The sequence below is a fragment of the Brienomyrus brachyistius genome, chromosome 9 (assembly GCF_023856365.1).
Source record: "Brienomyrus brachyistius isolate T26 chromosome 9, BBRACH_0.4, whole genome shotgun sequence".
NCBI lineage: Eukaryota > Metazoa > Chordata > Actinopteri > Osteoglossiformes > Mormyridae > Brienomyrus > Brienomyrus brachyistius.
The window spans coordinates 9,027,857-9,140,372 of NC_064541.1; the positions used below are offsets into that span (position 1 = coordinate 9,027,857).

Below are 112,516 nucleotides of genomic sequence, written 5' to 3' on the forward strand. Positions count from 1 at the left end.
GTCAGTTTACCAAATGCTTTTCCCTATGGGAGAATTCTAGTCTACAACTGACCATGAGGAAAAGTGCAAATATCTTAACTCTACCCTTGTCTTCTGGAATATTCCTTTGTTGCCAGAATGGACGTCTCGCTCTAGTTTACCCCACTGGGAATGGAATCTGATAAGGACACTCTCAGTTACTGGTAACTGACCAACGCTATTATCCCCCCCCCCAAATGTTTATGGCCTTATAAACATTGCTCTGCTTCAAAACAGTTTTAAATGTCTGGCGATGCCTGGTTTGCAGTAGCAAATGTCTGTTTTTATGTTTCTGCGGGGTCATTCAATGCACTTTGCACCACATGTTTAATGGGTCAGTAAACCTGGATATCAAGCTTTAATCATCCAGAATCTGTGTGACTGTATAAGCCCCAGCAAGGCAAAGAACACTGGTTATTGGCAACTACTCAGCTAGCTTACGGTTAAGGTGAAATGCAGAATTGTATTAACCATCCACGTTGCATTATTACGGAGAAAAGACTGAAGTGATAGAACAACGTGGAGCCCAGGAGGGAACCTTGCAGAACTCCTGGGAGGACTGAAAGTCCGAGAAGTCACAAAGGATTTAAAATCAGTAGTGAAATTCTTATTAGGTGGAAAGCATGTACTTCTAAACAAATATGAAGTGCTTCTGTGTAACTCTGTATATGTTTTTGTTTGGGGCCTCCTGTGTTTCTGATCCCAAGGATAAAATTCGGGGGATGTACGGAAATAACATACTAACATAAATTAGGAGGGGTTCTTCAAAGATGTAATCCTGGGTTTGTGATTAACTTCACCAGTGATCCGTTCACCCCTTAACTTATACAACCGAGAAAACATCCATTCTTTTATAATTACCATTATAAATCAAGACCCTCAGCTGCATAAGCGGAATAAGTGGATCTTGGTTATTTTGATGGATAAGCTATGACTGTACATCTCATTCGTTACAGATTTAGCGGCGAGTGATACCTCAGCTCACAGAATGTCGGTTGCTAATCTAAATCTCTTGTCACTTGTGATTAAAGAGCTGAAGCCTGATTAAGATCTGTGGCTTTTTCTTTGTCTTGCATCTGGAAACAGCTGTGGCCATCAGTCTTAGTGGTGGAGCGATTAGCCGTCACTGAGCTGCAGCCTAGCCTGTCATGATGCATTACTGACGAGTTATAAACACATCCCTTTATGGGACTTTCGCAATACGAAGAAACCAAATACAGGCAGCTCACAGGTTATGAATGAGATGTGCCCTAAGTCGAATTTGTAGATAAGTCAGAACAATACAGGCAGTTCCCCAGGTTAAGAACACCTGACTTAGGGAAAACTCGTACTTACGAACTGACCGCCATAAAGCCTATTACACTAAAAATTTGGCTTAAATACAAAGGTTCGTGATAACAAACGCGCATACTATTTTGTGAAAACACCACACGACTAGCAGTTTGTCGGTACAGTATAGTACCATATTTACTATTACTGAATAAATGTACTGTATTATTTTTCTGACTTACCTACAAATTCAACTTAAAAAACAGACTTGGGGAACAGATCTTGTTCGTAACTTGGGGACTACATGTAATAATGTGGCACATATTAATAAAAATAATATATTATTAATAATAAGTTACATATAGTATCACATACCGCAAGTCGATGAATCGCTGAAGCCGCTCAATATTTTCACAAGTGTCACAAATTAGTGCCTGAGTTCGTTATTACTAATCAGTATATTTAACTCAATTTTTTAATATAACAGGCTTTATGGCAGTCCGTAATCTGGGAACCGACTGTAAAAAGAAAATTAAAAACAGCATATTTAAGTATATTCAAGCTTTATATCACATGTTATAACATGACTATGTTATAAAAGAAAATTAATTATATTTATTTTTTAGCACAAGGCTTTAATAAATACATTAAGTAAAAGCAGCTCACAATTAAAATTTCATACATTTTTGGCACCACATGGTCATAACCACATTTTCAAAGCCAGAAGAGCAGAATACAAGTATATAGTGTAATTCAAGAACAATGGAGGGGATGTCTTTCATGAATCCAGCTGGAGAGGCATTAGCCTCTCCGAAATGGAGCAGGATATTCTCTTCCTCACTTTCTGGAAGCCTTTTCAAGGACCCACTGGATAACCTGCAGTTGGCAAAAGGCATCAAGCTCGTGTCAGTCACAGGAAAGAACCATCAGACGTGCATGCAATTGTATCATTATGGAAAATGTGTTAGTTCAGCCCTTACGGGAGCCACGCACTGTTGGTTGGTACAATTTAGAAAACCGCACGGCACCGACGCGACCTGCCATCATCGTCGACTGGTCACAAACCAGATCGGTTCTCGGACCGAGCTGCATCACAGGCAAAACGGCCAAAACGCACACAGCAGACGTGCTTTGATGCCTGGGGTTGCAGGATACGGGCGCTTGAGAGTTACCTGCTTACAGTTATTCTGGGCGGCTTTTTTCATTTCTTCATGGAGACCTCTGGAGGTTTTCAGATCCTGATTCAAAATGAGGGAAGTTTGGTTACAGAGGAAAGCGCGACAAAAGCCCCCATTGTCCACACATGCAGGAGGTGAGTTTCAGCAGGAACCTGCAGGCTTATTTATTCAGCGGAGTTAGAGTGCGACTCAATTACACCCAGTAAGCAGTCCAGGCTTTTCTGAACTGCGCATTGTCATTTTTGGACACCCGGTAGAGGAGCAGACCTTCAGATAAAACTTGGATATTTCGAATAATCTCTGACTGCAGGCTTCGAAGCACTTGTGCTCGCCGGTGATACCGTGCAGCTTCAGTGTCTTCATGACAACCTCGTTCAGCATCTGAAACACACATCAACGGCCCAAAGTTACACCGTGGCTCTTTAAAGGCGTCATTTTTTACCGTCAGTACATTCTGTAGTTTGTTTAAAGCACCTGACACTTAAAGACGCTTCTTATCTTGACCGTGAGACAGAATATGCAAAACGTCACTAAAGAACCAGCAGGCAAAGGGCTGTAACTGTAGCAACAGCTTCCCACCCTGTTGTGTTTCTGTGAACGGGACTCCTTGGTCGCAGCGTCTCCGGCGGGAGGCTGATTGGTGGTCTCACTCCGCTGAGGGCAAGGGGCGGGTCTGGCGGAGGTGGGAATGACCTGTGACCCGGCAGGCTTCCGCCGCAGGGTCCGAGCCCCCAGCTGGGTGCCACTGCTGCCGCTAGACTTGGAGCCCAGAGACTCGTTGCTATCTGATTTGACCAGTCTGTAGGGCGGAGAGGAGTCAAGTGTTTAGGGTTGGACTGAGGGGCAGACAAACAGCAAAGCGACCTCCTACAATGAGCCTTACTCATTAACGGTGCCCCCAGAGGATCCCCCGGTCTCATGCACCTTAACCCAAGGCTGCTCAGCTGGAACTAACACAAGCTTAACAGCACCATGAAGAATCAATCAGTACTCCGGTCTGTCCCACAGACACACAGTTCATATACTCCCATCATTGTGGGGACTCTCCATTCATTTCTATGGGAAAAACCCCAACAATGAGAACCGTAACCCCTATTCAGCTCTAACCTTAACCATAAGTAACCAAACTAAATACACACACAGACACACAAACTCATATTGAGCAGTGACACAGGAGTCAGCCTGTAATGGTACAATGGCCACTTCTGTTTCAATGGATAGAAAATACGGAACTTTCCCAGAATGCTACGCTTCTCACTGATAACCCGGACACCAACCAATCATGAAGCGTTACATTAAGGCGTTCCAGTCTTCCTCCACCTGCAAACAATGCACATGTTCCCCATTAAAAAATGTCTTTACGCAGGACATGAGCAACTCATGGGAAGGGGGCAGGCATCCTTCCAAACTCCCCCTCCCAGTTTTCAGAGGCCAGTTTTATTTTTAACATCAATATGACTGCCAACATTTTTGCAGCCTAAAGTCCGACTCACCCCCATGTGGTTTGAGTATCATTTTGCTGTTATGGGGGGGCGGCGGACATCATGATTACACCTTCAGAGAGCACTGAGCAATGAAAAGCATAGAGGGCCCACTGGGCAAAGGAGACGTCCCCCCCTCCCCCCAAATCTCACCCGGAGAAAACACACTGGCACCGTCTCCAGTGATCGACTCTGGGGACACTGCCCCCCCACCCCCACCGCAGCCCTGAATGTACCACTCATGTTAAAAATATCAGTCAGACAGACAGCAGAATAAGCAAAGTCGTTTTTTTTTGTCAGCGATGCTTACAGGAAACCCCTAACATGCAAAGCTCAAGGCCGAGACTGAGAAATCTAGCTAAAGGCCCTTTCCGGTGGGAATTCTCACACAGTGAAAACATTCACCAGACATTAGATCTACCGTCATCTTAAAGACTAACAGTAGATTAAATATTCGAGGGAAGCAAGTCAGTTCCCCTAAAATAGAGAGAACGTCACAATCCATAAAATTCACAGCATAGCTATCAAAGTTTTAAAAGTAAGAGAATGCTAACATTCCCACACCGTACACCGAGTGACGTCATTGTTAATCCTTATCGGGCTGCAAATGTAACATGCACAGATCAGCCTTCCTGGGAGGACCGATGCACGGTGCAGCATGTAAAACCAGTTTTTCTGTAGTATCCTGAAACATTTTGAGAGAGTTAAACCCGTTACTGACACAAGATAGGGTGAATTTGACTGACCTCATGGGGGAAATTCTTGTGCCTACAGCAGGAAAGAACATAAACTGCAGACAATCATCCATCAATTTTCTGTACAGTTACTGTGTATGCAGGGTAATGGGGGTCTGTGGGCGCTAGGTAGGGAATAATGGAATGATGGGGCACCTACCCAGTGCAGGAAAAACTCACACACACAATCTGGCAACCACTGTGGCGTGTTTTTGGACTATGGGGAGGAAACGCCATGGCGATAAAGGGAGAACATGCAACCTCTACACAGCCGGAGGTGGGATGAGACTCAAACCCTGGTCCTAGGAGTGTGAACAGTGCGAAACACTGCGCCCCCATGCCGCCAGCAATAAATGTGCAAAGAATTTAAACCAGTACCCAAACAGAACATTCTCAAGAAAAAATAAGGAAAATTAATAATTATGATGCCTGCGGCAGCCGGATGTCTCCCCCTTGGGACCCTGATGACGTCTCCCCCTTGGGACCCTGATGACGTCTCCCCCTTGGGACCCTGATGACGTCTCCCCCTTGGGACCCTGATGACGTCTCCCCCTTGGGACCCTGATGACGTCCCAACTGATGACGTCTCCCCCTTGGGACCCTGATGACGTCTCCCCCTTGGGACCCTGATGACGTCTCCCCCTTGGGACCCTGATGACGTCTCCCCCTTGGGACCCTGATGACGTCCCAACTGATGACGTCTCCCCCTTGGGACCCTGATGACGTCTCCCCCTTGGGACCCTGATGACGTCTCCCCCTTGGGACCCTGATGACGTCTCCCCCTTGGGACCCTGATGACGTCTCCCCCTTGGGACCCTGATGACGTCTCCCCCTTGGGACCCTGATGACGTCCCAACTGATGACGTCTCCCCCTTGGGACCCTGATGACGTCTCCCCCTTGGGACCCTGATGACGTCTCCCCCTTGGGACCCTGATGACGTCTCCCCCTTGGGACCCTGATGACGTCTCCCCCTTGGGACCCTGATGACGTCTCCCCCTTGGGACCCTGATGACGTCTCCCCCTTGGGACCCTGATGACGCCTCCCCACGACTCGCCCTCCTCACCGTTTGTACGTGTGCATGCCATCCGCCTCCCAGCAGCGCCTCTTTAGCCTCGGCGGCTCTCCCCGGGTCTCGGACATCAGCGCCTCCCCGTCCGGTATGCTGCTGGGCTCGGAGAGCACGCTGGGAGATGGGGCGGGGCTCTGGATGAAGGGGGCGGGGCTTAGGGCGAAGGGCACGGGGCGTGGCTCCTTGGAGCAGGTGGTCTGGGTCTCGTAACGGATCAGACGCGAATGTAGCCTGACGAGGCTCTTGTCCCGGTCCAGGGCCTTCTGTTCATCCAAGCAGAACCTACAGGGACAGTGCCAGCCCTGCATTTCACCATTACTGCTTTGGGGGGGGGGGTGCATTGTAAGACACCTAGACTCATACATGCAGAAACAGCAAACAAAGTTTCTTTTCATTTTCATTTCTTTACCCTGCATAGGACAAATAGGTAAAGAGGATGGAAGAATGGATGGATGCAAAAATGGATACATATCAGCTCCAGATAAAAAAAAAATGACATTACAAAATTACAATCAAGTAAATAGACAGTAACAACATTTACAGGTGAGAGTGGAAACAGAGAGGTTTCAGCCCACAAATGACCCCCCACCCCGAGCCAGGTGCTTACTCTATGCCATGGTAGTGGGACCTGGTTGCTTTACTGAAGGGCAGCTGGGTCACCTTCCTAGGTGTCAGGTCCGAGGACAGCTGGAAGGGATGCTCCCTGTCAGCAGGAAACAGAAATCGATTCATTCAGAAAATACAAAACATTTAAACTAATAAATCGATTCATTAGATTAGCATGCGTGTGCGCCGCTATCACCAGCTCAATGCACCATTCACAATATCAGCCTGATCTGATACGTCCGCTCTGCGCTTCTGGCAACGTTTCATGTTGGGTGGGATCAGTTCAAATCACTGCAAACGAGATACTAGATGGCAAGCGGCACTCTCAGGTAACTACTGACATCTGGGCATAAATGTGCTTTTGCGATTATAGAACGGAAAGAGACCATCCGCCTTTAACGACGTTATATATGGTGGAAACTTCCACTAATTCAACGTCCAGAGGGGAACATTTATCATCTGAACACTGGCAGGAACAAACTGTGTCAGTAGAGCGGTCCTCTGTGCTTTCACAGAAAGGCCAGGTCACCGTCTTCAAGGTCAACACAAGTTAACAGGAACATTAAGTTCTCACAAGCATGATACAGTTCTGGGTGTGAAGCTAAACCGGTGACATCGGAAATGTTAGCTAGGTAAAGCTCAGTGCAGTGAGGAAGTCGGGGTTAATGCCAGTGATTAGGTTCTAGAGATGGTGAGAAACACACAGATGTTCCACCAACACGAAATGCAGGGGATGTTGCCACTGCTAGGCAAACAGTACATTCTTGGCACTTTTCCGGTGCCACCAAGAACCGAGCCGCACCGCGACCTGACTGTTTTCCACTGTGAAGTATATGAGCCATATCCATTCTAACATGGCCCTACTTACCGGTAGGGCAGACACAGTGACCAAACCCTACTGGTTGTGTCACCACCACCTGATTGGTGGAAAAGCATGAAGATACCAGTGTTCTGCGTCGATATGCATGGATTATCAGAAGGAAAAAAAGTGCATAGTCTACATATTATTCATTATTAATAGTCATGCAAATCACAATGCATCAATGTATTCCCAATAACTTGGAATTTCGGGATGCAAATTTACGCAAGCTAATGCCAATTCTACTAGCGTTTGATGCTGGCATAAGACGGCAATTCTCACAGACGTTAGTGGACATTAGCACGTAGTAAATCATGATGTACGCTGTGTGAATAGTAGATAAGCGTATCTTCAGTTACATGTCACTGTCGCTCCCCAAACCCGACAACGCCGTTACCAAACCGACCCTTCTGCAGTGGAAAACCAAAGGGAGCTGGAACCGTGCTGTAAATAGCCTCTCACGGTACGCCAGTGGAAAACCAAAGGGAGCTGGAACCGTACTGTAAATAGCCTCTCACGGTACGCCAGTGGAAAACCAAAGGAAGCTGGAACCGTGCTGTAAATAGCCTCTCACGGTACGCCAGTGGAAAACCAAAGGGAACTGGAACCGTGCTGTAAATAGCCTCTCACGGTACGCCAGTGGAAAACCAAAGGGAGCTGGAACCGTGCTGTAAATAGCCTCTCACGGTACGCCAGTGGAAAACCAAAGGGAGCTGGAACCGTGCTGTAAATAGCCTCTCACGGTACGCCAGTGGAAAAGCGCCATCTGATTTCAATCCACATTATGTTACTTCTCCTCAAGGTTTCCAGACAGCATCACTGGCTGAGATCATCCATCAGGATTTTATACCTCAGAACAGTCTGGTGGGACCTTAATGTCAGACCATGGTACTTCAAGAGGAACCAGGGGCTCCACAATTACTCAAAGTCACGCACCCGCGCTGGACCGGCAGCGGCTGAAGCTCTCCGGTGGGATGCCCGTCTGAGCTGAAGTGACGCAGCATCTCCTTGGCATCCAGCAGGGCGGGAGTCTCCTTCTGACCATCCTTAGGCCCCAACAGGCACTCCGAGGAACCACTCGCAAGGCGGAGGCTCGAGCTGAAATGAAGGACCCTTCCTTGGTGACCTTCCTCGACCATGGTAGCTTATTATCAGTCAGCCGTCGGGCTGTTTTAGCTGATGAGGTTTCGGCCCTTTTGAAACGTACATGACAGTTACTGCTCTCATCTAAAGCTGAACAGCTGAAATATCACCTTTCAAAAAATGGTCTAAAACCTGACGTATGTAATACAGTACAAAAGTGTCCTCTTCAACTAAAAGGGCTTTGATTTTGAGGAATGCAGGATATGGCCATATCTGTGAGAGCGAACATTCCCGACTTACCTCCTCTGCTGACGGATCTTCGCCTGGTTCTCGAAATTCAGGAGCACGCTTCTCTCGGGCAAGTCCTGCAATCCAGCCGTCCTCACGCTTACTGCTATAAAACACCAGTGAAGGATGACCGGACACACCAAGCAAGGGCCCTCACTATATCAGAAATCTATTGCACGGACGTCAAGATCAGCGATTCTCAAACCAGTCTGTGGTGACCCCCAAACCGTCTAAGTTTTTGCTCTCTCCTAGAAGGGAGCAAAAATGTGGACCGTCTGTGCATCCCCAAGGAATGGTCTGAGAATCACTGATCTAGATCATCTTTGGTTGCCTGTAATTTTTCAAGCAGATGAAAACTTGGCTTTTTCTTTGGATAAATATGTGAATGTAATGGGAGGAAATCGGCACATTTCTTAGGGACCCCAGTTAAAGGGACTCCGACGTATGATTTCAGGGTGACAGTATCAAAGTAGCCTGTTGCAAAGCAAACACAGAGGGGTGGGGCTTTACCAGGAACCTCCCTGGTGTGGTTCTCCTTCTCTGCGATGAGGGTTGCAGCTCTGGGCAGACGAGCGTCGTGCATCATGAGGTACTGCTCACGTGCCAGACGCAGTAGGACCTTCAGGTCAGTGACTGGAATGGACACTGGATTCAGAGATTCCTCCCTCCTCCCTGTGTAGATAGACAGCAGCTGAGGAACAAGGTTCAAAGGTCTCCAAGCCAAAGAACCTTCTAATTAAACTGAAGCTTTTGATGATCTTCTCAGGTCTTCATGTTAACATCTGCTAACACGTTAAAAAGTACAAAAATAGAGCTATGCTTAATTTTGTTGCTGCATTCACCCCAGACATCCCAAACTCACTAAGACATTCCTTCACAGCAAGCGCTTGCACCTTCTCCAGGTTCCGCTCCCGCCGTATCAGCTGGTCTCCATGGAGACAGGGCAGTGACGACAACCAGGCGTCCACGCAGGTGCCTGCAGGAATGAGAGTTCTTAATAACGCTGCCGTTTTCCAACATTATCTGGCAGCTGTATTTCTTGATGCATATCCACAAGGTCCCGAGTCTTTCTGAACCACAACCAAGGCTTCGGGGAGTAGGTGACAAAAGGTAGCTGCCATCAATCTGAAGTGCAGATAATCGTGAGCGTCTAAATTTCAAAGCAGAGTTAAGACCATGTCACACGGAGACATGACAACACGAATCTCCACGCTGGCTGAGCAAACAAACGGAAAGCAATCGGTTTTAAATTGCTTTGTCTAGTGGAAAACACACGAACACAAAGTTCTTTGCCTGGGAACCAAAATCGCATAAAATGCTATTACCCTTAATGCGCTATGGGGGTCAACAAAGAACTATTTTACCTTATAAGAGTATCCAAGTCCAAAACACAGGAGAACAAAGTTTACGTTAGTTAACCTTGGCTGGCGATCAGTAAAGAATGCTTCCTCAGTATAGTCAGGGGTGTAGTGGGTGATAAACACAAGTAAATGGCATTTACACACCTAAAACTTGTTTAACTACAAAACAGCCTTCTACAGCGGTTTACTCACTTAGCATTATGCAATAAAAAAAAATTGAGTCAATAATAAACCGCACCGTTCACTGTGTCAACCTACAATTGCACACCACCCTGACCTTTTGTAATAAACTGGCACACACCCCCCCACCCCCCCCACTTGACAATGCTGCCAGTGTTTACGAGCACATCAGCGACGGGTCCTGCAGCATGAATGCATCAGATGGTATTTCGCAAGGATCGCAAACCTTCCCAAAAAAACCACAGATGGTTCAAAATAGGAAACGGGACAAGCGGTTATTTATTTTTCAGTTAATAAGCTAACATTAGTTATCAATGAATGTAGCATCTTGCAGGTTGATGTTGTTTGCAATGACATTAGCTGGCTAAGAGACGCAACATTAAGTAGGCAACCTGTCTGAATCGGAGTAAATCTATTTCCATTTGTGTTAACCGGATATGAAGTTACTCATTTCCACACTAATAATAATAATAACAGCAACAATAGTAGCAATAGTAATAATGATGATGATGAGGTGGATTAGTCTTGCATAGATGTTAGGTAGTTCATCCGCCTTTTTTAACGATGCATAAGGGCGTGTCCATGGTCATTTACAGGTTACCCGCCATTTTTTTAAGCACTACACCACAGAGGACACCGATGCCCAACTTTGTTGGCTCACTAGAATTCGCACTCTGGCTCATTTAAATCTTCTCGCACCAACAACCTGTCCCAGCGCAACAGTGCCCAGGAGCACAAAGTCAAACAGACTCATAGTTTTATATATATAGTTTCAATATAGTTCAATAAAGTCACTGGAGATGTGGACTAAATGCTTCACAGCCTAAATAACTCTGTTGACTTTCCTCTTTCATCTCTTAAGGCTGCACTACGTCTTCTCAAAAATATCCATCAAATAAACACTGATCTGATTCCACAACACCTGCCGCTTCCTGCTACTGGGTAATTACTAAACTAATACACAGATCAGTTCTTGACAGAGACAATTAAACATTGTAGGGAGAAAAACATCTGAATTCCAAAAACACTTCTGCGAACTGCTTCCACTATGGATAGGATATCCAATTGCTTAATGATGGAGGGTACGGGAGGCATCTGGCAAGGTATATTACCATCGTCAAAATGAACAAACCACTGGCCAGCTGCTTTTACCTGAGAGCGCAAGGTCTTTCTCTCCCAGAAGCCCATTGGCTGTCGCCAGGGCGGCAGCACCGTTAATCTGATTGGCTGAGTGAATCATCCTTGCAGTGCAGCCTCCAGTGTCCGTGCCCTGGACCAGCCAGAAGTACTGACCGAGTTCCCCTTTCACTTCAACATCTGGAACTAGGAGAAAAGCAGTCAATGCAGAATGATGCATAACTTTACTCTTGCCCCTGTGATCCACACTTAAGTAGGGCAGAAGGAGGACATTGTGTCCTTAGGGCAAACTCTTATCTTGAACACAGACATACCTTTAAACATATCATTAAATCTGCTCTCCCTTTCCCTAATCTGCTACTTGAGGGATGGATTTTTTGAGCTGAATCAACAGTCAAGCTGATATCCTTGTATGGGGTGGGTTCCCTACCAGGCAAGGCTTTGGGTCTCCTGGCTATGAACTCCTTCCACTTCTGAGAGCCGAGCTGTGGAGCTGGGGTCACAGCCAGGGAGCTGACAGTGCAGGAGAGACTGAACAGAGCTCCAACCTGCAAGAAAAGAAAGCAGCTTCTCAAAAGGAAGGTCCAGGAAGCCTTGGTCAGACGCCAAGCCCTGATCTCTCAAAAAGGGTGGACGCATACAACACTAGAAGCAGTATGAGAAGGTGTAATCTTACGTCTGAAGAACAGCCAGTGGAAACTTAAACAACATGTCTATGGTCGATCTACTGGCAAATCTGGTTCAGAAGTAGTCAAACATCAAGCCAGCAGTGGTCTTATCCATAAACAGCTAGTGTGTATGCAGGTGTTTGGGATAATGTTTAGGTCAGCTGTTCAATCCCAGGTGTGAGGACTCTTCAGCCAATCAGTCCTCTAAGGATCTAACTACGGAACGGCAGTGAAAACCGACATGTACAGCAGCCCTTTCAGAATAAGACTGGCCACCCCTACATTAAGTCAATTACTTATTTATACAATATTGTTTCAAAATTGCTGCACTAGAAGAAATGTACTACAGTATAAAGACAATGAAGCACTCATCTCATCTTCTAGTTCTTGTGGGTATCTCAAAGATCAATACTAGTCACACTGTTCAAGATGTCCATGACTGCTCTGGGCAAACCGATGTTGGAGAAGATGGACGATTACGAGAAACGAGCATCGTCAGTTGCGGGAGGGAGGAAGGGAGGCGGTGATCTGTTCACCTTTCCACGAAGAGTACTAAGTTGATCTAGAAGCAGCCTAGACCTGGCCGTCTTGGTGGTCAGTGCACTGTACCGATAGGTCAAGGTGTACGAGAAATTAAAGCCTGTTTCAGAAGAACAGACCGACACATACAAATGATAACGCAGCAGAGAAACTATGACCTTGTGCATGGCTGAACCAGAACAGCACAAAGAGCATTTCGTCATCTCCAAAGGTAAATTATTAACAACGTCTCCACTTATAAATGACAGCCATTGTGAGTTATCCAACCCGTACCAGCTAAATGGCTGTTAACATTACCCTAGATGACGCATAAAAAAAAATTCCTGGAAAGTGTCCCCAATTTGAACTACCGACAGCTGTGAAAGCTGAGATACAGCATCGCCATAATTCTCCTAACTTTGGAAACGGTACTTGTTCAGAATAACATTTATTCGACGTCCTGGATTTTACAAGCATTTCCTCCCAGGCTTCACATAAGGCATGGAGCCAAGGTTGCAGAGGTCATCCAGCAGGGAAGCTTGTGAAAGATACAGATCGAATTCCACCCTGGAATGGAGGTAGACTGGGAGGTCAGGGACACTGACCAGCTGCACCAAGTCCAAGACTGGCTGGTAATACTGGAACACCTGCAGAGGGCGCCAGAGAGCAGAGAACAAAGCTAAATATCACAGTGGCGCCAGACAAATGAAATGTCACACCTGAATCGAGTGAACTGTATCGGGTTTCACTTTGACTGGGGTAGCTTTTGGACTCACTACAAATGCAAACACACTACAGTGTCAGCTTTGTTCAGACATTATTGCTCCGTGGGTTAAAAGGAATCAAAAAAACTGTACAGAAGAGGGTGTGTGAAGGTCTTTTTAAAGCCTGATCACATTTTATGGCTTGAAACGTCAAAGAGAATAGTGCGTTTCTGCCACCTAATTATCAGATGAAAATAGGAAACGAGTAGCATGATGAGCAAAAACGACAATAAAGGCACCTGAAGCTCGTTGGGTTGATTTCCGGGGCTGTATTGTCTTACTTTCAAATAAATATCAATACCACTAATAACAACCGTCACCTTTATCCTCTACCATAGATCCATATGATCAAAAAAAGGTTTGAAGTTTTTAAAAGTTTGTTTTTCTTTAAAGTGTATGGTTCAGACAAAACTAAAAAGCCTGTTATTGGGTAAACAATCACCTCAGTCCTCGTTCGTTAGCGGGTTGGCTCAGAAGTGACCTTCCCAGTGGAGGCCTATGCATAAGGATTAACACTGTGACAGAATGTTCCGGGAGCCTTGGCCCGGCCACAGTAATTCCACAGTGATCGCGATGCTGTAGTGTGGGTGGGAGGGTCAGCCACAGGAGCACAGAGACGGAGGCACGGAAATGATCATGTCTTACCACAACTGGCAGTGAACAGAAAACAAACACGAATATGATGGAGGTCATGAAGTGGAAGGGAGGTTTTGTATTCTATGACTGTTTCCCAAACTGGTCATGTTCCCACAGACGGTCCACTTTCTTGCTCCTTCCCGGTTCCCTGCCAGACAGTCCACATTTTTGCTCCCTTACAGCTCCTGGACGGGAGCAAAAACATGGGACCGCCTGCGGGTCCCTGAGGACCGGATTGGGAAACACTGTTTTAGGAAATAGGGGGTAAAAACCTTCCCTGCTGATTAGGAAAAACTGGAATATTCTCTATATTGTCTGATGTCAAACTAATGAGGGGAATGGGCCAATACTTGTGAAAAGAGAACAATTTGCAAAATGTGGCATTTAAAATCAATAAACAGCACAAAACACCTGACGTGGGGGTGAATGAGGTCCGGCACGATCTGGCCTGTGCGGGGGATTACAGAGCCGACCTTGAACCAAGGTGACGGTATCTCTCACCTCTGTGTTCAGCGTGCGGTCCGTGCAGGCCTGGCTCAACACGCGAGCGGACAGTACGTTGCTGTCACTTGGTCTTGCTTTAAGGCAGAACCCTCCAAACCGCAACTCTGAGAGGAACTGCGGCATGGATAGAAAGGAGACCACACACACACAGGACGCAGACGCAGACACACACAGAAAGTAGAAAAGGGAATTCCATGTTTATGCACTGTTTTTGGGAAGAACCAATAAAACTCCAGATGGCAATCATGTGACCTAGAAGACTAATAAGGTGTTAATTATAGTTTCTTTAAGTTATTGGTCGAATGAAATACCTTCAGACAACATGAAATGCATTCAGGTAAAACAACAGTGTCTGGAAACAGTCACAAAGATGAAAGTTTTATAAAAACTGAACACAGATTTTGGCTTGTGAGGAGCTGGGCTCTTGTCCTCACATTACAGAAGCCAAACACAGGGGCAGATAGGAAAGTAACCAGCCCAGCATGGGTCATGTGCTGGTTCACAGGCCTCTTTCAGGTCAAATGGGGTTTCTGCCCCCAGGGGAGGGTAAACACATTTTCACTGTCATACCCCCTCATTCACAACTGTACTCATTCCATCAGAGCTCTGCACACAGAGACGCAGACCTCCTCATTCACTGCAGGGCAAAACTCCTCATTCACAACTGTACTCATTCCATCATAGCTCTGCACAGAGACGCAGACCTCCTCATTCACAGCAGAGCCAAACTCCTCATTCACAACTGTACTCATTCCATCACAGCTCTGCACAGAGACGCAGACCTCCTCATTCACAGCAGAGCCAAACTCCTCATTCACAACTGTACTCATTCCATCACAGCTCTGCACAGAGACGCAGACCTCCTCATTCACACACGGACCAGATTCATCATACGGATACTGGTTAACAAAGACAAAAGGCAAATAATCCCCATTAAGCACAAGATCCCACAACATTGTACCTTTTTCTCTCTAACAAGGATGCTTCCTCTCCATGATTCATCCTGATCAATGCAGGACAGCAGCTTTTCTTGGTCATGTATGTCAGTCAGCAAGTACGAGGCTATTGTCTGCCAACTAGATTAAAAACCGCACACAGATTAGCAACAAATTAAGAAGCTATCTGATACATCTAAAACACAAAAGGGACACTGAGCACCATGATACCAAGTGCTAATACCAGCATTCAAAATACACCCAGCATTTTATTAGCATTCAACAGTCTTTGTCTCTATTGCATTACAGGTAATTTAATGAAAAGACAAAACTCATTCGTACTTCTGACTGCATTTTGAATGAAACAGCAATGCACGTGGCACACATCCCCCCCTACTGGCTAAAAGTGGAATATTCCAAGCACGTTCCGGTTTATGTGTAATCGGGGAGCTTTCGATATAAATCTACACCAGTACCCTGCATTGTTCGCCGTCGCCACGGTAATCTTGGCTGAATGCCATGCTTGCATGTGCTTCAGTGAACCAAGAACTGGAAGGAATTCCTTTGTGCTTGGAGCTTCCGTATCGGTTGACAACAAAACAACATCCAGGAGAGCCTGACCTGTGGAAAAACAGGAACATGGTCTGAACTTCAGATCTCAGTGCGCTACATCTGCTAGCTAAAGGTTCACATAGGTAGGATTCTGGGATTTTTAAGCCACAAATTACTACACTGGCATCCCATCCAGGCTGCACCCCAGCCGTGTGCCCTGCGCCCCCTAGGATAAGATCCAGGCCACCTTGTGACCCGGACCAGCATAAGAGGTCAGAAGGATGGTGTGCTACACCAGGAGTTTTTATGTAAACCTAAAATATATTTAACACAATGCGGTTACTGGAGAAAGTGAATACAATGTGCTGTGTATATAGTATTTATGAATTAATTTTCCGTCACTCAACGCGTTAAAAACGTCCTAAAATTTCTTCCAGCGTTGGGGGCAGCAAATGGCTCAGCATATCAGCACACTGTGCCCGAGACCGGAAGGTTGCCAGTTTAACTCCCAGGGTCGGCAGAGACTTTTCACCACCAGGCTCTGGAGTGAGACCTGTAAGCTACAGCTGATCCAGGCACTGTCATGCGTTGCTTTCACAAAATTTTTTAAAAAATGTTTCTTTGGGTAAAAGCATCTGCTTAAAAAAAAAGCATAAATTGCCAAACCTGTCAGCACAACTGGCTCCATACAGCGGCACTACAACCCTCCTCTCATTTTGGGGAATATTTTGAAAGACCACCTAAAAGATACTTCACCATACTCCCTCCCCCCACTCCCCTCAATGCAAACAGCATCCAGTTTAATCAGGTACACTGAACACCTGTGTAAGCAATTCACCTCCCACGTGGGGGTGCTCCCCTGCACAGTGCTGCATGGAATAGGCTCCATGCCCCTAACCAGAATAAGCAGGTTGGAGATGGACGGACGGACAGACGGTTATCGTTTGTTTACCCGGAGGAGGCAGCTTGTCAGCCAGCTGGTGAAGGACCTCAGCGGCCTCCTCAAACAACCTGCATTGGGACAAAGATCACAGGAAGCTTGTTTATGATCACCATTACAGTGACATCACTTCTCACAGTGCCAGGAATAACTGGCCTATAGCAGTGAAAGGGGGAAAAGAAGATCAGACACTACAGATATGTATTATATTGCATTCTGTGCTTCATACATTTTAGGGGTGAAAGTAAAGAGAACACATACAATGGAATATAAATTACACCCACTACATGACTTGTCTTGTAAACAAATGTGCAAATAAACTCGTTAGGCCTGTTTCTGGAAGCAGGATTTCTTGCTTAGCTGGACAACTTGTCAGATTTAAGGTAGTCCGGGCTAGATGTAAGTGAACGGAGATAAAGTCAATTTAGCCCAGACTACCTTAAAGTTATACAGCTAAGCAAGAAGAAATTAACAATGGTGAGGAGAGGCAGAACACTGTTTTGACTTGAAGCAGGAGCCACATGAATGAACTCTCACTCTGACTGTGCCTGGGGGCCCAGCAGTTCCTCGTTGTCGTCCTCCGCCCCCTTCTCGAGCAGGGCACCTCTGCAGGTATCCAAGGCCGACGGCCCAGTGTCCTCACAGTCACTCCTGTGACATCCCACCCCGAGCTCATCCCATTCAGAGCTGCAGAACTAAACATTCCAGCATAGAAAAGCAACCATACGATTAATGACGGATCACAATACTTTGAATCTCTTTGGCTGAGGAGTCATTGCCAGGGAAGGCAGTAATTCACAACACAGGTTAAAACATGTTAAAGAAAAGTTGATTACACAATGTTCACAGAATGTCTAGGGACGCTTGCTTAATTCTGTAAAAATGTACTGGTTTCATAACAAAAGTGTAGGGACAAGCAATGCTCATCATATCTGCATATGTCTTGCACACAGAGATTTTGGAGGATAATACATTTTCTATTCTCCCCACCTCTCCTGGGGTGTGCTGGCCAAAAAAAAAAATCACGATATTCTGTCTATCCTGCTGCCTCTACTACCTGATGTCCTTCTGGCCTGCCCTCCTGCCTGAGACATCATTCTGGCCTGCCATCCTGCCTGTGACATCCTTCTGGCCTACCCTCCGGCCTGAGACATCTTTTTGGCCTGCCATCCTGCCTGTGACATCATTCTGGCCTGCCATCCTGCCTGTGACGTCCTTCTGGCCTGCCATCCTGCCTGTGACATCCTTTTGGCCTGCCATCCTGCCTGTGACATCCTTCTGGCCTGCCATCCTGCCTGTGACATCCTTCTGGCCTACCCTCCGGCCTGAGACATCTTTTTGGCCTGCCATCCTGCCTGTGACGTCCTTCTGGCCTGCCATCCTGCCTGTGACGTCCTTCTGGCCTGCCATCCTGCCTGTGACGTCCTTCTGGCCTGCCATCCTGCCTGTGACGTCCTTCTGGCCTGCCATCCTGCCTGTGACGTCCTTCTGGCCTGCCATCCTGCCTGTGACGTCCTTCTGGCCTGCCATCCTGCCTGTGACGTCCTTCTGGCCTGCCATCCTGCCTGTGACGTCCTTCTGGCCTGCCATCCTGCCTGTGACGTCCTTCTGGCCTGCCATCCTGCCTGTGACGTCCTTCTGGCCTGCCATCCTGCCTGTGACGTCCTTCTGGCCTGCCATCCTGCCTGTGACGTCCTTCTGGCCTGCCATCCTGCCTGTGACGTCCTTCTGGCCTGCCATCCTGCCTGTGACATCCTTCTGGCCTGCCATCCTGCCTGTGACGTCCTTCTGGCCTGCCATCCTGCCTGTGACGTCCTTCTGGCCTGCCATCCTGCCTGTGACGTCCTTCTGGCCTGCCATCCGGCCTGAGACGTCATTCTGGCCTGCCATCCTGCCTGTGACATCCTTCTGGCCTGCCATCCTGCCTGTGACATCCTTCTGGCCTGCCCTCTTGCCTGCCCTGCTGCTGTTCCACCGTTCAGCTGGCCTTCAGAAGCAGCACCATCACTGGCCTGCCCTTCGCAATTAGATTTGAGTTTTTAAATTGGGACAGTGTGAATTAAGACTTTGCCATCTTGCTCATTTAACTTCCTGGCAGCCCCTTGGATTCTGGTTCCTCCCAAGGTTTCTTCCTACTAGGGACTTTTCCTTGCCACTGTCATCTCTGGTTTGCTCACAGGGGGCTTTGAGCAGTGATAATGTAAAGCACTTTGAGACAATGTAATGTTGTGAAAATGCACTATACAAAAAAAACTGAATTGAACTACAATTGAATTTTTTGTGTTTTTTTTATTTTGACTGATTCATTCAGTTCTGTTCTTGCCATTTTGCTATCAGTTGCAATTGTAATCACTGACTCACAAAGGGGCACCGACAACAAATGTTTCCAAGGTGTTTTATGTCATTGCAAAGGTTTTAATAAATAAAATGCACCCAATGAGACTGATTGTCAGTGAACTTTTAAACTCAGAACAGCTGTTTTAGAACCATACTTTGGGTTTCAATTTAATACTTTTTGAAATGAATGTTTTACTTAAAACTACTGGTTGTTTCCAAAGTAATATATATTTTTGTTATAAAGCCAAAAAAATTTATGATATTTTTACTGAATTAAGCAAGTGTCCCAGGATTTTCTGTGAGCACTGAATACCTTAAAGTGACCAGATTGCAATACATGCAATAAAATTTGAGATGGCACAAAGCCATATGTATCACTACAACACATTTACAAACTCACGATAAAACAGCATCGTCTAAATACATTAAAACCAATTAAAACAGAAATGAGAGATCTGCATGACATTTGAATAATTACATAAAACAGGATAAAAAAAAAGAAAAAAACTGATGAGAGGCACGTACTAAACTACAAAACACTAGTAATACATTCAGTTTCTGACACAACCTGAAGTATTGGGGGGGGGTACCTTTACTTGGAGTCCCCCTAACCAGGAAAACTGATCACTGTTTCACTTCCTCCGCAAAACAGGTAATTCGGGTGCCCTAGGCATCTGCCTATTCTGATTACAGCTGGAGTCGGCCCTGTTTTGGAGTATTCATGTGGGGAGGGGTGTCAACTGAATAAAAAGGAACGGACCTGTGATGATCCACAGCTTGCCTGGACGGCAAAGTACCAGCGGCGTCCTGCAGGGACTCTACCGGGCAGGCAGGCTAAACGTGTGACAGAGACACAAAACCATCCACGCAGAATTATTACAAACGTGCCGAGCAATGGGACTAACGACCACATGCTTAACGGAGAAATTCATAGCATTTTATTTAGACATCAAATTTCAATTATGTATTTTCCCACCTATACAAGATTTTGTTTCATTATTTTAAATAACGGCAACTGATCGGCTATGAATGTCTAGGTCATAAGTAAGTGGAAGATTTACCAGGAAACAAGGAGTGTTGGGGTGCTGAAGTACTGGCGAGACTTTTGAGGAAATCATGAATCTGCTTAACAAGGTCCAGGTCTGCATTTATAAAAAAAAACCGAGAATCAGCTGGACAACGTACATGCCATTCATTCATTAATAAATACAAAAGATAACAGCCCTTCTGAAAAAGGTGGAGAGTTTTTTTACACTAAAATTATTACTTTTGGCGGTAATCACAAATTTTCATAAATATATATCTAGTTAGTTACTTAACACAACGACGGACGGACGAAAATGAACTTGGCAGATCAAAGTTTACATGTTTTAGAGAATATTTACATTATGAGAAATCATGCCGTTGGGTAGAAACAAGACAAATATCATAAAGACTGTGTGTCTACTTCCTACGAGATTATATATGTACAACTGTACCATTTGCATAAATATCAGATACAGCATTAGGTCACCCGTTAGCCGGAGAAACTGATATCTTACCCTTATCGACGGTCTTACAATCTCCTTTTTTCGTAAAATTAACCACAAGCACAAATCTATCCATTTTTCATTAGTAATATTTATTTAGTCAATATGAATCGAGGCGGCGAAACCTCAGGCAGACTGACGAAAACAAAATTGCCCGCTTTGTAGCAGCAGGAAATTGTAACCCGTGACGTCGTCGGAAAATGGCAACGCCAAAGTACGCCCGGTCGGAAAAAATACTCTAAACATCAGATATTATTTACATATATTTTACATATACATACACAATTACATACCAACATGCACAATTTTGAGTTTCTAGAGTAAATAAAATATATTTTACATATAAAGATTATTTTTACGGCTTTGCGTTACAACTGGAACTATTTTTTTCTATATAGGATACTGGCCGACTGATTTACGGTGTTGCACCAGGTTTGAGCTTAGGGGTGAAGCAATGTGATGTGATTTTTTTGTGTTTACTGTTTTCTAGCATTTTGATCATGTCTAGTTTTAGCAGATCTGCTCAGGTAAGACGGTAGTATAATGTGTTTTGTGCGACTTCGAAACTGGTTGTTTAGTGTTTAATTTGTAATGACAGGTAAAGGTCTGCTAAAAGCGTGTCTTAATTGGATGTATAAAATTGTATACCTGAACAAAATATCAGCGTGTTTTTGTTGAAGACATAAGTATCCCTTTTTTACCATAGCGTAAAATGTTTGTTCATATAATTAACCAACTCTGTTCCTAAGCGGTTAATTTGCGCTGCTGTGCAGCTCAAGGTTAAGGAATCAGTTAGGTATATAGACTTGCCGACGAAAGTACAGTGTCCCATGAAATGGGCCTATTTGTACATTTAACTTTCTTTCTAATGTTTTTGTCCGGATGGCGTAAAATGCAAAATAATTAGAAATCTAGTTCACGCGCTAGATAATGAATGCTGATCATCGACAAACCGGCGGAAGTCACGTACCCCTCATTCGTTTAAAGTTACATTTTCTGTCTGATCAATACAGCAATACAAAAGGGATTCAAAAATTTCATACCAGAAAAACTGGTAGAGTGGTATATTGAATTGCAAATAATTGGCACGCAATTTAATATTAAATTCGGCGAAAACGCCGTAGCATCTAAGCACGTAACGTTTCTTTCAGTCTATACAGTGACTCTTTTTTGAAGTTGATGTTCTGTAATGGGCTACTACAGTAAATCAGCAATAATTCCGGCAACACTTGTCACTGGTTACCTTATTAACTAAAAAAGAATCTGTAGCTCTTCCGTATTGATTGCTGTGCACAACGTAATATTAGGAAATTCCTGAGAAAATGCATATAGTGTATTTGTAAATCATATTGTACAAAGTGTACAGAAGATGTTAACCGGAAATGCAGCAATAGCACTTGATGTTTGCTTTGCGTGTTCCTCTAGTACCTGTAATAGTAATATATTTATTGTTTAGATGTAGCCCTGTCCAAAACAACCTAATTCGTAAGAAGTACCGTTTAGGCAATGGCGTAGAAGAGTGTTTCATATTGGTGGGACACAACTTGCTAATTTAAATACAAATGTCTGTTTATTGGGGGATGGATGAGGGAAAATTTAATATTGCAAGGGACACATCTTCAACCCCCCTCCCCATTCCTAAGAACCTGGGTTGTGATCTTGTCTTTTAACCCCAATACGCCCATCCTGTGCTCACTAATATGCATTCTTTTTGGTGATTGTCCATTGTTGGTTTCCCTTAGCAATGGGCTACCTTTGCAAGATCGTGGTATTTAATAGATGCAAGAATGCAGCCTCCAGGAAAGATTGCAACCATGTGCTCTGTCAGACTGCAGGGGAAACACAAGCCTATCTATCACGCATTGAGTAAGTATCCATTCATCCGTTCATCTTCCTAATCTGTTTATTGTAGTGGGGACTAAGAGTGACTGAGAAGCTTACTTTATTAAAATGTTGATTATGACCACCAGGTGGCAGTGCAGCCTCAACATATCAGAAATCGAATTATTCAACCTAATTTTCATACGGGTGCATCTGCAATTAAAGTGTGATATTAAAACCATGAAAGCCTATATTTCTAGCTTGCTTTGAATGTTATAATCAGTCTTATATACTGCCTGCCATTCCATCTCCTTAAAGAAACATTAATCCTTTGGAATGGGCATAATTAAACAATTAAAGTCAGGATGAACGGACAGAATTTAAAGAAAACAAATAAACAAGAGGAACTTCCCTCAGGATTCCTGCTTTGTGCGGGCAGACATTGGGACTTTGTCACTTCTCGTTAAGGTGTCTGGTAGTGGACACCTGTTTGGCCATGGATGATACTTGATCCTTTAAAGTTGTATTTGCAGTGCTCCTCTGAGCCCGTGATTGCTGAGCTGCCTTTTGAAACACAATCATGCGGCCTGTCAGGGTCAATCTCTACTGTAGAATGGCCCATTATCGAGGCTGTGCATGGCTATTGGCTACGGAGCCGATCTGGCCAATCAGAGTGGACGGTCCCCGGCCCCAGGCAAGTGGGAACCTGCTGGAGCAGACCCATTCATCTTCTGGCTCACCTCTGTTTTTTTTTTTAGCTGTCAGTCTCCCCTAACGCCCCCCCCCCCCCCCCCCCCCGGCCCGTGAAAGCACCGCGTCCAGCAGCTTATTGTGTTCCCCGTAACCCGCCGTTCTGCTCTCCGGCTTATTTATTTATTTTGTAAGAAAGCTTCATGGTGATGGAGGGAGGGTTGCACCTACCGGGAGGAAGTAAATCCCCATTTTTCATATTTTCACCCTGCGGGGGGGGGGGGGGGGGGGGGATGGGGGGGGATAGGATAGCCAACGTGGTGTCCCTTCCCTGTAGCCTTCAATAAAAAGGTTAGCTGGTCTCATGTCCTGTCCCTGTAGCCTTTAGAAAATGGTTAGTTGGCCTCGTGTCTCTTCCCTGTAGCCTTTAGTAGAAAGATTAGGTGGCCTTGTGTCCCTTCCCTGTAGCCTTTAGTGAAAAGGTTAGTTGGCCTCGTGTCTCTTCCCTGTAGCCTTTAGTAGAAAGATTAGCTGGCCTTGTGTCCCTTTCTTGTAGTCTGTAGTAAAAAGCAGAGTTGGTCTCATGCCCCTATCCTGAAACCTTTAGTGAAAAGGCCCGCTGTGAGCAGGATGAAATATCGACTCCTTTCATCATTTTTTTCCGTGAGGCTTGTTTGCTGGAGCCTTTCAGCTTATTATTTCAAAAACAGTTTCCAGGAGTAATGACTGGTCTGTTTTATGTTACTCGAAGCTGCCTTTGAGTCCTTACGTTTTTCAAAGGGAGGTTCATCCCTCTCTCTATTATGAGCGTAACTGTTTAATTATAGCTCTGATAAATGACGATTTGTCAGGGACAAGATCTTCCGTTCAACTGACGGGAGATCTCGATCCCGCTGGAATCATACAGTGAAAGTCTGTCCTGTGGACAGCAACGATGACAGGTGGAACAATTTTGTGGCCATAATCTAAAGCAGTGACCCCCCCCTCTATCAAGGTGACTGTGGCGACCATGTGGTCGTCATGAACACAAGACACATTGCCTTTTCCGGGAACAAGTGGGAGCAGAAGGTCTACTCGTCTCACACGGGGTGAGTGCTGCACCTCTGCCCTCGTTCTGGACTATCCAAATCATTGGTTAGCCATTTCAGGTCCCTCCAGTCAGCATTAGCCATTTCAGGTCCCTCCAGTCAGCATTCATGTTGGATAAATGTGTCTGCTAAATAAATGTTTATAAATCTTGATTAAACCCTTAAGGGTTCACTGATTGGACTTGGACCTGGAAGCAGTGTTGGCTTAGCAAGTTAGGCCTGCGATCGAAAGGTCACCAGTTACAATCTCAGGATCGGATATGAGACTTTACTGTTAGGCCCTTGAGCAAGGCCCTTAACCCCCAACTGCTCCAGCGACTGTCTGACCTCATTGGATAAAAGTAGCTGTTAAGTAAATGTAATGAGAAAATAAAACGATTTAAATGTAAAGCAGGGAAAAGGTCAGACCCTGGTCTTGAATGACGAGGAATGCCTGTGCTCTGCGTGTAATCTTAATCTTCCGGGACTCGTAATGGCTGTTAAGTTGTTACAGTGGGTGTGCGTTAACCTGAGCCGTGCTCTGCTCCATTTGAAGATACCCAGGTGGATTCAAGCAAGTCACGGCAGTCCAGCTTCATCAGAAAGACCCCAGGGCGGTGAGTCGGGCCCTGCCATCGATCACAGGGAAAATGGCCGCTCTGTGGGCGTCCCGTCCTCACGCAGGAATCCAGCTGGCAGCTGTTTTTTTTTTTGCTTCCGAATTCAGATTGTGCTCCTTTTTAAGTGCATGCAGTTCCATAGCGTGCCCTTAGGGAGCGCTCTGAACTAATTTCTCTGCATTTGTGTCAGATTTCCTAGGGGATTAGCAGAACTGCAGTTGTGGGGGGGGGGGGGGGGGGGCATTAAATCTCTGGCTATTTATATGGGTGTGTTTCACAGAAATCTATATTCAAGCACAGGACAATTATAGAGCATTCAGGATCATCCAGTGAAATCTTGAAAGATGAATTTTAGCCACTGCCCCGTTCTATCTTCCCCTCTCCTCAAGTGAAGTGTTGTTACGGTGTTTTTATTTATTCAATCATGTGGCACACATACCTCTATCATGAAACATGTGCTGCAGCTCTACTTAAATGGTCCTGCATACCCACAATGCACCTCTCTCAAGGTGTCACTTGGCTAGTTCAGTAAAAACTTGCGACGTGCAATTTTTTTTTAACCAGCGGGCTAGTGTTCAGTTTTTTTGTTCTCTTTTTTTTGTTACTCAGCTCAGCCAAGTGGGTGAGCTTCATTTCCTGTCCTGGTCACATGATGGTTATCCTAGCCCTTCTAGATCACCCACAGCAGAGCTCCTTTCTCAGGACACAACAAAAAAAAATAAGTTAACTTTTGTAAGAGTGCTGCCTTAGCGCTGAGTGTTAAATGATGACCAGTGAGAATCGAAATGCTAATTCTGTATATGGGTTAATAAAAATTATTACATTTTTTTTGGTCACCTCTCTCTTCCCACCCTAAGTGGAGACCATTAATAAACCAACCTTTTTACCAGCTTGTGGCCAAACCAGGAAAAATACATAAGGGCTCTCAGGTGGAACAGTTGGTTAAAATTCTCATACCAAGAGCAGAATGGTCCAAATGAAATGAAGATTCTGATTCTTTGCTGTGCTAATTTGCAAACTGTAATATTTAACCATTATCATTCCAAAGGTAATGCATTAGAAGTCAGGCATGGAGGGTATTAATCCGCCAGCTGTCTGCCCAGAGCAGGTTAACATCTTCTGGGACAAGACCGTTCATCCTGTCAGTATGAAAAAGAAGCACATTGGTGACCTGCTCTGACACGGGTAGAGGGACACGGCCTTGTGTTGGAAAATAAAATAAAAAAATTAACAGCTCAGCCGAGGACATGCGGTTATAAATCTAGCGGAGATTTTCCAGTTTTGACAGCACAGAATCTCTGCGAGTATATTACACTCCAAAGGCTGAGTCATGCTTTGAGTATTCCATAGATTTTTCCGAACAAATTAGTGTGCGAGTAAATCCCCTGATTCCGCCTCCATACGTTGTCAGTGACAAGATGAGCAATCCAAATTAAATAATCGGAGTGTGGAACTCAAAGTCCTGGAGTCGGGCAGACCCAAATACGGTGATGTCATGCCCGTTGGGGGCGTTAGCGGTAACTGTGGGCCAGAGAAGGTGTTTTTTTAAAATCTGGCTCTGGTTCGAGCAGGTGTTTGTCAGTGATATATAAGTACGATTTGTGTGTGCGTGTAATTTTTATAGGTCACTTCAGTGTATTAACCCACATAAACGAGATGGATGCCCATCTTGGGCTGAGTTATTTCAGGAAATGAAGAATCCATCAGGGATAATTGTGCATAATCGTCACACAGGGGTGCTGTCCCTCCCCTGTCCCAAACTGAATGATGGCTCTTCCAGATAGCTGGTATTTGTCATCCCTTCTCTTTATCAAGAATGAGCAATTGGAGTGAAGCAGATGAATGCTTGCATGCTCGGGGATGATTCTGGAAGGTTCTGCGCAGTAGCTGCTCTCCTCACAAGGACTTAATGTCTCACGCCAAGGACTTATTTATTTTTTATTTTGAAGCATAAGTGTTCAGCTACAGCGGTTACAAAACGCAGCAGCGTTTCACATTTATCGCGCTTGCAGTGTGTCTGCGAGACGCCGCTATAAACCACAAATCCGAAATGTTCCTTGGAATTACGGGACTGTTAGTCCTGACAGTTAGTATAAAGGCGAAGGATTTAAAGGAAATTTGCCTCACTGTCAGCACAGCCCACATGCACCCCGAACCCTTTGGACTGTGATTACAGCAGGGTCTGTCCTGGCTGGTTTGGGATTGGCACCAACATTTCACACGGAAGGAAAGCCGGATGACTGACGGACAGTATCCCCCGCCCCCCATGCTCTCCCTCTAGATCATCAAGCTGGCCGTCTACGGGATGCTTCCCCGAAACCTACTGAGGAGAACCATGATGCAGAGGCTGCACCTCTTCCCAGACGACGTAAGAGTGTGTCGCCGCTGTCCCGGCGTGTGCTACGCAGCCCCTGCCCCCCTGCCCTCTCTGCTGGCTCCCTGCTCTTGAAACATCTGCTACTTTTCCTTCAGCTCTCCCCAAGTTATTTGAAACATTGACTGACGTTGACTGATTATAATTTAATCTATTGTGGTGTTTCTACATTTTACTTGACAGATATGTGTCTTAAAGTTGGATGAAAATAATACGAAATAACAGTACTGCAATTCCAGACGAATTTATGGTTATTATTTTGGCTAGATCAAGTGACATGATTAATTATTAGTAGTGTTTGGATCCTGCACAATTAATCTGTCTGTCTGTCTGTCTGTCTGTCTGTCTGTTTATCCTGGTCTGGGTCGTAGCCTCACACCATTAAACTAACAATTGGGTAATCAAAATAAAATGTAATGCTTGTTATTAACGAGAATTCGAGCGTTTAAATTTTTAACAAGCTGCTACCAAGCTATGGTGCGATGAAGTTTTATTCCTACATATGTACCTTCAGTGCTTCTTGTAAGGCACCATAGTTCTGTAACTGGATTATAATTTTAAGGGGTTGCCTGCATCGCGTGGACACTGGAGGCAGGCTAATCTGCTGAGCTAATCAGGCTTCGGTGCCTCCTGAGAATGGATTTATGGGCCTAGCACAGCTCGTGCCTGCTGAGGCCCTCTGCGAGCGAGATGTGCCAGGCTCTGAGAAGCTGGCTTGGGAGATGTGGCTTTCAGAGATGCTTCTGGGTTTCTTTTTTTAAGGATCTCCCAGAGGACATCCTGAAGAACCTGACGGAAGAGCTACCGCAGCCCAGGCAGATCCCGCGGAAGCTGAGCGAGTACACGCAGGACGAGCGCGACGCCTTCCCCAGGATTTGGGTCCCGTAAGTCTCTTCTCAAAGGGCCCCTGCCACAAATCCCCGGCCATGAACACTACTGTCTTTTATCAGGCTCTCCCTGCTCACCCCCCTATTCTGTGACTCCAAGTGGTTTGGCCCAGATGGGGTCTCCCTCTTTGTTACAGCACTGGAGTGTTTTGCCCCAGACTGTGGCAGCTTGCTGTTGCCCCAGTGTCTGGAAAAGCTCCTCCACCCCTACCGCCCCCCCCCCCCCCACAATCGACTCCGCCCGCCTTCCCAAATAAGCATCTTTAAAGAGCAGGGATGACGTGGGCCGGACCACATCATTTTGGCTGTTGTCGTCAGCAGGGTTTCCTGAACACGGTCGCAAACAGGCCCGGGCGAGACGGGAGTGAATCACGCGGGCGGCCCTTTCAGATGCATTAGCTGCCATTGCTACCGTTATCGTTAAAATTCAACGCAGGCCTGTGACTTAAAAGGCCTGTATTTTTTCCTGCTGTGGGGTGGGGGGGGGGGGGCTCTTTGACCCCTCTGCACCATCTGACTTATTAATGCTCTGCACGGGTAAATGAGTCGATTATCACTACATGTGCAGAATACCGTTGCTGAGGGTTTGGTCCTAGTTGGCTGTGTGTCTTTAATATTTAGTGCTACGCCACCCAGAATGCGAGGAAATTGCAGGGCTCGCCGAAGTGCTCGCCTTCCTCTAACGAGGCTTTAGACCCTAACCCTGTCTCGCTAATGAAGCGCAGGATGTCCTCAGACGTGCCATTGTCCTCTGCTTTTGCAGACGCTCCTTACGGCTGTGCGGCAGCCTGTTTGTTCCCGAGCAAAACGTTGCAGGTTGGGTTACGTGTGTGACCGTCTCTCCTGAACGCATCACCCCAGAGAACGTTCCATCAGATTCTCCCCCCCCCCCCAACCCCCCAAATTGTTTTTGGGACCATCCGCTTGGCAGGGATTTATTTGAGATGGCAACGTGTCCCGGACAGAAAAATGCGGTTTAACCCTTTGATGACCTCCCGATAATTAAAACGATTTATGTACTTCTTTATCACTGGGAGCATGGAGCCCCATGACAGAAAGCTAATAAGGCTTTGATTCCAGGCCAGTGTGGTTTAAATTCGAGCCACTCTGTAAATAATTGGTTTGGCGTGAACATCGCGGTTCCCGATGTATGGTGCGTGGCATTCCACATTATAAAACGCGCACAGTATCTGCGATGCATCGCTAAGGTTTCTGCTGGGAAATGGTAGCGTCTATTGTTAAAGAAAACATTTATTTCCAACAGCTTCCTAGAAGTTTTATTTTTAACTGGTTATTTTCTACAATTAACTAAAAAAAACATTTTCAGACAAGTTATTTGTTATTTTAAAGTGCTTTGGTTTTACACAAGGGTATATACTTAATTTAAAAGTTCTCTGAAAATTGTTTTAAAAATCATCCGTTCTTGTCCTCGTCATTCTTGTGTGCTTTACGGTCACAAGGGCAGCAGAGTGGACGCCTGTATCTTAAACGTAAAAATCATAGCCGTGGTAAAATCTGTGTCTGTGAGTTTCTCATTTTGCTTTGTCCTCCCGTGACGTTCGTTCGGCATCCAGACGCACGTTTACTATGTCGGCCTGACATTTCTGGCCTGGTCTGTAAATTAAAGATGACGGCAGGCAACCGAAACCAGCCGGGACCAGTTTAAGACCCAGTAGTAAACGGGACCCGTGTTATTAAACCTGTTAGCCCTGGGTGGGACCCTGCCCACTAATGAGTAACCCGAAAGACCTGTTAGCGTTAAAATGTGAAACGGGCCTGTTGGGGGTGGGGGGGCACGGTTTTGCCGTTATTCGGCGTAATGTTTACCTGGGTGACGATAGCAGTACACTTATGGAAAAGCCCCACACTGTTTGCAGGGGCCATGGCTCCCCAGAGTAGACCTCGAGCTACACGACCGCGGAACCATATTGTTTATTGAGTGCGTAGTGGCACAGGGACCCTCCGGGGGGCGCTGGTGGTGAGGTGGGAGCCTGATCTGTCACCTCGTTTCACCACAAGGCAGGAAAACTAGCTTCGTGTCAGTGTATTTATTTGATAGCCTGCCCCCCCCCCTCCCCCAAGTCATCTATAGCCTGCAGGAACACAGGAACCCCCCCCCCCCCGGACCACTACCACCTTTAACTGCATGACAGGGTCTCAGTGTAACGTTCGCCTACAGCAGACTGAAGGGAGAATGATCCAGCCCCAGGGATCACAGTCCCTTTGAGCATAATGGAAATGGAAACGGCTTCTTCATAAATATGTATTTACAGCTTGTATTTATATATATATATATTTATTTTTTTCTCCCCTGCGGCGTTGATGTGTGCGGCTCAACACAGCCATTCGGAACGAGTGCGTTTTTTTCCGCTCCTTTTAATGTGATGGGCTCCCTGCCCAGCCCTGGCCATCCTGCCAGACTCTATCACCCTGAGAGATGGAGGGCCCCCCTCAGCCCCGCATTCCCGGCCCCCTGATTGATAGTCCCTCTGGGTCGGCACTCTGGCACTGTTGCCGGGTTGTTTTTCCCCCAGCGGGTGAGGGGAAGGTGACCCGCGAGACTTTACACTGCCTTCAGTTGATACCTTGATGCAGGATGAAGCGGCGCTATGTTGAAATCATGGTAATGTTTGTGTTTGCTGGGAGGGGCATCTATGTTTCCAGATTCCTGATTAAGGTACACGACACGCCCCTCATTTAGGATGATGCGTGCGGGGGTGGCGAGTCGGGTGCCGGGCGGAGTCCTTGCCGGCCTGACTCCGCTGTCCTGGTCGTTCTTCGTCTGCTACCAGTATGGCACCCGGGGCAGCAGAAATGGTCAAGCAACCCTGTCGCCCGGATGGCTTTTAGAATTGGCTTCTCATAACGATGGGTGGAGCAGAGGCGTGCCGCTCTCCTGTGCTTCTGTGGGACCAGTGTTAAACCGGGATGTCTGACTGTGCCTGTCTGTCTGTCTGTCTGTCTCTGTCTATCTGACTGTCTCTCTCTGTCCTGTGTCTATCTCTCTGTATTTGTCTCTGTCTCTGTCCATCTGACTGTCTGTCTGTCTCTGTGACTGTCTGTCTGTCTCTGTGTTTCGCTATCTCTGTGACTGTCTCTCTATCTGTCTCTCTGTGTTTCTGCCTGTGTCTGTCTGTCTGTCGAAATGTCAGACCGCACCTACAGGGTTTCGGGCTGAGAATCCAAGGATTCCGCTCTTACTGTGGGCGCCCAGGGTCCCGTTTGTTTGCCCGCTTTTTACCGCCCAGTTTTACTTCTCGCTTTACCCCTCTCTCTGCTCTCTTTACACTCCATTCTTTTTATGCCGACACTCTGCTCTGTTTCCCCATAATCTTTGCGGTGAACTTGGTGCCACGCTTGCAGTTGGAATATGAATTTTTTCATTTTTTTTTCATTTCCCTGGAACGTCAGAATTCGATAGGTTCTACAGACAAAAAGTACCACAAAAAGTTAGAACCTGACTTTACAACGGAACAGATAATTAAATTTTTTTACATGTATGCATATTATTATAGGTCTGAAGCGCGTCTTTGGTTTTCGTGACGCTGTCCAGACACTCTGAGACCACACGTGCAAACAGTGCTTCTCCCAAAGTTGGGAAAACAGGGATGTTTGCTGGAAGTGACACGCGATGCTCACTGTCACGTGGGTGGATCACGTTCTGATAGGGGAGGAAGTGCTGAACTCACATAAAAAAAAAATGTAGGGTGGCTTAAAGCTGACAGCACTTACAAACTGATCCAAGCGATCCCACAGATTTAGTAAGGTAGCAAATTCTACCTCAAACCTAGGATTTCCGAATAGTAGTCAAAGACGACGAAGCTAATTTCGTCTAATTTGTAATTTTCTCAAACTACCCCCAGCGACATGTGTAATCTTTCACTCAAGGCTTTATTTTTTGAGCTGTTGCAGATGTTAGCCGGCCAGCACTCCAGGTCTTGGCAGACGTTTGCATCGGGCCCCATCCTATCCACGTGTTTGCTAATCGCTCGCACCGCGTCGGTGGTGTCCCGTCCTTTTCTGTGGTCGTGAATCTTTTGCCCCCCCCCCCCCCCCCCCCCCCCCCCACCAGCTGTGTGTATTACAGCTAGCTGTTAGTAACATTCGTGGTCTCTCCGGGCTCATGCCACGTCGGCTTAATGTAAAATCTGTGAAGACTTCTGAGTTTATCTACTTTTCCCCACTGCCTGTATCCCCAACGTTGAGGTTGGCTATCGTTGAGGTTGGCTATCGTTGAGGTTGGCTATCGTTGAGGTTGGCTATCGTTGAGGTTGGCTATCGTTGATTGGCTATCGTCGAGGTTGGCTATCGTCGCGGTTGGCTATCGTCGCGGTTGGCTATCGTTGAGACCTGGTCGTTTGGCCGACTTAGTGCCACCAAGGACAAACCTGGTTGTTATGCTGGCAGGGCTGGTTTGTGGTTTCCTGGTCCCCATTTAAAAAGGCACATCGGCTGCCCGCCCCCTGATTTTTCAAAAAAATTAAATAGCTAGCGATTAGAGTAAAAAAAAAATCATAGCTAGCTAGCCAGTTAGTAGAACATGCTACTTGAGAACCTCCTAAACAATTAGACTTTTGTCTTTTAAACCAAGTAGTTGAAATTGAGTTGAAATGTGAGAAGATTGACAAGGCTGGCAGGTTTTGGGTTTCTGTATTCTCAGGCTCTTCACACACAGGGACAAAGTCTCATTTAAGCCCTTTAATTTCAAGCTGAAAGATCTCACCTCTGGTACGCTGTCATCTCTAACAGATGCCAAATCTGCTTTTATCCTGAATCGCTTAGCGAATTCGGGAGCGACATCAAACCGCCCCAAGCTGCAAATCTGTTCCCCATTAAAAAATGAAAAGAAAATCTTCCTTTTCCCACAATCTTCATCAGACAATGAGGGCTAGGTGGGCGATGGAAACTGTTTTTGTGCGCGGAAGTCATTTCTGCTCATACACAGGGCACCGTTGTGTCCGGCTGCTGAGTTATCGTTTGCGTTGACGTTCTGTTTCCGTTGCCAAACGCTCTGGGAGCCCACAGGCCGCTGGAAGGGAACCTTTTGTCCCGAACGGGAACCGTGGGGGTGTGTGTGTGTGTCTGGGTGTGCCCCCTTATAGTAAAAGGTCACTGCCCATGGTGTGCTACACACAGTTGCCAGCAATGTTTTTCTCTGCGTCTGTGGGGACCTGCTTGATGAACTAGACACTTCACAGAGGTAGGAAAGCCTAGAGAAGTTATAGAATGGAAATTAAAGCACCTTGGTTACTGTGAGGGAGGTTCAGGGAAAAGTCAAAGACAGCCGCTGGGGAATCTCAGCCACGAGCCGTGTGTGTCTCTCTTAGGTTTGATACAGTGACGTCTGACAACGTTTCTGGGGAAACTGCTTCTGCGATTGCTGACGTCCTGCGACTCCCTCCCCATCTGGGTGATTAAGCTTTGTCATATTCTTATGAATCCTCAAACGTTTCCCTGGTAGTAGTACTGGGACAGCGGTTTGATGCTTGAAGCTGTTCCTGAGGTGCGAAAGAAGGCGGGATCTGCCAGTCCCTGGAGTGGTTAGGATTAAGGACCTTGGGATTTGAACCAGCAACCTTCCGATCACATGCACGTGTCCTGATCTGCTGAACCACACACCTCCCCTCATTTTCACCTGAATTGGAGCTACTGGTTCTAACAAATCATACTTTTTAAGTACTAGGATATTAAAGCTTGAATCATGTGACTGCAAAGATGGGTATCGAGTTGTTAAAAATGGATTTTCTACTTGCATGAGGTTTGCAGACAGTAACTCGTGTAATGTCTCTCAGTGTCTGATCATTTGGACCATTTTCAAAGGTCAGTAGCACATCACGTCCAACAGGCACAGACTTTCTGCCCGGTATGTTAAAAGTGTGGTGTTTCTGCCTAATTTAAAGCATTGAATCTTCCCAGTTTGGTCAGGCTTGCCAATGCTGCCGTGCATTGTGGGTAAGGTGATCCCTTTTCCATTTCTTCAGGCCTGAAGATTTCAGGATGAAATGATTTGTCCAGCTGACAGCGGGGACCACCACCGGGCCGCTGCATGTGGATGCTGCGCCCGGGGGGGTGGGCTCTGCCCATACTCACGATTCCCCCAGGACTGCTTCCAGCCGCGAGAACGTTACACGGCTCCCGATAATGTCTCGCCGTCGCAGCTGCAGCTGAGCTCCGCCGTTCATTTTTTCGCCTGTAGCCATCCGGCTAAAACAGCAAGAGATGGACTGACCTGCGGTCGCATATTTCATCTGCCTGATTTTCAAAGTGTATTAAAGTTCCCATTTTTGGCCCTTGCCTGTCGCCACAGACCATTTTTGCCGTCTCCCCAGAAGTTTGGTCTTGCCTGCGCTTCAGACTGTGCCACAGACTTAATTGAGATCAGATGCGTCAGTGAGACTTTTAAAATGCCAGATTCTCCTTTTGAAGTTTGTTTGCGTTCTTAAAAAATTGTTTGCGGAGCGTCCCCTGCTTTAGTCGTTAGCCCTTGGTGAGTGAGCTGGGACAGCCCCCGTGGACCGCAGCCCAATCCACGCCTGAGACCGATGCAATGAATACCCCCCTATTTATGGTATGATCCAAGGTCGTATGCACACACACACCAGATGCTTTTATACAAAGCAGGGTAAACCAGTCCTAGCAATGGGGTTTTAAGGGTCGTGCTCAAGGTCCCAGCTGTAAAATTACTCTGCTCACCCTGGGATTTGAACCTACGATCTTCTAATCACCTTCTGGCACACAGTCCTAAGAAACCGAGCCATACACGGCTCCCCATATTATGTAATATTTTGTTATTAAATAGAAGGTTTTGCAGTGGCCCTTTCTCTCTTGTGTACTGTGAGTTTAAGTGTTATGGGAAGACATTATCGAATAACAGAAGCAGTTGTGGTCATACCTTAGTTTTATTGGTTACAAAACATATGATAAAGTAAAAATAAATTACTTCCTCGGTCCGAAGGTGGAGAAATTCCGGCATCCCTTTCACACTTTGGGAAAACCAACCGTTCCACAGTGAAAAGCTCCCACAAGAAGGCAGGAAAACAGTTCTTCAGGGGTCACGTGTCACCCCCCCCCCCCCCCCCCCCCGGCACCTTGCCTGCATCCACTCGACCACAGATGGTGCATGTTGTTCTCAGGACTTTTTAAGACTCAACATGTCACATTTTTACACTGTTTCTCTCAAATGCGTGGAGGACAAACACCAGGTTGTCAGGCTCTTCTTTTGTATTTAGCTGTTTTTATGAAATGAGTACATTTGGTTCTCAAGGTTTTACCATATTTTAAAGTACATTTGAAACGTGGCACCGCAAATAACTTAAACTCTATTGGCACCTTAAAAAAAAAAAAAGTACAAATTTACAGTGGGGGTGTGAAACTTTCCAAATAAATAAGCAGTTAGGAAATGCTGGAAGGTGAGTGGAAGGAATAAAAAATGCTGAAAGACAGGATGAAGGAAAAGAGGTGAAGGATAAACTAGCAAACCGTGCGTGTGCAAATGCTCGTGACGATGCTGAAGATGGTCATTCAGGAGGCTAACAGCACATGAACAAACAGATCACAAGCCGGTTATGCTTCACGGTAAACCTCCCGGCTCACTCCCAGGTTACATGCAACACGCTCCGATATATTGAAGTGTGACATCTCCCCATCGATTTACCCACTTGTCCCCCCCCCCAAGGAAAGAAAAAACATATACATAAAGATATCAGGCACTTTTGGGATTCGGTCTTGATAACAGAGCCCAAGACCCCTCAGAATGTGGTAGGGGGTGGAGGAGAGTGACGTTTTGTAATCGCGCGGTGATTCCGGTGCCATCGGCAGATTCCAGCACATCAGCTCAGGGTATCCGACTCCGGAGCAGCTCCCTCTGGTGGCCGTGGCTCCTTGTGGTTTGCGGCCGTCTTCCTCCCGGTCGTGCTCCTGGAGAAGCGTTGGATCCCGGGGGAATGCAGCTCGGCGACGGTGTCATCAGCCGGGATGGAGGAGTGGTGGGCGGGGGCACCTCCGGGCTGGAAGTAGTGAGCTGGCTCGCCGCCATAGCCTTGGTACTCGTCTTCCTCTTCCTCGTCATAATTGCCCTCGGGCTCATAGGTTTGGTAGGAGTTGGATGCCAATTGTACTATGGGAACATCGGGGTCAGACGGGCCACCATCATATCCACCGTTTAGCCGCCACCGCCGAGTATAGCCATTGGGTTAGCGTGACAAACAGAGCAGAGAGACAAAGGCACATTACTGACAGCACTGGGCCAGCTAGGGGGCACAGGAGCAAAGAATCACACCTGGGATATTCACAGACATCGGCAAGGCAAAGCACCAGCCAAGCGGCAGGGGTTAGAGCGCCGAGCCGTAGCAGTGGCGGGAACAGCGATTAAGCTGCGATCAGAGCCGACGTCGCAGGTAAACAACGCGCTAAAACACACATGCAACAGATGCGGGCAGCTTGCTCGTGGCGGGTAAAGGAACACAAGTCAGCTGGGATGATGATGGGCAGCTAGAGGTGGCCGGAGCGGGAAATAAACGCTCCTCACTTAACAGCCACTCCGGATAAAGTCTCTCTTTCTCTCTCTCTCTCTCTCTCGTGTTTTTGTCAGGGGCGAGACAGCGTGGGTGGCATACAGAATACGCTGCTCAGTAGTCATTCTCATAGTGCTGCGGGCCTTCAGACAGGACCAGCAACAGGGAGAGGAGCCCAAGACAGACAGAAAAGAAAGAAAGACAGCGATGTCAGTAGGCAGAGTCAGGTCGGTACACTGCTCTACAATTACCACATCCAGACAAGCCACCGGTCGCAGCTCTCCTGATGCTAACTGTGACTCCTACCTAAGACACAAAGCCTAGACTTTTCTAGAACTCTAGCATTTCTAGAATAGCTCATTATTAGCTATTCGATGAAGGCTAGTAGGTTTTGGCTGTTCATTTGCACTACAGGTAAAAGTTTACAGGATTCATATGAAGACACTGTGTCATTTCATGGGCTTTAGGGTACAGAATGCAGTTTTGTTGCGTATTTAAATACATTGTTTATATTTTTCAAAATGCTAACTGGAATACCCTAAGGGTTTTAATATCAATTATCAATAACAATTACTGTTAATAACATCAGCTATCCCTTGAAGTCATCCTTAATCCTGAAACAGCTACCTTTTTAATACAGAATACACAAACATTTTGGTTAATCAATACCATGGATATGAAGCTAATAGATTAAGTAAGAATATTTAGATCTTCTTCTCCCGAACATGGATAGCATCTCTGAAGTCCTGGTGTAGCTTGCAGCAATACAAGTCTAGTACCTACCTCAGCCACAGCACTCCACAATGTACAGATATTCGTAATGTATATAGACTTTAATGGCGCTGGAAAAGCTCATCTACTCGTCTGAGGTGAGTTAAATGAAGACTGAGTACAGAAGACTGAACACTAGCCTGCTAGCTAGTAAAAAAATGCATTTCGGACTTTTTTTTTAATGAAGTAGCACAGTGGCAAAAATTCTTCATTTCCCCTGGACAGAAATATGAACACTCCCAAGTGATACTTTACTGTGTCACTCAGTGCTCTGTGAAGACAGAGCATGAAAGACTTTTGAATGTTAAGCCATGCCGTTGAAAAAAGACTGAAAGCTAGTGGAAGAAAGTTGCCACCTAAATGTCTTTTAACATACCTGCAATTACAGTCAGTGAAGGAATATATTGTAAAGCGTTTTCAGAAATCCTCTATAAGATAATACATCTAGCCAGGGGGTGTGGTGTTTAGTTTCGCTGGCTTTTTTTAGACACCTAACAGGACTTTCCATCGGACAGCTAAGGTTCTAAGACCTTGCACTCTCCCCCCCGAGCTTCGAGTGAAACAGGGAAAAAAAAGTCATGGAACTGCAAGTTTCAACATTAAAGAAGTCTGATAGCAATAAAAAATATTTTATATGGACAATTACAGTTGTTTTCACAGCTTGCGATTGCTAGGAAACGGCAGTTTTACAAGACAGTTGAGAGCTAAGTCAAGCAGTGTTGCTAATATTCTTGAAAATCATTTTAAGGCGGACTGCTCACAGCCCCCTTGGTCCCTTCAAAGCATAACCTTATTTCACACCCATTTGACTTATCAGCTGGCCACCTTAAAGGGCATTCATGGTGTGAAAGGAGAATCCACTAACTACCAGCTCAGCAAGGAGGAGGGACCAGGTGAGATGCAGAGTTTTATGCCTACTGCCCGTTTCGGTTTATTTATGAGATGCTTTTGTCCAAAGCGACATGCAGTTGAGGATAGTCTGGGATGAGATAGTGGGGTCAGCCAGAACCCAGCGCCCCTGCAGCAGTTCGGGTTAAGGGCCTTGTTCAAGGGACCACTGGCGATGTGATTACTCTGCTGGTCATGGGACTGAATCCCACATCCGTCCGGACACAGGCATAGATTGCCAGTGAGCTACACTCTGGCCATGTTTGCATGTTTAAATGTAATCAGCCTGTGTTCGCGCCTGTGTCAGACATGTGAGTCATGTTTAAATGTAATCAGCCTGTGTTTGCGCCTGTGTCAGACATGTGAGTCATGTTTAAATATAATCAGCCTGTGTTCGCGCCTGCGTCAGAGCCCAGACATGCATTTGCATCAGGGAATAATTACCGCCGATGTTGTAACCAAGGCAGGAGTTCTGGTCGCAGTATCCAGGCGGACCAGCAGGACCAGTAGGACCCGGCATGCCTGGCCGGCCCTGGGTTCCCGGGTTACCAGGTCTTCCAACAGGGCCCTGGCTTCCCAGTCTCCCTTCTCCTGGGGATCCTGGGGAGTTTGGAGGGGGGTAACATTACCAAAACAAGGGTCAGATCCTTACCATGACCAACCTGCACAGACGCTCACATTACGGACCCATTATTCACTGACTCGGTTGTCATGTATGAGCTACGCAATACAACACATTAGCCATTTGTACAGCCGGGCGTTTCACTGAAGGTTAGCTTGCACATGAAATGCTACTCCACCGGGGTGCCTGTCCGGAGGGGTCAGCCTGCCTAATGGCAGCATCAAAATCATACGGGCAATCAAGGTCATTTCACTGCTCTGCCTCTGAACAGGCATCCGTGGCGTGTTTTTATTTATATTTTAAATTATTAATGCACAATGACAGATCAGAGGTCTGAGCTAGACGCGTCTAAAAAAGGAAATTAAGGGGCTTTGGTAAACACCAGCTTATCTAATGAAGACATGTAAATCAGCATGGCAGCATTCTTTGTGCTAAGCAAATACTTATATAGCATGTCTAGTGAAACATGCTTCTGCTTCATTATTATTATTATCATTATTATTATTATTATTATTATATGTGGGAATGACTGGGTTCTTGGAGACTTGGAGGCTCAAAATGACCATAGCAGATGGTTAGTGGTTCCCCAACCCCTCACTGAACATTCCAAGCTATTCGACATTTAAGTCCTATTGAACCAGAAGATCATTTACTAATCAAGTAATGGACACGGGCGTAGTTGCTTGAGCCACTGGTCTAGAGCATTGAATATGTGACACAGAATGCTTCAGTCCATCCATTGATTGTCATTCAGTTTCTCCTGGTGCCATCAAGCTACGTAGGACAGCTCAGAACTTCATCTGCCAAACTCTGATTCCCGTTCCTCCAAAGGACTACTCATGTATAGCTGGGAGGTGTACATTTTTCAAGCTTGTCTTGAATGTGCTCAGAAGGAACAGCTCCAGCGGATGCAGACCAGGGGCATGTCCTTAAAGAGGTACCCAACCCGCCTTGGCTCACTCATTATATCATGGAAAATCAATCTGTTGCTGGCCTCAATTCTTTAGAAAATGACGCTTGGCCTCCACCCACAAGGGGGCCTCACTCTCCCAAGACCCTTGCTTTCAGAAAACAAACACAGGCATGACACATCTGCTTTACAGTACAACCCCAGAGTGAACTAATCGCAAGGCTGCAGCTTTGCACCACGCATTACAACAGTTGCATTTCAGGGGACGACAAGAAAATGAAATTTCCACACACACGACTGCAAAGTGCTTGTATTTTTCCTCTTTATGATATCCATGTTATCTTTAGCTTCCATTGAGTCATCTATCACTTTGCACAATCCTTACATGTTGCCTTGTTTAGTACTTTAGTAGTAATGCCTTTTCTTCTCGCCGTCAAGGAAATTTTCGTCAGCGAGAAGTATTGATTTAACTGCAATCAACTGCAGTGCCCTGCACTGACATTTTGGAAGATCAATTCTACTGCGTTAGGGCGAAAAAAAATCGATGCGAAATGATGAGTTTTACTGAAAACATTATTTTCATTTCTGCTTCATATTCTATACGTGAATCCAGCAGCTGCTAAATCAAAAGCATCAAAAAAAATGTTCTGTTCGTTCCCAAGATCCAGCATTAAATGCTTTCCAGATTTTCCATTTTCAGAAAACACTCAATAAACAAAAGTCCCAGTGTGTATTAAAACAAGCCCAGTACAGATGTCTCTGATTTTGCCTAGTAGCTGTGATACTATGCTAAACATAATAAAATGCACAGACGGCGGCCCATTATGGAGCCCCTCCCCTGTGCCGGAGCTGCCGGGCATGGCTGCGTGGTGCGGAGAGGCGTGGTTCTCACCTGGGGGGCCCTGCAGCCCTCTGGGGCCTTGGCTGCCTATTCCTGGACTGCCCTTTTCGCCCTTCTCCCCTGGTAAACCTGTTCAGAGACACAGGGATATTGGCTATGAGACCTGCTTTGATCCCAAAAACCATGGATTTCATTCCACTTTCATACTGTACATCCGAACCATTTAGAGTGCAAAAAAAAAACAACATCCATGGGTCATAGTTTAGTGCGTGAAACACATTATATTGAATGAATGGGAAGACAATTTATGGTCTTTGAAATGATCAACTAATACACTTTGGAGTTAGGAGAAGCCAGGACAGATCGAGCAGTTAGTCTGTCTGTTTGTCTGTCTATCTATCTGCCTGCCTGTCAGTCTATCTGTCTGTCTACATTTCTGCCATTACTACATGCAACACACCATTTCAGCGTTTATCCCACTGGCCATTATCCAATTTTCCTGCTCTCACATCTCCACGAGTGCTCATACGCACCACTCCAGCTCTCTTTGGCTGCTCTTCATCTCCCCTCCATGAAAATAACAGATAATAAACCCTCCCGGCCAGTGCAAATCCTCAACGGCACCATCTCGAAATGACCGTGATCTTGAAGGCACCAAGGCGTGAAACGCTCAGCCCCCCATAAACGAGGCACCGAAATCATCTCTTTCTTCGCTCCATCAGTCGAAACTGCATCTGCGATGTTTGGTGCTAATGCCGCTTCCTTGGATTAAGCTGACAGGGAGGCTAAACAGGCCAACTGTGCATCTATCTAGCGGCTTTCGCCAGCACCTGAAAGACCTCTGATGCAGAAGCACAGTGCGGCATCAGAGACCTTATTAAGCGTGTTACTCCTGGCTTGATGCATTGTAACAAATACTCCTATCTGCAATGGTGCAAAACGTCACAAGATCTGAACTGATGTAACTGGCAGAGTGAACCACAAACACAGGGTGTCAGTAGTGTGAATAGCAGCTGTGCTTGTTTTCCACATGACTTCACATATCTATGTGCTTCAGGAACCCTGGTGCTAATCGTATATATATGTACCTATTACTGCAGACAGCAGAGAATACAGAAAGCCACACATATCAAGACCATGCTGTTTATCTGGATGGCCTGAGCTGCCATCAATCCACCTTCATGTGTAAAAGGCCATCGGGGGCTTTTGCTATAACTGATGCTTTTTTATATACTTAACTGAATCAGGGTCGGTGCCTTCTGACCCCTCCCTTTGTGACCTTTCCCCATTTGGTCAGCAAACATTGCTGGTCATTCTGCTTTTCCCCTTTCTGTTCTTCAGCCCTCATGTGTTTGCCCTGCTCCCCGGGCTGCCATGTAGCTCAGTGGGCTCAGCGTGCATGAAGTCCTGCAACGCTCTTAGTCATCAGTTTGAGGCTACCTTCATCTATTTATTTGTAATTAATGAGTATCTCTTGCCCTGTGTTTTTATATCTGTCTCCCTTGAAAGATTTCACCGCTTGTATGTTGTTCTGCTTTTGTTTTGTATTTCTGTTCCATGTGTATAATCTGAGTGGTGTATTTTAATTAATTAATTTAATTAATGTTTATTTTGCATAGTTTCAGTGTCTGATTGGTTCCTTCGTTTCTGTACTTGTTCATTTGTTTCACCTGTCGCTTGCTTGTTGCCCCGTGCCACTGATTGGTTAACTGTGTGATGTTCCACACCTGCCCCTCTCATTAGCCGAGTTGCCTATTGTATTTAAGTGCCTGCACTCACTCACTTCTTCAGTCTGTCATTGTTCATGTGTGTTAGGAGTCCTGTTTGTTTCTTAGTCCTACTCCCTGTGTTGCTCTGTTCCCTGCTGTTATTATTTTATGGTTTCTTTAGTTGTTTCCATTATCCACACTCACGGGCCCCCTAGTATTTGGACCCCTGAAAATCTTCCCCTTACTCCCCCTTTTGGGAGGCCCTGACTATAAACGAGGATCCTCCAGTCCACTTCCAAATGCTCCCTCCACCTCCTCTGTCTGAGAGATCCTACCTCTCTCTCCTGGTTGACCATTTTGCCCGTTGCTCCCAGGGAACCCGGGTCTGCCAGAAGACCCCTGTTCACCCTGGGGACCTGGGGGGCCTCTCTGGCCTGGGTCACCAGGGGGTCCCGGAATGGCACGGACCGAGATGGCCTGGCTGGGAATGTGGTTGAGAACAGAGGTGTAGCGTGCCATGTGACCTGTAGGGGGCATGACGCTGAGCTGGTCAGTAAGCCATTTTAAACATTCCAGGGCTCCTAAAAGATGGGATGGTTCATATTTGTTTTTGTGATGAAAAAAATTGAAAAAAGGATGTTTACTGAAAATAATGCTGTTTATTGAGGATAGATCCCTGAGGTATTATGTAATGAGATAGCATTTAAACATTCTTAGTGGGAGAAATACATGGCGGAAGCAGGCCGCGACTCACTCTGAATCAGCTGCTCACAGACCTGCCGTGCGATTGACCGAACAACAGCCTGAGACTGCATGTCACCCTGTAAAACACACATGACCAGCCCCAAGCAGACAGAACAGGGCCGATCTGGAGTCAACAAACTGCCAGCCTTCAAAAATATGGCCAAACAACTGTTTTGTGCATTTTACAGCCACTTCAGTATAGAATCCTATAAATAAAGTACTTCTATCTAGAAACCTCAGGAAGGTGTCCCTTTAACAACAGGGATGAACTTTACCTGCAAGGCTTCCCCTACTGGGTTACAAGCTGTCGCACCTGCAATAGCATGAGCGCTACAGCAGCTAAGGGAAGCACCGTGGGACAATAAGCTCAGGAACGCTGCCGTGAGCCCAGCGGCAATTTTACCCAGGGAGCATATCAGTCTGTCGCTTAATCCCTTTGATGCCGAACAGCTATTACCATTAAAAAATGAGATTCCAAATGACAGTAAATTGCTGATTCTCGGCTCTGACTAACTAGCGGCGCCATTCGGCAAAATGCCAGACTTACCCGGTCCCCCTTTTCACCTTTAGTGCCAGCAGGACCCTGGAAGCAAGAAGAAAATTGCATCAGTATCATAAGGAATGAAGTGTGCGAAGCTGTTTATAAATCGTTCATATGAATCACACCTGTTAGGAATGGAGAGGGGAAAAGCAGCATGGATCTTCAGTATGGGTCACCAGGAAGCAATGGGCTCAGGGAGATCTGTGTTCCTTTAAGGAAGTGAGTTTGTCGCCCTGCTGTCTGGGATCCTGTGCTGGATGGCCCAGGATGAGTCTCTAAACTAAACGGGTGTCTTTGACTAGGCCCCGTCGCGAGCCTGACAGCATCTGGAATGGTGGGAGCTAGGAGGCGTCACCCCAAGGAGAAGCAGGTCCACGGCAAGATGGACATGCCTTGAGTCAGGAGCTTTTTCTGTTCCCACCCAACCTCCGCCCCTAGACTCCCTTCTGGGGGAGCAGAATGGGGAGGATGTAGTGTATGGGCTGAGACGGCCCCTCCCTTTTCGACTCCTCCATATCCCATGGCGTTGCCATGGCAACGGACTCCAACTAAACAAAGACGAGGACGTTGGAAAACAGGTCCCAGGCCAGTGTGGAGTGCTCGCCTGCTGCTCCCGCTGGCATCAAGCTGCTGCCTGCAGACGTCTGAATTTTATGCACGAGCTCTGTGGAGGATGGCTTTACGGTGCCCGGGAATCACACAGCGGCAGAGAGAGAGGCCGCAACCTGAACAGGTATCAAATACTGTCACGTCAACTGTTAATGATACTCAACAATAATAGTCAGTTTTCCCTGGTGCAGTAGAAAAAAAGCCAAATATTTCACAGTCTGGTCCAGAATCCACACTGAAGGATTTGACTGAAGAACAAGGTTAGCTGCAATAAAAACATATTTTGAGGGTCTCTCGGTGCTGGGGGGGACCACACTGTAGCGCTGTGTGATGAACGCTCAAGTGTTTTGGGGCCTCTTGTGCCAGGACCTTAAAGATGATGGTTTGGAGTCATATAACCGAGCTGTCAAGAGGCTCTCCAGCTTATCTCGGTGTGGTGTGGGAGGTGGAAGAGGGCCAGTAAATCACGTCTAAGGTGGTGGTGGGGGGGTTACGGGCAGAGGCAGGATGACACATTGACCATCCTCATGCGTACTCATGGTGTGATGCAGGCCCCTCTGGTACCCAACAGCCCCTTGGTTGGGAGGCTCTGAAAGAGAGATGAGTCCCCACTGATAGAAAGCGGTTTGTCTCTGACCCCGGTTGACCTTGAACTCATCACTGGGGTGGTCTGAAAGTGTGAGGTTAACTGAGCAGAAAAGCTAAGCTTACCACCGGGGCAAGATAAACCCCAAGAAGGGATAAAATGCAGTCAGATGATGTCTGTGCCAAAGGATTGGAAGGGTCCATTTCAGTCTTAATAGTATACCAGTGGGGCGGCATGGTGGTGCAGTGGTTAGCACTGTTGCCTCACACCTCTGAGACCCGGGTTCGAGTCCCTGCCTGGGTCACATGTGTGTGGAGTTTGCATGTTCTCCCCATGTCGTCGTGGGGTTTCCTCCGGGTACTCCGGTTCCCCCCCCACAGTCCAAAAACATGCTGAGGCTAATTTGGGTTGCTAAATTGCCCATTGGTGTGCTAGTGTGAGTGAATGGTGTGTGAGTGTGCCCTGCGATGGGCTGGCCCCCCGTCCTGGGTTGTTCCCTGCCTGGTGCGCATTGCTTCCGGGATAGGCTCCGGACCCCCCGCGACCCAGTAGGATAAGTGATTTGAAAAATGGATGGATAGTATACCAGTTTCACTGATGACCCCTTTGACAGGTAGACGTGGAAGTAGATCAGAAGGAACAGACCGAGCTCTACTGGTACCGCAAATGGAAATGACAGTCCTGAAATTAGGTATTTAATGTAACAGCCGGCTATGTTGAACTTCTACATGAAGGAAATGGGTCCATCATGAAAAAGGTGAGCTTTATGTGCTGAAACTGCAGTAACAGTAAAAAGATGATATAGTAAAGATGAGACATATTCATAAAAAAGAGAAGGATTTAATATGAGTGTGTGAGGACTGTGTGGGCCTCCTCCAGGTACTCGTCTTGAAGTTGGATCGGTGTCTATAAATCTCTGGTTGGTTTTTGACGTGTCTACATGTGCCGCGTGATGGACTGGCCCCTGAATCGCGCGCTCCACTTCTGGGAGATGCTCCAGACTCACCGGGATCCTGCACTAGATGAGCACTTATGAAAAATGAGCAGAGGGACGGATGGATTTCTGTGGATGATCTCCCGGTGAGTCACTCTGGAGCAAACTGCAGAGGTCAGTAACCCAGGTAACAGGACAAGATGGAGAGATGAGGCAGTAGAAGAATGTATGTCAACTTCTTGACTTACCGGTGGTCCCTGATCACCCAGCGATCCTGGGGGTCCAGGTGACCCAGGTGATCCAGGAGCTCCAGGGGAACCCTTTTGGTGTGAAGAAGTGTGAAAAGAAGCATAATGGCTACATCTTGGAGATACATTGGTCTGTCTGCACCTTCTCCTTAAAGGTGCAACATAGCCATTACTGCAGATTTATGGGATATTCAGCATTCATACTTAGGGCAAATCAGAACATCATGGATTTGAGAAAAAATACGGTTGAGAGATAATTCCAACATGATGAATCAGCTGGTCAGGGAGCAGAATTTAAGTCGTCGAGGAACAAAATCTACGCTATTGGAGAACGACACATGTCGTAACATCGATGCTCACCATCAGACCTGGGGGGCCCTGCTGTCCCGTAGGGCCGTCTTTCCCTGACAGCCCCTGGAAGTCAGAATTCAGATGTTAGTCATGTGACCTAAACAGAACAGCTGGTGGGTTCTAAACAGTGAGAATGGGTTTCAACACAGGGAGAACAAATGAAAACGGACAGAAATCGCAAATGAGGAAAAATGGATGGTTCAGTAAAAACCCAACGAATGGTGTCATGTTCTCAGGCTTGAGGCCGTTAGTACAGCACGGGAAATATTACTGCGGCTGCCATGAAGCCAGCTAGGTCACATGACACGGACACTGCTACACAGAGACGGCGAAGGCGGCCCGATGTTGGCAGATGGGACGATCCCTTTGGCTGACTTCTGGGAGCCTGGCGTCCGCGGCTCCCAGATGAGCCCTGACTTCCTGTCGTTAATCTATCTAACTAGACAACAATAATCAATCTGCGAGACGACGTGCGTCGTCCAGACGCTGAGAGAAGATGGGGCGGGACAAACTATGGGATGACTGCAGAACTCATAATGGCCAGATGAGTAAATTAAGAAAACAGGTATGAAAGGATGGGCATGTTGAGGATGGGCTTGCTTAGCGAATACTGAACCTGTCTGGCATCCCACGCAAACTAGATTAAACAAGAAAAAAAACACACACATGAATTCCAAGCAGTGCTCCGTCAAAAAACCCAATAATAACAATAAATGGTTCTATTTATCCAGAAGCCTTTGTCCTCGTGAGACCATAAGCTTTTTAAGTACTACTAGGGCCTCATGAACCCGCAAACACGCCTCATAAGTCTCGGCCAAACCATAGTGTGTGTACGCAGCCGAGAGCTGACGCGGCAGACTGCGCGGGCCGGGCCGCTCCAGGGCCGATTCTCACTGAAGGGGCCCCCCACCCTCCTGTACCACCGCCCTCCAGAGCAGTTTGATTCATTTTAGTTCAGAATTGAAATATAACACACTGGGCTTATTCCATATCATTCCTGAGGGCAGGGGAGCGCCTTCTGTCAGATCTCCTTGTCGGTCCAGGATGACCAAAGCCGTGGTCTTCTCCCAGGTCTTCTGGTGGTCCCCGGTAAGGGTTACGCCACGGCGACAGAGGAGCAGCTAAGCCAGAAACACTCTGGCAAATCCCACTGGCGTTCCCTTTATTTTCCACTCAAACAAATAATAAAAAAAAGAGTTTTGTCTCGTGGCTCCAAATCTCTTTTGTGTCTGTTTCCCTCCTTTTTGGTTCATCTGTGGACGCTGAGACTATGGCTTCCAGGGACACAGCGCTGGTCCACAAAGCCAGCGACATTACGTTCATTCGATTTTATTACATTCATGGTCCGAATGCACTACACTACAAATGATTTAACAAAAATAAAACGTATGCTAAAGGTTTCCAAGAAAATTAATTTGTCTTAATTCTAAATGTTAATCCTCATTTTAATTAATATGCCAATTAACTGATTCAATGAACTATTTCTTCATGCTGTATGGCATATTTAAGCATTTCACCAGTAAAGCGTACATGCAAACCACTTACAAATACTCAGAAAAATTACTTTTAAGAAGTTTTCATTCGCCTTGGAGGTGACAGACGCAGCATGTTTTTATGAGAATCAGAACTCGTAATTACCAATTGACAAACTTAAAAATGCATTTTAAAAAATAGTGGCTTTCCTGCTTTCCTTCATTTTATCCTTTTCAGAAGTCACAAAGCATTTCTGAAGGCATAAAAAGCTCTTGTGACATTTTTATATTTATTCTAGCCCGAGCGCAGGCTTGGGAGACCAAACCTGAACTATTTCAAATCTGTAATTTGTTAGATCAGACAGGAGAATGATGGAGTCTTTGTTTGTATTACTATTAATGCTCTGCTGATCAGATTTAAGGCCGTATAGCAGAGCCGGGCTGCACGAGGGAGTGGCTTAGCCGTCTGGACCACTGCCTGTCTGCTGTCTAATCAGGCTGCTCTCAAGCCTGCCAGCAACTCAGACTGTCACTTACAGGAGCATCCGCATAAATCCAGAAACAGAGGGCATTATTCAGTCTGTAGCTGCAGTAAAGCTGTGAACTAAAAAACTAAACTTAGCCCAACTAAAAAAAAAAAATGTTATTTTTATATTTAAAATATCGTAAATAGAAGCATCAATTATGGCTCAATAAACAGGCAGCAGGGTAACTGATTCCCAGGGACAGAGCGGCATTTTGACACTCAATAATTCATTTATAAACAGGACAGTCACCCCCAGCGACATCACACTCACCTGCTGGGGGAAACTGCAGCCTCTCCTGGCCCTGACTGTCATCCTGTCAATTTGTGTCAATTCCCCGTTTGGCCAGCATGTGGCGCTGGCCATCCCGTCTAGTCACTCCCAGTCAAACCCTTGTGTTTCTCTTGTTTCCCCAACCACCATGTAGCTCAGTGGGTTAAACGTGCAGCAGCTCAGAGACTGTTTACTCTCTAGTTGTGGGTTCAAGGTTTGGCAGCAGGTTAGTCTCATCTGCCTATTTTTATTTATTAATTTTGTTCCTCACTGTTTCCTGTTCTCTTTTCTGTCTTCCCCTTATAGGCTGCCCTGCTGTTTTCCTGTTCATTCTGTTCTTGTTTTTATTATTTTGGTTCTGTAAATTATCCTGGTGTAGCAATTCCCAGTGTGGTTACTGTTTCCTAGTTTCAGTGTTTGTTATAAATCCCTAGTTTTTGTGCCTGTTATTCTCTCCACCTGTTGCTTGTTGCTATGGCTCGGGTTGATTGATTGATGTTCTACACCTGCCCCCCCCCCAGGTCCATTAGCCCACTCACCCTTTGTCCGCTTGGACCGTCTCGTCCCGACACCCCAGAGGGTCCTGGGACACCCTGAAATATTAATAGTTTAGAATATGACTCATTCATGGATTAACAACACCCCCCCCCACACACCCCCAATGTGACAATTATGTCAAAACCGTTTTTTCCTGTAACAAGAAATGTGACCTTTAGCGTCGGCTGAACGTGGCTGGAAACACCATGTTAACTGTCTCTTCTCTAGACTCTCGAAACCTTCCTCTCATGAGTCAACCAGGCGGCCTTGTTAGCTGAACAGCGACGACGCTAAGTGGCTCTGTGTAAATGGGTTCACTCTCAGAGATCTAAAGCACCAAATTCATAGTGGATGTACACTCATCATCAAGGCCTTTGAGCCTGACTGAGAGTTTTTATATTTTGGGCCACAATTGAATTGTCATATCAAGGTCCCCCGCATCCCCTCAGGTGTTTCAAAAACTAAACAAATAGCTGACAAGAAGAGGCGGAAGATCATAGCTAACTAGCTGGTTAGCAGAACAAGCTGCTTCAGAATCTTCTAAATAAGAAATGTTTTTATTTAATATTTAGTGTAATAGTGTAGTGACTGCTTACGGTCAACAGGGGGCCGCCAAATCTCAGGGGCCCCAGCCAAACGTGATGTTCGAATAAACCACGCGTCCGTGTTTTCATAGCGGTCGCATGTTCCCCAGGTCCATTCTGAAAGTGCTGATGCAGTGACGGTACTTTGGACCTCTGTGGACCTGCACAGGAGCTGTGAGTGACGCAGCAGCCAAACAACGAGGGCGATCTGTGTCGTAATGGCCAGTGCCAGGACAATACCAGCCCCCATAACGGGTATAAATCCCACAGGGGAAGCCCAGCGGGCATCCTGGCACAGACCATGCACTAACACCAGCACAGGTGCTATCCGATTTGCAAATACAAGGTAGTTTGGGTCATGTGTGTGTTTTAAGACCATGAGCTTTAGGTATGGAGAGCCGAGGACCCAAAGCATCAGCTGGCCACTGACCCACTGCTGATAGACTATTTGGTGTTTGAATGATCGGTACCCAGACCCGTGAACTGTCAAACTGGCTCAAAATAAAAACTGCATACAAATCCATACCCACTGTATTCTGATTAATACGTAATATTTATTTTTTCCTTTGTCATTTTGAAAACCAAGTGCAATGCTTTCCTCCAGCTGACAGAGGGTGCAGTTACAAATATCACTGCATAACCCAATTCCATGAGTAATTTACATCTCTTATGAATTATTAAGCTGAACACACCCACAATGTGCATGGTGCCACGGGGGGGGTATGGGCGGGTATGTCACTGTTTGGTAGGTCGGCAAAAAAAAAACATCAACGATGAGGTCCGATTATTTCTAAAGAAGCGAGAGGTGAGTGAAAGGATGAAAGGCTTGCGAGCTGAATGGTGTGGAGGCTGAAAGGCTGGCTAGGGGCTCAGTCCACCCCCCACACCACCCTATTTGCCCCCCCCAAAGCCACAAAAGGGAGCGAGTCTCAGGCTCACTGAAAGCCAGCAGAGCGTTGAAATATCAGGCCGATGCATTCCGTGTTCCTTTACTGGATGGTCTTCATCTCTCGCTCTCTCTCTCTCTCTCTCTCTCTCTCTCTCTCTCTCACACACACACACACTGCGCTGGCTTTGATGATTAATACTGGCTTCAGCTCATTGTGAGCTCTTCTGTTTTTTAAATGTGACTGCTTGTCAGCCCCCCCCCACTGGCGAAGGCACGGTGTGGCAGGCCCCCCGTCGCCGTGACGCCTCTTATCTCTGAACGGGGGCCCAGCTGTCTCATTACCCAGCCGTCTACCCAGGGCAGGGACCCCGGACAGGCCACATGTGACGGCTAATGATGCTCCTTTCTGCGAATCAACAAGCCCGATTTCTGCCCCATTACATTAAAAAAAGAAAAGGTGTGACTGTGTTAAACGAGAATGTGATGGAGAATTCATACCTGTGGCCCCTGCAGACCCACTTCTCCCTTTTCTCCTTTGGCCCCAGGATCACCCTGAAAGAGAGAGAGAGAGAGAGAGAAAGGGGGGGAGGGAGAGAGAGAGAAAAATCGCTTATTCAGCCCCCTCCCGTGACACCCAGGTCTGCACTCGACTTTCTGGGGTGAGTGTAGGAAGCCCCCCCCCCCCCACCGCTCGGGCACATTTGCCTGCTCTGGTAAAACCTGCAACCCCCAGACCTCCATTCTGCGGGGCCCGTGATTCAGCAGTGGTAACCCTGGAAACGACCATCTGAGAAAGCAGCCTCAGAACTCTCATAACGGCCTATTGTGTGTTTCTCACAAAGAACAAGCAAGTTATTATTTCCACTTAAATACATGCCACTATTTCTATTTCAAAACAATTGCAAAAAAATGCCACCATTAATATTCCATGAAGGCAATTTTTAGGTCATATGCGCAGGACTGAATGTTAGGGGCAAAATATCACTAATGTAAGTTTTCTGTATTCTTCCACTAGACCCCCTGCCATTCTCTGTACAATGTAAAACTCCAAGGCAGAAACCAATCGGAGCGATTGGAGGATCACTGGGCCACCATTGAAGAGGCTCCATGTAAAAGGACACATGACTGGACTGTACCACTATGAACTCACCGGGGGCCCCTGGATGGACATTCCGCTGATCCCTTGGGGACCGGGGGGTCCCTGAGGGCCGGGGACTCCCATCTCTCCTAAGGGTCCTGGAGGCCCCTGTGACAGAAGACAACACCAGCAGCCAATCATTCTGCATCCGAGGGGAATGTCCACACCGCTCTGGGAATGATGTGCCACCCCACGATAACCCCATCTGGAGGCTTTTCATGCACATGACATTAAAATTGTGCAGAGTCTTTGTTAAAAACGTGTTTACATGACGAAATACAGATAAGGCTGGTTTTTGGGTCTTCGGCCTACCAAAAAACACCAAGCCGCAGCAAACCTGCCTGAATCTTCTTTTTGTGGATCGTCACAGGAGTTTACATAAGAGTGTTTGTCACATACTGATTTTGCCCATATGGCACACAACTGAAATTAGATAACGACAATGATTTGTTCATTCGGACTGTGGGGGAATATATTCTCCATGGAACGTTAGACAGCTGTGACTATTTTGTAAAGTGTTGGGGGGGTGGGGTTTATGAAGAGCAACAGTGTGCAGCCTCAGCACTGAGTGAAGCAGCCAGGGCGGGTGGGGGGGAAACGGAACAGAGTTTGCACGTCCAGAGTTCAAATAGGCCATAGTGAGAGCTGAGGGGGGGTTTCAGAGGCAACCCCACTAATGTGAGTGCTGGATGGAGGGATTACGCTGCGGGTGGGGGCCGGGGCCCCATCCAACCACAATAAAACCTTGTGTATACTGTATATATTTATGAGTTCCTCAGCTTTATCCGAGCGGTCGTGCTTCGATCCTCCCAGAATACGAGTCCCTGGGTGGCCTTGTCTGCCTGATACTAGATAAACAGAAGGAGTCGGGCTGATTATACATTACCACATGCCCCTGTTCCCCTCGATCTCCTTTCGTGCCTCGCTGTCCAGGTCCACCCTGCAGTTCGGGGAAGAGAGCGGCCCGGTCAAGCCACCCGCACTGACAGCTCTGTGTGGTTTCACGGTATGTTTTTTATTTTCACAAATAAGTCGCCGGTTAGTGTTCCTGAATGTTGACACCAGAAACTGAAACTAACACTGAAATCGAACGGTAAGATCTGCTTTGTGTAATATAGATTGTTAGAGTACCGATTCAAAAATTCAGTAAAACACAGCAAAGGAATAGATACAGGTAGCTCCGCCCACACCTGAGAGGGCCACCAATAATGAATGGGATAGTTCTACAAGAGAACCCTAATTGCTCACGGGTCTTGTCATTCACTCCCTTTATAACCCGGTCATATCCTTCCTTTACAAAATATATATATATATATATTTCTGCCAACTAGCCTGTTAACAGCTTGTTAAACTTCAGGGGTTTAATACATGAGGCACAGGGCCTCAGCGCACTGCGCTAAACCCACACTGGCATAAATAAAAAATCAGCAGAATATAAAAATAAGTCTACAAAAAGCCCACCGGATGCGGGAGTGGGCGTCTGTGGTGCTGAAGTTGCGTAGACAGATGGAAGCGACAAATTTCTTTGATTTATCTGCAACAGTTTGATTACTATGTCAACTACCAACTTGTTTATGTAGCGTGAGATTTTGCTAGCACCAAAGAGACATTTTCCCTCTCTGTGCACATAACAGCACCTTCCAAATGAGCTAATTTGTTTGGATGACATATCAGGTTCTACCTCTTACAAATGTGCCGGTTCATCACCCCTTTCAGACTGATGTTTACCACTCTGTGGTGGCCGCTAGATACGTCAGTGTAGAATAATATAGCGATCACTCCTTCATCTCGTAAACGATGATATAGACGTCACTCAGGGCAGCTGCTGACCAGCGTCCGTGATCTGGACGGACAGCTGTGTTCCATTCTCAACATGTTTTTTTTTTCTAATCTCTCAGAGCTTCTGGTGGATGGATGATCCTTACCGGGGGTCCGGAGGGCCCAGGAGGACCTTTGCTGTCCTGGGAACAGGTACACGCGTGAGGCATGGCTGGGCAGTCTGCCTCCACCCTCTGGAACACAGTGGAAAGTGATGCAGCAATGAGCCCAGAGGAGGTACTAGGACTGGATGAGGAGAACATCCCAAACATTGAGCAGCCAATTCCCAGCTCATTTTACCCAAGACCAGGGCCAATTCAGCTAAGAGGGTGAGGATGGTATCCATTAGAATGAAATTTGGTTGGAAAAAAGAAAGCTGCAATTCACAGGTGACTGAACCTCAGAGGCTGAACCCATGAATCCTCAGGGACTCACGTGTCTCCATCATTCTAGAAGCCATCCAGCTGCCTTTGTAGAACCCAACATCTAGTACTCCAAGAACTGCAACGAGCTTAAAATAACTGTAAAACTCGATGTGAAGGGGGACATTTAGAAAAGAGCTCGGAATAACAAAACCTTCTTACACACATCCCCTTACACCATCCTCACCATCAGCAGGACCTCCCTCTAACTACCATCAGGGGGTTAGCAAAACACATCTCACATGCCTGGTGGGGGATAAATAATGCTAAACAAATGCTATTGATGCTTTTGCGGACACTCCTCGACCAAGGCTTCTGCCCCCAACTGCGGCAGGCTTGATTAACGTTGGCTAGCCCTGCACTCCGAACCCCAAACATTCTCTCGCCTGTATGTACAAGTGTCCGGGTCTGTCGTGGAGATCAAGATGGGATATATAAAAGCTACCCAATTTCTCCATGGGATTGAAGAAAGTACCTCTATTCTCGATTCACTATACCATGAAATCGAGATGGAAAGAGAGAGACTGAGTTTCACACATAAATGTCATGGAGTCTGACAGGCAGGAGGCTACAGCCCCACAAGCTTTCTGCATCCTCATCAGGGGTGTCATTGTTTGAGGTGAAGAAACTGGCTAGCTTGGGCAAATTTTCTATCGGAGACTCAATATGTCTGATTTTCTGGGTTTTTCTGGCGCCATTAGGATATGATTTTTTCATGATAGCATTTATCGTTAACGTTAGCTAGCGAGTTGAGTCGGGAGATCATAGTTAGTGCTCTAGCTGATTCAGCCTCTCCTAAACACGGTAGAAGTTCATTGTGCAGTAATTGTTTATTGTCGCATTTATCGTTAACGTTAGCTAGCGAGTTGAGTCGGGAGATCATAGTTAGTGCTCTAGCTGATTCAGCCTCTCCTAAACACGGTAGAAGTTCATTGTGCAGTAATTGTTTATTGTCGCATTTATCGTTAACCTTAGCTAGCGAGTTGAGTCGGGAGATCATAGTTAGTGCTCTAGCTGATTCAGCCTCTCCTAAACACGGTAGAAGTTCATCGTGCAGTAATTGTTTATTGTCGCATTTATCGTTAACGTTAGCTAGCAAGTTTTGTTGGGAGATCATAGCTAGAGATCATGCTGCTTCTGCATCTAAAGTAGATGTTTGTTTAGTACGTTGTGCAATGATTGATGCGTGATTTGAGTGGTCGTAAGCACCACCGGCTTCACTTGATGCCTGGGGAGGCTTATAACATCTGACAGTGACCACAGAGAGGGTCCGGGGGACATGACAGCATGGCTGGGTGGGAGTCACTTGGCTTCAATCTTACCAGGCCTGGCAACTCGCAGCACTTGTCTCGGCTGGACCAGGAGGTGCTACAGACGATGTCGAACATCTGAAGCTGGAACTGGGGGGGGGGACGAGGTGACAGATGACAGAATGATGATCACCATCCCGTGCGTGTGCACATGCAAACACCACTAAGCTTATCTAACAAAAACTCACAGCGTTAAGTGATAGAAATTTCTAGAATAACGTAGAATAATCCCATGAAATCCACTGGTGAAAAACAATATTCAGACTGGAAATGGTGCATTTCATTCTAATCACATTCACGAAATGATGATACTATATATGGGCATGCAAAATTTTACAATACTTAACGGTCAACTTCAAATTCTACAACACAAATCCAGTCACATTTATTTCAATCATTACAGCAAGATTATTGCGCCAAGTGCTTCTCGATTCATTTTGATTTACACCTCTGTTCTTGAATGCTGAATAAAGCCATTTTAAATGTGGGGCCCTTACAAAACGGCCATTAATATTTTGCACCGAGCCACGACACAAAAAGTCCCGTCATCAGCTCGTTCCGCTGTCAAGGCGTTAAATAAGTCCGAACAGCAGACCGGCTGCTAGTAAAGGCGGTGGAACGTGTCCAGATGCTGCCGCAGCAAATTAATTGCGAAACTGAGTTTTCCAGAGTCATTCAATCACATAGGCTGCAGGATTTCCAAACGTGGAGGTTTTTTTTGAGAAGTGCATTCTGGGTATGGCACAGACAATACATCATGCTTGCTATTAGACTCTCCAGAAAGAGTGCCCGTTACATAATCTCTGCTCATGACATTTAAGCTCAACAGGGCTGTTTGCAGGGATCCCACATGCCCATCGCTGACAGACAATCCATGGATTTGTTCAGGGAAGATGGTGGAGACCATGGGGTTCGAGAGCCATGCCGGAAAATGGACACCTGACTGTGCTTACCGGGGCTGAGCTGTCCCGCTTCCCACGGGAGCGAACCATCCTGCCCAGTATCTCCACACCGTCCGTGGTGATGTTCCCTGCAGCACCGATGGCTTTCTCCGCAGCAATCTTGCAATCGATGACTACCTTCACATTCGTCTGGCTGACAGCCAGGTGCAGCTACGGTGGACCGTGGGGGGGGGAACAAGTGCATTAAATACTTGGGTGATGATGGAAAAGTGCTTATGAAAAAATAGATGGATGGATGCATAGATATATGGATGGATGATAGATGGTGGTATAGACAGATGGATGGAGAGATGGATGCATGCATGCATGGAAGGATGAATGGATGGATGAATATATCAAGTACAATGAACAAGTGATTATGAAAAACTGGACGTTGGAACAATTAATGGATGGATGGATGGATTGATGGATGGATGGATGGATGGATGAAATATCTAAGTAATGATGGAGTTGTGGTTGTGAAAAAAGAGAATGTATTAGATCAAAGGATCAGTAGATGGATGGATGGATGGATGGAAATACTCAGTTCTCTCCAGCTGCTGCAGGTTATGGCTCTAAAATCCATTCATATGCATTGATACACCTACGTTTCAATTGTATTAAAACTATTTCAACGCAAACGACATGTTCCCATTCAAATATTCAAGGTTCACACAAAAAAGTGGTCCCATTTCCAGAACTAAGGTTTGTGGACATGGAATCACGGTACCCATATAAACATCGTTTCTTCACATGCCCCTGATTCTGCTGTGCTCTCCAGGATTCCCATTGGCCTGTTTGTTATTGTGATGTCACCAAACTCCTAGTATAATACAAATGAAGTACCTTAACATAACCTTCCGATTATCATGCAACTGCGTACGCCACATATCGAGCAATATCGAATTTCAGGAACACCCAACTGTTTAATTCTCAACACTAACGCATGCCGCATTGAGGTCACGTCAACGTGCGCTCGTGGCTTCTTAGGGAAAACGTGTTTTTCCATTTAAATGTCTGCCTGCCCTGGAGGGAGGGGGGAGAGAAGAGACAGATTGGGGAGCAAATTAGTGGCCCTTGGCCATAGTTCTTTTGATTACAAGCGTCCGAGGGAAGGTGGAAATAAGGCGAGAGTTACGGTCCAGGGTCTGGCTGAATGGGGTGTGGAGATAGCGATGACATTTAGGCCAGGGCCAGCCCCGCCCCCTGCACCTCCTCCTCCTTCACCTGCTCCTTGGGACACATCTCTCCTCCTGATCAATCCTGGCTATAATTCCGGTGCCAGCATGATGCATGGTCCCATTTCATGCCGCCTGCCGTATTCCCGATATGTCCCGGCTGCAGGATTAATCCCTCGCCCTGCTCCGGCGCTCGTTTGCTTTTTCAATTTGGGGGGGTGTGGGGTAGGTGGGGGGGGGAATCTCTGACAGCACCAGGCTGGCGGGCACTGACACCTCCCTCCACGTACGAGGTCACGGGCGCCCTGCGTTTTTGTCCGCAGGCACACGTAGGGACCGGAATAGAAATCATGGATGACCTTCTTCAGGACGACACCAACTACAAAGTAGTTATCGCACAAACATTTTTTTCTTCTTGCTTTTGGGGATAAAGCAGGCGACAATGCCCATTCAACAGAGGGGTCATCTAGCAGCTTAATTAATTATGGCATCCTCTATAATCGAATTATAAGACTCTGAGACAAAGGTTTACTTATCTTAACTTGAGAATGTTCTAACACTCACCCTTGAGAGGACAGGCCTATAAGACATGTGGAGACACCATCGAGAAGCTTCCGGAGCAATGGGGACGGCTTTGAAGACACGAGGGGACCTTCATTACCGCCACCAGGGCCGTGTTTAAAAATCTGTCATAACATCCCAGATGAATGTGCGCTACTCGCCGCTCGGCGATGTCTGGGGGATCGGATTCGCCGTCGCAGGTTTACATTCTGAAAATCGGTTCCAGCCGAGTGCTGATAAACTCGGGAATCCCCACATGGGGGCATGCGGGGGTTTCCCATTAAAAAACCAAATCACAAACACGGGCAGAATTTCCATGCATAGAGTTCAAAAAGTCATTAGTAACACAAAGAGTCTCCCTTAATCATGATTAGTGACTCCCTGTTTGATGATCTCACAAACAGGCAGCAAATCAGAGAAGCAAGGTCATTCATACTAATATGACCGGAGCCATTACAGGTCCACAGGCCAAATAAATAGAATAATTGTTTATAACTTAATTTAGATTGCAAACCAGGTGAATCCCCTGACTTTTCACTAGGGGATGTCGCCCACAGGACTGAAAGATGAACCACAGACAGACTTACATAAATGTTTTTACAGTATATAAACTTCTAGTGAAAAATCATAAGGAAGAAATGTAATTTTAAGATGATGTGGGGGAGGGGGGGTTCCAGGGCAGGGTGAACTCAGGTAAAATGCACTATACTCACCAGTTACTAATAATAATATAAAACTGTTTGTCTCTGTATCACAAAGTAGGCGTCTGGACTACCAAAGCGCCTATGGGCTGAGCGCCTGCCTGGTTCCCCAGCCAGTCTCCCTTCCTCTGAAGCCCAAACTGCTCTTTCATGTTCTTTCAGGCCCCAAAACAAAAAAACACCGCCATCCTGCCGTCCCACAGCCCCATCAGGTATGCCTCTTACTCATCTCCCCAGGGCCGGCTCTACCATTTCTGGGACTCTAGGCAAAGCTTTACTTGGGAGGCGACCCCTCCCACAAAAAAAATAAATAAAAAATGATTGTTTCACTTCTCCCACGATGTAGGTAATTCTGGGGCCCAAGGCAGCTGCCTCTTCGGCCTAGAACAGGAGCCGGTCGTATTCACCCCGACTAGCTCTCAGCTCACTGGGATCTAACAATAAAAGCACTTTCAGCATCTCTGCATGTAAGTTCAGGGGCAGAAGCCTCAAGCCTCGGGAAGCTGGGAACGGCTGCATGATAAGATCCAAACTGAAAACTAAAACTGAAAGTGACTTTTTATGAAGAGGCCGGCTGGACACCCAGAGGCCAGCGCAGGAAGCCCAGGGCAGGAGTTACAGGCGCCGCTCTTCAGATCTCCCAGCCGCCCGCCGGCGCCCTGAACAAACGCTTCCACTGCGCCCCACACCTCACGCTCTGTGGATTTGTTAAGAAGCAGGCGCTTTGCAAAAAAAAAAAACTGATAAAATGTCTTAAAGGAGCCATGAATGTAACATGCCAGCACAACTCTCAGCTTCTCGGAGGGAGAGTATAATTTTTCCTCTCGTGTGGCCCCATCTAAACAGAGGGTGGAGAGGAAAGATCATATCGGGGGGGGGGACGCACAGCACACAAGCCGCTCACCGTAATTCATCCGTGCCTAAAAATAGCATCATGTGGAGGGAGATAATCTGCATGCAGGGGGCGCACTTGAGCAGAATGGCGGCGAGGTCACATCCTCCCGCGACCCTACACACCATCTCTATTGGCCTGGGCTGTGGGGGGAGTGATCCAAGCTGCTGAGGAAGTAGTGATTTACGAGGAACTCTCCGATCGCATAATCCCGCTTTCCAAATCGAGGCACACAGGTTTTTGGTCGATGCAAAAATAAATAACAGACAGCAGAAGAGCGAACATCGAGGACTCAGAAAGTGCCGTGAGGTTGTAAATGCTTCATGGATAAAAAAATATAGGTTCTGACCTTGTGGAAACTTCCGTGGAAGACTTTTTTTACTTCAGGGCCCTCGAACATCACGGCCTGGGGGTCGCCTTGGTGATCATGGTAGAAAAACGTCAGGGTCTTGTCGCTGTCTGGGATTGAGGGGACAGGTAACGACCAGGAGAATTTCAGTGTTTTTTTTTTTCACAACAAGGACACAGAACGTTAAACTGTCATTACGGATTTACAGGTCTATTAAAATTCAGGCTGACTGAGAAAGAGTGGCACAGCATTAACTTGGGGAGCAGACATACATCTTCACAGAGAAACGGTTCTTGTGTTATAAAGTTCCACGGCGTGTCTCAGATGGACTGAGCAGATCAATATGTGCTCCTTCCAGTCTTCCATCAACCCTTTTTGCCAAGTTTCTGACAAAAAAAACAAAAACATACTGTCGAGAATGACGCCCACAAGGGGTTCGTTCTTTTGGTTCAGGATTTCCCACAATGCAAAGGGCTCCAGAGGGGTTTCAGGCAGAATGCGAAACAACAGTGTGATGGTGTAATCCGAGGGCAGGCCTTCAGGGTGCAGATACCTGATGGGAAAGAGGAGCCTGTCACTCAGTCACTGCTCACGTCAGCTCACTTTAACTAGAGCCAAATTCATCGACTTAATAAGTGTTTACGACCCAGAGGTAGGATATGATAAACTTAACTGGACTCTCACTTTAGCCGTCCTAGTGGCTAATAACATGCCAGAATTCTACACCGTGATGCAGTTTCTGCTCAGATACCTCAATCTCATCCTTAGAACAAGAACATCTACACTATCTGTCATCCCCGGGTTCCACGTTCTACTCAGAAATCAGCCTTTGCTTGGCACGAAATTAGCATCCAGCTAACAGCTTTGTCTGGCATCATTGTTCGAGGCACATAATGTTGACGGTAATGGGGGAGAAGCGTTTCGGACTTTGTCTCCAGCTATTTAAGATGCCCGTTTGTTCACTGGCAGCAGAAGTCCCCCGGCTCTGGGATACACACTTTGTGGGCTGGGAGAGCAGAGCGTCCTTGTGCAGTCTGTAGCAGGGAAAGCTGTTAAACGTTCCTGGTTCCATAGAGACGCCGTTGACACTGCTGTACTGCTTTTCCACCAGGCCAAACATCTCCATCATCCTGAAGCCTAAGACGAGAACGCAGAGTTAACTCTAGAATATCACGGCCTACATGTCTCCTTCCCTGCAATGGTGGCCTCCACCCCATGCCCTAGTCGATCTGGTGCGTATACAGTATGTATTCTCGTTCCGTTTAAGCACTTAAACGCACTCTCCCCTCTGCACCACAGCTCTTGGTAGTTAAAAAACTGGAAAATACGGAACAGTATAGCGAGCACACCGCATTCTCCGTGCTGAGCTTTGCCGTACAGGGTCTGACGGGGTAATAATTCAAGCGCAGTGAAACAGAATGGCAGATTGCTATCACACCTCCGCACTGCCCCTGTTTATCAGAACTCCTCTGTAAGCATAAATGCAAACCGAAGAGAGAATGCTTTGCCAAAATCTCTTACCCGCCAAAGTGTTACCACTCATCAGGACAGATGGACAGGCTGAAAGGAGAAAATTCAACTGTAAAAAAACCTAATGCATCAATATACCGTGATGTTCTTAAGTTCTGAAATGTGTACATGAGGTTTATAAACACATGCATGAACATAACGTATAAGAACAGGCATATATAAAACCCCACACTCTCCCGGGATAATTCCATCCACACCTTCTTCAGGTATGAATAACACTTTTTTTGCCGTTTGATGACTGAAGTTGTACTAATACACCCTGACGGGAGAGCATATTAATCTCAGAATCCGTGCTGTGACAGATCGAAAATCCTGTTGATGAATAGTGTCCCCGTGGAGTCTCACGCACGTTTCGGCTTCCAGAAAGAGCAGCGTGCTTACTGGCTGAGGCAGCCTCACAGACCAGCGTTATCAGCTTCTCCTCGATCTTCTGGAAGGCGTCCAGGTCGTCCACGAAGAAGACGTGCCTGTCACTAGGCTTGCTAGCGATATTCACTAGTTCCCCGTAGTCGGCGTCCGCAAAACCGATGGCAAATATGATGTAGCCTGCGAAGGCATCAAGGTATATGACCTGTAAGTCCACTGTGCAGAAGGTTGCTGATTCAAATCCCAGAGTATGTCACAACCAACTGCGGCAGGGTCCATCTGACCCCACTTTCTCAATTTGTACGTGACTTTGAATAAAAGAGTTTGCTAAAGAAAAATAAATGCTAAATGTTAAATCGCAGTAGGTCCAATTTAAGGCTAATTTACACCAGTAAGCCCTTAACAAACACGAGGACCCACCGTCCATCTGCATCTCCTTGGACACCTTGTTGACGTCATCTTGGGAGCGGCCATCAGTGAGCACCACCAGCACTCTAGGGATGCCCCTCCTAGCCCCGCCTTCTGTCGTGAAGATGGCATCCTTCACGTGCTTAATAGCCTTTCCTAGGGGGAGGGCAAGAAAGGAACACGGGGGAGGGGGGGGAGTGTTGTCTGAGCATTTCATCCACACGGCAGTCACGATCATGGACACTGTGGAAATCCCAGAGTCACAGTGGACTGACTCAGGTGAGGTTTCTGACTCTCCAGGATTTGAACTGGCTTCTGGATAAGACCGAAAGTAAAAGTGAAACAAGATCATGTCACAGAATTCTGCAATCCTCTGGACGACTTTACGGGACATGCAGGTCTCGCAGTATCACAGAGCCCTTCACCGGAACCGAACACGACATGAGAAAATTGGATATATCCCTCACTAAACCAGTAAACTTCTAATCATTTAATTGCACAATAGCTTCCGCTCCTCTCTAGGGTGCCGCGTGCATTCAAATGACAGCGGCAAGCGCGATCTGTCACTGCAGGCACCGCGATCACGCACAGGCGCAGAACCGCCGTTTCAGATTACGCCAAATATCAGAAGTATTTTAATGAGCAGCCGTCGCAGCCGGCAGACAAAATCAAACAGGCACGAGGAATTGCGAGTCTTTCCATTTCCAATTTCCATTCCTAATCCTCTTAATGTCTAAGGTTACCTACAAAAATCAGCTCTTAAAAATATCTTCCCTGTTCTCCCAAATAATATATGTATCTGCACGAATATTAGAGGAGTAAATGTTACCAGAGAAAATTGCAACAAATTTAATCTGCGCCGAAGCCACGGCTGACTGGATCCAACTGTCTTTCTGCAATTTTATGAGGCTCCCTGTCAAAAAAGAATAATGGCAGGTGAAAAAAGAGTAAACACTCCTCCATGAATGTTTAACTTACATCTGTTTTAAAATGTCTTCAAAATAAACAGGCTAAATTGAGAATAGAGTCTCCAATGAGGCATACAGTGGCCTTTATCAGACGGGAGGTGCGTTTTTGCCACGCCACCCCATAATGGAAAATGTCCTCAGTTGCCTATGTATTCATCCATCAAAACGGCACCTTTGAAGTGAGAATAATTCACAGGCAGATAGGAATGATATTTCTTATAAATGACCGAGAATTCCTTTCTTTTCTTTTTTTTTTGCGAGTGTGCCAATGGCTTCGTTAAAATTCTGCACATTTACGGCAGTAAAAACCTCAGAAAGTCTGTGCGGGAGTCAGAAATCTCCCATGATGCACTGGGATGGGGAGAGAACACGGGCGTAATGTTGTCTGGCCATTTCTGTTTGGGCAAGGAAAGCGGCTGATACTAAACAATGCTAAACAAAAATATAATTTTAAATCAAAAGCTGAATTTAGCTGATTCTAATCACAACAATCTTTGCGTGATCCCTTACATATTAACCAGCACACACAGGTATGGAAGGGTTAGGGACAATCGTTTCCGCATTAAGAGAAAAAGTCATTAATGAGTATCGTCAATTAACGACCAATTTAAACAAGTTGGCACAACCTTCCGGAAAAAAACAGGGAAGGTATTTTATTCACAGACATAAACAGGACAAAAATCTCACTGCAACCGAACTGACTGCTTGTTGCCAAGGGGGTCTGTGATTTTGTTCTGTTACAGGGCTGGTTACACTCTGTGAATGTATACAGTGAAATCACCATGACTACGCCTTGGGTACAAATACTGTAAAGAGCGAACCAGTAATTCCAGAGAAGTCCGAAACTGAAGACACTCTCGGAACGTCCCTGTGGTTAAAATAAGAAAAATGTCCCCACTTAAAAATAAGTGCTATAATAAAGTTGTCAGAGTTGATCAGATTTGCCAGATAACGTGCGTGCAGCACAGTATGGCAGGAATGTGGCAAATAACTGAAATCCAGCTGACTCAATAAACACCAGCTACGAAATGATGCGACCCAACGAACTGCACACAAAAAGATATGCATTTTTTATGTATGTATGTATGTATGTAGACACACTTATATAAATAACACGCATGGTGCCATATTTTTCAGAAAACCTCCTGTTTCTCTAACTCGGCCCCAGGGGACAGCGAGTTTGTAAGGTTGCAGGTTCGAGCCTGGCCTCCATAGGACAGTCATATCCGTGGGCCCCTGAGAGAGGCCCTTAACCCCCAGCTCCATAGGCACCACATCAGATGGCTGTCCTTCACTGCCAAACTACCTACATATGTGTCTGTGTGTCAAGGAGAGCAAGATGGGGAAGGCAAAGACTTTCCACACGAATTTCCCCACACGAATGCATAGAGTATCATCATTTCGTTTAAAATCAGGCAGGGCACATGGAGAGCATTACCACCCCCACCACGCAGCCCCCAAAATGAAGACCTTGATACGTGCCTGTCTTGGTGTTCCCCCCCTTGTATGAGATGTGCTGAATGGCGTCCAGCAGGGTTTCCTTGTCCTCGTAAGAGGTGAGCTTGAATTCGGTCCTGGCGTCGTCGCTGAACTGTGCGATGGCGACCTGTTGACAGGAGGCGCGATTCTTTAACACCCAGAGCTGTTTATTTTTTTCCCGCAGTTATCAGGCCCAGGCCAGAACAAACACAGAACTGTCACTTCGCCCCTGTCAGCTGTTTTGATTGGCTCCCTCCGCCAGAACCCGATCACTCACTCCGGCAGGGAGGATTCCCTGGGACCTTAGGATGGTTATTCTATCCCCCGGTCCCTAATCTTCGGGATCGCTCACCTCTGCCACCGTAATACGAGACACATTCATTCGGTAGGACCCACAGTGCCTTTTTACTGGCTGCCCTCCACCTCACAGCACCGTCGCACGATTAGGGTGGGGGGTCGGAGCATGATCAATGTGCTCTCCTCGCCGTGTCTAGACACTGGGCTGTTTTCCTCTGAATGGTGCCTCTGGAGAGGCACACGCCCAAGCCGGCCTCTGACCTCCCCCTCCCCAGTGATCCAATCCCCAGGACCGGCCAGGAATGGGTGATGTTTTACATATGGATTTCTTAGCCCAGGTGCATGACTCAAAACGTGCGTCAAGCTCAAGGGGGGGCATTCAGAGACAGAGAGAGTTTCTCCCTCACAATATCCTGCCTCAGTGCGACTTGAGCGTAGCTCGACTCCCACCCACAAGGGTGTAACAACCAGATGTGTGGCTCCCAATACCTAAATTTGTTTCATTTGTCCTCCTGAAATAATAGACCTTTGTATTTAAATTATTAAGTTGTGCCGCCCCCCTCCCAATATCAAACTCTCTCCTACGCCTGCGCCCACCTCTGTGGTCTCAGGCTTGTGAACCCGACCTTTTCCTGCCGTTAATCAAAAACAGCGCAGGATTTTCAGAGATGGATATTTAAGGTCCAGAGAGCAAAAATCCAACCAGTTGAGTTTAAAAAGCCACAGTCACAAAGTGCTTAACTGGTTGATTGAAACTAAACCTTGGTCCGGATTTTGACTTTCTGCAGCTGAAATATTCACTTCTGCTTTTCTTTTATTGCCATCGGAAGAAGGAACATATTCAGCCTGCAGGATCGGAAAATGCGAAAGGGAGATGGGCCCAAAGTACCCGCACCCACCTGAGTGCCGGCCGGTCCGATCTTGTCAAGGGCACCGAGGGTGTTGTACAGGAAGCGGATGATCTTCTGGAAGTTGTCGTCCCCGATGCTCCAGGAGCCGTCCACCAGGAAAGCCAGGTCTGCTTTGGCCCCTTTACACACTGAGGAGATGGGAGGGACATTTGGCAGGCATTAAGACCGCAGGAGGTGCACAGGGTGCCCGATTGTTAAAGAGGAGCGGACAAGATTGATACTAATTCCTAGAGCAAAATTCCCTCCACTCTCCACCACTGGGCATTCGACGCTTGGAGACTATTTCTGGATACTTTGCTTTTTCACAATAACAATTAAGAAAAGGAACGTGAGTCTTCCATAGAGAGAAATAAGCCCTAAAATGGTCGATGCGTCTGGGATGCATAAGCAGTTCAGTGACACTCAAGTGATCCTGAAGTGAAAGTACTGGGGCCTTTTCAATGAGCCTCCATTAGGGAGCGGGACAGCGCCAAAACTCAAGTGGACAGATAATCGAACCGCGTCCTGGCAGGGCCCAGTCACGCTATTACTGAGTACAGTTTCTGATTTTAGCCACAATGGGCTCGGGGGGGGGGGCAAGAAGTACTTTAATTGTCTCTGTGAATGACCTTTGGTTGACATACACATGGATCTTATTGTCTAATTTTAACTGATGTACAATAATGTAACATTCACACTTTTAAAGTTAGTAAATGTCCTGTTAACACCACTTTAAAGTTAGAAATATAACTTTCATTTGTTTCACATCGTGCTGTTGGCATCCTTTTTTACAGTTACTAATGTAAAGTTCACACCAGAGGAGAGTCCTTTAGATTAATTCATGAAAAGATGATTTTTTGAAATCTTTTAAGCCCATACCCTACACCTCTGAAGGAATCTAGGTAGCATTTTAATTAATCTAATAAATAAGTATTTGGTATGGTTTCATTCAGCATAGTCAGGTCCTGCACTAAATAGTGATGCCATCTAAGTCACACTGTGTGTCACCAACTGGCATCTCTCACTGGCCAGGTGAGGCCAACACAACCCCTGAACCCCCCCCTCCCCAAACAACACACACACACACTGTCATCACCTCCCAGCCAAACAGTCTGAGACCCCCTTGATAAATCCTTAATAAAAATCTTCTGGGCCTCTGAAGGCTAAATTATTCTCCTGAGGTGCTGCATACTTTATTGTTGCCCCCGTCACTAACATGCATAGAGCATTAAATGTATTACAGTTTGCCTCGTTACCTTGATAATTACAAGAAAAGTGACTTTTCTAACAGGAGAATAATGAATTCTGCTGATTGAGCATGGTCACATGTCTGTTTATTTGGGTGGGATGCTTGCACATTACCGCAATAGACCAATAAGCAGTAATTCCTTAGGAGTAGCAAAGGCCACCTTTTACAGGTAATATCCTTATATTTAAGGTGATGAGACTGACCCGTGTGGTAATACCAATGAGGACGGCAGCCCATCAGGGACACAGGCTCACCTTCCTTTGCGGGAGGGATCGTTGGGATGGGGGGCGTTGTTGGGGGCTCAGTGGGGGGTGGGGTAGGAGCAGGACCTGGATATGAAATAAAACGCATCCTGTTTCAGCGGCTGGTCTCGCGTTTCCACCTGAAAAATGTTCCCTCACAGCTTCCCAAGGGGCGCCGTTTAGAGTGACGTAAGACGCTCCGCGGAGATTGCCTTATGGAATCACCCTGTTGACGTGCTGGTGGTCCGTGTCATCGGCCTCTCATTGCTGGAACAAGGTGACAAGCACACTGGAGTGGCGCAATTAACTGTGCCTCAAGGCAAACAGAAAGCTCTCTCCATACAATCCGGATATAAACAAAGACACCAAAGGATCCATTTAAAACGGTAAGAAGATCAATTAGAAAGATTACGAAGGATCAGTCTGACGATTTACCTGTTCAGCAGAGGGTGACCCAGCATCCGTAATGCACTGCATTCATTTCCAAATGAACGATCCCATTTTATTGGCATTTCGAAAATGCCGGCTTAGTTGACTACAATAGTCTTAGCCGGCCCCGACACCAAAACACAGCGTGCCCAATCAAACAGAATATGCCTACTCAGGCAGCACGCACCCACCAAAACAAAGCACATCAAACCTCTGAATAGGCAGGGCTGAAGCAGTAAGGCAACCACGGACATAGAGCAAGGCTAACTGTAGATAGTCAAGTCAAGTCAAGTCAAGTCAAGTAGCTAGACTACTGGTTGCCAGTTACTGCAGTCAGAAAAAAGTTGCAGTCCTGGTACAGTTTTGCCCCCCAAGGCACAAACAACATTAATGTACCCTCAGTGCTACTTAAATGTTCCTCAGAGTTCATTTCTGTGCCTTAAAAGGTGCATTTACCTACAACTAGGATACAACTGGCAGACCCTTGAGGGTACAGCCCCTCTGACAAGTAATTGTTCCCTCAAAGGTTCAAATTGGTACTTTTTTTTCAGACAGTGTGCAGAATTATAGTGCATGTTCTTAGACGATGTGGTGGAGCGGTTTTATATGTGTGCTACCCATAAAAACGCCGGCGTCCCACACAACCACTTCTACCAGTGGAAATTACTCTTCATAGTAGCCTCTCGAAATTTCAGCAGTGAAGACAGGGGTGGGTTTGCTGTTTCTGGGAGCCCACTGAAATAGTCGCTCCCCCCAATGTTTCAAAAGCAAAATAAATAGCTAGCGTGTAGAGTCAGAAGATCACAGCTAGCTAGCTGGTTAGCACAACACGCTGCTTCAGCAACTCCAAATTTGCGTCAATTTAATCTTTAGTGGAGTGACTGTTTATGGGCGCCAAACCTCAGAAGGCTGATGCAAATGTCCGATTGCGTGGTGGTCAGCACCAACTTCAATTTGTGTCAAAACAAGGGGATCATTCTGGCTTCAAAGGGAACGTAAACATGTTTTTTTCAGTGCAGTAATTCAGCATGGACTAGAGAAGCGGGAGGCAGGGGCTTACGTGTTTTGTCCACGGTGGTCACTGCGGGACCCTCCATGCCCTGATACTGGCTATAGACGCTGATCTTGTACGGGGTGTTGGGAGACAGGCCTTGGAAGCAGCGTCCAGAAGCTCCTCCCCCTAGGCTCACTTCCTGCTTTTGTCCGTCTGCGGTCAGACAAGATGGAAGTCAGCCATCGTCAAAGGGACACGCTGAAGATGAGCGGATTCCGTCGATCGCTCTCGTCCGCTCTTCCCCAAGGTCTTTAGCTTCTCGGCGTAATCCGTGAAATTAAGAACAAACTGAGCCATTGTTCCTCTTACCGGACTGAGATGGACTGAGGACCAGACTTAGAGACACAGGGCATCTCAGGAACAATGTACCAGGTCTGAATTGACAGAGTTATTCACATGCAAACCAGACACTTTAATTACGCGCAGTAACGCTTTTCTGCCCGAGGACTTGTCTGGATCCAATGCCTGTGCATCAGATAGTGATATAGCAGATAAGAACCTAAGCAAAGGCAACTTCCGATCGACTTCACAGATAACGGTAATCGGATCTCATCAATATCCTCCTGACCTACAACATAACAAACCCACAGCACATTAAAAACATTCCCTCTCAAAGAATGATGCAAGCGTGTCCTATTAAACAAACCTTCCCATCTGAGTTTCACACAGACTACGCAACCCTTCGAAAATCCGAAGACCTCCCGTGTGACTCCAGGCAGAAATGCTACAGTGGATCCTCCCATGGAGGAAATTTTCCGTGTTACCCTCTACTTTTGTTTTGCAATCACCTCCTTGGGATTCTCCTACTTCTGGCATTCTGGCATGGTGTACTATCAGCACATCCATGCCCCGAGAGGTACGTTTCCTTCATGGGTCTTCATCTAAGTTTAATACATGGCTCTGCTTGAGTGTAATGCAGCCAAGGTTCCACACAGATAACAGGTTATTTCAATTTAAGGAGTGTGCATATATACATATGCATAACATTTATTTCTGAGATCTGGAAGAAAATCCAGAAGAGGACTTTCTTTTATTACACATGTGAAAGTGTCACCCCCAAACAGTGCCAGAACTTTACTGGTTTCTCTCTGGACCCTCTACAGACAGTCTCTGGAAGCCATTAAAATGACTCACTGAGAACACTCGTTTAACTTTTAATGGATCTCTCACAGTAAAAATACGGACCACGGCGCTTTTCATTAACGGCGTAAAACACGCCGACTGACGGTGACACTGTCGCTGTCCGTCAGGAGGGCAATTTAGGAGGGCATTATTTTTTCATAAGGTAGTAAAGTTTTAACACTCTAGCAAAAGGCACCATTGCATTCAAGTAAAGACTGTGACTGATCTTTACTGTGCCCCCAATTTAAATTTCAATCAATTAAAGCCGTGCGTTTCAAAGATAGTTAGTGACTTTTACTGAAAGTCTTGTTTCCACTAGGAATTCACATTAATCAGATTTATTATAATTCTGCTTTTATCTCTTAACAATTCATTTCAACTTGTCACTATTTCAGAATTATTTTTTCAAATACCCTGTACCACTTTTCCCAGTATTAATCACGATATGATGTATGATAAATTTGTGAACCGTTGCCATCTTCACTCCCCATTCCTGAGTAAAAGTTACAATAGTTGATAGCAAGAAAAATTTAATTGACACTGTTTCAAAAGACACCAAGACGTCTGATCTCATCTGACAATTTGGTCTTCGTCAGACGCCAGTTTGCTTTTGTTAACAAACAGGGATTATACTGGAAAGAGAAATGGCGCCTCATCACCGCAGAGAGTAAGGATAAGTCAGGAATGAGCGAGTGTCAGCCAGGAGCCACTTACTGTGCAGGGACTCGATGACGACCCTGTAGAGGGAGGCGTGCTGGAGGGGGCGCCACTGAGCACACATGCTGGTGCTCTGTGTTTGGTAGGTGTTCAGGTTTGCCACTCCCAGGTACACTGTGTGATATGGAGACAAGGAAATACATACGTGAACGGGGGTATAAGTTACCCCACCAGGTTGGAGCAGGGGCATAAGCTATGCATAGGGAGGAATCACATGTTCCTGGGGGAAGGTTCCATTTTCACACCAGTGGGGGGAGGCTTCAATTTATATTCAGCAAGAATGCAGTAACGTACACTGCTAAAACATGTCTTTAATGACAAAAATGGGGAATCGGTTTGTAAAAACGGCGTGGATATCTTTGCTGATATCTAATACATCGACATAATTTAAAACAAAAAGGAATAAACTCAACAGTAAAAAACAGGCATCTACCATTTACCTAATTATAAGATTCATTTGTCTAAGACTACATATACTGTGCTGGCCATGGGTCTTGAATCAACAACCATCCGGTCACTGGCACTAATCTGCTGAGCTACACATTTTCGCAACAACTGATTGCCTAATAAAAAGAAAAATTCTTGTAGAACAAACATTTCTACATGGGAGAATCGGTAGTAATTAAATAGCAAAAACACTGTTCTGCAGACTTCAGTAAAAAAGAAATACAACATGCAGGTACAATTTAAGCAAAATCAATTCTGGTGCGGATACGTCCAATGAAATTACTGATCCACAGTATTTTCTTTGCTATTCAATGTGCTGTATATACAGTACAGCTTGGATTCTGTACCTCAAGTTTATTTTCTTAGTCAGGAAGAAAAAAGTAATTAAATAAGACATTCTGTGTATTTGTCCTGCTTGAAAAACCTACAGTCATTTAATCCGATCTATACTGTATAGGATCCTATTGAAGAAACAGCAGCGGGCAAACAGCTAAATGAACACTCTAGTGGGTGGGGGGGGGGGGGGGTGAGGCTGAAAGGCTGGGAGGGTCAGGTGCCTGAAGCTTTGTGCTGATTGGTTCCACACATCCCTCCTGCCCAAAAGGATTATTTATTGCAGTGTTCTGGTTTATATCTCCTGTTCCCTGGTAACCCTTCACTGCAGGTTAGATGGATTGACTAGTTTTCTTCACTTCTATGATGTTCCACCTGTCCACAATCCTGTCCAGGTCCCCCTTCCCACCCCTGTCCATAAATAACTCACACTTCCCTGCATAGCCCCAGTGCTGTGTGGTTCCATTAATTCTCCTGGTAAGAGAGACTCTCACAAATACAGTCGAACCGAGGAGACTTATCTGAAACCGTATTGTGCGTCTCTGAAATTCAAGCCCTTAAACAAGAAGAACGCATGTGGTCAGCAAGGCCGCGGTTTAGCAGCACATAACGAGTCAACAAGGCCCTTCAGAAGATGTTCTCCTTGAAGAACAAGATGGAGAACACGCAGGAGCATATGGCGGAATGAGGCGGCTTATCTTAATCCTGCCAGCACTCCTGAATAATGCATGTGACTGCTGGCGCCCTTCAGTAGCCCGCGCTATTAAAAATGCATGCGCTCACGTACCTGGGCGCACAACTGCGAGGGGGCCACATTTATTATTTTACTGAATTATTCAAATTGGATTGACGCACAAAGTGGACGAGAGTTGCGTGAGACGGAGCGGGGATACAGGGGTATGGAGCGTGTTGATGCAACACACAGAACAAGAGCCGAAAAATTAATAAATAGAATTTTCACGGCTCAAGATGTAATATATTGTTATCCGTGTCAGAATCGTGTTTCTGCTTCCCCTGTAATAACGGCTTGTCTGGAGAGATAAAGATTTGCCGCCCGCACTGGAGGCCTGTCCACCGTGCCGCACGGGGACGCTGTCTCAACGCCGCGGTTATCTGACTTCACCCTGATGAAAACGCCTCACTCATTTTGAGCGGTGTGATGGTGGAGGTTTCAGCAAAGAGAAACAGTATGATCACATTTTTATACAATAAAGGCACTTGTTGTTTACTTAGCGATTTTCCTGATAATATCTGATTTATATGCAGAAGTAATGTGACTCTTTCGATACGACAGGATACCAGCGCTTTCTCCACGTCGTTAATCATTTTGCGTTGTATTAATCCGTAGTTTGCGTAAATGAGTGTGAGTAAATGAATTGAATGCGGCTGTCCAAAGGCTGCAGCACAGCTTCGCTGCCAGTGGGGTGTTTGCTGTGTAGAAGACGTCTCGCAGGAGGAAACCTTAAGGGACCCCATGCGAGGTTCGGCTGTTTGCCACAGTAGCTTGTAAAATTGTGGCTTTGACGCTCATGGGACAGTAAATGCATTAAATGAGTCATTTTACTAGCATCATGTCCTTAAAAAATCCCCACTCTTAACTGCTGACACAACAGAGAACACAGAATATACTGAAAATATGTATTTATCTTTTATGAGCACGTGTAACAAATGTATACTGTTATATGCTACTGCAGGTCAGCACTATAGCCCACTATGTGCAGAGTCAAATGTTCCCCCCTCCTCTTGTGAGTTAGATGAACTGGTCTCTCCAAACTGCCCATCATGCAGGATTGCGAACCAGGCTTTCCTCAACCTCGAGTGTTGGAAAAGGGAACTAGACCTTACGTGTCTTGGCTTTGCCAGTGAGTGCGATGCTGGCGCCTGTGCTGTAGGTGGCGATGACCTTGACACTGTATTCTGTGTCACTCTGCAGGTTCATGATGAAGAGAGTGTTGATGTCGTCCCCAACGAAGTTCTCCAGGGCTGGTCCCGGGACTGCGGAGAGCGGACAGTCTCTGGGCGTAAATTCACTGGAACCAGCCTCTGTCTTTGATTGTGATTGATTATGGGGGGAAAATGTCTCGAGGCACTGTGCAGGACATTGGTAGAGAAATCACACAGATCATCTCATCCCCAGAACCAGAGTGCTTACAGTGACTTAAAGGGGAGGATTCCCTCTTCAAGTTCATCACCTAATGATGTTCTGCTTACCTAAATCATTACTCCACATGACAGGAAGAGAAATGGCTCATTGTCTTCCCTGAACGATCTGACAGTCCATAATATCATCAGCAGATCTTTGCACTCCCAGAGTAAGGACAGTAAAATGCATGAACCCTGCCCTTCATCAGTAATTCACCATCTATCACAATGACAAAACGCTTACCTCGTTCACCGCTAACTGCATTCCGGTGAACTGCATTCCTTCTTTATGATACTTGCAATTAAGAAGGCATTCATACGCCGGAGACAAAACTTAAGTGGACAAAAACAGCCGATGTCTTGTGCAAATGCTTATAGACCAATTACACCAAAGTTAGGAAACCGCTCAATCGAAATGCCCTTTTACAGTGATTTAGCGGGTGTCCCCATTTTACGACGCAGTTAATGGAACATTTGTTTCTCTAGAAACCTTAAAGGTGCAACATGTCTCCCAGATGGCCCTCTTTCCAGATCACAGGTTCTGCTCAATGCTTGACTGGTAATGGAGAAGGAGCGACAGTCCCAACTGTCGACCCACCTTGGTGTATTTCGTTTGCTGCTATTAATGCAATTTCTAGTTCTCTCTCCTTCCCACTCGCCCAGTGTTTCCTCCGGGACCCACACTCACCGGAGATGGGCTGGTAAATGACCCGGTAGCCTGCGGTGGGGGAGGAAGGCGGGTGCCATGTGACACGGAAGCGGTTGTACCATTCCTCAGACACTCTCAGGTTTGTGGGTGCAGCGAGGGGTACTGCAGGTAAACAAACACAAAGTTCACATGGGGGGGGGGGGGGGACAACACTTGATTTCCTGCATCACTTCCTGTGTGCAGCCGGGTGGGTTTATGATCTAAGCCAGGGGTCACCAACTCCAGTCCTGGAGAGCTACTGTCCAGTAGGTCTTCTACCCTACCTGGCCTCTGATGAGCCACACCTGTGCTCAGGTAAATACCAGGAACAAGTGTGGGTCATCAGAAGCCAGGTAGGACAGAAAACCTACTGGATAGTAGCTCTCCAGGACCAGAGTTGGAGACCCGATCTAAGCACTTGGCCGTGAGAAGCATGTTCTTTGGTCAGCAAGAGCCAACTATATATAACAGCCGATGACGCATATATATTCACATGAAATTCATGAAGACCCGTGAAGGATTTATTTGTTATTGAAGCTCAGCATTGTGCTGCATTTTGTTTCGAATTGCGAGACAAACTGTCAGCCGCTTGTCTTTCCTAAGAATGTGAATAATCCTCCCAGTGACATTTAAATCATTACTCAAAAGAGCAGAAAAGACCAAAATCGGTGTTCTGAGGTAATGCTTTAAAGAGTGGTGTGTGTAATCAATTACGACAGAGGGGAAAAACAAGCTGTTTCACAGGCTTATTACTGGCCGGAGGGAGACTGCTCTTATGAGGGGCTTCCATCATCCTTATTAATGGACAAAATCGATATTTGTCTCCCTGCCTGCTCACATTTACCATGTCAATAGTGCAAGCTCAGCGAAAAACCACCACCTGTGTCAAGTGACCCCAGGACTTACGTCGGCCCGCGATAGTGATTATTGGCAAAGCGGGGAATAGTTTGCTTTAAGGATGGGCCGGGGAATGTAAACACGACGTAGTGTGCCTGTGTGTTTAGTGTGTGCAGCTGCTGGAGCCTCGAGGATCCACTTACACGTGTGGCCCACGGAGGAAGCGCTGGTCCCATCTCCGGCAGCGTAGATGGGAGTGACGGTCACCTTGTACTCTGTGTCTGGCCCCAGGTGTTCCAGGATGACGCTGTTCTCTTGACCGGACACAAACACCTATATTTAAAAGAATAAAACATGATATATGAGATATATGATCCAATAATCACGACTTACTGTCCTCACTTCAGACCAGTTTGCATGATGCTGTCGCTCCTTGGGAGGGTTAATGGGAACAGTGGTCCGCCGGTCTGTTTCTGATCTCCCTCCCTGCCCATTAATAATACCCTACCAATCCAATCATCTGGGCCGCTGTTTATATTATCTCTGTTTGACTGGTGACTAAACTCACATGCCTCTTCTGTTCCTCTTGGGGATCTCCAGCGGAGGGAAATCACCAGTCCTCTTAGTTGTGAGACGACGTCGCTCGGCCGGAATGACAGCACGCCAGTCCGAAATTTGCCAACATGACCGACTTAATAGACCGCAATTTGTCAGAGATGTTTTCATTCGGCATGATTAAGCGCGACAACAACAGCAGCTAATGAGCAAGCCGACAATAAAGCGCGTTCAGTGGAAGAGAAATAATGAGATATACCGAGCTTAACAGTGCCCATTTTTTTACAGTCACACGGAGATTAGCCAGACACTAGAAAATGTACCGTCGGGGAGTGCAGTGTGGCTCAGTGGGTCATCCCTGCAATGGGAAGTTCAAATCCTGTGGTCAGCAGAACGATGTCACCATTGGGCCCTTGAGCGACAGCTCTCACCCCCAATTGCTCCAGGAACCAGCTCACCCTACTGTCTCAAATCTACTTCACTCTGGAAAAACATATCTGCTCTACAAATAAAATGTTTTTTATATAGCTAAAAAGCAATTACTGTTGGGTCATAATGGTCTGATACGACCACCCACTAAGTGCTTAAATTGATGTGGATGGTGGCTCAAACCTGTAAACCTGTATGGATGCTGCTCTGGCACCCGTTCTGGAGAGAGGATCGCTAGCTTTACACACTACGGATCACAACGCACTTGCGCAGGCTGCCGGAGCGCTGTGTGTCTCTCTGCTGTCAGGACGCACTCTTTAAAATTAACGTTTGACTCTCTGGCGATAGAACAGTGTCACTTCAGGGCCCCAAGTGTAAATGGACACAGTGTTTAGCAACACAGAAGTCAACCATGACCTGAGTTCTACAACTTTCTATCTTTCCAACATCTTTGGAAGAAAAATCATCTTCATGACAACCAAAATAGCTTCTGGCTGCAGATAACACCGCCGTGATTAAACGTCAGGTGCAAGGGCATGAGTGAGTTGGACTTTCTCATGACAACAGTGTCCATTGCAAGATATCTTCTCTGATCTCGATAAGGACATCAACGGTGACACGTCGGCTCGGGCTGAGCACTGACATATCCACTGACCCCACCACGGGGGAGGGGGGTATTAACGCCTTGGTGCTGTGGAAAGCACGTACAAAACGGGCGTGTGCAAGTCCCGCCTTCACGGACATGAGGGGTGCTGTGCCTGTTTACATTTCAAGCATGCACAGTGAGGCTCCTTCCAAATGCTTAACAGCAATAAGCATCAGCCAATATCCAGCTTGACAGAGCAATTTAAAAGAGAAAGAAAAACGTCATTGGCATTAGGGGTCGAAAGCAGCAGTGTCATTTGGAGGGTATGCCGAACAGTCCGTCCGAATCCAATGTAATTACGCGAAATGAGATTTTATAATGCATGCGCGTCTCATAAACTATTTATAATGCCCGCAATCAATCTACTCTGGCTGACTGAGGCTTACAAAGCAGAGAATTAAACCGCCATGCCCTGATCTGTCAGTACACGCTCTGACGCTTGTATAAAAAAGGGGACTGAAGGGGAGGAGCTGTCCACCCAGGCCATGGTGCTGAACGCCCGCCCGCCCGCACGTCGTAAAGCAAACACACTGAAAACAAACGGACTTCCTCCCCGGGAACCGCGTCCAGCTGACGGGTCTATTTTTATCTCCTGTGGATGTTTCCCTCTGCGACATTTCACACGCTAACGTAACGTCTCCCGGCGCTCCGGCGCGTCTCCCGGGCCGCCAGCGGTCTCAGACGGGAAATTAAAAACGCAGACGTGGTGGGCCCATGTTTACGGGCGACTCTGGTTTCACGCCGCCTCCCTTTAACGCGTGTGGCCAAAAAGGCAGAGGCACTAGGGCCACATGCGGTAGGTAACACACGACCCGGAGAGCAACATCCAGTCCTTCGGGGTGTATTACAAGACTGTAGTCTTTCTCTTCTCAGTGTTCCATGACAGACCGGTGAACGCTGGTCGCCCCTATCCTGTCACGCCGCCAGAATGTGAGCAGACTAAAATCAGGCCGATTGCAAGGCATTTCCATTCTTGACTGATGTGTGAAAAATCACATGACCCTCCCCCCCCCTCGCCAAGTCAATAAAAAGGCAAACCTAGCAAGAGTGTCCTGAAATGTTTGCATTCTATTAATGGTGCAGTTTGATCTCCTTCCTAATTGGCTCTGTCCCCCCCACCACTAAACTGCGTCATATTAGCCCAAATGTCATGCTATTGTTTGGTCCTCGGGAACTAAACCCAGTAAACTTGTAAGAAACCGGCATTCAGGAGCTTCAGCCTACCTCCAGTGAACTGGACCTGCTTTGGGTTTATGACCAAAATGATCATATGGCCCTGGACGTCGCACTCACCTCCTCCTCATCCCAGTCGCCTTTCACAGGGCTGTACGACACCCGGAACTGGTTGACGCTGAGCATGTGGGGGTCCCAGGATGCCCTCAGGCTGTCCGGGGTCTCGCGATCGATGCGCAGGTTCCTCACGCCGACCCGTGGCACTGGAAAGGAACGACCCAGCGTCACAACACAGTCAAGCCGAGTCAAATTAAGTCAAGTTCGCTTCGCTGTCATACCTCCACACAGGTATACGGTGCTATGTAATAACACTCCCCCAGGACTACAAACATCATACGAACAGCAGTGATCGTGGGGAGAGCTTTAATACACAGTGCGATGTATACGTCAACAATAGGCAGCATGAAGGGGAATCAATATAGCAACAAAACTAACAATAATATATGTTACTAATAAGAAGTTAATCAGTGCTGGGGGGGGGGCAAGGGGGCAGCAGGGTATTTAGTGTCCTGAGCTGCCGGGTCGCAAGACCAACCATGTATGTTCACCTGGCACAGAAAAACAAGCTGCCAGGCGCAATTAATGCATGGGAGCCGGAATTGCGGACAGCGCGGTTCCCGTGTCATACACAGAAGTACAGCTTACAGCACCAGACCCCCCACATTTATCTCCCGATAAATCACTCCGTAGACTGGACAGAGACGTCCACTACTGAAACAGACCTTAAAAGTTAACTGTTACACCATCAAATATATCTTTGAAGTCGTCTTCAAGAAAGTTACGTCTTTTTTCCCCCCTTTTACAAGTCCATCTCTGGGAAGCAGTATTTACCTGAGGCGGTAGGTGACGGGGCTGTAGAGTCTCGTTTCACTAAGAAGAGAAATTAAAACGGTCTTAATACTTAATGCAGCGCCACAAGCTAATACAAGGCAGAGAAAAAAAGAGCAGTTGTCATTTGTCTGCAGCTACATAAACGTCGGTGGACACGACGAGAATGGAGGAGGAGGAACGAGGACAGAGACGTGATGCATGGCCTGTGTGACAGAACTATGTTTAAAAAAGTAAATGAACAGAACATAAATGCCTCGCGCGGGAGATGTGTGCCGGCTCTGTGCAAATGCAGCAGGGAAGGTACGAAATAGCACCTCCAAGCTAGATAATTACGGCACTATCAGGCCTGTGGACTCTCAGACCGGGCCAGCATATTGTGGAAGGATGTGGGATGCAATACGATTACAAAACAAAGATTGTGTTTGTATAATTTTCATATAAATTCATATATGAATTTTGCATAACCCTGATAAACAGATGGGAGATGGATGCATTAATGCCTGGATGGATGGATGGATGGATGGATGGGAATTTGCTTTCTGCACGGTAGGTTATAGGTTTGATGCCCCCATTTTACCCAACTGTGAGTGTGTGTGTTTGTATGGCATTTGCATATTGTCACTGTAGGTGTCACCTGGTTTTTCAGTGAATTAGGGTGTCTTAATTGTCCCTTGGGAATAATTCTCTCAGCCCAGTGTCCCATGCAGGAAATCCATGGCCTTTCTGAGACAGATCCCTGACTCAGCCTGACAGCTTTCTGGATGAGGGTTATGAGGGATGGATGGATGGATATCGTCATTAGTGTGTGTATGTATAAAGCCAGAGGGGCTTTCAGTGTTTGTTGGGCGCCCCGGTCACTTCCTTACGTGTGGTTTCCAGCGCCATCACAGCCCGGCTCTCCACATTGCCTGCGTAGACCGCAGACAGCGCCACCTCGTACCGCGTGCCCGGCTCCAGGTGCACCAGCAGGGTGCTGTCATAGTCGCCCAAGATCAACGTCTATTGCGACGGCCACGGGAGAGAAGGTGGAAGCGGTTATGGAGGTCGCTCATAAGCCGGGCAAATTGGCACAAAGTAAACAAAGCCTTTCGTGAGGGGTCACCAGGTCTTCCTTTGTGGGAGACACCCAGACCGGCTCACGAGGGAGATACAGGCTCGGCTGTGTGAAATATTCCGCCTGACCTCCCCGCTTGTTATTTTCTGCTCCGGTGCCGCTGAGTAAACATATCGACCTGCCCCTCGCTATCTATAAGTCACAGCTGTGCCTGAGCCCGTCCTTGTCACAGAAATCCCAACGGCACATTTAGCGTTGAAGCCTTCCGGGGAGGGCAGAGCGCGGGGCACGAGGCAGGCATCAGATTCCTGAGAGGGTCTCTGTAGGTATTCTGGCAGCTCGCTGTCGTTTGAGCCCCACTGCCGGTCAAACCCAAGCCCCACAGGGTTACAAATAACACCCTGCCACAGGGAATCCCCACAGCGGCAAGCATGTAAACTGTCATGGGCCAAGCGTGTATCTCCACAACACCAAGCGTGTACCAAATAATGGGATCATGTAACCCGACACGTACCAAACAAGTATCCCGTCATGGGACAAGCATGTATTCCACCATGAGAGAAGTATACTTCCCAGCACGGCCTTACGAATCACATCACAGACCTGTTTCTTTTCCCCACCGGCCGCAGGCCTCCAGGACAGCTTGTAGAATATGACGTCATCTGCTGCACGCTGCCAGCTGACCCGGAAACCCTCCATGGACACCTCACTGGTCCTGATGTTGCGGGGCGCGGGAACCGGCTCTGGAAACAACGTCAATAACTTGATGGGGCAGGGCTGGTAGGTTAAGTGAGTTGTACACATGCAGTACAACATGCGCTGGACAGGCATCACTAAATAATCACCCAAAAAAAACAGTAAACTAATGCCCAGGTTTATCATTCTGCATTATCACTGAATAGGTGGCACTGTGATGTAGGTGACATACAGTAAAGGCTGCTGGTCACCATTTGGCAAGTGAAAAGAAACACAAAGGTCACACGAGGTAATCGTATCACCCAAGCGGATCATAGCAAGAGGTGGAAGGCAGGGTGACATACTGTAAACCTGTCTAATTAACTCAAATTGAAACATGTGGGAGAAACGAGTCGGAGGGCAGCTCCTTACTGGTGGTGAAGGTGCCAGTGACGGGCTCAGACTGGTCTTCGTCGTAAACTGCAGTGATGGCCACTGTGTAGCCGGTGCTGGACGTCAGGTTCCTCAGCGTGACCGAGACAACCTTCCCCACCTTCGTCTGGGTCACAGCACAGGACACAAGGCGGGACGGCTTAAAGATGTGGGCGGAGATGTGAGTCCTGCCTTTACCTCATGCTGATATGTGTTTGTCCATGTGCATGTCTTTATGAGTGTACATGTTGGTGCATGCGTCTATGCGTGTGTCTATGTGTCTGCATTTCTGTCTGTCTGTGGGCATGTCTGTATGCCTTTATCTTTGTCCATTGGACTGTCTGTGGACGTGTCTGTATGCCTTTATCTTTGTCCATTGGACTGTCTGTGGGCATGTCTGTATGCCTCGATCTTTGTCCATTGGACTGTCTGTGGACATGTCTGTATGCCTCGATCTTTGTCCATTGGACTGTCTGTGGGCATGTCTGTATGCCTCGATCTTTGTCCATTGGACTGTCTGTGGGCATGTCTGTATGCCTCGATCTTTGTCCATTGGACTGTCTGTGGGCATGTCTGTATGCCTTTATCTTTGTCCATTGGACTGTCTGTGGGCATGTCTGTATGCCTCGATCTTTGTCCATTGGACTGTCTGTGGGCATGTCTGTATGCCTCGATCTTTGTCCATTGGACTGTCTGTGGGCATGTCTGTATGCCTCGATCTTTGTCCATTGGACTGTCTGTGGGCATGTCTGTATGCCTCGATCTTTGTCCATTGGACTGTCTGTGGGCATGTCTGTATGCCTCGATCTTTGTCCATTGGACTGTCTGTGGACATGTCTGTATGCCTCGATCTTTGTCCATTGGACTGTCTGTGGGCATGTCTGTATGCCTCGATCTTTGTCCATTGGACTGTCTGTGGGCATGTCTGTATGCCTCGATCTTTGTCCATTGGACTGTCTGTGGGCATGTCTGTATGCCTCGATCTTTGTCCATTGGACTGTCTGTGGACGTGTCTGTATGCCTTTATCTTTGTCCATTGGACTGTCTGTGGACGTGTCTGTGTCTCTGTCCATTCGACTGTCTGTGGACGTGTCTGTATGCCTCGATCTTTGTCCATTGGACTGTCTGTGGGCATGTCTGTATGCCTTTATCTTTGTCCATTGGACTGTCTGTGGGCATGTCTGTATGCCTCGATCTTTGTCCATTGGATTGTCTGTGGACGTGTCTGTATGCCTTTATCTTTGTCCATTGGACTGTCTGTGGACGTGTCTGTATGCCTCTATCTTTGTCCATTGGACTGTCTGTGAACGTGTCTGTGTCTCTGTCCATTCGACTGTCTGTGGACGTGTCTGTATGTCTCTGTTTTCATCCATTTGACTGTCTGTAGATGTGTCTGTATATCTGTTTTTGTCCACTTGTCTGTCTGTAGACATTTCTGTGGTTCATCCTACATCTGCACCTGCCTCAGCACTCACCATGTTGATCCGGGCTCCAGTGGACGTGACATGCGTGATGACGTAACCCGTGACCTTGTCAGTCGGTGGCTCCCAGAACACCACGGCAGAGCTGTGGTCGATGTCCCGGAACCGCAGATTGCGAGGAGGGGTCAGAGGCACTAGGGACAAGGTTTGATTTAACGGGAGGAAATTATTCCAGAAATTATTTATTATTCCTACTGTGAGGTGACTGCCAAACCCTGGAAAAGCCCGATTAACACACTCTAATTCATTCCTTCAAGGCAGCCAGAACAGCCTGCAGTACTTTTGGGATTCGTTTCAGGTCTTCTGGAGGTCTTTTGTAGGACAAGAACGTGTTTTTTTTTGGGGGTTTTTTTCCGATAAATAGTATATGCTGTATAAAAGCTGCAGGGTTCTTTGTTTAGCCGAGCAAAAAAGACATTTATTCACCTCATTTCCAAATAAATGAAGCTTTTATAATCCTGAATGAAACCTCTCCTGGGGGAGGTGTCTAAGAGATGCTGGAACTGCGAGAGCCTAGAGAAGAAGGTGATCTGCCCCTAATGAAGAAAGGGGTTCGCCATGTTCCAAGGGGGCGGGGACTTACGGGTAGTCTCCTGGTTTGTCACGGGGTCACTGGTCTCATCCCCATGCATGGTGTACACGGTCACAATGTACTCCGTGTTAGGGGTAAGGTCTTCCAGTAGGATGTCCGTCACAGATTCCACTACTCGGATCTGTCAGAAAACAAGTCTTGCCTGAAGTCCCCCAGTGACAGAGTGACGCCGACCCAATATCGGCCACAGGATCGCACCTGGAACAACCTCACATGGTAAAAAACGTTGTTATGAGGAAACCAGTCTGTCTGCGCGAAGGTGGAACAGATTCTACGCCTTTGGGGCCTGCATTTCATACAGGGGCTAATTACCACGTTTCGAGAAGGTCTAATTAGCGAAGATGAAAGCGCTCAATAACAGGCTTCTTGCAGGACATCCTTCTGGAGTGGTTTCATTACCCTAGCCCCACAGGAAGTCAAATGCCACAAGCAGGAAAGGAATGGGGAAGGATGGGGTGTCACATTAGTCACATGGGAAGGGGGCGGGGCTGCACACAGTGGTTCATCCAATCAGAGAGCAGGATGGCAGAGGTCCTGTGCTCACCTCCCTTTCGTGCTGGGAGCCGGGCCTATCCAGGGGGGCGTAGACCACCACGTACCCAGAAGCCCCCGGAGCCTCAGCCCAACGGGCCCGCATGCTGTTGTGCGTCACATCATACAGCTCAAGGTCGCTCGCCACTGGCAGGGCCACTGAAATGCAAAGAAGGGGAGGGCCAGAGGTTGTCCCCCCCCAGTATGGGTCAGAAGGCCTGAATACGTGTTCACACTGCGCGAGCTGGTTTATGTAACATGACAGCTGGTAATAAACAGACTACGGGAATCAGACCACATGCTCCAAGACCAGATTTGCCAGGCGGTTCTTTTTCTCATGATCATTAACTCACCATTAACCACGATTTCCAACAGGAAATCTCCTCAGTTGCATAGTATGAGAGTATGAGGACAGCACTGGTACATTAGCTAACGTGGGTTTCTGCCAGGTACTCTGGATTTTTCCCACCAATTAATCAGCGTCTCTAAACTGCGTGTACTGTCTTATGATGTATGCCTGTGAGTGCGTATGTACCCTGTAATGGACATGCATCCTGTCCATAGTGTACCCAAGCCCAGTGCATGATGGGATAGCTTCCTGACCTCATAATGACCCCATAACTGGATAAGAGGGTGAAAGAACGAATGGCTGATTATTGTATTTGCATATTTTACAATAGTTCTATTATCATTAGTCCATAATGTTATGAATAACTGTTAATGAAAAACAGAAAGAGGGGGCATGAAAAAGGTCAAGGTGGGGGGAGGGGGTCTCACATGTGGTCTCACTGCCCCGCAGGGCATCGCTGAACGTGGTGGGGTAGACAGCGAACACGGCGATCTGGTACTCCGTCTGGGCATTCAGGTTCTCCAGTCGCACGGTGTCCTCGCTGCCGCTCACCACCACCTGCGGGGCACCGACACAGCGCACTGACCGCACACCTGTGGGGCACCGACACAGCGCACAGAACGCACACCTGCCGAGCACCGACACAGTGCATTGACTGCTCGCCGGCCGAGCACCGACACAGCGCATTGACCGCACGCCTGCGGGGCACAGACACAGCGCACTGACTGCACACCTGCCGAGCACCGACACAGTGCATTGACTGCTCGCCGGCCGAGTACCGACACAGCGCACAGACCGCACACCTGCGGGGCACAGACACAGCGCATTGACTGCTCGCCGGCCGAGTACCGACAAAGCGCACAGACCGCACACCTGCGGGGCACAGACACAGCGCACTGACTGCACACCTGCCGAGCACCGACACAGCGCACCGACCGCACACCTGCGGGGACTGGCCAAGAACCCCACCCCCGTCTAAGGTACTCGAGCGTCAGTTTACAGCTGACTCTTACCTCCTGGGGCGTGCCTGCATGGCTGGAGTAGTACACCACGCGGTATTTCGATGCTGCCCCGGGGGCGTGGGTCCAGCTCACACGAAAACTATGTGAGGTCACCTCAGATGTGATCAGGTCCTGAGGAGCCCCTGCGGTAGGTTTCCCGGATTCTATTGACAACAACAACAGCAACAAAAAATCAAGGTGGTTTATTTATAACTTTCAGGCAGTAAAACAACCAGCACAGAATTACAACCACACTCTCTCATATTTCCTCAATGGGAGGCTCGTGAGCCGCCATGTTTATGACAGCACGATAATCCAGCTACAGGCAAGACCACCTTCTCGTAGACCCTCCCCTCAACATGCTTCCTACTGCCCCGCCCACTTCTGCATTCATCAAGAGAAACAGAACAGAAATGCATAGCTGCCATGACTCCACTTACGCACATGTCAGGTGTCACTTTCAAGCAATGACTGGGATCCAAACATCTAATGTGCAGGCAGGTAATACGTCAAACCGGAGTGCAGAATGCACCTTCCCTGGACTACTGGGCCCTTGGGGATTTCCCCAGCAAGCTCACCGCCTGTCATCCTAACTGCGACCGCCCTGACCTCTGAGGAATCATTCACGCCAGAAGATCTGGTGCCCAACAGGCTGGCCTAGCATAGCGTAAGGGAACTCACTTTTGATATCCCTGTGCTGTTGCTCGACGCCCTCACACACGGTCCTGGTGAGGCCCTCAACGATGCTGCTCATGATGCTGAAGTCGGCCACGTTGTAGACATGGGTGTCGTGCGGCTCGGACGCGATGGTCCTCAGCTCGTTCTCGTCGGCGTTCTTCACACCTTTGGCCAGGAGAGAGCACTTCCTAGGTTACCGTGACGACTGAATTGTTGCTTCCATGTCTGCCAGTCTGCTTCGGTTTAGTCACATATTATTCATGCAGAAATGTTAGCCAGTACTTTCAGGAATGCACATTAGCTTTAGAACAAAATTCCTCACCCTGTTTCTAGCTTATTTTTCTCCCTTGCGAGCTGGGAGGTACAAATCCCACAACACAAGACAAAATCATTCAGACAAAGCTGCATTTGAAGGGAGACAAAGGGCCCCTTCCATACCGATAGCGAAGAGCTCCACGCCGCTGTCCCGCAGGCTTTGGGCCGGAAGGAGCACGTCATCCTGCGATTTGCCATCCGTGATCAGGATGCCGATTTTGGGGACGCCGTCCCTGGCACCAGACTCGGGCTTGAAGCTGTTCTCCAGGATGTAGGTCAGCGCCAGGCCTGGTCACAAACGCAGAGAGACAGGACACATGTGACTTCTGCCATGTGAAAAGTACCAGTCAGATGTTTGGACACACCAACCCATAGAAAGGTTAATTTATATTATTCTCTACATTTTCGAATAATTATAAAGACATCAAGACTATAAAATAACATATATGAGCTGACCAAAAAAATATTAAACAGAAAAATAATAATTTGTTTGGGGGTGGGGGGCAGCTCTGTGAGTAGGAACTCAAAAGGTTGCCAGATCAAATCCCAGAGTCGGCAGAGTGATCCTTCCGTTGGGCCCCTGACTCCTTTACGTCAGGTGTCCTGGTCATAAGGTCTTTGTAGGCGGCTTGCCGTGTCCAAGGTGCTGTATATGCCATGGCACAGAAACTGGAAGTGTGTCTAACAGCTATCGTATGTTTTCACTTACTTGCTTTGCTGGAAAGGGCCACCCTACCTGTGAGCGTGTTCCCTCCCTTGTAGGGCAAGTTATTCACCGCCTCAATCACTGCGTCCTTGGTGCTGAAGGTGTTCAGGTTCCATTCGATCCTGGGATCCCCGCTGTACTGGGACAGGCCTGAAAACCAAGACTCACCATCACATCTTAAGTGGACCATGACTATGCTCTATGACATGTTAATCCCTTAAACTGTTTCACAGGTAATCCAGCAAGTGTTTACTCGGTAATGTTTCTTATTAGCAAAGCTCCTCTGTTCACAGAAAACAGACTACTTGCTAAACAGTTTTCAGAAGACATTAACTGGAATTTGCTCAGCTCAAGGAAAAAATGCAAATGGAAAATTTATTTTGGAAAGCCAAATCAATGATCCAGGACTCAGCTAAGAGCCAAGCGGAGCACGATCAGACAAAAACAAGGTACTGATCCAGGATCGCAGGTCAAAAACAAGGGTGAACCTTAAACAGGAAGTAATGACACGAAAAGGAGAGACGAGGGCTTTAAACACCCCCCACGTCACGCACCGACGCGAGTCTGGTCAGCTCCCACGGTGAAGGCCTTGACCAGGTTCTCCAGGAACGTGCGGATCAGCCGGAAGTTGACTCTCCCGATGCTCCAGGAGCCGTCCACCAGGATCACGATGTCGGCTATCGCCGGGGTCGTGCAGACGAACCGATCTGCCGAAGACAGCCGATATAGAGAGGTTCGTTAACGTGAGCGTGCAAGTTAGCGAGCAGAGACCGCAAAGAAATTGCAGTCTAGAGCAACCGGACAGCAGTGTAGCAGAAGCTCCAGTGTGCAGATGGGATACAAAGCATTTCTCCACACGCATAGAAGCTGGAAACTGGGGGGGGAGAAACCAGCAAACTATAAAACATTTGTTTATTCAATCTTCATCCAAGGACTGAAGAAATTAACGGCAATAAGGTCTCAAGTGCAGCAAATGGACACCATTATAGTGTCAAAAAGAAATGGGATATTACTTTACTAACTTATCAAAGTCCCTTACTTATGTTGCGTATCGTGTTTTATGTGCAGTGGAAAACTCCCCACAGTGTGCACCGTAAAGCAAAGAGACACCGTAATGTCCTGGACGGCGTCCAGGCTTGGAGGTCTGTGGACAGCAGTGTGGGAAAAGAGCCTGAGGCATGTGCCAGGGCTGCGAGAGATAAGGCCCAGCCTCCGATAAACACATGTGCGGGGGGCTGGACTGGTGAGGGGATCTCCAGGTGGGCTTTGCACAAATACAGCTGTGATACACAGACCTTCGCTCCACGTTTACTACTGTCATTAGTTTATTTTTCATTGGGGAGGGGGAGGAGTCTGAGGCTGTCAAAGGCTGTTTAAAAGATCGTCATGTTAGTGTACAACTATTCTATGATGTTGTCAAAGTGTGACAGCTTAGCGGCTCAAACCCCCTCCTAACATCACCCCAGTATTTGCTGAGACCATCCAGCACACCCATGATCTTCTGCCTAGACCACTGACAACCAGGCGGCAACATTTGAGAGAGAGACATTTTTTGGGCTGTTCTCCCACTGGCAGTGTGGTAAAACTGCAGGCGGTAGGTGGGGGGGGGGGGGGGAGGGAGCAGGAGAAGTAGCCCCCAGCAGGTGGGCATCATTTGGACTGAAAGCGAAGGAGCCACAACATCAGATTAGCACATCTGAGCCTGAGTAGTTACAGCAGGGATGAACGTGAAATCACACTTTTGGAACTGAATGGATGAATAACAAAGAAAGTCTGAACAGGGGCGTTCGAAGGAGGCTCTTTTGAGGTCGGTCATAACAGATGTTTAGCAGATTCTGAAATTCCAGTATATTTAAGTTGTCAGCAATCAGAGTCTTTGGGTGGCACAGAATTGAGCGGCGGCCGCATGGCCACGCACGCTGATGACATCACAGCCCGATCTGCTCCAAGGTGAGGATAGCAACCGTAGCCAGTTAGCTGCACTCCAGTATTAAACAGGGAAGCAGTGGTGAAAAAAACACAAAATCAGATGACAGAGAAACCAGGCCAGGGATTTCCATCTTCCAAAATCCCATTGACGTGGCTGCGGTTCCGTTTGATCCGATTGCACCCAGCTGAGGTTTCTGCCGGGGCATACGGCACCACTAACGTAAAACGCTAGCGTGGATTTCGCTCTTCGCCGCCTGCCTCCGACTCACGAATCCTCCGGAGATTTCTTTCTAAGATCTCACTACAGGGAAAAAAAGAAGAAAGTAAATGAGGGTTAGATGAGCTTTATCAGGCGGAACATCTGTGGTATAATTAATGTGGCTGGTATGTATAGACTGTTAGCCTAAAGTAAGCTAAATGATTATTGAAGATCCTTTGCGTACTATGCTACAATTATTAGACCTGTTCTTTCAGCAACAAAATGACCCAGACAGCTGCCTTTGCCTCTAGACAGCAAAACAATCAGCTGTGGTCCGCTAATGAGGGATGCACCCTCCACATTACATCTTCATTATGCGAGCAGTGTGCCGCCCAGTTAGACAATGGGCTGTTCGACATGCTCACATACGACGGCTGAATCAGTGCACGATTTCTTTGGCCACCTGTCAATTTCTTTTTCATATATATGTATATTTAAACACATTTGACAAGCTCAGCATTCAGTACAGAGTTTACAGTTACTGACAAGGAATAGCTACATTGCTCTGCTCTGCCTGGACAACAGGTCAGCCCACCCGGTGGTCAGTGTGGATCCCAATGCCCCAGTGCAGTGATGGGGACACTGTGCTACAAAAACTGGTGAATTCCCTCCTGCCCCTTCACCCCCTTAGCTACTGTGTGTTGAGTGTTCTGGCACAGAACGGCTGCCATCGCATCATCAAGGTGGGGGCTACACAGTGGTGGTGTTTGAAGTGGCTCCCCATTGGTTCTGTAAAAGTGCTTCAGGTGCCTTAAAAAGCACTATATGAATGTAACATTCATTCATTCATTATTTTGAAGATGCTGGATCCACCTTTAGGTGACCCCACGAATTATACTAATAAAGATTAACAACAGACAAAAACCGTTGCACGCATACAGGGCACGACTTCACAGGCCAGATAATTTAAGGGGGCACTTGACACAGGTCAGCGCATTTGCTGTGTGGAAACTGTGTTAAGGACAGTATTTCAGTTTTCTTAATAGCAAGGCAGGTTGCTGCATCAAACATGGCCGCATTGCTGGGACACAGAAGTTGACACATGGCCTGAAAGTCCTCCGGAGAGCCAGGGGGCGCTGTGGGTCGGGCATGCACCCAGAGCTGTAGCCCAAAGTCTCTAGCATGACCCCCAATGCCCCTCCCTCCCGTACCTGGGTGGCCGGGTCCTTTAGAGTCCCGCCACTCACGATCGAACTTCTCCAGCAGCATGTAAGTGCAACTCCATTTCCGACAGCTTTTAATTTTTTGGGTTACTTAACTGCAGCACTCAATTTTAAGGCTTTGAAGAGAAGGCACTGATAGCAGGCAATAATATTTAACGACAGCAGTTTCCACAGAGGCTGAGGAAGTCCTCCTGTCCGCTAATAAAAAGTCGTCATTTCATAAATGCTAGTATTTTGCAACATGTGGTGCTCGCTACTGATGCACGGTAGCTAATATTAACTCATGAAAAGCTCCGGTTAATGCCCCCCTACTTCACAGGGATGGAACTGAGATATTTCGTTTTATTCATTCATATCTATTTTGCTAAGCAAGCCGAAATACATTTTGCTACGCTAGCTAAAAAACATAAACACTGGCATCGGGCCAGAGGGCTCTGATTTCACCAGAACTTGTGGTAATAAATCAAGGGGGAAAAATATTAAACACATGAAAGCTCAAATGGCTCAATTTTTCTATAATAATCCATATTTGACTCAGTTTCACACAACTCCGGGAACGTATCAGGCGTACTGGAGAGGGAAGACTAAATCAGCCGAATGCAGCAAATTTATCCCCACGACCTGCGAGCAAACCTGTTGTGAGGGAAAACTATTTGTGAAATAAAACGTGTGTATTGAAGAACTACCAGCACACTCACATCCAAATATAATAAGGACGTTTTCCCCAAAAGGCTGCCTTGGGTGAACAATGGCTATCAGCTAAATAAGTGAGGGATTACGGGCTTTTTTACATCTCAAAAACAAAAGGACGTCTTTGTGCAATTTATGCACTAGTTTACGGTCCCACGTTACACTGGAGTCTCTAGCTTCTAAGTCATGTTATTTTAAAACAATAAAAATGAGCGTAAGACCAGTAAAACCACAGTGACTAGAGAATAATGGGCCTATGATAGAAATATGCAAATCAATGGGACCATTTAATATTTCTGTGTCAATGCGGAATGGAATCCAAGTTCATGAGACGGGCACAATCCAGTGATTATGTTGGCACTGGAATACTAATACGTGGAATGATGATTCAGACCAGGGAAGGACTGGATAATGAATTTTGCTTGGCCCTGGAAGACTATAGTGCCCCAGTGAGAGAGGCTATACAAAATAAAATGATAAAAAAACTAATTTTGTAAGAAACTACAGCCTGTATCTATAGCATTTCAGGAAGATGTGACGTCACTGTCCCTGTTTCGATCTCCTCCCAAAGGATGCGAGATGAAGCGAAGGGGAAGCGAGGCCTCGCTGACGGCAGAGGGGGATTCTGAAGCTGTCCTTTTCACGGAAAACCCCGGAAAGAGCCGCTCCCTGCACCTGCACACGCTCGCAGGGAGGAGAGGTGGCCTCGAACCAAGCAGGCCCGCGTTGGATCGACACGGCTCTGACCCCCGGCTCTGGAATGCGGGGAGGGGATGCTGTGGTACCGTTACATCGCCGGCCCTCAGACAGGCTCCGCGATTGGACGCCTCGGCTGGTTTCGTCGTGACGGATAAATACACAGACGGCCCAGAAGGAGTCCAAAGAATGTGTCTGTCTGTGCTGTTTTTCACATTCAAATAAAGCCCCATTTATTCGGAGCCGCTGCCTCGCCAACACAAAAAAAGAGCCCAAACTCACGTTCTGGCCATGACACACCAAAAAAAAACTCAGATTTTATTGTGCGGAGAAGCAAGTCCGCCCACTGCTGGATTCCTCCTTGTCTGCCCGGCGTAAACGAGCGTGCTTCAGATTGAGCGGGAGCCTCCCCAGGCCCGGGCTAAACTGCCCCCGGGCAAATCCATTTCTCCGAAGCCCGTCCATCCTTCTGGAAAGTTCATCAGCCGACACGCTGGCTGCCCCTGCCAACTTCCCTCCGCAGAGTGACGCTGTCACATTTTGAAATCCGCGGACGGCAAACTTCCTCTCCTTACTCATTCTCGACAGGCAGCTGATACATATGGGTTATGAATATCTTCCAGATCATTCCGTTTCTCTTCTTTCCAACCAAACGTGAAATATGAAGGAACAATGTGTGAATTACACAGTTTAGTGCAATTTGACCTTTATTAAACTACCCCGAATTGATGTTTTTTGTCCTGCACAGACTCTGAGGTTTCAGAGTGGGCGTTGGTGTGGGAGGGGCTGGGGAGGGAGGGGCTTAGCTGAATTTCTCTTTTGCACCAAGAACAAAGACGGGTTCAGACCCACTCTGAGGCTCTTGGCTGAGATAACAGTCATAATAAAACAAGTGCGGCACCTGTTCATGTGCGTTCCCAACCGCATGGGGGCCGCCTGACCCTCACCCCACCCGTGGTTGAACCTCGACGTTGTCTTCCATGGGGCCTCCGTCCCACACAGGCAGTTACAAACCCGCGAGCCACTAGTTTACTCAATCGTGCGGCTTCTGCTCTTACTGAAAAGACACCACGTTCTTTGTATTGTTCTATAAACAGAGACATGTAGCACCGAGACTCTCTAAATATTCAGCGTTTAAGAGAGAATCTCTGCCTTCGGTGTACAATTATCCTCTCGAATACACAGGAGAAGCTCCCTCTTCATCATTCAGTGTCCAAGCATCGGCGACACATTTGCACATATCAATGAAATCAAGGGTTTGGCTCTGGTGGTGACAGCAAGAGCGATCGCTCAAAATGGCCTGGCTCGTACGTAGTGATATAGGGTCTGGGAGGGCAGGGCTCAGCGCAGCGCACAGCTGACAGGAATGTGAATTACGCTGCGCAGCCTCCCGCGGAACCACAAGAAAATCGATCCACCAGCATCCTTTCACTTCCACAAGTTAGCGGCATAAATCTGCCTTCTTGTGACTGCAGCTAAATTCCAGGCCCGCCCGGATTCGCAGATTTAATCTGCTGCTGCTATTTTGGTAATTCCTCTCCCGTCCTGCTCCTTCGGAGGGGCCCGTGTCTGTCCGTCGCAGCTGCTCCCCAAATTATCGGCGCAGCAATACTGGAAGATGATTCTCAACAGACATCCTGCGGTCTCACATGACATCTATCCTTCTGTGAGATTCCATGCCTCTTTCTCGGATAACCTATCCGCATTTTGGGAAATGATTGACTCGACTCCGAGCAGCACATGATGCAATCAAGGGGTAATGAAACGGTGGGGTACAATTAACTCCGGCCGCTCATGTTACCATTGGCACAAGCGCCCTCGCTTCCAGAAAATTAAATGGAACGTATGCATGCTGGACCCACTGACCTCCCTCCTTAATGGCAACATGAGTAGAAACCTCGGCTTGACATAGGGATAAGCAATAAGACAGATAGGCTTGTTTTCGCCTTCCTAGGGTCACTAGCATCCCAGGCATGCAGCAAGTAGGATGACTCTTCCATAGCACCTCCTTTTGAGGAGCAGGGCAGCGACATCTCAAGTTGTGGGCCTAAAGTCTTACCGGTATCATTTACATTTTTATTTACTTAGCAGAATCTTTTATCCAAATACTACTGGGACCTTATGGTGAAACCCTAGGATTTGAACCAGCAACCTTCCCATCAGCGTGGCCTAACAGAATGCCCCCGGTATCATCCATCTTCCAGCACTGTGTAGGGTCACAGTGAGCTTTAAGTTTATCCCCGGAAGCACAGGACACATAGGAATACGTCAGTATTATACAGTGTCTTTTATTTAGCTAGCGGGACATGTCACTGGTAATGGCTCCATTAATATGAAAAGATGCAGGCTTTCAATGGCTTAATGAAGAACGAGCTTGGGAAGTCACCCTCGCTGTCAATCAATGCGAACCTCAACAAGAGCACTCAGGAGATGCCCTCTTCGAGCTCGCCGGCCTTCAGCTTAAAGCACCCACGGGACCTTGAAGGGGCCTCGGTGGCAGGGGGAGGCAGTAATTCAGCCATTGCGTCACATCACTAGCTGTGCTAAACACTCGCACCCCCAAGGGCATTTCAAACAACAAGGCTCAGCTAAGGCGGGGGGGGGGGGGGGGGGGGAGCAGCAGAGGGCCAAACAGGCAACAGAAGTAATCATGAGCACGTCGATAAGCTCGAATATCTACCTACAGCTCGTCAGCGGAGTGCTAACGGGTATGAAGTAAATACCTTATCTTCCTCTCACCGCTGGAGAGTACGGAGCGTGCAGGATCTCAGGAAACGGCCAATCACCCAGTAATACACCAGAACTTATTGGTCTAGATTAGCCAAACAAGAACCCATTGGTTAAGCCCAGATGTGTTGTTAACAGCTGCGAAAATAAAATAATTCAGTTTTATGGATCATGCATTTTTTTAAATTTTGTTCTGTCTTCAGTGAATACAATCAGCAGTTTAAAAAGAGAAGCCTGCTTTTCAAACTCGATAATATTTTGAGCCAGATGGAATATCTTACCATTAATTAAAAACGCATTGGAGGGCAGGTCCAGTTCAATTGAAGTCTACCACCAGCTGGCAGAATAGTGAGCGCAGCCTCTTCCACTGGCTCACTGCTCGCTGTTTTAAGGGCTAACAACTAATCTAATGCTCACTGTGATTATTATGTATCAACCTGTTTTTATTACTGAGTCTGGCTGTTAGATCCCCTCTGTATTCATTTAAATGTATTTGGAATTGGGTTTGCCTCGCTCCAGACCGTCATGCTGGGGTAGCAAACTGCATCCATCTCTAGTAAAAGAACTCAAAGTGTGTAAAGGAGACCCTTGAATCGATTTGTGAATTACTAAGTACCGGCACGCCAGTTCCTTGGGTCTGTCGCCCATTTACGGGAAAGGGAGACAGAAGGCCGGGCACAGACTGACGCACCACAGGTTTCGGAGAGCTAACGAGATCCAAACTCCACGGAAGAGCACCGAGGCAGCCAAAGCGCTCGCCGAGGCAGGAGGACACGCGTGTGATCTGTGACACGCACCGCCAGCTAAGAATTCCCAGAATAGGCCCCTAGTTATACCATCAGTCTCAATAAAGACATCGTCTAACATCATTCTTCTCTTGAAGTCTTGAGGGTGCAGTTTTCGCTCACAGCTGTACACTTGGAGAAGCTGTTTTGGTTCGTTTCAGGGATTACCTCAGCTAGGCCCCGCATGAGACCTTTTAGTCGAAGTCCCCAGGGCGCTTACCCGAATACAGCGTGACACGTGACGGTGATGTGTCACCTTCGTGCATGTGGAAGACCGAACAAGACAGGCCAGCATTTACAACCCAGGCCAGGATCTTCGTGGGACCGGTCCCCACGGCTTCTCGAAAACAGAAAATCTGTCAACTAATCTGCCAACTAGATACGCAGGAATACCACCGTCCATCGTTTATGCACGACACATATTAGTGTAAAAGTCAGTAACATCAGAAATAGACATGTTCCCTAATAACTCGACATTCCACACAGCTGCTAAGAAGAGAGCGGGTTTTCATCCAAAATGACAAAATGAAAGGGGGGAGCTGTCTCCCCCCGAGGCACCAGTCACTACTGTACCCACATCACTCATGCCAAACGCTGTGCCCCCCACCAGGAGCACATTTACGGCCTCCCACACATCGTTAACCACAGCGATTATTAAATCAAGACTAATGCTCATTAGCTGCAATTTACACCCCATTCCCGTGACCGATCCGTCCATAATCCGTGACAGATCCTTCTCCCGTGCTTCAGAGCTCCTCAAGCGTGACGCGACTGCAGGAAAGGGACAGGGGGGGGCGGTCAGTTGGAAGCGCCCGAAAGACAGCAAATACAAAAACAGAGCACAACGCACCGAATGCCAAGGTGGCAGCGGAGGATGCGATTCCATGACACGTCCAGCAGGGGGAGTCAGCAGAAAGCCCCACGTGCCGGGGGCCATATGGCCACGAAGATTACTCCCCGATTTAGGAACATAATCAAAAGCAAACTTCACATGCTCTAAGCCGCCCACACTCCACCGCCGCCAAATTAAGGGGGAACGTCAGGACTTTCGTCCTCTTTCTACACTCACTGGAGACTAATTTCAGCTATCTGCTTAAAGAGTGAGTTAAACCAGTAAACGGGGTTGGGGGGCAGCTGTTCTATCGACTGCTGGCCTCAAGTTTGAAATGTTGTGGGAAAGTAGCTGGCCGGATGTGAACTGCACCAATGGACGTGTTTATTGGGCCCTCAGTGTCCGGCCAACATTTTAGGGATACTAGAGCGTAACTGAGTTCATAATGAGGGGTATAATTACATCACTCCGCTCCTGCCTATCGGTGACAGCCGGTCCTAAACCCAGAATCAACAGTAATTAGATTTTCTTTTTTTTTAATTGTTATTCAAATGAGTGGTGGATGGGATAGTCACGCAGCCATGGTGACCGTAGCTGTGTTTCAGTCCCCAGAGGTTGCGGCTTTGTGAACAGACACCAGCTCCTGATACTCATGCTGCTATGAACTTCACCTACATTTCTTGCCGGGATCCTTACGCCTCTTCGGAGAACAGCACAGATTGAGATCTGCGGCAGCCGGCCCCGAGCACGTCAGGGGAGACAAGCAACGTGTTTCTCTTTATGCACCCTCCTTTCGGCTCATGACGCCTCCTGGATTCGGTGTATCAAATGCCGTAGAAGCTCAAGGCAAAAGGGACACGCAGCTGCCTGACTGAGGGCACACAGGCCCTGCTTTAGCATCTACTACAGTACGGGGCAGGAAAGCCGTCAGCATTATGGAACCCTGGAGGCTAAAGGGCTGCCGTTTATCTCACTGTGTTCATTACATTAGATTAGTAGGCGCTGCAATTCCTCGGCAACTGTTACTACTTCCACTCAAGTGCCCTGCCCTTTAACAAAGGAGGCAGTTGGAGCCCATCATCAGAGGCTTCTTTCCCCTGCTATTACAGCAGGTTACGTCCGTGACGGGCCTGACTCCCGACCTCTGTACTGTTTAACCGCTGGTTTGGACAAAGGCAAACCAGGAAGGAGCTTTGACTGATTTTGTCCTCCAAACACATGACTCCCCCAAAGGAAACCCCACCCAGATGTTCAGAGTTTCCTGTCTCCACGGAGACAACGTGGAACCCAAAAGTAATTTACATGCCCCCCACCCTCCCTTGATAAATGCATCAGCGGTGAAAACAAAGATTTAACTGACATGAAGTTTAAAAAAAAAAAAAAAACACCGCATAGAGAGTGAATTTGAGCTACCGAAAGAAAACCCAATTTTTGCCACTAATTAGTCCCTTTGATATCTGCGCTTTAACCTCTTTGATCACACGTCATGTGTGCTTAACCTTGCTCGGTTGAGAAAATCAGGAGTGTGAAAAGCTTACCTTGGCTTTGCTCTTCCCACCGTCACGTAACATACAGTACTGTGATGAGTCGTATATCCAATCAGATGGCCACAGGTCCCCAGTGACCCAATCGGATGTGGTCCTGACAGAAATCCCGCTTTCAGCTTTTTCAGACAGTTCATTTCTGATGTGTGCCACCGTGAGTCGAGTCCAGCATACTCACTTGTGGTGGAAAATTAGGGGTCTTGATCGAGGGCACCAAAGCAAGGTCTTTTTTCCAAGATATACATTTCAGACGTTGTTTAAAACATCTGTCGCACAGCGAGCTGAAAGCATTCATTGTACAGGAAGACAAAGAGGATACCTTCTTGAAAGTACTTTTCAATTATGGAACCGCCGAAGATTAGATCCAAACGTAATACCCATGAATTCTGGGCCAGGACTTTCCAAAAAAACATGCTTTGGATGAAAACTCAATTCAACGGCCTTCAAATCTGATGACTGCAGCAGGAGATCAAATTCCCACTTATATGGCAACGTATTGACTTTGAAAGGAGTTTGCCTGGCCGTTGATCTCCTTCCCATAGCTCGAGGATGGGTTGCCAGTGCTTGTACAAGTCAGTTCATTTGTCAGCTTGAGAAAAACGCGGTAAGCTCTCTCTTCTCCCTGGGATGAAGACTTCACTCAAATCCCACTGGCTTGGCAGGATAACACAGAGGTGCGCTAATGAAAGAGCGTTAGCGCATGCAGACCCAGAGGGGGCCCTGACACTGAAAGCCCCCCTCCTCCCCCATTGACCGGTGGACTTTGGGTGCCCTGTACACTCTGATTGAAAACTCCATGTTGAGCCTCTTGCATCATCTTACCATTCTCAGCAGGAAGAGGCGGTTTCGATTGCGCATGAATGCTAACAACCAGCTTCGGGTGCCACGTCCGAGTACCACAACTCATTAAAATCTCAAGCACGAGGACACTGATAAAGCATTGTGAACATATTTTCAGTACTAACAAGAACATAACCATTATTCGTATGTAGACAATCCTCTACTTGCATGGCCATCTGAATTAGTTCTGCAGAAATGCAATCCAGACATCATTCATCTTGCGTCACGGTAACCTAACAATTATCCGTCCAGTTTGTCTGAGCCCTGTAATAATGTGCCCAGCTACTGTATAAAAAATCTTTTAGTATATATTGAGTTAAACACAAATGGTAAATACATACCAATGAATGTCTTGTGTTACAAGAAAATCCATTTTTCTTTACACGTGTGGTTTTAAAGTTTTAAAAGTCAGCATCTAAACTGTCAAATTAAGGGACCTCGTCATCTTACCAACATATCATTTGTTAGACATGTCTGGGACATAATTGAGCATCAAGTAATCCAGATACTGTCCTTTATGCCACCCATAAACATCGCTGCAAATGCCGCTAAAGCCTGTATGTTTATTTAGTCTCAAGTAATGCCTTTGCGTTTGGTGTTTTACAAACCATGGCAGAGGAATGAGCGGGAAAGGCGGCCATTTTGAATGTAGCAAAGGGGAAACAGAGTGTGAAAACATGACGTCTATCAGGTTTACAGATGTGATGTTGGGACCTGATGTGGGGGTAAGATTTATTGGGGGAAGGTTCAGAGTGAAAGAGGAGTTTGCTTTATATTAGTATACAATACTTAAAAAATTCATGCCACCCCTGTATTACACTGTTCTAAACAGTACAAGCTGTATGGTTGGAATCTTACCTCCTGAGATCTCGTTGACGTCCTCAATGGTGCTGCTGTCTGTCAGCTTATTTGGCTGCAGAACCTCCACCAGCTCTGGTGCTTGGGCTGCAGCAGAGAGAAGGACCGTTTCAGGCCATTCCGTGAGGAATCCACAGTCGCAACATTGTGGTTCGTGGTCCAAGAGCCAGATTCTCTACAGAGGGATCCTAGAGGCTATTCTGCGCCAAAATTGTTTTGGTCACCAAAGAAAATTAGATCTGAGCTTTTTTAAAAAAAAATTTTTCAATGTTCATAAACATCATAAGTGATAGAGTATTTATTTTGACTATACTATTTTATTTTTATATATTTTTTTACGTTTTGGTTGAGATTGACACCGTCTAATATCCCAAACTCCAAAAGCAAAGCAATGCAAACCAAGCAAAAGAAAAGTCCTGAGTTTTAAAATAAAAGGACATATGCTGTTTTGCGGAGCTGTATGGGTGCCCATTCAGTGTTGACTTTGGAGAGACGCAGGAACATAGCACAGTTAATCCTGGAGAGATGTAAACTTTGCTGCTGGTTGTTGGAATAAAGAATCTTCTGTATATGAGGAGAAGTTCATAAGAACAGCCAGGATGTCGACTTGTTGCGGGATCTCCTACATATTTGCAATGCAAGCTGCTGGCACTATAACTAAAGCTATATAACTATATTATATTATATATATATATTAGATATTCACTGGAAACAATGAAAAGTTTCAAAGCAGAAATGAAGCAGTGACAAAAGCCAAGATATTACTGGTGGCAAATTCTTCACTCACCTGAGAATTTCCCAATTAGCGGTTTGCTCTCTTGGTTTCCTTTCACAGAAATAACTCTCACTATATACTCCTTAGAAGGGTCAAAATTGTGTATTATTGCTCGACTCTCCCCCTTCTGTATGTGCAGCACCTGCTGCTGTCCTCCTACGACGGAAAAACAAAAGAGCACCGTACCAGGAATCAATACTTCAGGCTTCTGAGGTATAAATAAACACAAATTAAATTCCTCTGTTCATTATCGTCATCATCACCTTCACACTGGATGCTGTTGACACCCGCAGAGCCACTAGACCCCACCCCCCTCCCTGTTTCCGTGGTGGCCAAACACCCAAACCCGAAATCTGTGGCAACAAGTGTGGCCCAGCCGGACTCTGAACCCACGCACTCGGTCACACGTCCAGTGACTCGCGGCTCTCCGATCTGCACGGCATCACGTAAAGGGACTGGAGGAACTCGTAGCTCTTTTCCAGGGAATCGCATCAGTCTTCGGCTTATATGCACAGCATATAAGCACCAATCTCCCACTAAATCAGGTGCACATAGTTCGCCAGCTCTGATATATTAACAGTCCTTACTCCACCTGTGCTCAGAAAGAGGGTTGACCTCTTTTAGGGTTTAAAAAATAAAACCACTTTTCTGAGCTGTAGTTGAAGTCTTCTCTACCACTGAGCAGGATTAATACGAAATATGTTCACATTTGAAGCTGGACAAGATACCTTATAAATATTTATAAGATTTTGATGCATACAAATGAAGACTTTTTAGCTCTTTCGATACTACTCACATATCCAGGGAACTTCTAATGAAAAGAATATAGCAAAAGGACATGGCAAGAAATACAAATGAAAATAGATTAAAGAATCACAGTCAGCATTAAGTTCAATAAGTAAAGAAGACAACAGGCTCTCAGCAGAATGCACATGCTATGAGGTTGTCTGGGGACAGATGGAGGACCCCCCCCCACAAAAAAAAACAATCTTCTGTTTCACTGTGGGATAAAAAGTGTGTTTGGCATTCCATCAACCACACGTAGTCTCCTCCCCGGCCGATGGAGACCCTCACCACAAAGCAGGCCCCATCGTCAACTCCTCTTCAGCAAAACCACGCGCCCCTCCCTCAATTATCGACCAATCGGGCCGATTTAAATCCACGTGAATTGGAAGGCGAGCCTCGCTCGATCAGCATCACATTAGCAGTCCGGACAAGTCAGAGCCCAGATCCCTCCCAGAGCCGGGTGGCTTATAGATTAAGGCCTCAGCCCACCTACCCCACCCTCCCCCCCATATGCAGTAACGCAGCACATGGCAAGTGGAGAGAAATGAAGGTGAGGGGAGGGCAGTGCCGAGAAAAGACTGAAAATGACAGTGGCAAGTCTTCTCTACGTAAACTCCACCAGCTCCAAGCTGTTGGGGGCCACATTGACAGGCAGGGGGTGGGGGGTAGGGAGAGGAACCTGGAACTTCACCGGGAACTTTGATGTACAATGAGACGACAAGCACCTGCCACTGAAGATCAGTGACACTTTGATTTGAGGATGGGGGTCAATTCCAATCGTTCTGCTAAGGCTCCATCTCTTATCACACTGGAAAGGGAGGTTCCACAGGTGATGCAAAGCAACCAATATCCACGAGTCTCAGAAATAAATTGGACTGAAGGAATAGCACTGATACGGCCTGCAGGAAAAGACAGACCAGACTTTATTTCCGGAGACTCAGGGCCGTTAACGTCCGTAATGGACTCTTGGCTATGCTGTATCACCCTGTGGTATCAGTGATAGAGCTGTTCGTAGACACACCAGAGGTGCAGCGGAAGGGGGGGATGAACTTACCACCATAATGAGCATCGGTGCTCATCCTTTCAACAAAACACTTTCTTGGAGCACCATTAGTCAGCAGCAGCTACTATCACTGCACACCCAAATGAGTTTCTGGGGTTCCCTAATTCCAACTGCTGGCTTCCTCCATAGCGCCCCCTAGCGATCTGATCCAGAACTGGTATTAGTTTCACTTCAATCCATCCATCCATTTTCCAAACCGCTTATACTACTGGGTCGCGGGGGGTCCGGAGCCTATCCCGGAAGCAATGGGCACGAGGCAGGGAACAACCCAGGATGTTGGAGGGGGGCCAGCCCATCGCAGGGCACACTCACATACCAGTCACTCACACACGCATTCCTATGGGCAATTTAGCAACTCCAATTAGCCTCAGCATGTTTTTGGACCGGAGGAAACCCCACGATGACATGGGGAGAACATGCAAACTCCACACACATGTAACCCAGGCGGAGACTCGAACCCAAGTCCCAGAGGTGTGAGGCAACAGTGCTAACCACTGCACCACCATGCCACCCCCACTTCAATCCTGTCTCTTTTTATTATAGTGAATTTTGTACTGTTGCGTTTTTGTTTTGCATTGCATTTGATTTACCACATGACTATTATGTCATTGTTAAACTTGCTCTATACCCCAGACCAGCTGCAGAACAATAATTTCCACACATAAGAAAATAATACAGTTATATACAGTAATCATACTTGCTCTGTCAATCCGATTGGTGCATATCGATAGGTCTGCTTTATTGGGTGATTTCCATATAAATTCGAGTCAGTGGTTTCAAATCAATGCAGCTATATTGCAGACACGTAAACAGGATTTCTGATTTAGATCGTTTTTTCATTAGACTCAATTAATGATTTACACTCTATTTGGATTAAACTTAATTTTTCCCCAAAGTGATCACTTTATGTGGTGGCTTGATGGTGCAGCCACTTCCCACCACTAGGTCGTGGGTTCTAATCTCCCCCTGGGTTCCGTATGTGGAGTTTGCATGTTCTCCCCATGTCAGTTACCAAATTGCCCATGTGTGTGTGTGTGGGTGTGTAAGCGAGTGATGTGTGTGTGTCCTGCAATGGGTTGGTGTCCCATCTTGGCTTTGCACCTTTAGTGTCCGGGATAGGCTCCAGACCCCCCACCACCCTGAATGGGATAAGTGGTTTCAGACAATGGATGGTTCACTTAACAACCTCAAATATTATAACAAGGAGCCACAGTGGCTTAGTGGGTAACACAGTCACCTTAAAGAGCCCTGAATTGACACATTCTCCCTACGATCTCTGGGCTTCCTCCAGGCATTCTGGTTTTTCCCACAATCCAATGCGGACTGGAATTAAACTTAACATGTGTGTCCTGCAACATCCTAATATAAATGTAAGTGTAAGTGCTTCCTAGTATAAGCTCCCCATGACCCTGTTCTGTAGGAGTCCCGGGGGGGGGGATGGTAACAACCTGTACAGAATGAATGGATGAAATTCAGTTCCCCAAAAAAACTGGGCAGGATATTAGATGTATTACGTGAGAAAAACCAAACCATACTGCCGGAAGACAATAACATGCGGCTATGTGGAATATATCTGAGCATCTCACGAAGCTTTAGGACTGTCTCCCAGCAAACAGCGCACCCTCCAAAAATGACTAGCAGATAAATCACTGCGAAAACAAAGTGCTGGAAAGAGACGCTCTGAAACAGAACTGTGAACGCCGAGCTAGAAACTTAATCTTGATTTACGCTGCTGGTTTCACCCTGGGGTAGTCATGATGGCAGGGGGACCTTCGGTAACAACGCGGAAGAGACCCCCGACTGCGAATCAAGCCCAGGACACGCAGAGGAAGCAGCCATCCGATATCCTTAATCTACAGCTACTCTGTCCACGAGAATCTCATAAACACCTTCAGCATTAATAGAATTCTCTCAGTGTTAAGAGACCCAGCACTGCTAAGAATACATTAGCATATATCGCTGCTGTATAGCCACTTCAGAGTCTAATAAAGAAAAGAATAATTCGCCAATTGGTGAAAGTATATCAAAAAGATGCATAACCAGAATCTTGAGGAGCATTTTCCGGCATGACACCGGCATCGCCTCAGCACAGATCATGGTTTCATGCTCCGAAAGTGACCAAGAGGACATTGGGATACAGTCCGCTGACACGCTCAGTCACGGTCATCTAAACGACACAGACGCGGGGCGTGTAAGACAGAAGGACAGAGAGCCGGGCTGTGATCACAAGTAACCGTGAAATGGACATAAAACTACATCTGCTAGGAGCTTCAACGACATGAGTCTCTTTTTCTGTGTCATTCGTTTTCGCTAAAATCCACTTCTGTCCCTCCTGAACTATATGTCTGTTATCAGAACTTTATTTTAAAGGACTGCCATCCACCAAGTGGACTACAATTCATTTTCACGGTGGGGGGACACTGACGTGTCGTGTGCCTTCTGCTCTCTTGTGGTGGTTTTATTGTGAGTTTATTTTCACTCTAGAACAAACATTTAAGCTGAAAACCAATGACGTAACAATGTACACAATGTAACAATGTGCCAGTGTCCTAAAAATGAATAATTCTCTTTTAATACAAGAATCTCCAGTTACCTGTAAAAGGTCCAATCATGTCCCCAAAATATCATTCTGATGGAATAAATCCACACCAAGTATTTCACCACCATTACATATCATCCGTTCCTCTAACACTTTTGTTCTATTTATAGTTGTAACTGGTGCATATAGCTGCGTATTCCACCTGGAGCAATTAAGGTTAGGCTCAGAAAGTTCCAGCAATGTCGTAAACCAGCAACTACGTTGATACCTGCTAAGCTACCTGCAGGATATAAAAAAAAGCTGTTGTTCGTAAATCTTGGCAGGAAAATTCTCCTCTTCCATTAGCAGCAATCGACCGCGGTGAGAACCCCACCACTAATAAAGTCAATTAAAATATCACTTACCCGCCCACCCCCACAGCTAAAATGTATTCCACACCCCCCAGATTGCCAATCAACAAAATTCTTAGCAGAGTATCTTTGGACTGGTTATCTTAGAATATATTACTTTTGAGAACTACATTAACTTTCTTGGACTGGAGTTTAACGTTGATTTTTACAAGTCTACTGTTTGCGCATGTTTACATTGTAGTACATCTACAGAATCTACTGTAATCTACAATGATCTAGGAGATAAGATACTCAGATCACAGAAAAAGAGAATATCTATAACAAAGACAAAACGTGATACATTTAGGACACTACAGAAAGAAAATCCATATCTCGGCAAAGGAATCAGCCCATCTTACCTGGTCTTGTGTTATAAACAATTTTGTAACTCTCAAAATCTCCCCGTGGTTCTTTCCACATCACAGCTAATTTCCCTGATAGAAGCGTTTTAAAACGGAGTCTTCTTGGAGTAGAAACTGAAAAAAATATAAATGTTTAATGTTAGCACTATACATTGATGACTTAGCAAATTTTATTCAAAAGCAAAACAGAACATACAAAAGTAACATTTTCTTGTCTTTAGGGCCTAGTATTTCACAGCCTCATATGGTTATTTTAAGGGACAGTGATCTACAAATTGAGCCACTCAAATCACAGAAAAAAGAGAGCAGTAAATCTTAAAAAGAGACAAAAAATTGATACATTTAGGACATCGCAGCTGTTGAACGGAAAGAAAAATCATATCCTCTTGCTATGAGTCATATGATATAGCAATCTAGTCCTGATGGTCCAATCACAATATTTATATTTCATTCTGATCTGAAGATCAGCAGATTCATCTTCAGGAAATGTTTGATGTTTTTACCCCAGTCACATCACGTTGTATAAATCAACCGTAGAGTGGCTTGAAAATAGCCCTTTTGCTCAGTTTGGACTCATTTTGGTGGCACGAAGGACTGGTGACAGTATGGCTTGGCATTTACTTACGGGTCGTCACACTCAGAAAGAGAGTGTATCTCTGCTGAAACAAATTCAATAAAAGGAAGGACGAAGAGAAACAAATATTTACAAGCACCAGATAGTGTTATGGGGGGGTGGGTATGGATTTTTATACAGCTGGGACCCCAAGATCTGCGACTTGTTCTTCTGCAGTAGGACGCATCACCATCCATACAACCAGCAGGTCATGGGCTATAATCATTAAAAAAAAACCCCAAGCGAGCAGTGGTTGCAGTAGGCTAACGAACACTTGGGTTTGTGTGTCTGTAAGCGGCTACTGCGGGAGGTGGGACGCCAGGGTCCTCTTCGAATAGCTGCACATCGCACGCACAGATAGCGAGGATTAATGAACGTCGAGGGCCGATAGGAGGAGAGGACGCTGTCCTAAGTCTGGCACGGGCCGTGTAGGAAATATGACAGATGTGGAACGTTTGTGAAACGATACATCCACAGACAGTCTACAAACAAGGACATATGATGCCAAGCTCACCAACCTGAGGCTGGGGACGAGTACTCTGCCAGGCTTTATTCTTTGAGGTAAATCTCTTTTCCTGAAGAAAAGATTCCAGATTCGGATAACCTGCATGTGCATCTCCAGGCACATAAACGTCATTTATCTAGACGCTTCAGATGGATCTGCTGAGGTCGGCAGCTCATCGACTCCTTCACAGCCCCGCCAGGGGAAACAAAATGTACAAATTCGTTTATGGCTGGAGAGAGATGAGATTTTAGGGCTTTTAGAAGCTCCGAGGGCCCAGCAGATGTTAAACGTCACTCCCTTTCACTCTCTCGATTTTTAATTTCCAAGGTGGTTTGCACAGCGAATAAGCTGAGGCATTGACGACGGAATGAGGACAGGTTCCTCGCAAGGACTGGTTCCTCGCAAGGTCAGGTTCCACGCAAGGACTGGTTCCTCGCAGGGACAGGTTCCATGCAAGGACTGGTTCCTCACAAGGACAGGTTCCACGCAAGAACAGGTTCCTCGCGAGGACAGGTCCCACGCAAAGTTGGCTGCCAACCGAAGCCTGGGAGTATAAAACAGGCTTTGGTGAGACAACATTAGCCCAAACACGAGTCAGGAATTAAGAGCAACGTTTGATATCCATTTCCTCTGCTCTAAGGATTACCTTAATCGGCTAGGTAGTTAAGGCAGCAAAATATCAGAAATTTAATTTTTACGACAAGCTCCATGTTCTTAACTGTCAGTTTTTTCACTGCTTGTCTATTGCACTTTTCTTACATGCTAATGAATTTTTGTCCTGGTTTGACCTTCCATCTTAAGAGTTTGAAGCTACTTTTATTACTTAAAGGAAGTGAGCATTATCTGTAAAAGGCAGAAGTTCAAGCAGGTGCTTTCACCCTGTGATTATTGCTCATTCGCTTGAAGAGTTTTCATTTTCATCAGATGATTACTGCCATTATTCCCAGTCCTTCTACGGCCCACGACGGCCATTCACTTCCTTTTCCAGCCCGGACCTACATTTCCGCTCCTCCAAATGTTTATCTTTTACCAACATTGGAAGACACTCAATTATCGGAGGCCAATTTAAGAATATAACTGAGAAAATGAAGAATGTGTTTTGTTGATACAAGTCACTCAAAATCAGGTGCCAAGACACATCTGAAATTAAATGTGCAGAAATATAGAAAAATCTCAGTTGCAAGCTGTAGAATAGAATAGAATAGAATAGAATAGAATAGAATAGAATATCATTATTGCCATTATACATGGACAACAAAACGATGTGTGCATTCTCCACCAGTGGTAAATAGTATATAACAAAACCAAATAAACAAACAAACAGCTCAGTCTATTCTGGATTGAAGAACACAAAAAAAAAACACAAAATAGCTTTGGTTATCAGAGCATAGAGCTGCTACGTCTAGACGCGCCACCATCTTGTACATGAAACTCCATCAAGAGTTCTTGCCTCTTGCAATCTCAAAGCTACTCATGACAGCTAGGTGTTTTCCCAGTGATGAGCAGTTTATCTCATCGCAGCACCCACTACGCTACACACCCCTTATCTCATTTAGCGGGTCCCCGAGCCACGATTTCCTGCCATGACAGACAGCATCAGCATCACTCTATAAGGCCTTTGAACTGCCACACAGCTTTCTGAGATCCTCCTCTTCAGCAGTCATTAATTGAGCTTTATCCCATACAATCTATGCGTCAAAATCTTCACATTTCAGCGCCGGAGTCAGGCTACATGACAATCTGCCCCCGGCACAAGGTGGCGAGAGGAGCGAATCAGATCCGTCACAAACGCACAAGCAGTGTTGACGTATAGCAGCAGAAATCCTTCATCCTGGTCCACTCAGGTCAACTGGCCAAACCAGCATTTCACTCCCCCAGAGAAAAGACCAGGGCTTGGGGAAATGAGGCGGGGGGCTCGATGGCCACGTTGGTGCACCTCCGCCTTCCTGAACTCTTGAGCCCTTTTGATCTGCTCTTGTCATCTTCACAGGACCCTGCAGACTGACGGTTAAACCAGCGTCTGCCGTCTGCTCCCTTAATTGAAGAGCAGGGAAGGAAGGCTGCCTCCCATCTGCCAGACCAGCCAATTAAGTGTTTTGGGGCATCTCTGGAGGATGGTATCCTTCAGTCGGCTTCCTCGTTGTGCTTTTTTTTACACATTTCACAGAAGAATTTAGGACTAAACCCTCTGACTTCACATTAAGGCCCTACAGACTTTGTCTGTCCCATGCAGATCTGCAGCAAACACGCATGGCTTTGCATGTGTGCACCCTGCCATGGACTGAAATCTCAACTAGACTGGTGCCCTGCCGACCTATGATGTATGGGACCCCCCCCCCCCCCCCAGCAACCTTGTAATGAATAAATGGTTGGAAGATGGATGGATGGATGGATGGAACTGTCATTCACATATATGGTATGATAATATGCATAAAGGTGGTTCTTTGAAGGTGGTGCTTGGTATATAAACCATACAGCGATGGGAGGGGTACACAACAGTGACCGGATAGTGGGAGATTTTGACAGAATCTGTGTATCGACATTAAACAATGTTTAAGAAATTACCATGTCATCAGGGTGGATACCCAGGAAGATTTAAGGTTCCCAGACCCCAGTGACATCTCTCAAACCCACCCCCCTCCCCCAGCTTGTCCGTGGGGGCCCTAAGGTAACGTTTTGTCAGTAGGCCAAAAATTCTAGCAACGTCCCTGGGAACGACGCAGCAGCATCACGAGAGTCATACAGTTCTAAGACAGTAACTTACCTTGACCCTGAACTGGGGCAAAATACACAGTGAGACCGAGAAAGATGAGTGGACCCCATGTGCTAATCCTGAGTCCCCAAACATGCATCATCGTGGCTGTCCTGAGTAAGCCTGGGAAGGAAAAATAAAAAGAAATAAGATAGAGAGACCACCCCAGCTGGTGCAGTGGTTAGCACTGTTGCCTCACACCTCTGGGACCCAGGTTCGAGTCTCCACCTGGGTCACATGTGTGTGGAGTTTGCATGTTCTCCCCATGTCGTCGTGGGGTTTCCTCCGGGTACTCCGGTTTCCCCCCACAGTCCAAAGACATGCTGAGGCTAATTGGAGTTACTAAATTGCCCATAGGTGTGCATGTGTGAGTGAATGGTGTGTGAATGTGCCCTGCGATGGGCTGGCCCCCCATCCTGGGTTGTTCCCTGCCTCGTGCCCATTGCCTCCGGGATAGGCTCCGGACCCCCCGCGACCCAGTAGGATAAGCGGTTTGGAAAATGGATGGATGGATGGACCACCCCAGCATAGGCTACTCCAAAGGCGGAGCAGAAGCCATGAGAGTCTGCTAACAGCACCAGAACATTTCACTTTGATGGACGGACCATCCATGGCAGATTGTTCTAACTTGCCACAGTGATAAATGACGACAATGGACGAGCAAGGCAGCGACGCAGCGATGTTAGGGCGCTCATTCCCATCAAAAATACCTCTGGTGGAATACATGTGAGGCAGAAACTCATTTATATTTATTCAATTATATTCTTATATAATGATTTGTGATGATTTATATGAAAATGAACGCTTAAAGTGTTTAAAGTCACAGGCATCACAGGATGTTAAGGTAAACTTTTAGGCTATTTAATCTTTTCGTAAAGGTAAAACGGTAAAACGCATCCAAAAATCCGAGCTCACTCTATACGTTTATATCTACTTATATTTCAACACATCTGATAAATATATACAGAAGCACTTATAAAATGCTTAAAATACATATTTGTATTTTAAATAATGAAACCGACACTATCAACGATATAACTGCTTACTCGTATAACGCGACAGGTAACTGCGCTGAATTTCACAGGTGGATTTTTCTCGGGATGTATACAGGATGTATTTGAATGAAATATTTCATTGAAGTGTATAAACTTGTACCTATGCTCGCTTAGCTAGTTGCAGGGCAAAAATATCTTTTTTTTGTAAAAATGCACGAACTATTGGAATCAGCCGAATATTGGCGGTTAACCTATATGAAACTCCATCATATGAATTCGCCATCTATTTTTGCTCATGCGTAGCATTTATTGGTAAATGAACTTGACAGGGTTTGGTGCTCGCCAGCTTGTGATTCCGATCACGATGACCGCCCTATTATATCGGATGGTATTATGCCACCAGCAAAAGCCACATGCTGATACAATACGGGCGGGGATCAGATTTACAGAAAATTGAGGGGTGAACTCCCAGCTGTAACCCTGAACGGAAAAAAGTCACCAAAAATCACAATAATGATTCACATTAAATATAAATTATCAGCTGAATACCATACAGTGAAGCATTAATTTCAGGGTGCAACCTGTCTCCATAATAACGTTGTGTTTTGGGTGAAGTTCGAGCCACGAATATAATTCAGGGGTATATATATAGTTTTGTTTACATGTACAATATTTAATCATATTTTGCTTTATATGGCCATGTGCTGATTTAACTTTGGAAATGAACGTGCGCTGGGCGGTATTTTTGACTCGGTTCATTCAAGATTTGTGCTTCATAATGATAAGAAACGCTGATAGCAAACCAGGATTCATTTAAATTTCCTCGAAAACACTGGCAGGATATCATATCTTGCTTACATTAACCCCGTTTCAAAAAAATCAATGCAATAACGTAATGGGAATTTAAAAGCTGCTCGCGTAACTTTCCAGATACAAGAATATTGACTTTATTATTTACGATACTTTTTTGCCGTCAATTGATAGTAATCAATTGCATCCTACTGAAAAACAAACAAATTCGTCCACAAAATTTTACACAAAAACAATACAATATCATACCTGTCAGGTCATGTATTTAGGAAGTTATGTCTCCTGTCCCAAGGTCCAAGAGAGTGACCGCGTCCTGCCGCTTCTCTCCGCCGCTCGGCGATACTGGAGCCGTATGTGGGTGTTTCTCTCGCCGCTATTCAGCCATCCCTCCGGCTATTCAATCCCTCACCTCCTGTCATCCCAAAGTGGGAGAGAAAAAAACTCATGGGCGACCAATTGCAAGAGATGGGACGGGCTGGGGAAGATTAAGGTAAAATGTAAATGTCTTCAGGGCACCCATTTTCCACTCGTTTGCCAGAAGAGGTTTCTTTGCCAAGCTGTTGCTTTTATATGCTCATATTACAATGCTTATATTTTGAAATACATATGCTATTTTATTTCAGTTCTCGCCGTAAAATCCACCACACCGGCTGTAAAATTCACTCGGATTTCAGCGGTAATTTTAATTTCTGCCGTCTGTTTGTTGATACCCACCTGCTTATTTTGCTATATAGACTTCAAGTAAAATTATTGTGCGTATGAGCTCGGCAGATCAGCAGAAGCGTTTGAAATCGTTAGAAATACAAGATGACGATGTCCCTTGCATGCTTTTACAGGTCTCCTCGCCCCCCTCCCTCACGTCCCCCAAGCCCCCTTCCACAGACCGCCATCCGACTCCAAATATACGCAGCTAACATCCTTGGCCACATTGCCCACCTCCATTCACCTTCACCTCATCTTGAACCTCTTCGGCCATCTCCAACTTTTTTTATTCCCCTTATGAGTTATTAAAGGCGGTTCGGCGGGGAGGAGAATTTTTTTACCCCCCTCACCCCATTACGCGTGATGAAGGGATCAAGGTGTGTTTAATAGATGGCACACATCGATTCACGGGGGAGGGACCCCGGACAGCTCTCAAGCACTTTAGACCCGCGGGATTTTGCGAGGTGAAAAACGCTTGATGTGTCGACATTTATTACGTTGAGGATGAACGACTGGTCCGATTGATTTTCATTATAGGGGCTGGGTTGGGCAGCTCTGTATGATATATTCCTTCTTCTAAATATAAATTTTAAAAGGAATTCTTTGCAGAATGATTCAAAAACAGTAGTTATTTAAATCCTTAATTCGTCATTTAATGCCATATACCGGCATCCAGTCCTGAGTGCATCCCAGCCTTGTGCCCTATGCTACCTGCGATTGGCTCCCCCAGTGGCCAAAATGATGATGAAAGAATATTTTTATAATGGATGGGTGGATGGATTGATTTTTATTTTCTTCACTTGCATGAGTTGTTTGGGATTTGGCTAGATATCAGTCTGCGGCATCCACTATCCCTTTCATATGTACGCCGTTTTTTAAAATGAAGCCTCAGCTGTTTTCATACAGCTAGCTAACTGGAGGAGCTCTCCGTGAAAGGAAAACAATGATGACAAAACAGGTATTTGTTGCGGGGAGCAGGAACACATCCAGGAGAGATTTCCCACAGGTTTGTCTTGGACCATAACGAAACAAGATGCTATCCCATAACAAGCTTTTATGTTACCTCCGCAAAAACAGCAGATCTACAATATGGTTCTAGGTTAGAACAGAACATTAGTTCTTTGCTCCATGCTAATTGCCCGTAGGCAAACAGGCACCGTTATTATCTTCAGATTTAGCAAATTATTTCAGTTCAGTCCTGCTAGATCGGCGCGGCGTTTGCTGAATTCTGT

The 112,516-nt window shown here is 46.6% G+C and overlaps 3 protein-coding genes across 8 annotated transcripts; 1 reads left to right on the forward strand and 2 right to left on the reverse strand.

Moving 5' to 3' along the window:
- Positions 1–1,916: 1,916 nt before the first annotated feature.
- On the reverse strand, positions 1,917–20,819 carry LOC125749297 (MDM2 binding protein). 3 transcript variants are annotated; one of them, XM_049026413.1, is made up of 22 exons: positions 20,662–20,819; positions 20,182–20,262; positions 19,881–19,954; positions 17,321–17,478; positions 16,796–16,854; positions 15,768–15,912; positions 15,318–15,432; positions 14,354–14,470; positions 13,005–13,099; positions 12,470–12,536; positions 11,696–11,813; positions 11,281–11,451; positions 9,450–9,563; positions 9,098–9,259; positions 8,600–8,690; positions 8,153–8,314; positions 6,359–6,454; positions 5,746–6,033; positions 2,940–3,264; positions 2,733–2,846; positions 2,460–2,525; positions 1,917–2,163 (listed from the first exon to the last, which is right to left on the reverse strand). In XM_049026413.1, exons 1-22 carry the CDS (start codon positions 20,723–20,725, stop codon positions 2,125–2,127), a joined length of 2,721 nt encoding a protein of 906 aa, XP_048882370.1. In that variant the 5' UTR covers positions 20,726–20,819; the 3' UTR covers positions 1,917–2,124. The 3 variants fall into 3 exon arrangements, with proteins under 3 accessions (XP_048882370.1, XP_048882371.1, XP_048882368.1); XM_049026414.1 differs by having other exon boundaries at positions 3,045–3,264; positions 8,600–8,693; XM_049026411.1 differs by having other exon boundaries at positions 8,600–8,693.
- A 212-nt stretch (positions 20,820–21,031) lies between these two features.
- Positions 21,032–34,401, forward strand: mrpl13 (mitochondrial ribosomal protein L13). Its single transcript, XM_049026423.1, has 7 exons — positions 21,032–21,176; positions 22,392–22,515; positions 24,155–24,248; positions 24,784–24,844; positions 27,129–27,215; positions 27,984–28,105; positions 34,090–34,401. Exons 1-7 carry the CDS (start codon positions 21,150–21,152, stop codon positions 34,112–34,114), a joined length of 540 nt encoding a protein of 179 aa, XP_048882380.1. The 5' UTR covers positions 21,032–21,149; the 3' UTR covers positions 34,115–34,401.
- A 571-nt stretch (positions 34,402–34,972) lies between these two features.
- Positions 34,973–111,558, reverse strand: col14a1a (collagen, type XIV, alpha 1a). Of its 4 annotated transcripts, none has more exons than XM_049026408.1 (50): positions 111,519–111,558; positions 110,832–110,994; positions 108,790–108,900; positions 104,905–105,021; positions 99,781–99,924; positions 98,994–99,080; positions 87,225–87,377; positions 86,701–86,820; positions 86,088–86,252; positions 85,653–85,814; positions 84,984–85,135; positions 84,399–84,528; positions 83,635–83,780; positions 83,082–83,211; positions 82,493–82,632; positions 81,018–81,144; positions 80,514–80,653; positions 79,723–79,855; positions 78,857–78,895; positions 78,086–78,228; positions 75,366–75,495; positions 74,326–74,448; positions 73,341–73,490; positions 70,713–70,829; positions 68,883–69,029; positions 67,406–67,480; positions 65,912–66,051; positions 64,719–64,842; positions 62,281–62,424; positions 61,876–62,040; positions 61,486–61,524; positions 60,963–61,101; positions 60,375–60,517; positions 59,965–60,074; positions 56,296–56,454; positions 55,355–55,432; positions 53,718–53,804; positions 52,679–52,732; positions 51,805–51,900; positions 51,153–51,206; positions 49,184–49,237; positions 46,992–47,012; positions 46,385–46,438; positions 46,025–46,096; positions 43,654–43,689; positions 43,117–43,183; positions 42,698–42,886; positions 40,705–40,782; positions 38,725–38,880; positions 34,973–36,224 (listed from the first exon to the last, which is right to left on the reverse strand). In XM_049026408.1, exons 3-50 carry the CDS (start codon positions 108,878–108,880, stop codon positions 35,938–35,940), a joined length of 5,607 nt encoding a protein of 1,868 aa, XP_048882365.1. In that variant the 5' UTR covers positions 108,881–108,900; positions 110,832–110,994; positions 111,519–111,558; the 3' UTR covers positions 34,973–35,937. The 4 variants fall into 4 exon arrangements, with proteins under 4 accessions (XP_048882365.1, XP_048882364.1, XP_048882366.1 ...); XM_049026407.1 differs by lacking the exon at positions 111,519–111,558 and adding an exon at positions 111,297–111,402; XM_049026410.1 differs by lacking the exon at positions 111,519–111,558 and adding an exon at positions 111,297–111,402 and having other exon boundaries at positions 36,149–36,764.
- Between the last annotated feature and the right edge of the window lie 958 nt (positions 111,559–112,516).

What these genes read in the sequence shown, in the direction of transcription:
- LOC125749297 (XM_049026411.1), bottom strand. Translation starts at nt 20,725, where the DNA reads ATGGATAGATTTGTGCTTGTGGTTAATTTTACGAAAAAAGGAGATTGT. An exon ending in TCCTTGTTAGAGAGAAAAAG is followed by an intron (nt 14,471 to 15,317) that starts GTACAATGTTGT and finishes TCCATGCCGCAG; the next exon opens with TTCCTCTCAGAGTTGCGGTT. An exon ending in CCACACCAGGGAGGTTCCTG is followed by an intron (nt 8,694 to 9,097) that starts GTAAAGCCCCAC and finishes GGTGTTTTATAG; the next exon opens with CAGTAAGCGTGAGGACGGCT.
- mrpl13 (XM_049026423.1), top strand. Translation starts at nt 21,150, where the DNA reads ATGTCTAGTTTTAGCAGATCTGCTCAG. An exon ending in ATCAGAAAGACCCCAGGGCG is followed by an intron (nt 24,845 to 27,128) that starts GTGAGTCGGGCC and finishes CTCTCCCTCTAG; the next exon opens with ATCATCAAGCTGGCCGTCTA. An exon ending in TTCCCCAGGATTTGGGTCCC is followed by an intron (nt 28,106 to 34,089) that starts GTAAGTCTCTTC and finishes CCATTTCTTCAG; the next exon opens with GCCTGAAGATTTCAGGATGA.
- col14a1a (XM_049026408.1), bottom strand. Translation starts at nt 108,880, where the DNA reads ATGATGCATGTTTGGGGACTCAGGATTAGCACATGGGGTCCACTCATC. An exon ending in CAAGGAGATGCAGATGGACG is followed by an intron (nt 62,041 to 62,280) that starts GTGGGTCCTCGT and finishes ATGCCTTCGCAG; the next exon opens with GCTACATCATATTTGCCATC. An exon ending in ACGGTCCAAGCGGACAAAGG is followed by an intron (nt 47,013 to 49,183) that starts GTGAGTGGGCTA and finishes TGTTTAATCTAG; the next exon opens with TTTGCGTGGGATGCCAGACA.